A 134,214-nucleotide genomic window follows, 5' to 3' on the forward strand; every position below is an offset into this window, starting at 1 on the left:
TATATATATATATATATATATATATATATATATATATATATATATATATATCTTTCTTTCTTTCACAAAACCTTAAACCCAGTTCACTCTGAAGCTCATAGATTGGACCACAATAGGTACCTGTCCAAGTTCCACTTACTGGCTGTATTTTGGACCCTCCTGGCTTACAGTGGATATCAGTGGTAACTGTTTCTCTTTGGAACAGCAACCCTGAGGGTCTTCACCTCCCAGCTTGATTTTTTTTTTCTAACTAAAGGGGCCATCTCTTGACTCACTTCTTAAAGATGCCTATTTTATAGAATGGGTGTTACCTCTAAGTGAGTACCTGAAAAGGCCTTAGCCTAAAAGGCCCAGGGTCTCCCATTGCACCCTAGGCCATCTCCAGTCATCCTAATGAATATCTGGTCACTGGACCCAGACAGCTGTGGAGGAGGAAGTAAGACTGGTGACCTTGCACAACCCTCCTTCACTCAAATCAAAGTCAGCTGCAAGTCATGTCATCATTTCCCTGATGCCATGCTCCTCTTCTAAACAAAGGACAAAGACAATCCTCTTTCTCTTCAGTTTTGGGATGCATCATGGAATATTATAATCTCTGAAGAGCTGAAGTTGAATATTGTCCAAAGGGCAGTGGAGAGGTTTATGATAAGCATAGCCTGCATATCTTACAAATGATATATAGCAGAAATGATAGAAAGGAGGTCATCAAAGAAACACATTACTGGAATAAAAAAAAAGTAATTGGTTACATAAGGAGAGCGAATGATGGCTGATGAGCAACGTATGTGCTTCATTTGCATTCACGTGGTGTTGAGGATTTTAAAAAGGTCCATAACCCATCCTTCTGAGCCTTTAAGAAGCAGCTCAAGTGCCATCTTCTCCATGAAGCCATTCCCAGTCCTCCAATTGCTAAGGCCCTCCTTTCTAAATTGCCTTTTTGTTTTTTAATACTTTGTACATATTTGCATTTACTCACTTTATCATTAACTTGGTAGCTAGATAACCCAGTGGATAGAGCATGAAATTTGGAGCCAGGAAGACCTGTATTAAAATCCTGCTTCAGGCATGTACTGGTTGTGTGACCCTGGGCAAGCCACTTACCCTCTGGTTCAGTTTCCTGTTAAGTGGGAATAATAATAGTATCTATCTCACTAAGGCTGTTGTAAAGATCAAAGGTGAGAACGTATGTAAAACACTTTGTAAACCTCAAAGCACTATATGAATGCTATTATTTAGTAGCAATTTCTGCTTTACTTTAAAATATACTTTTTGTACTCTCCTATTTGAATGTTATAGCTTTGGTATTAGTGATTATTTCATTCTTTATACTTGGGGCCGGACCCTGACAGGCCCAAGTTTGAGCCCTGCCTCTGACACTTACAGACTGTGTGACCTTGGGCAAATCACTTAACCTCTGTAGGACTTGATTTCCTCTTCTGTAAAATGAGGGGTTCAGCCTAGATGAATGCCAAAGTCCTTTCCAGCTCTAAATCTATTAGCCTGTGATCTTTTTTTTCATTACTACCCATTAATTCCATTTCACTGAGGAAGCCTTCCCAAACTTGTAATAATTTTTATTACAGGTGATGTGAATCTACTTTAAATTCATATAATTCTGGGAAGCTGGAAATGTCATATGTATCAAGGAGAGTAATAAACTATAGCTATTCAATAAATATCACAATTTTAACTTATATTTTACAAAATCATAAAATTGCTGAGTTGGAAAACACCAGAGGGCATTAAAACAAAGCCATTCCAGAGACAAAAGTCCTAAAGCACCCCCAACAAGTGGTCATCCAGTCTTTACTTGAATGTATCCTAGTGGTGAGGTACTTTTTTACCATTGTGACAAATCAATATATTGAATTCTTTGATAGCTCTACTCGTTATTAAGTTTCCCTTATATGTAGCTAAAAACTTCTTTCCTTTAGTCTTAGTTTTCTACTATTTAGCATAGTTTTCTTTCTGTTTCAAATGATGAATTAAGAGTTCTGAAGCTAATAATGTAACACCTCTTTCAAAACTCAGATTCAGACCAAAAAAAAGCAACTGGACTCAGTATAGTTAATTGTTAGTAGTTACTAACTACTGTACTACTAGTAACTACCTTAACTATTACTCTACTAACTTCTAACTATACTAACTACTACAAATCATAAGAGTACTACTACTACTATACTAACTACTGTACTAACTACTAAATGTTTTTTGATGTTCTTGTTGATTCATTTAAGTTGTTTCAGACTGTCACCCCATTTGGAGTTTTTTTGGCAAAAATACTGGAGTGGTTTGCCATTTCCTCTTTTACAGCTGAGGAAACTGAGGCAAACAGGATTAAGTGATTTGTCCAAAGTCATACAGTTAGTAGCTGTTTGGGGCTGGATTTGAACTCAGGAAAATGAGTAACTCTTGGCCCATCACTTTATCCTCTATGCCATCTAATTGCCCCCTAAATATTTACCTAACGTATAGACTCCATGAAAACAGGAACTGTGGCTTATCTACACTTCTCCTAGCAATTAACGTCATGCTCTTAAATGCTTTTCCTTAATAAAAGTCTGTTTTTATTAATTAATCAGTTAAACATATTAGAATCACAAGTCTTTGACAAAATGAGGACAGGAGAAATCTTGTTATATGTCTATAGGTATATATAATAATATTTATTGAGAGGCAACATGGTATGACCTGGATACAAAATCTACCTCTGAAACATACTGGCTAAGTGAACCTGGGCAAATTACTTGACTTCTCAGTTTTCTAGACTCTTTAAGATTATAAGTTATAGAATAGGTACTGATTTGCATTGGTAAAAAGTTTCCTCACTTGGGAGTTGCCTATACCAGTGAGATCATAAACACAGTCTTTATCCTACTAATAGTAATATACAAAGGTAGCTATCTAGTCAACATTTATACAATTTTACCAATTATATTTTTGCTAGAAAATGCATACGTAATTAGGTCAAATGATAAATGTTCTGAAAGATGATACTTGAAGTAAGTTCGTCTTTTGGGCCATTGTCATCCTGCTGATAGCTACTCAAATTGCATATATGGTCACAAGAAAACTAACAAGTCTTGAAGATTCAAATCCATTTTAACCATAGCACATATCATGCATTATCTAATTGGACTCTCATGAACCTGTACATAATCAAGGCAGATAGCTTCATTTTCAAGTGAAGAAAATGAGGCCCAGAGATATTAAATAACTTGCACATTGTAACACAGTATCATGTTCTTGCCGGTATCTGGCATGCCAAAAAAACCAAAACCAAAAACAAAACAAAACCAACCTTTTTAAAAAAGATTTTTAAAATGTTTTTTAAAAAACATTACAAAAAAAAACAAACAAAAACTAAATATGTGGTACCTTGAGTGATTCAGGAAAGTTACTTTTCAGCATTTGCTCTAGCATCTGAAGTTTGGTGGAGCAATTCAGAAGTATCATCTTCTCCAAAACTCCTAGGAACAAAACAACATCTAATAAAAAACAAAAGCATGAAGGTTTATTTTCAGACTTTGACTTAAAAAAATAGTGTTTTTTAAAAATTTATGTAAAGTCATTTTTAGCATTTGTGTTTTTAAAAATAATTTAAAAATAGTTTTCAGCATTCATTTCCACAAGATTTTGAGTTATAGATTTTCTCCACATCTCTTGCCTACCCCTCACCTCAAGATGGCAAGCATACTGAATACCCCTTTCCCCAATCTGCCCTCTCTTATGTCCCCTCCAACTCCCCCTTACTTTCTTATAGGACCAGATGGATTTCTATATCCCATTGCCTGTATATCCTATTTCCCAGTTGCATGTGAAAACAATTTTTTAACATTTGTTTTTAAAATTTTGAGTTCCAGATTCTCTCCCTTCTTCCCTCCTCACCCACCCCCACTGGGAAGACAAGCAATTCAAGATAGGTTATGCATGTGAAGTTATGCAAATCATTCCCACAGTAGTCATGTTGTGAAAGACTAACTATATTTCCTTTCATCCTATCTCACCCCCCCCCATTTATTCTACTTTCTCCTTTGACATTGTCCCTTTTCAAAAGTGTTTGCTTTTAACTACCCTCTCCCCCAATCTGCCCTCCCTTCTATCATCCCCCCTCTTATCCCCTTCCCCCCTACTTTCCCGTAGGGTAAGATAGATTTTCATCCCCAATTGAGTATGTACGTTATTCCCTCTTTAAGCCAAACCCAATGAGAGTAAGGTTGACTCATTTCCTTTTACCTTCCTGCGCTTCCCCTCCATTGTAACAGCTTTCTCTTGCCTCTTTTATGTGAGATAATTTTCCCTATTCTATCTCTCCCTTTCTCCTTCTCCCAAAATATTCCTCTCTCATCTCTTAATTTTATTTTTTAGATAACATCCATTCATATTTAATTCATCCTGTACCTTCTATGTAAACAGCATTCATTTTTACAAAATTTTGAGTTCCAATTTTTTCCTTTCCTCCCTCCACTTCCCTCTTCCTAAAATGTTAAGCAATGATTATAGGTTATAGTATAGGTTAATTAGAGGTTATATATGTTCAATTATGTAAAATATATTTCCAAATCAGTCACAATTGTAAAAGAAGAAATAGACCAAATAAAAAAAACACACACACACACCCAAAAATGAAAATAGTATGCATTGATCTGCATTTAGAATCCATCATTTTTCCCTCTGGATGAGAATAGCATTTTCCATCATTAGTCCTTTGTAATTGTATTGAATCATTCTCTTGTTGAGAAACAGTAAGTCATTAATAATTGATTATCTCAATATGTTGCTGTTACTGTGTACAATGTTTTCTTGATTCTACTCACTTCACTTTGTATCAGTTCATATAGTTCTGAGGTTTTTCTGAAATCTGCTTGCTCATCATTTCTTATCTTATAATAGTATTCCATTATATGCATATACCACAACTTGTTCAGCTATTCTCTAATTGATCAGCATCCCCTCAGTTTCCAATTTTTGTCACCACAAAAAGAACTGCTATAAGTATTTTTGTACGTCTAGGTCCTTTTTCTTTTTTATGATCTCTTTGGGATATAGACCTAGTAGTGATATTGCTGGATCAAAGGGTACCCAAGTTTGGTTGCCTTTTGGGCATATTTTCAAATTGGATCAGTGCATTAGTGTTTCAGTTTTCCCACATCTTCTCCAATATTTATTATTTTCCTTTTTTGTCATGTTAGCCAATCTGATAGGTTTGAGGTAGTACTTCAGAGCTGTTTTAATTTCCATTTCTCTAATCAAAAGTGGTTTAGAACATTTCTTCATATGACAATAGCTAGCTTTATTTTCTTCATATGAAAACTGCCTATTTATATCATTTGACCATTTATCATTTAGGGAATGACTTGTATTCCTATAAATTTGACTTCATTCTCTATAGATTTGAGAAATAAAGCCTTTATCAGAGACACATGCTGTAACAATTGTTTCCCATCTTTCTGCTTTCCTTTTAATCTGGGTTCTATTGGTTTTGTTTGTGCAAAATGTTTTTAGTTTAATATAATCAAAATTAACTATTTTACATTTTATAATGCTCTTTATCTCTTGTTTGGTCATAATTTCTTCCTTTCCCCATAGATTGGACAGGTAAACTATTCCTTGCTTTTCTAATTTGTTTATGGTATCACTCTTTATATCTAAATCATGTACCCACTTTGACTTTATCTTTGTATACAGTACAAGATGCTGGTCTATTCCTAGTTTATACCATGTTGCTTTCCAGTTTTCCCAGCAGTTTCTGTCAAATAGTGAGTTCTTTTCCCTGAGGCTGGAGTCTTTGGGTTAATCAAACCTTAGGTTACTACTGTCCTTTACTACTGTGTCTTGTATACCTAATCTATTCCACTGATTCACTACTCTGTTTCTTAGCTAGTACCAGATAGTTGTTGTTGTTATTGTTGTTGTTGTTTTTAAGCAATAGGGGTTAAGTAACTTGCTCAAGGTTACATGGCCAGTTATTTCTGGGTGTGGTGCTGAGTATCTGAGCCCGGATTTGAACCCACGTCATCCCGACACTGGAGCCAATGCTCTTATTTACTGAGCCAATTGGCCGCCCCAGTACCAGATAATTTTGATAATTCTTGCTTTATAATATAGTTTGAGATCTGGTATGGCTAGGTCACCTTCCTTTACATTTTTTCCATATTAATTCCCTTGATGTTCTTGACCTTTTGTTCTTCCAGATGAATTTTATTATTTTTTTTTCCTAGCTCTATCAAATAATTATTTGGTAGTTTGATTGCTATGACACTGAATAAGCAAATTAGTTTAAGCATAATTGTCATTTTTATTATATTAGCTCAGTCTACCCAGGAGCAATTGATATTTTGCCAATTGTTTAGATCTGACTTTGTGTGAAAAGCGTTTTGTAATTGTATTCATAGAGTTCCTGGGTTTGCCTTGGTAGGTAGACTCCCAAGTATTTTATATTGTTTACTGTTATTTCAAATGAAATTTTTCTTTCTATCTCTTGCTGCTGCCGATTTATGTGGATTTATTTTATATCCTGCAACTTTGCTAAAGTTGTTAATTATTTCAAGTAATTTTTAAATTTATTCTCTAATTTCTTAAATATAACATCATATCATCTGCAAAGAGTGATAGTTTTGTTTCCTCATTGTCTATTCTAATTTAATTTCTTTTCTTCTCTTATTCCTGTAGCTAACATTTCTGGTACAATATTAAATAATGGAGGTGATAATGGGCAGCCTTGCTTCAACCCTTATCTTACTGGGAAGGCTTCTAGCTTATCCTCATTACAGATAATGCTTACTGATGATTTTATATAGACATCATGTTAGTTATCATTTTAAGGAATGTTCCCTTTATTTTTATTCTCTCTAATGTTTTTTTAATAGGAAAGTGTGCTGTATTTTGTCAAGAGGTTTTCCAGTATCCATTGAGATAATCATATGATTTCTGTTGCTTTTGTTATTGATATGGTCAATAATGCCGATAGTTTTCTTAATATTGAATCAACTGCATTCCTGTTCATAGTGTATGATCCTTGTGATATATGGCTGTAATCTCTTTGCTAGTATTTTATTTAAAATTTTTGCACTGATATTCATTAGGGAAATTGGCCTATAATTTTCTTTCTCTGTTTTAGGTCTTCTTGTTTTAGGTATCAGCACCATATTTGTGTCACAAAAGAAGTTTGGTAAGACTCCCTTTTCACCTATTTTTCCAAATAGTTTATAGTGTATTAGAATTAATTGTTCTTTAAACATTTGGTAGAATTCACTTGTGAGCTCCTCTAGACCTGGAGGTTTTTTCTTAGGCAGTTAATTAATGGCTTGTTTAATTTTTTCTTTTTGGCATTCTTTTTCCTCATCTGTTAATCTAAGTCATTTGAACTTTCATAATTATTCATCTGTTTTGCTCATATTGTCATATTTTTGGCATATAATTGGTCAAAATATTTCCATATGATTGCTTTGATTTCTTCTTCATTGGTGGTGATTTTACCCTTTTCATTTTTGATCCTGGATGATTGGTTTTCTTTTTTCTTTTTTAAATCAAATTAACCAATGGTTTATCTATCTAATTGGTTTTTTATATCATATATCAACTTAGTTTTACCTTGCAAAGAAATATTCATTTTGATTTGACATGATATCACAGAGAAATGCAGCATTCCTATAGAAATCTTTTTTCAATAATTCACATTGCTGCTTCTCTTCTTTATAAAATTTATCTGTTTTTGAAGAGAGAAAATTTTGGCTAACACCTGCCCCTGCAATAGCCAACACACTTTAGAAAGTTAGAATTATAGGGCAAATCCACACTTCATCATTCAACTTTAGCATGCTACGAATTAATGATGCCATGTTGCATTTGCACAAATAAAGTTTAACAATATTTATAACTTGTTGCAAAGTTTCACTTAAAATAGTAGCTTTAGCCAGAGATTTTGCTGATGCAAGATGCCTTGAAAAGAATTGAGAGCATCTGGATCTGTTAATAACTTTTTTTTTATCTGTGCAATAAACCCTTCATGTTGTCTGTGTTTTTTTTGTTTGTTTGTTTGTTTGGTTTTTTTTTTTTTTTGCTTTTTTTGCTTTTTGGAGAGGGAAGGCAGGGCAATTGGGGTTAAGTGACTTGCCCAAGGTCACACGACTAGTAAGTGTTAAGTGTCTGAGGCCAAATTTGAACTCAGGTCCTCCTGACTCCAGGGCCGTGCTCTATTCACTGTACCATCTAGTTATCCCACCCTTTGTGTTTTTTGTCATGGGAGGTGCACTATCTATACATACATACACTCACCCTAAATTTACCAAATTCAGTCTTGAATGTTGTTGAAGATATCTATTCCCTGTGTTCTGTTTGCAAGAGTGCCCAAAGTAACTCTTTGTAGCAAAGAAAATCTTCTGTATGACCCAAATTAAGGATAAAACATGTGCTAAGTCAGTAGTATCAATTGATTTATCCAAAGTGATTGAATTATATATATATATATATTTTTTTTTTCCTTTTGAAGTATTGCATGGAGTTGTTCTGTTAACTTGAAGGTTAATTAATGTTGTTAATCAGTTATGGTTCTTCTTGAAATAGGCAGTTGTTTGTACTTTGAAACATTATCATGGCCTAAGCATCCTGCAACTTTGACAATGCATTCTTTCACAATTTCTATATCACTGAACGGCTTCTTTTCTTTCCCAAGTATATAATATACTTTATAAGTTGCTTCAGTGGCATTATTTTCAGGTCTTGTTGCTGCTTGAAAGAATTATGTTTGCTTTTGCTTTTCATCTTTTAATTTCTGTGGTATAATTTTTCATGCCTCTCCCTTTAATTTAAAATATTTGTGTCATTATGAGTGTTATAATGCTTATGAACAATGAATATTTTTTTTTGCTTTATATTGGAAGGGCAGTTGGGGTTAAGTGACTTGCCCAAGGTCACATGACTAGTTAAGTGTTAAGTGTCTCAGGCTGGATTTGAACTCAGGTCCTCCTAACTCCAGGGCCAGTGCTCTATTCACTGCGCCATCTAGCCACCTCTTACAAAGAATATCTTTAGTGTTGAAATTGTGGTATCAAAAAGCAAGCAAATCATCTTATCTTTAGCAGAAATAGGATAAAATTGCAATTCCCAATCCTCGTTAAAAAAAAAAATCTGTTTCCTTCCTTCAGCATTATCTTGGTCTTCTTTGACATGATGAGCTGTTAAATAGTCAGAATTAAAGAATAATGTCGAGCTGTGCAACTATTTACCAATTCCACTTAAAAAAGAAACAGTACATTGTTGTGAAAAGCTGTTATCAGACTGTGTACTTGATCGCCATAAATTCTCACCAACCAGCCTCATGTAGTAATGGCACCAATCAGGCTGGGGTAGTTACAACTAAATAGTGAATATGTTAGCCATCAGTTTAGCCCTTATGGCTTACTAATGTTCTAATTGTACCAGTCTATCTGGGAGTATTATTTCATTGAAACATTTTATTCTTTGGTATTTTATGTTCATTTAAAAAATAAAATAAAATATAAAATTTGAACAAAAATGTATCAATAAAATAAAAGGATTTGTTGTGTAAAATTTGTATTCAGTCAAAAGACTGCGCTTAAGGACCTAGAAGGTCATATGTGGCCTTAAGACTGCAGGTTCCTCACTCCTGTTATGGCATGTTGTCTCATTGTTGTCATTCTCTTTAATGAAATTATTGATTGCTTCTATGATTTGTTCTTAGACCCACTTCTTCTTTACGGTTATTTAGCTTACAATTAATTTTTAAAGTATCCTTCCATTGCCCTTGTTGAATGTAATTTTTATTGCATTATGATCTGAAAAGGGTGCATTCAATATTTCTGCCTTTCTGCATTTGATTTTGAGGTTTTTTGCCCTGACATATGGACAGTTTTTGTGTAGGTACCATGTACTACTGATAAAAAGGTATATTCTTTTCCATTCCCATTCAATTTCCTCCAAAAATCTATCATATCTGACTTTCCTAAGATTTTATTTCCCTCCTTGGTGCTTAGGCATGAGCAGGGCCTCAGCATTCGTGTGGCGTGCTTATTTATGTAAGTGGCTGGGTCCCTGCACTGCCATCTGCCCACTTTCCTAGATAAGCTGAGGCACTTGAGGGGTTCTAGCCCCGGTATCTACCTGCGGCCTGGCTATGCTGAGGCACATGTGGGGGAGGGGTTCCTGGGGCGGGTGTTTGTCTGCTCCACCACTCTTGGGCTCAGGACTTTCTATTGGCTTTCTGACACAGGGTTTGCTGCTATCCAGGACATACTGGCCTTTTACCTGAGTGGGACAGACCTTTCCTACTGCCCTTCCTGGCTAGAAGATTGGCTGAACTCATCTTTTTGCCGACTCTGCTGCTTCAGGGCTCATTTTTGGGTGCTATTTTATAGGTTGGAGATGAATATGGGAAAGTTAAGGCAATTTTCTGCTTACTGTGACATCCTGGCTCCCAGAAGTCCTATCTCTAGACTTTGACATTTTAAGCAAATTGTTGTATCTCATACTACTACTCTTATTTTTATACTGATTCCTTTTTTTTTCTAAATGTCATTCTTGCCTCTCCTCTCCTTCCTCTCCATCCAATTTATGCCATTAAACCTTTCATGGTAACAAAGAGGTAGCAAAAATAACTGTAAAAGTAACCATATAACATATGTAACATTCCTCAACTGTAGTCCCCCACATCTCTGCAAAGAAAACTAGATTCCATTCTTTCCTTTCTAGGAAGTAAATTATTCATTACAAGTAATCTGAGTTAATCTGCCAATTAGTGTTGACTTCATTTACACTATTGCTGTCAAGATGTGTATTTTTCTTTTGGTTCTACTGCATCATTTCCTACAAGCCTCCCCATGTGGCACTAAAAGCCTAGTTTTAATTTCTTATTACCCAATAATGTAGTACCTGGATCAACAAACATATATAAAGTACCTAATAATTGGTCAGGGACAGAACTAGGTGAGAGGGATACAAAGAAACAGAAATAATCATTTCCCTGCCCTTTGAGAATTTATCATCTTCTCTTTGGAGAAACAATTTGCACACATATAAATTGGAACAAAATATATGCTAGGTAATTCCAGAGTTGGGAGAGGAGTAAGGAAAGGTCTCCTGTAACAGGCAGCACTTGAGCTGACCAGGAGCTAGTGAAAGCTAAAGAAGGCAGAGATATGACAAATCGGCTTGGCACATTTGGTTATGTGGAGTGTTCAGCAAAGAGCAAAGATGGTGTGAGGGAGGTTTTTGAAATGGCCACAAGAGCAGCTTTGCAAGCCAGATGTGGAAAGAAAAGTACAGGTGCCTTGTCTTGTAAATACAATGGAAAGCCCAGCCCTCAGTTAATTTTTGAAGTGGTATTTATTAATCTTAGTATATGATGACTGCTTCATTACTTTTCCATTTACCTCTAATTTACTTTGAGATTAACAACAAGAGGCTAACAAATTAACAAATCTTGCTACCAGTATTTAGAAGCCAACCATGATTTTTAATCACAGTCTGTGTCCAACACATCTGTACACACCAAAGTCCCTCTGACATTACTATTAATAACCTTCCTCATTCTACCAATCAGCACATCTGGCACTAATTCAAGGGAATTCTTAACTTCTTGACTCTTTCTAGAAAGTGGAAAATAAAAAGGTGATAAATTTTGTGAATTGGGCTTTAATTATTTTTATACCTAACATGTCCTGTTGCTTCAGGGCCCTCTTTGGAATAAATGCAGTGACTTCAGAGCAGGACCTCTTATAAGGCTTTTATTGGTATAGTTCTGGGTATTATTCAATTGTTTGAAAATGGGACCGAGTCAGAAATGGCAAGTCCCCACGCAACTATGGCAAAACTATAGTTCTAGGGTTTCAGGTTACCTTAAAGTTACTGTGAATTAGTGCTTTAAAGTATGTTACTTAATGTTACCAAAAAATAAATATATCTACCCTCTCCCAAAAGATTTGAAATAAGAATTAGATTTAAATAATAAAATTTTTAAAAAAGATTTGGGATTGTATAAGGCAGAGAGGAAGAGAAAGTATGAAAAATTCGAGGTACAGGGAAACAACTTAGACAAAAGCACAAAAATGAGAGCTGGAATGCCATGTATAAGGAAAAACATAAAGGACAGTTAGGCTCAACCTTAGAGCATACAAAGGGGAATATATATAGGCTAGATAAGTTAAACACAATTTTCCAGAAAAGCAAGTAATAATCAGTTCAATAAAATAATAATGATCAGTTCAATTGCTATTTATTCAATAGGAATGTCGTCTTGGTTTGAAGAATTTGGAAAGGAATGAGCGTGTGTGTGTGTGTGTGGGGGGGGGTGAATATGTGCGTGCACAAGACTTGGAAGGGACCTCAAGGCCATCTTGTTCAAGCTACAAATATAGAATCCCTGCTACTCGACAAATGGTCCTTCAGTCTTTACTTGAAGGTTCCTGGTGAGGAGGTGTCTACTTCTTTAGATAATTCATTCTTCTTTTGACTGCCACCTACAACTTTTTTTTTGTATATTGTCTTCTTGTAATTTTCTTTGATGGAATCATCTATTATTTCTAAGCTGTTATCTGACCCACCAATTATTTAGAATTAAGTGATTTAGTCTTTGTTTAGTTTAAATCCTTTAACATCCCATTGCTGTTTATAATTTTTACAATGCTACATTCAGTAAAGACGTGTTTAATATTTCTGCTTTTCTACTAGATATCCTTTTACATTTTTTCATTGATTCTCTTGATATTCTTGACCTTTTTGTTCATTCAGATGAATTTTTTATTAATTATTTTAGCTCTTTAAAGCTTTCTTCCATAAAACAACATAACAGCATTTGCTCAAATCTAGTTTTATGGCAGCTCTTCCATTATTAAAGACCTTTCAAACTGATAGTTAACTTAGTAGCGACATCTGTCAGATTAAGTACCCTGGTATGTAGTTCATTTGGTGACTTTACTTGGGCCAGGATAGGTAAACATTTTTTTCTATATACTAACTTATTATTATATATTTATTATACTATGTAGTATATACTATATACTGATTTATCCTGGACTTCAACTCTGCACTAGTCTTTTTTATCTAGCCTTTCCAGTACAAAAATTGTACTGGAAAAAGAAAAAAAAAGAGAGAAGCAAAATGAGAGTGGAATAGTTCTGCATACCCTGTCATTCATTATTTTCAATATAGCTTTAAAAAAACAAGAAAATAGAAAAAAATAAGTCTCTTTTTCTTGCCCTTAGCTTTCCTTTCCTTACTTTAGCTCATACTGAGCTTTAGCTTTTCTGAAATGAGTCATAGAGGACTCTGCCACATTATAAAATTCATCTTCAGTGCCTATCTGTTCGCTCTTGCTCCCCCACCTACCTGTGTACATTGTGTCACTGATTATGATTATTTTATTCTTTATTAGTTGCTATAAGTCTAAGCTTCTTTGAATTTTTCATATTTATTATTTCTTACTACTTAATTATATTCCATTATATCCATATGGTACAATTTACTCGGCTATTCCTCAATCACTGGGCACTTGTTTTCATTTTCTTGTTTCCACAAACAAAGGCTTCTAAAGTATTTTAGAATAATGTACATCATTTTTCTTATCTATACTTTGACTTTTTTGTCTCCAAGACATAGACTTGAAATGATCTTTCTGGTCCCTTCAAACTGCAAAATCATACATCCTCTCAGTCATTGTGTTCTCTTTTGCAATACATGCCTGACTGCTTTCTGCTGTGTAGTTCTTTAAATGTTTTGAAAACCTTAAAAGAATATATAAATGTGAATGAGTTATCATTATTATTAGTCTAGGATAATGTCACTTTTTACACATAAAATTTTATATATTTCTTCTCCTTCCAAATATCAACTCATACAAGGTATTTTATTCCTTCAATCCAATCCTTGAATACTTGATTTCATTAAAAATGCATTAAAGAGATTCATTATAGTGATTTGTCTTCCTTCTCCCTCCCTCTCTCCTCCCAAATGAAGCAAACAACTATTTTGCCTATAAGAAAAACAAATTAATAGAAACCAGTCTTCAACCCCTCCTCTCTCCATTCTGCTCCAGTTTTTGTTTTGTTTTGGGTTGTTTTTTTTTTTTGACCTGGTCACTTTTAGCATGTAAACAAGTAGAGAGAAAAAACAAGTTGAGAAAGGGTAGGACAATGTTCTTTCTGTATAGCACACGTATCATTAAGTACTTAATAAGAATTATATGGTTTTTATTCAACATAGTTCCAATTATTTTAAGAGGATTAATGTAACTTATTGAGTTTCAAAACTAGGTGGTGATTTTCCTTAAGGTACTATTTTTGGCAAATTACTCTAATTTTATTCTTTTTGAGAAGAAAACAAAGAAGAAAAACAAGATATACTGTTTTGTGTGGAAATTTTCATGTTATGGAAGGGAATAGGATTTCTGACACATTTGTGAATGTAATCATGAATGACATTAATAAATTACAATGGCAATTCCAAGTTGACTTGGATGAATACACCTTCCCTTTCAAATTTGAGCAACCACAAACAATTTGCATCCAGGGACTAGAGTTGCTTCTGATGCCTTGACTAAATTGACTTTAATAACAGAGTCCCTAATTTAGAGAATGTGCCAAGAAAAATAATTATGCCCATATAGCTTTTAGGGATTTTGGTTTCTCTGGAGCGTTTCTGTCCCCACCAGGGTACAACAAATACTTAAAATATCTCATTAATTAATGTGTATTGTACACCTCCCCTCCCACCAACAACACAGAAACATGGTAGATGTTTTGACAATAACATATGGAAAAAATAAAATATATCCTTTGTAACAAAATGGTAGAGATGACAATCATAAACATAAATACTCTTTTAAAATATTATTTTATTTGCAATGCTATGTTATCTATTCTCTCTGAATATAGACTTTGAGACTTCAAAACATCACTCACCCACATGTTTTTATGGTCATGTCTGTACTCAAATAAAAATTCTTATATACTTTGTGAAGTTCATTAAAAAAAACAATTTAAAAGTAAAAAAATACCTTTCACATTGACACACGTACTTATAACTCTAAATATGTGTCATTCTTTTTAAGTAAAGGTCAGTTATCATCATTGCTTTTTTTTAAAATTTCCTCTAATTGTCACTCTTTGCAGCCCTTGTAAACTAAATAATTCCTACCTGTTGTTGATAGTTCACCCTGAAGTTGAGGTAGTAACAGCAATATCTCAGTTCTGTGGATTTGAAGACTTGATAAAAGAGAAGAAAGCTTATAGTCTTTGAGTCTATTATAGCCCTCATGTGGAAGAGGAGGGAGGAGGAAAATATCCACACCTCTAGAGGAGGAGGGGTTTATGATGGCGACGAAAGGGAAATCATTTTAAGTCCCTTGTTCTTTCATCTATTCACATCTTTCTTTATCTCTTTAACACAATATTCATCTTCCTAGTAATCGAACCAATTTGCAACAAACACACTGAAATCTAAAACAAGATTGGCATAGGTATTAGGACTGGATCTGTGATTTCATCATGATAGACATTCTGGGAGGCTACATGTGCCTAAGAGAGGCTTTGCTACCACTCCTGAAATCAAAACCAGGTAAGCCTCAGTTAGACTTGAAATCTCTTTATTCTCCCTAAAGGCAACTTTCTTGTGTGATAGCTTTAGTTAAAAAAAAAAAAAATAAAGAAAATCAGATCTAGGGGCGGCCAGGTAGCACAGCGAGTAAGAGCACCGGCTCCAGTGTTGAGAAGACCTGGAGATCGAATCCCGGGCTCAGACAACTCAGCACCACACCCAGAAATAACTGGCCGTGTAACCTTGAGCAAGTTACTTAACCCTGATTATTTAAAAAAAAAAAAATCAGATCTATTGGAACTGAAGGCAACATAGAGAATTGGAAGTGAAGGCAACGTAGAGAATTTTTAAGTCTTTTTTTCTCCTAATGTATAATTTTTTCTAAAAAGTGCAATTCTGTATTTCTTCATCTCCAAGCAGTGTCAGTCATTTCATCCAGCAGAAAGCTGATTATAATGAGCTGCTATTTAAATCTCTCTCTCTCTCTCTCTCTCTCTCTCTCTCTCTCTCTCTCTCTCTCTCTCTCTCTCTCTCTCTCTCTCTCTCTCTCTCTCTCTCTCTCCTCTCTCCCCTCCCTCCCTCTCCAAAACACTGCCTCTACCAGAGGATGATTAACGCTACAGAAGTCTCTAAGGGCCATAAGATATTGCCTCAATTCAGAAAGATAGTCACATGGGAGAATATTGTTTTCCATCTTACCTGATTTTCATGTAATGTGTCAGATTTCCAGAGCTTTTAGCCTTTATTTGCTAATGGAGTGGAACAGTTGGAATGCCCTTAAAATGATGCCATAGGGTGAAGGTACCCAAGTTGCACTGTATCTAAAACTTGGAAGAAGCTGGAAATCAGAAGTCTTTAATAGTTGAGAGCATACTAAAGATTTTCTTTTTAGGTCTGCTGAAAATATTAAGAAGTGATATTCCTCTATTCTAAAGTAATTTCAAGATTTCCATTTATGAAAGTGTGTAAAGAATAGTGTGTTAAGAGACGGCCAGGTGGCTCAGCGAGTAAGAGCACCAGCTCCAGTGGCAGGATGGATGACCTGGGGATCAAATCTGGGCTCAGATACTTAGCACCACACCCAGAAATAACTGACCGTGTAACCTTGAACAAGTTACTTAACCCCGATTGCTTAAAAAAAAAAAAAAAGAATAGTGTGTTAAAAGGTCAAGAATGATAGCTAGGACCCAGGAAAATGGGTTAAAGGTGGTAACCAAACTTAGAGAGTCATATTTCACAGCTAGTTAAGAGCACTGCATTCTTCCTTTCATAGAAGGGATGAGGTTAATGACTCTTCTAAAGGCAGGCCCTTCTTTCCCCATGGGAGGAACTTTTGAATACTTTCATTACTTCAGGGAACTTGTGACAAGCTGAGGAGGGAGAACTCTTGAGGCGAATGATCAAAAAAGGGATAAATGGTTTTAGAAAGATGGTTTTCCAGGAGTATTCACTATAGATTACAGGAACTGTTTTCCCATTAGATTGAGTAGAATGTTAACTCAAAACTATTTTTTTTATCATTTTGTGACATTTTTTTTATTCAAGATTTCTATGTTCCTTCAAATTCTTAAATCGTCTTGGTGGAGTGATATCAGAAAGCATGGGTGATGGGGAAGAAGGGATTATGTCATTTTGGACATTTTTCTCTCGAAGCTAGAAATGCTTGGATTCTGAATAGTGTTAAATTAATAAAAACTGTTTCTGGCAGACTTATGCCTAAAACAAAGAGTGCATATTAATATCATTTTATTCAACAAACAGATGTCACTTATTTAGTACCAGAAGGAAGACCAGTTATTTATCCAATTAAATGCTTATTGAATGAACTAATATTTACTACCTATGCAACCTTGTGCAAGTGAAGACTTCTATGAACTTTAGTATCTTAACCTGTAAAAATGGGAGGTTGGACCATATGGTCTCTGAGGTCCCATCCAGCTCTAGATTTATGATACTATCATCCTATAAGCCTATGAATAAGTGAACATATGATTATCCTTCATATTATAAGAGAATTCCTTACAGCTTGATTTCTTCCCAATTAATTGTGGTTAAAAGATTTAGTCTTTTCCATAGCAAGAACACAGGGCAATTGTTCTGGGTTTTTTTTTTAACACAGTTATTATCAATAGTTGTTTCTGATATACTGTTTTAGTGTGTGTGTGTGTACATTTTGTAGAATATAAATTCCTCATGGATGGGGATTACTTTATTTTTGTCTTTTTATTTTCTGTGCCTAGCATAAACATGATACATTGTGGGGTCTTGACAAATGCTTGGTGAATGACAGATAGATAATGAATAAGAGCATTAAATATCTTAGAAAGGTAATAAAGTAGGGATGCCCCACAATTGGGGAATGACTGAACAAATTGAGGCATATGATTATAATGGGATACTACTATGCTATAAGAAATGTTGAGTTCAATGATCTTAGAAAACCATGGACAGATTTGCATGGAACAATGAAGAACAAAATAAGCAAGAGAATGTTGTACACAGTAACAGCAATATCTTTTTAAGAACAACTTTGAGTGAATGAGTAATTTTTAATATTATAAATACCCCAATTAACTACAAAGGACATATGAAGGAAGATGATAGCTTCACCCAGAGTATGAATTGATAAATAAAGGTATGCCCAGAATGATTTTACATATATATATTTGTGTCTAATGGCAGCCATCTCTAATGTGGGGGGGGGGTTATGGGGAGGAGGGAAGAAAAAAAGAAAAAGAATTTGCATGATGACTATTATATATTTAAAAGGAATGGCAAGTTGTACATAATAGGTCTGAAGTTTCATGTGCAATAATCCTTTTAAAAATTATACTATGTTGTGGAAATGCTTGTTTTATTCCATAAATTAAAAATAAAATAAATTTAAAGGTGTGTGTGTAAGAGAGAGAGAGAGAGAGAGAGAGAGAGAGAGAGAGAGAGAGAGAGAAAGAGTGTGTTTTCTCTTAGGCAGGTTGACATCTAGCTATTTCAGATAAATAACGCTATTCTTTTCATAAAGTAGTTAAACTCATACTGTAGTATGTAGTAGTAAAGTATAGTATTAAAGTAATATGTAGTAGTAAAGTATAATAAGTAATAATAAATAAATATAAAAATAAAATATAATAGTAAAGTAGTAAACTTACACTGTAGAACCAACTGTCTTCTCTTTCCATGTGGTGTAGTGGATAGGGAGCTGGCCTAAAGGCTAAGAAGACATGATTCAGGTTCTACCCTCCTCCCCACAACACATCCGGACTGTGTGACCCCAAGTAAGTCATTTAACCTGTCAGTTCTCTAAGTAACTCTCTAAGATTATATATTGCAGAAAAGTTGCTAACTTACATTAGTAGATGGGGTTTCCTCCACCAGGAGTTATTATGTCAGTGAAATCATAGCTCCAATCACTATTACCTATAATTTTATCATATTTATTCTACACTAAACCATTTCAGATTGAATTGAACTAGACTAATGCTTGATTAGCAAAATAGGCTATTAAGGAAAAAGAACCACACATGTAAAAGAACGTTACTCTTCAAGGTAAGTTAATTTGGACTAATAACTTTTAAAGTTTTAGGCAAAATTAATGTTAAATATTGAAGTTAATAAATTAGGCATTCACTAAATACTTTTCAGCAAGAGCTGTACCATTTATCATCTATAAACACCTAAGTATTAAAGGGAGCATACATTTATCAAAGTGTGTTTAGAGATGATAAGTACCTTTTATGGTACAGCTCTATATCCCAGGTGGGCACTGTAGGAAAAAAAACAAACCAAAACCAAAACCCAGAGGCCCTGTCCTCAACAAGCTTACATTTATTCTACTTGGAATAAACAATATATACACAGGTAATTGAAGCACCTAAGGCATCTTCTTATCCATACCTATATTGGATTCAAGAACTCTATGGGTCCACATCAACTCATTCATGATAGTTCAGCATAGTCCACCATCTCCCATGCATTTAATGAGATAGTATAGGAAAGAAATGTTGTGATAGGATATTTTCCCTATAAACCTAAGTCACACACACGATCAGTGGTACATAATAGGTACATAAAGGGTTCATATATATGGGATTTGTTTAAGTACTACATAGCCTTTACCTAACATTGTTTCCTAATAATATCTGCTTTTTTTTTTTTTTTTAGTACAATTTGTTTGCAACCTCCAGTCTGCTAAGGTATAGTGATTAGAATCCCTTCCTATGAGGTAAATCTGACACCTCTTTGGTCATAATCGTCACACAGAGGTAAGTTGTCTATTCACTTTTATCCCTACATCTAGGTGGGTCTCATAGCTCTTTATTATAGATAACTATCTAACTTAGGGCTGGACATTTCCAAGATCCTCTTTTGCAAGTATACAAATATGGTAGGAAGCTCTAATACCTTTTTTATTACGTAAATGCAGTAAAACCTTTTTGTTTTGGTGCTGTATTTTTGGCAATTAAAAAAAAAACTTGATTTCTACCTAAACTAATACAAAGTAATTTCAGGTTGTGCTTCAGAAGTGTCAATTTGACAGTTGTATAGATGATGAAAAATTGGGAAGAGAAGAAACAGACCAAATTCAGAGGCTAATGTAACAATCTTTGAAAGAGGCACTAAAGGGCAAAGCTAAAGTGAGGACTATATAAGTAAAGAGAGTGGAGGTAGAATAGAAAAAAATTGGCAACTGGGTAGAAATGGAGAGTGAGAGACAGGGAACAATAGAGGATGATTCTGAAGTTGTGCATCTGGCTAACAGGAAGGATTCAGCTGAAACAGAGAAGTTTGAAAAGGGGAAAAGGTTTGCAAAAGGAGGTGATAAGTTCCATTTTGGATATAGAGTTTGAAATGCTTAATGGATCTCCTGATGAAGATTTAGGTCTGGAGCTCAGGAGGGTAAATATATAAATAGAAGTCTGTCCACATGATGATAACAGAGCACGTAGCATTTTATATAGTTATGAGAAAAGAGAGTACAGAAAGGGAAGAGGGCCCAGGACTGAATCCTAAAGTACACTTAGACAGAAAGATGGTATATTGGTGATGACTCAGCCAAAAGGAGGTCATGAAGAAATGGTCAGATAGGTAGCAGAGCTAGGAGAGAAATGTGTCAAGAAAACTCAAAAGGGGCGGCCAGGTGGCTCAGCGAGTAAGAGCACTGGCCCCAGTGTCGGAATGACCTGGGAATCAAATCCAGGCTCAGATACTTAGCACCACAGATACTCAGATACTTAGCCAGAAATAACTGGCTGTGTAACCTTGAGCAAGTTACTTAACCCCGATTGCTTTAAAAAAAAAAAAAAAGAAAAAAAAAAAGAAAACCCAAAGAGGAAAGAATAGTCAGCTGGGCCAGTGCTGCAGAAAGGTCAATCAAAATGAAAACTAAGGAAAGTCCTTTGGATTTAGAATTGGTAGTTTCCTCCTCCGTTTCATAATTATAATGTATGATGTTTATATCTCTTTAAATTTTGCAAAATCTCATTTACATTTCCCCATAAGGTAAGTTTCAGAGGATTTTACAAATGAGGAAACTGAGGCTCAATGAGGTTAATTGACTTGCCTGACATCATATAGTTTAGCAACAGAAAGAGGTTTTTAACCTTGATCTTCCTGATGCCAAATTCAGTGATCTATTTATTTTTCTATGATGCCTCCCTCACTTTATGAGAGTTTGTTTATGAGAGCTACTGATTAGAAGAAATCAATTTAAAAGCTGTAAGTAAACACTGGCTAGAAAGAGCTTGTTTTTGCTAGTGCCTTGAAAAATGAAATATCAATTTTTAAAATGCTTTCAAATTATTTCATCTAATTAGAAAACGGCCCTCTCCAACATCTCTGTTGCTCTAATACAGCAATTGTACAAGGTCTAATTCCTTGCAGTATATAGAACAGGATAAATGATGTATTTTCATCATTAAAGGACTCTCTAACAAGTAAGCAGTGGAAGTAACCCTATTAACCAGGATAGCTAATTAAAATACAGACCAGTGACTCAAACAGAGTCACATGGAAGATGTTGAAGCCCACAGGGAAATCTGAATTTCTTCCCCTCCCCTTTCCCCCGGGTAAAATACTACTTATCAGATCACGAAATATGAGAGGAAATTGAAGGTCTATATTCAGAAAATTCTTTTGGGTTTTTCATTGCCACCCTGATTAATCTGAACACTGTTTTTTGTTTTTTAACCAGGTGCAAAGGCATTTATTTTGCAATAAATAGAGAAAACCAGGAAACTTTATATTCTCAGGTAAAATGGAAGCTAATCCTTTAACTTCAGGTTTCAGTGCTGGTATTTTGTATGCAAACAAAACATGGCAGTTTTATTTTTTTTCACCATCAATTGAAGATTGGGGGGAAAGGGACACAGTGACTCTTTAAGTATTAAGGTGAAATCTCTGACAAAGCATTGAGTTTGCCTCAACTAATTTTTAAACTTTCTTTCTTCTAAGGACATATTTTAATAAAAATCTCCTTTGTCATGCTTTCCCGCATTTTACCATTTTCTTTTTGTAGTCTAAAATTCCATTTTTGAAATAACAAGGGTATTACTGTGTCAACAAAGGCTTTATCAAAATATCACCTACAACTAGATAAGTATATTTTTCTCCAGTGATATCTACATGTATTCTGCACTGCAGGTAGAGAAGCAGAAAATTTTACTCAATAAACATAGATGTTCTCTTTTGATTCATGGAAGCAATGTCTGGCAGCAAAATGATGATATGGTCCAAATGGCTTCTACAGAGGGATGTGCTGGAACCACATAAGATTAAGAGAGTCATTTGTTAAGTATTCAATGTGGTTACACATTGGAAATGTAGTAAACACTACAAGTCAGGGTTTAATTATTGCTTTTTTGATTGTCTAGACTTAAGAAAGTGATGAAAAATGTTAATAATTCAGGTGAAATTTTAAAATGCATTGTTCATTTTTGGAGAGCCAGTTGTTAAACAGTTACCTTTTCCCCTATCACCTTTGTATATCTGCTTGGAACCAAATAATCTCTGCTCCATTCTCCCAAGTTTTTGTTGTTGTTGTTGTTGAGTCATTTCAGTTTGTCTGAACTTCTTTGTGAACCCATTTGGCATTTTCCTGGCAAAGATAATGGGGTGGTTTGCCATTTCCTCCTTCAGATCATTTTATAGATGAGAAACAGAGGCAAACAGGGTTAAAGTGACTGCCGTCTTCCAAGTTTACATTTCTTTAAGTCCCTAGCCATGACCTTTAGGTCTAAGAACATAGCTATAAACATTACTTAATCATTGAGAAATGCTTCTAATAAAACACACATACATTATAACCACATGTATTTCTATTAACAGACCATTAGAAAAAATACTCATGGTAGCTACCTTTAGGGAAACTAGGTAGGGCAGTGGATAGAGTGTGGGGTCTGAAGTCTGAAACATTAATCTTCCCGAGTTCAACGCTGGTCTCAGACACTGAGTAGCCGTGTTACCCTGGGCAAGTCATTTAACCCTATTTGCCTCAGTTCCTCATCTGTAAAATGAGCAGGAGAAGGAAATGGCAAACCACTCCAGTATCATTGCCAAGAAAACCCCAAATGGGGTCATAAAGAGTCAAACATGACTGAAACAACTGAACAACAGCAACATACATTTAATCCATTCTTTTAATTAGCCTGTTTTCTGGTTTTTCTTGTTTTTTTTTTTCAAAATTTTATTTTAGACACAATATTATAGGCCACAATAAAGTTTAGATATGTTTCTCAATGGCCATAATTATATACATACCCTCCCCCACCCCACCCAGAAGGCTACAATAAAGTTTAGATATGTTTCTCTATAGCTATAGATATATACATGCACACACACACATATACATACATTTGTAGACATATACTTTCCCAAACATATTCCACTCCTGATCTGTTTTTATTTTTGTGCATCTCTTGTTTCTTATCCCTCCTGTCTCCTCTACTTCTACCCACTACTTTGCCCTTCTATGACATGCCCATCTCCCCCAAGAATCCCTCCCCTTTCCTCCCATTCCCATAAATCTAAGAACCCTTCGACTCCCTTATTTTACCTATTCCCTCCACCTCCCCCTAAAGATCCCTCCCCTGTCCTCTCCCCTCTCCCAATGCCCCTACAATTTTATTTCTTCTGAATTTAGAGGACTTTTATACTCTTTGAAATATATATGTATTGTTCCCTCTTAAACCCATGTCCAATGAACGTAGGTTACCAGAATTACCAGCCTTCCTTCCTCATATAATTCCTCTGTATCAATTCTTCCTCATACACCTCATTTGTATGAAATAATTACTCTTTTAATCTGTTCCTAAATGGTTTTACTTTTTAAATTCAAAGCATACTCAGGTTTACCCCAATTTTTCTTATAAACTACCCAATTATTGATAAGAATCTTAGACATACATTTTAGATTTTACATATACAAAAAGTAAGCAATATGTCCTTATGGATCCCTTATAATCAATCTTTGTTATGTACCTTATATTTCTCTTGGTTCTTATATGTTGAATCTTCTATTAAGTTTAGGATTTTTTAAAAACAAAGTCTTGAAAGTCTGAGAGTTTGTCAAATGTCCTTTTTTCCATTCAGGATAGTAGTTAATTTTTCAGGGTATGATACTTTTGGCTGGAGCGCCAGTTCTCTTACTCTTCAATAGAATGTGTTCCAAGACTTGTGGTCCTTTAATGTCTCTGCAGCTGTGTCCTGTGTAATTCTAATTGTGGCATCATCATATTTAAATTGTTTTAATCTCGATGCTTTTAATATTTTTTCCTTGAGCTGGGGCTTTCGCGATTTGACTATGATATTCCTGTGAATTTTCCTTATAAGGATCTCTTTTAAGTTTTTTCTATTTCTATTTCTACTCCCCCTCACCCCCCAGTTCTAATGCTTCAGGACAATTTTCTTTAATTACTTCTTGTATTATTGTATCAAGATTCTTTTTTTGATCATAACTTTTATTTAGTCCAATTATTTTTATATTTTCTCTTCTTGATCTATTCTCCAAATCTATTGTTTTTCTTATAAGATGTTTCACTTTTGAGGCAGCTAGGTGGCACAGTGTATAGAGCACCAGCCCTGGAGTCAGGAGGACCTGAGTTCAAGTCTGGCCTCAGACACTTAACACTTACTAGCTGTGTGACCTTGTGCAAGTCACAACCCCAGTTGCCCTGCCTTACCCCCTCCAAAAAGACCAAAAAAAAAAGTTGTTTCACTTTCTCTTCTATTTTTTTCATCATTCATATCTTTTAAAATCATTTTTTGATCTCTTAAAATTTCATTGGCTTCATTTTGCCCAACTCTGATTTTCAAGATGTCATTTTCTTCCTTAAGATACTGGATCTTCTTTTCTAATTGGTTGACTTTCCTTTCATACCCTTCTTGTTTTCCTTGGATTATTCTTATTTTCTTTTTTAGTTGTTCCTTCATTTCTGTCATTTCATTTTTAAAGTCTTTTTAAAGATCTTCTATGAATTCTTTTTGGGCAGGTGACCATTTGATATTATTTTGGGGGGGGTTTCTTTACTTTGATATCCTCCTCTGAAGATGAACCCTTGTCATCTCTATTCCCATAATAGTTTTCTATGGTTGTATTATTTCTCCTTTGCCTGTGCATTTTTTGTGGTGATAGCTTAATTATTTGTAATCACCTCTAGTCCTGGGGTATGGGAAATAGTGCCTCTTGCCCCAGATCTTCAGTTCTTCCCTCTAGCCTGAAATCAAAACCAAACTTTCAACCTTCTGTAAGTGCCCACAGCCCCAAGCTTTCTGCCCTACTGCTTCTGCACTTCCCAGGCATGTGCTGGTTCCTTCTCACCCCCACCACTCTTCACAGCATAGCTGGGTCTGGCATTCCTTGACAGTAGGGGTTCTGTTGATCTTCTCCAGGCTGAAATGCCCAACTCCCCTCACTATCCTGGGGGTAAAAGTTCCTATGGCTGGGGTGGAGGCAGCATCTCAAATCAACTAAACCCAGGGCTTGCCACTTGTTTAAAAGGCTTGTGGCTTGCTGTTAAAATGGAACCTAGTTTGGAGGTGTTTACTCTTCAGAGGGACCAAACCTTGTCCTGGGGTTTTTCTTCCAATTTTCTCAAGTTGTTCCAGAAGGACTCCAGTTATGCCCCTGTTCTTACTTATATCCACGCACATTTTGTTCACCTTAAGGTACTATTTTAATTCTTTTCTGGGGGAAAATGTTGAGAGCTTGGAATTTCCTTCCCCTGCCCTGCCCCCTTTTAAATTTATTTACTTTTACTTTACAACATTCAGTTCCACAAGCTTTTGAGTTCCAAATTTTCTTTCCCAAACCTCCCCCCACCCCCGTGACATGCAATCTAATATAGGTTCTACATATACCTTCACATTAAACATTAGTCAAGTTGTAAACAAGAATTATAACCAATGGAATGAACAACGAGAAGGAAGAAACAAAACAAAACAAAAAAGAGAGAGCAAGTAGTTTGCTTCAATCTGAATTCAGACTCTGTAATTCTTTCTCTGGATGTGGATAGCCTTTTCCATCATGAGTCTTCTCAAGTTGTCTTATAACCTTGCATTGTTGAGAAGAGCCCAGTCTATCAAAATTAGTCATCATAATGTGTCTATAATTGTGCAGAAGGTTCTCCTAGTTCTGCTCCCCTCACTCAGCATCAGTTTATTTAACTCTCTCCAGGCTATTATGAAATCCATCTGCTCCTCATTTCTTATAGCACAATAGTATTCCATTACATTCATATAGCATAACTTCTTTAGCCATTCCCCAATTGAAGGGCATCCCCTTGATTTCCAGTTCTTTGCTACCGCAAAAAGAGCTGTTATATTTTTGTACATATAGGTCCTTCTCCCACTGGTATGATTTCTTTGGGATACAGCCCTAGAAGGGTATTACTGCATCAGTGGGTATGTACATTTTTATAGACCTTTGGGCATAATTCCAAATCAGAGAGCTTGGAATTTTCTGACCTACTCAGCCATCTTCCCAGAATCCTCTTGATTTTCCTTGTTACCAGTTGTAACGATAACAGTAATTTGAAGATCTTCCCTGTGAATGCAGTGGTAATGGTAATTTGAAGATCTGTCCTGCCTCTTATTAAGCCTAGGGGAATTTGAACACCTTTCCTGCTTTGAAAGTAAACTCTGCCCCCTAATAAGCTGAATGTAATCACATGGAACCTCTGGTGAGAGGAGTTTGCTGAAGGATGGAGCAGAACTCACAGGAAGCTGGGAGTCAGAGCCAGAGAGACAGTAGGAGAGAGAGATTCAGGCAAGGAGATAAGATAGGTTTGTGAGTAAATATTGATGTTGTATTGGTTTGTGGGAAGGCTAAAGGATGGCATGGCTCTCTGCTACGTTGTGGTGCATTAACTTAGATGTTTCTATGATGGATTCAGTTTCCTGGTGTTGGAATGTGGTTTTCTGGTTTCTAAATAAATGCTTTGCTTATGTCCTCTATATGGAGAGTTTGTTCTATTTTGTAATCGAGCACCATGTGGGAATATTTATAGTCATGGTGGGTATATTTATTGTGACTGTGAGCACTATAAATATTACATTGGCAGTACACCAGTCTTTACACCTTCCACAAAATATATGCCTTTTTTTCCCCCACTCTATTCATAAGATCAATATAAGAAGGGTCACAGGAAATAGCTGTAAGCTTTGAAATACTTGCAACAGTACAGATTTCGTGGATCAAGATAATTCCAAGGGATTTTGCAAAAAGGGGGTAATCAGTCAGGGTAATTTGCTATTTCTTAACCTTGCCATAACTACTTTTATAAATCCAGGCAAAAGTCAATCATAGACTTAAGGTTTGGGTATGAAGTATATAATTTCACAATTCTCAGCATGTCAACTGAAACCTTGAGTTTAATGAACTCACCACTCAAGATATGGGTCTTTGGGGTGACACCATTGATTCTCATCTAATTCTTATTTTTAGCTAATTCTTATTACAAAAGCAAATTTAGGTTCGAGAGGTACATGAGTTGACAGCTTTTTGTCTCCTTCTAGCCAGTCAAATGTGTACATGTTATATGTATTCCTTATTGTAGACTTTAGTTCTTTCAAAGATAACCTTCCTCCTCTTAAGTTCTTTTAAAACCATCTTTTTTCAGGTATTTGACCTTCAATTTTGTAAGGTCTTTTGCCTTTTCAGAAGGGAATAAGGAATAAATGGGGGCTTTGTCTTCTTTTTTAAATAAGAAGTTTGTATAGTTCAGGCTACCATTGGATCAAGGGGTCATGGACTGGGAAGCCTCCATTTTTTTGAGGATGGAGAAGGATTCTCAGGAGGAAGACAACTCTATCTTTTTCAATATGGACTTAAAGACTATATATATTTGTTATATATTTTTTCTTTTTTTAATGAGGTGGGAGAAAAGAATTCGTTAATTTAAAAAATAGAGTTTGGTGTAGAATGTGTAGTGCAAACGTGAAATATTGCATGAACTTTCAGATGAAGTCATATTTTTGTTTTACTTTGTTATGAGATCTCTTATAAGTGGGATTAATGTATTTAATATAAGAACAAAATATCAATAAAACTTTTGAAATGTGGGGGAGGAACATCATGATGACAAGATCTATTAAAGTCCCTAAGAATAAGTTTAGGGTTTGTAATAGAAAGAAGCTTGTGAATCAGGTACCTAAATCTTTGATAAATTTCTTAATTTATCTTGTACATATCATTAGTAAATAATTGCATGTCTTTTTGCTTTTATCTCCAGGGCTTAGTACATAGTACCTGGTCCTTAATACTTGTTGATATGATTTGAACAGAATGGAAACTTGACTCAGTGTAAGTGTTAAGTCTCATGCATCACAGAACTGCCAAAGTATCCCCCACAATAAGTGTCAGGTGGGGGTGGCACTTTTTGTCGAGCTCTTTTTTGAAGTGTGTTCTATGTCCTCCTCTATGTAATACTTCTCTGAGGCATGAGCAGCTCAACCCATAGAATTACGTTGTATCTCCTCTGATATATCCACATTTTGATTACAGCTTTGCAGTCATATATAATTACACTGTTTTCAGATGGACTCAGAACTTTAGCTGGGCAGTGTATCTAATGTATGTGAACTTCACAACTTTGTCAAAGAGGTTCTACACGTATTACTATGCCCATTTTACAGATAAGGAAACTGAGGGTCAGAGATTTTAACTATTTGTCTGTAGTTACCAACTACTATGTAGGCAGCATTCAATCCAGATGTTGTCTTACTCCAAATTCAGTGCTCTTTTACTAACCATTTATTTCACAAGACATCTTTTTTCTAGACTGTAAATTGGAGAATTATATGATTTTCAAGGTCACTCCCTATTTTAAGCATTTTTTACTTTAAATAATAAGGCATAACTTTTATATTAATTGACGAAGAAATACATAGTGGAAAGAAAATGAATTACATGTTAATATTTTATTTCATAGACAAATAAAAACCAAAAGAAAATGCCCTGGTTTCCCCAAAGAACTTATTTCAACTGGATACCCAATTATATGACTATTACTTCAGCTTTTAAACCGAACCATTTCAGTGATATATCAGCATGAACATATTTACGTTGTCATCAATTAGCCAAAATATTTTACAGAAAAAACAATCTAAAAAACAGGCCGTAGGTATTGAAGTGTTAAGCTATTTTTGAATCAATACTCTAAGGGGACATTGTACACATGCATTTGTTTAGTAATCAGTCTTCTGGGACACAATCATGCCTCTATGATAATATGAAGGAAATAAAAGGGTTCAGTATCTATATGCTCACAGAAATAAAGTACTGATTCCATTAGATATCCCTTTAGACATAGTCAATTTATAAATGGCCTAGTTTCTCTAGTTTACCAAAAACATGACCAGTGAAAACTGAGACAGATCATTGGAGGAAAGCCAGGGAGTTGTCAGATGGAGGAAAATAGCCACTAAAAGAAGGGATTAAAAAAAAAAAAGGGTAGTTCCTTTAGTTCTAAATTATCAGCTACTGAAAGCAGTCACTTCTTAAAGGTGCATATTACTTATCCCACATCCCGTTTTATTGGATTGATCCTTCAATTAAATAGCACTGAGCTACATTCAGCTGAAACTCTGGTCCCAGAAAAGCTACAATAGTTGAACAAAGCTTGGCTTTTGGGTGTCCAGAACTAGCATACATCAGGAAGATGTGGAATGGGGAGACTACAGCACCTAGACTTGTAAGAGATGCCTATTTTGAAAAAAAGTGTTTGTGATGAATGCGGAATCGGTAATTCCCTTGATGGTCTTATTATTGATAATATCTAAAGACCATTAAAGATAACAATCATTTTCACTGATTTATAAATGTTATATTGTCCACAATTATATAGTACAAGAACTCAGGAGACATCCAGCTTCTTATAGGATTCTTTTATGAAAGTTAACATGTTCTTTATCTCTGTTGAATTATTCATGACACGCAGATCCTTTAGAATATCTTCCTGATTGGGAATCCTCTTCAAAATTTCTTCCTGTGGTATAAAAATGCAAAAAAAAACAGACCAAAAAAACATGAGGTAAATTTAAAATGAAATTACCTCAAAAGAGACTAATGTTCTTAAAGAGAAATTCAAGTAAAAAGACTATCTTCTACACAAATATTTCACTACAATGCATTTTGCACTACTATGAATGACAATCACCTCCGTGAAATTTACTAAAAATATAACAAAGTTTTAAAATGCTGTATTAGAATAAATGACAACAAAGGGAAGCAGGCGATCAACAATGCAAAAGAACAAAAAGAAAACAATTCATGAATAGAAGAGGACAGTAAGTGGGTCAGAGACAAACGCATACAAGTCTGGGCCTTGACATAATTTATTATGTACTTTTAAAAAATCCAAATTGTATATAATGGAGATTTGTGATTTTCTATAAAATCCTCTTGTTCTGTTTCTATTTGTAAATGGAGATGCTCAATTCAGTGATTTTTGAGTTCAGGAAAAAAAAATAAAGGAATCACAATGGTTTCTCAGGACTTCCAAATCAAAATGGAGCATTAGCAACTATCTATGGCTCTATAGCAGAGAAATCCTGATCACTTGGAGAATAAACATTCTTTGTCTGGTTTATGAATTGTTTTGTGTTAAGGAATCCTTGGGAAATGTGGTGAAGTCTATGGACGACCCCTTTTCAGAATAATATTTTTAAATGCATAAAATAAAATTCACAAAAAAAGTGGAAATCATTTTATAATTTCGTCACCACCATAAACAATTCTGAATGATGTTATACCCATCTCTTTAGAGTTGGAGACATTCCTTCATTCTCAATTTGCTATTTAGGATATCATAAAGTTAGCTTCAAATATTTCTCTCTTTTTGAAAGACAAAGTGCCTTGTAGAATGCTTTAAATATTTTTTAAAAAGTAGAAAAGAATAGTAGATGAAAGGATCCCTTAATACAGATGAGAAAACTGAAGCTCAGAGATAAAGAAACAGTATGAGATACAGCAAAGAGATTTCCAGTGTCAAAAGAGAACAGCATTTATTGAAAACAAATACATCTATTTTAAATTCTATTATCTGCCATTTTGTAGGCCACGCTGATCTCACATTTTCCCCTCTATGTTGATTTTAATCTTATATTGGCTTTCTTCAATTATCCTAAGTTATTCTCTTTCTCCTCATGGACAAGTCTCTCATAAGCACTGACATCTAGAGTGCTTAATTAAATTAAATTAATTAAAAAAAAATCCTACCTCAAGGGGTGGCTAGGTGGTGCAGTGAGTAGAGTGCTGGCTCTAGAGTCAAGAGGACCTCAGTTCAAATCCAACCTCAGACATTTAACACTTACTAGCCATGTGACCTTGGGCAAGTCACTTAACCCTAATTGCCCTCCCTCCCCCCCTCAAAAAAGCAAAAAAAAAAATTATACCTCATATCAGCAATTCTCCCCTCTACTTCTCTGCTATAAGCCTGTAGTAAGGGGGAGACTATCCAGCTTAGAAGGTGTTGGGGAGGGAGGAAGGGTTGCATAGATCCAGGAGGCAATATTAAAGTGTAATGGGTAAAGAGTAGGTATGGTGTTGGAGACAAGTCCCATGAATGGTTATCTCAGGGAGGGTAGGATGCAGTGCATCCTGGGTCTCTCTCAAAAACTTTGGAACTGACTGTGTGACATGGGAGACACTGGCACAGAACCACTCAGCATGGCATGCCCACATCAGAGAAGATGCTGTGCTCTATAAGCAAAAGTAGAATTGAAACAGCTCAAAGGAAACACAGGATGCACAAATTTGGAGAATCCACCCCAAGTGTTCACACAGTCTGTTTGTGTCCAACCTATGGTAGAGCATTCTGAGCTCGTATTGGTCTGATCAGTCAGTCAGACACACTGAAGATTGACTTTAGCACAGTGATGTCATTTTGGTCCTCTTTGAGAAAGAAGGACAATGCATTCTTCCAACCCTCCAAATGGCAGACCACATACCCCTAGGAATCATGCCATTACCCTCTAGGAGGCTGTGCTTCCCATTCTGGTAACTACTGATCTGGAGAATCGTAGACTGCAGAAGCCAGAATAAATTCCCAAACAGGAAGGAATTTGTTTGTTTCATTTCCTCTTATGAAGTTTTTATTATGTCTCCAAAACTGGGTTGCCAGTCATAGTAAAACACTTTCACTTTGGTTAACAATGTATAAATTAGTCAATGTTTCATTTGTAATCTATCATTTTTCATAGAATTCTTGAAGAAAAAAGAATTTGCCTTTATTATTCATTAAATCAAAAATCATCTATCCCCTTTTCTATTGGGAAAATTGGTAACAGTCATATTTTTCAAGGATGTTTCTTCAATATATACTCAAAGCCTCCCAGATTTTTGTTTTGCTACAAGGAGACATTTTAGGAAAATCTCTTCTTAAATTATATTTTAGAAATAAATTAGCTAAGGATTGCCACAAAGTTTGTTATTCACCAGGAATAACAAAAGGAAAGAGAGCTTTTTCCAGAAAAAATTTCAATAGAAGGCATTTAAGCCACAATATAAAGAATAACTGGTTATACTCACAACAGGAAAGACAGATACTTACATGAAGTATTGGTGCTTTAATACTTTCCTTGGGGAGTTCTGGAAGAGAAAGGGTCTTGGTACCATCTATCTGTAGCACCTAGAGAGGGAAAAATATACTTTTTTTTTTTTCTGGAACAGGTTCAGAGTCAATCTGTAAATCAATTAAGTAGTTACTAAGACTATACTATATATTAGACACTGCGCTAAGTGGTAGGGACACAAATAACAACTAATAAAATAAACCCTTCTCCCAAGGAGTTTACACTCTAGCAGGGGAGATAACAAGGACATAAAACTTACTAAAGAAATATAAAGAGAAGAAACACCAGGTAATTCAGTGTAAAGTAGTTGAAGGTTAAGAACAGAATTCATGTAGAATTCAGTGGCATCTTGAAGGAAGACAGATTTTGTGAGGATGAGGTGAAGAGCATTAGCATTCCAGGCACGGAGGAAAGCCAGTGCAAAGCTACAGGGCTGGGAGGTGGAATGTCTAGTGTGGAGTACAGAGACGCAACCAGTTTGGTAGGGTGATATAATAAGGCTGAAAAGATAGGGTGGTATAAGTTTGTAAAGCGTTTAAAAGCTAAAGAGAAGTTAAGGGACTGATTTCAGAGGCAAGCTTACTGAGTAGGGAGTATCATTGTGAGGGTACTTAAACTCAATCCCCATTCTTTCACTATATATAGTCAAGAATTACATCTTTAAATCAATTGTGTTGACTTAGGAGATTTCCTTCAGAATCCAGAATCCTATATCATTCTAGATATTATAATACATGTTTATGTATTATACACATTTTGTTATGTATAATACATATATGTATATATTTTGTATACTTGATATACATTATAATACATTTTGTTATGAGTACCCGTTTAGCCTTTTCTTCTTCTTCCTCCAATTCATTCTCAAGAATCCGAATTTTATCCTGAAGGTTCTGAATGTTCTCATTTATTAATTCTGTGGCCTTCACTGCTTTTTCAGCTTCTTCCTAGGTTATAGGGAGAAAAACAAAACAAAGCAAAATACCGTGTCAAGACTAGTTTTCATCACAAGCTACTTCACAAGCTTCACATTACTAGAAGAAATTTGTCAATTACAAGTTTTTTAAAACTGTGACACAATAGAGGGGACAGAAGAATCTTCTACCACACTGAAAAGTTGCAGAAAAATCGTCTAAGTAGTATCCTAAGGTTACTAGCATCAAAGGTCCTGGTTCTACCAGATACAAACATAGGTGATAGGTAGGAATGTTGCTTGCGTCTTGCTGTGGTAGCTTTCCTCAAGTATTACGTTATAGCAACTGATGGCTATAGTCTTTGAAAGCCACTAAGTATGAACACAGCCTCAGAAGATGCTGACAAATGAAAGGTGATTCATCTTAAGAGTTGGTGCTTCAGACTGATGTCTCAGACCAGATCCTTGGCTATGAGTGTCTGGTGAGGAAGTCTTTCCTAATTGCAAGTTCAAGGACTGGTAGAGGCTATATGACTTTTTCTATAAAAGATCCAAATATCCTTACTCCTTAAAACCAATAAACACTGGGGCAGCTAGGTGGTGCAGTGAACAGAGCACCTGCCCTGGAGTCAGGAAAACCTGAGTTCAAATCCAGCCTCAGACACTTAATATGTACTAGCTGTGTAACCTTGGGCAAGTCATTTAACCCCAATTGCCCTGCCTTCCCCCCTCCAAAAAACCCAAAACAAAACATAAAATCAAGATTTTTCCATTTTTTCTTATCCTATATCTTGCACCCTCAGTTTCTTCTTTAGCTCTCCACTGTCTGTGGTTCAAAAGTTACAGTGGAAAATTTAGATAATTTTGTTGGTCTACAGTACAGTTTGGATTGAGAAAAATGTTAAAAGTTACAAAGAATGAGTGTAACCCATTTGCCACAAGTTGACTGTTCAAATACTTGAAGGCAATCCTTCAATTTTCAGGCATCTACTTTTCAGATGATCGAGGAAATTAAGGAACTTGCACATAAGAAATCTTTTGTGTTAAAGCACTTCCTTAAACTGTCAATATCAATTTCTGCACCAGGAGGGGCAAGCTTAAATCTATCTAGAACCTGAAACTGCCATGCTGAACAAATAATGTGGTTTTGTGGCACTTTCTTCCCTTGTCCATTATACTAATCTTCCCATTTCTTTTTTTTTTATAGTTGCAATCAATTTATTAAAAGAGATGATTGGTTAGGCATCTGCAATAGTGACTTCAACTTCTACACCTGGTTCAATGCTGATAGAAGTGATCTGTTTAACAATTTCAGAATGACTGTGCAAATCAATAAGGTGTTTGTGGATTCTCATCTGGAACCCATCCCAAGTCTTTGAACCTTCACTGCAAGTTTTTCTAGTTGTGATTTGAAGTGTCTTGGTGGGCATTCGAACAGGTCCCTTCACTTTCAAATTCTTCTCTTTGGCTCCTCTGATTAGGTTGGCACACAGTTTCTCGAGTGATTTCACATCGCGGCTGGTCAGGGTGATCCGGATCCGGTGAATGGCCACTTCAGGCTCCACAAGGGTCTTGCTGGTGTTTTTGAATGCCATGGCGGTAGAGTGGCTTCCTGACCGACTTATTTTTTGGTGAGAGTGAACAGCGGTGAATCAGGAGGAGGAGAGGCAGACACTGCCAACTCCAAGTGGCTGCAGCAGTGATACCTTCACCAAAGAGCCTAATCTTCCCACTTCTTAAAGAAGTCTGATGAAAATGAAAAAAAAAAAAAGCACATCTCCCCTACCCACAAAAATCCCAAACTCACAAGATAAAAAATAAAGAGGAAGTAAAAGATAAATGAAAAGATAGTAAGAAAGCACCTAGCTACCTAGCTAATTTAAATTAGTTCTAAGTTCAAATAAATTACAGTGCAGCATAATAAAGAACTTGAAGATGTGATTCTGTGTTAGTTATCTGAGAAATCTTGGAGAACGGGAAAGGTGACAGAAAATTGGAGATGGGAAAATGTTACCCAAATTTTTAAAAAGAGAAAGAGTTCAATTATCAATTGATGAGCATGCCTAGTTAAAAAATTAAGAAAAGTGAATCAGACACATGTCTTGTGAACACTAAGAAACACAGAGACACTAGAAGCCATTAAGAGCTCCAAAAGGACAACTCACACCAGATTTCACTCTTAGGCTCATTTGATTGGTAGACGTACATAGAACAAAGGGTTTAAATTAATAAGATGAAGGTTAATAGGGCTAATTGCAAAGTACAGTCCAATATAGGGTTTATAATTCGTGTCACAAAAGAGGTAAGTATTTCAGCTGACAGAAACCACTGCCAACCATGGTCTCCTAAGCCACTTAGTACTCATGCCATAGATACAATGGCCTTGACGAGAAAGGCACTGAATTTTAAATATTGTAATAATTCACATTTATGTTGCTTTAAGGCTCATAAAGCACTTTCCTAGCAACAATAATGATAAATAATGCAGTATTATTTTGCCCACTACAATCGCATACATTATAAACTATTTGAGGGCAATGTTTATTAAGTTCACTGTGTAATCCTAGAACATTTTCTTTTTGGTTCAGATGCTTTCACTGCATCTGATGCAGTGAAAGAGATGCAGACTAGCAACTCTTCTACACTTAAGCATTTTAGAAACATGTCTGAGGGCACCAAAAGGTAAAGTGATTTGCCCAAGAGTCACAGTCAGTATGTATCAGAGGTGGGACTTGAACTGAGGTTGTTCTGATTCAAAGGTTGGCCCTCTATCCATTATTCCATGCTGCCTTTTCATTTCATTTAATGATTCCAGTGCAGATTAGGTGCCTAATAAATGTTTATTGAATCAAATGAATTTTACAGAAGAATAAACAGTATGGTTTGCAAACCATGATATTATTTGGGATAAGAGATAATTTTGGCCACTGCATGAAATGCCAGGCAAATATATTGTGCAATTTTTATTTGTTGAATGAGTTCAATTGGGGGTTTAATAAGAATAAGATCTGGGATAAATATTTTCACAACACTGGCAAAACTGAGGGAAAATTCATGTAGTACTAATATTTACCATGTAAATTAAGCCAATGGTATTTTTTGGATTAAAAATGATGAAAATAACATATAAATGCCCTCCATCCTATAGTCTTTTCCTCAAATAACATCAATAACTTTAGAGTCAAAGGACTAGTCTTTAAATTCTGGCTGTTATTGGAAGGACAGTGGTTGTCATATCACCTGTTTGAATTCACTTTCCTTACCTACAAAATGAGGAAATGGATTGAGATCTCCAAGGTCCTTTTTAGCTAGAAATTCCATGATCTCTATTTTACAGATGAGAAATCTGATATTCAGAGAATTTAAACAACTTGTCACAGAAACATAGTGTTAGTCCAAGTAGGGTTTGAATTTGGACCCTATTTATAAAAGGGCCTTCTCTAAGTTACGGAGCTTTGTCTGAACATAGCAGCAGAATTTCTCATAGTACTCAACCCCAAAATTGATCACAGTCAATTTTCAATATCCAGTTTGTGGATTATTTATTTATTTATTTTTTTTAAGTGAGGCAGAGTTGCATGGAGTAGTCAACCTAGAAGTGAATCCTAGGATTCCAAGCTGTTATTTTTGTGATATCTAATACTTTATATTATCTGTAACTTCTCTTCCTCCCATTTGTGTGCACAACAGGCTAAGGAGTATTTTGTATTGCCAATTTTATGTTTCACTGAATGATAGGCTGTTTAGGCAGAAGCACATTTAAAGGTTAAATCCAATCAAGCCCGAGAATTTGCAAGTCAAAGTCCAAGGACATTTAAAAGCCTATTTTGGTTCTGAGGATCAACTATTAAATATATTCTATAATTTCCTATTACTGGTTTTTTGTTGTTGGAGTTTAAACAGACAAAAAAGATCTGGGGTCAATTTTAGCAGTTACTAGCACTATTCAGCTAATACCATATTAAGTATGAAAGAAAGAAGATTCTGAAATAGCATTAGTAAGAAAACCCATAATTTGGTTAGAAAATAAGATCACATATTTAAGGGAATAAAAGGAGGAAATAAACATACCAGATCATCATTCAACCACTGCAGCCTAAATTCAGGTATAGATAATATCTTACTAAAAAAAGATTTATGATAAATAAGTTTATTCAAGATCAGGGGGAACACACAGGAGCACTATTTTCTAGGTCAAATTGGCAGAGTATCACACTCATCTATGATAAATTTTCAGTCCTTTTTATCTCTCACCCTACTTTCTAGATATTGCCAACCCCTCCCACTTACATTTTCATAGTACCTGCAATAATTCCAGGCTCTCTGCATTGGCCTCAAGAGTCTCCATTTCCTTCAGACAGAGATTTGACACTTCCTTTAGACTACTCCATTTTCCCAAAGAGACGTTATGTGTTTCACACAACTGAAGAAATCTTCGACAATGGAAAAGAGAACATTACCAGTTTTTAACATAGCTATAATCAACTTTCTTTTCTGTCAGTGATGGTAGAATGAATGCACAAAATTTTTTTTTCCTGTTTTAACCCTTTGCAATGACCTATTATTACCTTTCCTTTAAGCAGTTAAGATGAATTTGAGTGTCTTCCTTTTCCTTTCTTTCAGCACTCAAAACAGATCTAGGAAGGTAAGTTAAATATAATTAAAGAGAAAGTGGACTTTTGAATATTAAGCAATTTAAACTAAGGGCATTTTCCCCCTAATATCTGAGATAATTCATTCTTATCTCTGTATTTCTAGACAAAATCTTTGGTTTAGTACTTTGTAGCTGTATATCTGAATTACCTCATCTTCTTTCTAATTGGTCTCTCCATCTAGATTTTCTCTCCTTTCTAGCTGATTCAGGTCTGCTAATTAAAAAAATCACCTCTTCCTAAGGACTTTTTGATGCCCCAATATTAAATTGGTGCTGTATCTTCAGGATTTTGTTGTATATCAAGTTTAACCACTAGATTACAGAGGTTTAAGCTGTGGCTATACATGGGAATTGTAAAAACATAAAAGTAAAACAGCACTCCCCAAATGGCCAGAAGGTATTTTTTCCCTTTGCATGCAAGGCTACAGAGAGCAGCAAGATTTTCTCTCCAAAGGGCTTTTAGCAGTTCACTTAGGAAACCCTTCAAGGTTCACATAAACACACATCTGTAAAGGGAGGGAGCTGGTTTTGAGATGGAAAGACAAAATTTTAATAGTCATTAATAAGACTATCAATGATACTTTCCATTATGATTTTAGTTGTTTGCTAGAACTGTGATAAAAAGTATGGGAATCTTTGAGGACCTCTGAATAAAATAAAAAAAGACTGAACCTCAATGGACCAAAAGAAGCTATAGACAAAGAGATATACACCCAGCAGTATTAATGGAAGCTATTGAGAATTTAAATAATGAATTAGAGGCCGTTATAATCTTGGTCTTCTTAGAGATCTCTTCATTTGTACGATAAAACTTTAGACATACGTTCTTCTGAGACAGTAAAGAGACTTTTCGCTCAAAAAAATCCAATGATGATACATTCTCCATTAAAGCCCTACTCTAATGCCTCATCAAAAAGTAGAGAGAATTCTGAGTTCTTGAAGACCATTCCCTTAAAGCACAAGTTCTGGTGGGTCCTACCAAGCTGGAAAGACTTAAAAAAAATGGATTTGTGTTTGTGGTCTGAAGACCAGTTCAGTTGAATGATAAGAGGCTCAGCATCAGTTTGGTTGCATGGTAATGAACATTTTTGTCAGAGAAACTCTTAAGGGCTGCCAAACAAGTTGTGGAGATGTTGTAATATGCATTGGTGAGTAGTGAGTTCTAAAATCACATATTCCTGAGAAATTGCTATAGCTCAGACTTGAAAATGAATCAGCTAAGAAATAGGAGTCCTGATTTGAGTAGGTACAGCTGCAAGTTTGAGTTGGGTGGCAAGGTGGCAGAGTTAGAGCATTGAACCTGAAGTCAGTTAGACTCATCTTCCTGAGTTCAATTCTGGTCTCAGATACTTACTAGCTGTGTGATCCTGGGCAAGTCATTTAATCCTATTTGCCTCTGTTTCCTTATCTATAAAATGAGCTGGAGAAGGAAATGGCAAACTTCAGTAGCTTATCAAGAAAACCCCAAATGCGGTCATGAAGAGTCAGACATGATTGAAAAAAGACTAAACAGCAACAAAGCCATAGAAAAAAGAAAAAGAGAAGCAAAAATAGGGACACAGGCTACATACTCACTGTATCACAGAATCCATCATAGCTTCAAAATATTCCTTACTATCTTTTGGGAAAGGCTTCCATGTTACTTTATTTTTGAGGGTTTTCTTTTTCATATTTGTATTTTTCCCAGTTTCTGGCAAGGGAAGAAAAATAGCATGACAATCCATTTCTTGCTGAAAATGTGGTTCATTTTATTTTTTAAAGTAAGGAACTCATAGAATTATATGAATTCAACTGTCAGTTTTATGAAACCACATCAACTGCTTAGTCACCTAATGTTTATAGAAAATATTTCACATACTCTTTTGTCAGTGAAGACACCCAATAAAGCTGGCATTCTTAACTTTTTTTTTTATGTCACAGACCCCTTTGGAAGTATGGTGGAGACTATGTATTACAAAGGAATCCAATTATACTGAAAAAGTTATTAAAATTAAAAACAGGGGGCGGCTAGGTGGCGCAGTGAGTAAAGTGCCAGCCCTGGAGTCAGGAGGACCTGAGTTCGGTTCCGGCCTGAGACACTTAACACCCACACAAAAAACCTAGCCGTGTAACCTTGGGTAAGTTACTTAACCCCAACTGCCCTCCAAAAGGCAAAAAATAAAAAAATAAATAAAAACAACAATAAAAACTAGTTTATGGACTGCAGGTTAAGAATCCATGCAGTAAGGTCATATTGTCCAGCACCTTACCAATGGGAATATTTTATTAATTGGTATTTCAGACATATGCCTAAAATATGAATCTTCAAAGTAAAATAAGAAGGAATAACATAATTGTTATTCAAAACTGACATACAACTTTGGTTCTCAAGAAGAGAGTTGCAAAGATTATGGTAATAATATGCCTGAGGAGGAGAACCAGTCAGGTGGAATGACATGGAAGTGGCTCAAGATTCTCTTACATAAGTGACAAGAGTGAAATAGTTTGCCAGCATCAAACTAAGGAAAAAACAAACACAAAACATCTGCATGATCTGCATTGGAGGTTAAGCATCATTTACCAAGACTTTCCCAGTTGGTCTAATTCTTCTTGATTAGGTGCTACAATAATGTAGACTTTTTCATTAGGCAGGTATCATATTTTGACATTTTGACTACAGGCACCCTTCTCATGGGAAGAGGGGAATTTTTAATTACAGAAGTGAGGCTGAGTGATGGATAAAACTATTTTTATTATCATCATCATTATTACCACTACTTATTGTGTACTTAAACTTTTGTCTAACTCCCCTTCTGGCAGATGCTTGTCTTAAGTGGAAGAAACTTTTATAATTATAATGATTTGCCATAATCCTTTTGGCTTACACATTAACAGTAATAGGTCTGGGGTGGCCAGGTGGCTCAGCGAGTAAGAGCACCAGCTCCTGTGTAGGGATAACCTGGAGATCGAATCCCGGGCTCAGACACTCAGCACCACACCCAGAAATAACTGGCCGTGTAACCTTGAGCAAGTTACTTAACCCCAATTGCTAAAAAAAACAAAACAAAACAAAAAACCAAAACCAAAAAAAACGTAGTGGCAGCTATGCCATATGCCCAGCTGGAAAGAAGAGGCATAGAAAAGGAAAGAAGAGGAAAGAAAGGCAGGTAGGTGGCTTAGTGAGTAAAGCGCTGGCCCTGGAGTTGGGAGGACCTGAGTTCGGTTCCGGCCTAAGACACTTAACAGCCACACAAAAACACTAGCCGTGTAACCTTGGACAAGTTACTTAACCCCAAATTGCCCTACAAAAGGCAAAAAAAAAAAAAAACCAACAAAAAAGAAAAAAAAACAGTAATAGGTATTTTTGAAACATAGTTGCTTGTAGTCTTGTAAATTTCCATGCTAAAAATTAGTTTTTTTCTTTCTTTTCTGCAGAAAGCTTTGTCCTCCTCCCACCATCATTGCAAGATAACTGTAGCTTCTGTCAAGGTCATTCTCAGGATATTTATTAGTAGTCAAGTTGAGCATCCTGAGATAAATGCCACCTCCTACTGTCCTTAACTGTATATCACCTTTAGGCTGATTATGAGAACCAGCCCATAAGTTTTCCCTCAACAATCAGGTGCCTGCATCCAAGGCTGTTGAGGGTGTGGAATGTATGCTATGATCAAGTTACCTCAAAAACCAATAATAAGTACAGAAAAGAATACTGACACGGTAGACATGTAGACCTCACTCAATCAGACCTCTTAAATCTTCAAAAAAAAAAAAACCCTTTAAGTTCCCTACTGATAAATAGTGAGTAAATGTCAGAAGCAGAGTTTTTTTTCTGTACATTAGCTACGACAATATGGCTTTAGATTGCACTGATGCCAAAAATTCAATCTGTGACCCACAGATATAGGTTTTTTGTATTAATTTGGAGAAAGCTGATATAGAACAGAAATTCTACAAGCCTAAAAGTGCATGCTCCTCAAGTACCTGAGGGGTCAGCTTTTGTGCTTTGTATGATTGCTTTTAATCTGAGATCCAGTCAGCTGTAATTAAAATCTTTCAATGAATTTAAGTGAATCGTTTCACTTTTTAGTGATATAGGCATAATATTTTCCATAAAGTTATTCCTTTGGAGATCGTTTGCTGCTAAGTGTTGTGGGATGGGAAGGAGAGCATAATCACCTTGGTAGCCATTGAAATTAATCTCATGATCCTAGGACAAGCAGCCCCACTAGCACATCTCATTAAAGTAGAGCAGTTGACTTTTAGTTGGTCCAAATATTTAATAAACCACCAGGCACTTATTCCTTCAATATGCCAACTAATAACTAACATATTTTACTGTACAATCTTTGTTACTCAGAAGACAAATTAGTGAGGTAAACTGAAATTATGTAAAGAAATAGTGCAGAAGCAGAATTTGAATCTTTGGGGATTCCTGTCCTAGAAAATCAAATGAAATGTCTGAGGTGTTAAATAAGCAGGAAGAAGTGGAATCTTGACAGTTTAATATGAATACAGGTAAGATGGGGTGAATAGAGAGATGGGCCTGGAGTCAGGAAGATTTGAGTTCAAATCTAGCCTGACAATTACTAACTCTGTGAACCTGGGCAAGTCACTTGACCCTGTTTGCTTCAGTTTCCTCATCTGTTAAATGAGCTGGAGAAGGAAATGGCAATCCACTCCAGTATCTTTGCTAAGAAAATCCCAAATGGTGTTATGAAGAGATAGACACAAATGAAAAATGACTAAACAACAAATGGGTAAGAAAGACAGTTTGTGGAGTAGCTAGACAGCCTGTACTGAAATCAATTAACTCTGCTAGATTCAAGTTCTGTCTCTCACACCTATTAGCTGGGTAAATCTAAGGCAGAAGGAGATGAGCTGCTAACCTAAATCTGTGGAGGGAGTTGCCACACCAGTATTTCCCCACTGAAATGAATCACAGATCTAGAACTTTCTCTCTCGCCCCCACAAAGTTCACACATTATATTAAGCACTATTGAAAAAGTCTCTATATAGTTGTGGCTAATTAAGTTATGAGACTAAAAACATACATACAGAATAATATTCAAATGCATTACTCCTTACATAAGTCGCCTTGAATCTAAACATTCAGCCCAACAATACTTCCACATGGGTCAAGATTTTGAATCTCTTCCTTTAGAAAGGCTTCTATGCTAGTAAAAGGGGACTTTAACTGCCCAAGGATGTACATTCCCCTCTTTATCTTGTCTCACAAATGATATAAGGTCCCCCTTTGACCTAGTGCAATTAACTACACTAATAAAGACATTCCTTATCTCCTGTAACTAGTGATATACATTTTCCTTAACAAGAATATCTTTTTTCTTTTTGTAACTAGGAGCACTGCAATTAGGAACATTGTTTTTTCTCCTTGTTTCATGTAATATAAATTTTAGTAGTCAAATTATAAAGGACACAGATGTTCATCAACTGCTTGGAAGTGTGTATCACTCTGAGTGAATAAACTACAATAATCCTGTCTCTGTTTATGGTGGTTAGTTTATTGGCAGTAGCTAGTCAATGGACCCAGGAAGAACTCACACAATACATCCCCCCAAAAAAGGTTTCCTCTAAGACAAGAAATGGAGAAGAGAATAGGTTTGATTTTTATCTTTAGTCCAATTCTATGTTAACTATTTGGGCGATTCTTGGTGTGGATTCAGCCCTCCACCAATGCATATCAACAACTCATCTACAACTTTTACTCTTATAGAGTTGTCTGGGACCACTTTATAATATAGTACAGTATAAGAATTCAAGAGAAGTAGGGCTAATCAGGGGTAGCCCTTCTATTTACTGTGCCACACTACTTCTCTTGGAATTCTTATATTATGGTATATTCTACTTTCTTTTACCATACTTTGTTTAAAAAACCCCACACAATCTATTCATCAATGACCCAAACACATATTTTTAAAAATGTGGTATTTGGGGGCAACTAGATGGTGCAGTAGATAGAGCACTGGCCCTGGAATCTGGAGGACCAGAGTTCGAATCTGGCCTTAAGACACTTACTAGCTTTGTGACTCTGGGCAAGTCACAACCCCAATTCCACCCCCTTCCCCACCCCCCCCCCCAAAAAAAAAAGGAAAAGAAAGGAAAAATAAGGAAAGGGAAAAAATGTGATATTTCACTTTGGAAGGAAAATTCCAACTATCGTTTAACTGCCACCTAGATTATGGTTCTGATGCATACACTATTGTTCTGCCACCGTGTTACTTTCTATATTCCCTCCCGATTCCTTTACACACATCTAAGCTTTTGATCTAAAAGAGAGGGGTCAGATGCAAGGAACTGAATTTGCTGCCACATACCCGACATGTGCTCACTGTCCACTCTTTCCCCTGCACCAACCATGACCCACGACCAGCAGAACAATTACTACCACTAACAATTCTAGGCATGTTTTAGTCTACTCCTTCAAAAGGACTAAAGAAAAAAAATCTATTCAATCTTTTACAATTTATATCAGGGTAAAACTTGAGCTACAGTAAAATTTTAACTAGCATTTGTTTAAAGTATGTTAATATTCATGTGGGAAACTTTATAGTTGCCTTTTTAAGAAGAAAAGTTGGAATAAGGATTGCAATAGATACTACTTCTACTACTACAAGCAACCAAAGAGAACATTATCCTGTCTGACTTTATATAAAACTTGCAAAATAATAATTTTTATCTTTTATATGGAGACAGGGGGAATCCCTCTACAAAATCTCCAGGGCTTAAAGTCAAGTGAGCAAAAGTAAGAAAGAAGATGAAAAATATTAACCTTGCAAAGGTTGTCCTGGACTCTCTGATTGTTTCTTCATTTGTTTGGTTGAATGTTTTACCTAGAGAAAAAAAAATGTTAGAGAAACAATTTTCCAATAATATCCTAAATATGTTGGCAGCCTGATACTCTCATTTTAGTTAGATAAGAGGAAAAGTATTGTTCAACTTTTAAAAGTATTGTTTTAAGTGGGGAATTAAAATTAATGCAAAACTTTATTTTTGTGTATTATCTGCAATGCACTATGCTAGGCACTGGGGAAACAAAGACATAAAAATTAGATATGATTCCTGCCTTAAAGAAGTCTACAATCTTATTAGATTGTATTGCTTATGCTATATACAGAAGTAACTATGTTAGGAATCAGAATGTGTTAAGTGCATAGGAGAGAGGATTCAACAGGAAAAGTGAAGATTGAAGGGGTGAGATCATTTCCAAAAAAGCTGAAGTCAAGTATTCAGATGGGATGGGGAGCTTTTTAAGACTTATAGAACTGACCATTACTTATCCCTGGCAGTTCATGAATGGATCAAATGATACTAAGAAACAGAAGGAAGTTAGAAACCAGTGCTAGTTAAGATATTTGGAGCGGAGCCAAGATGGCGGAGTAGAAGCACGACCTTCCCGCGGCTCCGGCTTCCACCCTCCCCAATCCATGTAAAAAGGGGACTCTAAACAAACTTTGGAGCTGCAGAACCCACAAAATGACACAGAGAAGCTAACCTCCCGCTGAGGACAGCCCTGCAGGATGGCAGGAATCGGCCAGCGCAGCGCTCTGGGAGCTGAGCCCAGCACCACACTGAGGCTTTAGCCCCAGGGCGGGCCTGACCAGCCCCCAGCCAGAGGGACTGCAGATCAGCAGCAGCTGTGGCCGTTTCCTGATTTATCAATACATAGATGCGAAGGACAAGGTGAGAGGCCAGTGCAGTCTGGACTTTGGGACCCGGGAAGTGGGAGTGCGTGGCTTTTACCCCCAGAGCGAGAAACCACTGAGAGGCCCACACAGCCTGCCAGTGCCACGTGGCGGCTTCAGCTCCTGGCCTGCAGAGTGTAGGGGGACCAAGCACCAGTCTGAGGGGTCATCGCTCTTGCTTTAACCTGCTTGGATCTGGATTGCAGTCTAGGGTGGAGGTCCTGGGGTGTGTGTCCAGCTTGCCAGACCATGTGGAGACCTCAGAGAGGGCACCCATCTAATACCTCCAGCAGCTGAGAAAACCCCAGCGTTTGGGACGAAAACTCCCCTGTCTGGTGGCAGAGTCCTACTGTGGCAAAAAGCCCAAAAGTCAAATCATTGAGTGGCAAAATGAGCAGGCAAAGGAAACAAAGCAGACAGAAGATTCCAACATTACACTCCTATTTTGGGGATAAGAAGGAGCAAGGCATGGAACAGGAGGAAAACAGTGAAGTCAGAACTCCTGCACCAAAAGCTTCAAAGGAAAATACAAGCTGGTTACAGGCCATAGAGGACCTTAAGAAGCAGATAAGAGAAGTGGAGGAAAAATTGGGAAGAGAAATGAGAACAATGCAAGAAAATTATGACATGAGAGTCAACAGCCTGACTGAAGAAAATAATACCTTAAAAAACAGACTGACTCAAATGGCAAAGGAGGCTCAAAAAGGCAATGAGGAGAAGAATGCCTTAAAAAGCCAAATTTGCCAGATGGAAAAAGAATCTCAAAAGCTCACTGAGGAGAATCATTGCTTCAGAATTAGATTGGAACAAATGGAAGCTAATGACTTTATGAGAAATCAAGATGCTGTTAAACAGATCCAAACAAATGAAAGAATAGAAGGCAATGTGAAATATCTCATGGGAAAAACCACTGACCTGGAAAATAGATCCAGGAGTGATAATTTAAAAATTATTGGACTGCCTGAGAGCCATGACCAAAGTAAGAGCCTAGAAATCATCCTCCAGGAAGTTCTCAAAGAAAACTGCCCTGATGTTTTAGAACCAGAGGTCAAAATAGAGGTTGAAAGAATCCACCGATCACCTCCTGAGAAAGACCCCAAAAAGAAAACTCCTAGGAATATTATAGTCAGGTTCCGGGATTCCCAGATTAAGGAGAGAATATTACAAGCAGCCAGGAAGAAACAATTTGAATATTGTGCAAACACAATCAGGATAACCCAGGATCTGGCAGCTTCTACACTGAGGGATCGAAGGGCCTGGAATGTGATATTCTGGAGGTCAAGGGAGCTGGGATTAAAACCAAGAGTCACCTACCCAGCAAAACTGAGTATCATGTTTCAGGGGAAAATATGGTCATTCAGTGGAATACAGGACTTTCAAGCATTCTTGCTGAAAAAACCAGATTTGAATAGAAAATTTGACATTCAGATACAAGAAGCAAGAGAAGCATGAGAAGGTAAACAGGGAAAAGAAATCATAAGGAACTTATCAAAGTTGAACTATTTTTTTTTTTAAGCAATAGGGGTTGAGTGGCTTGTTCGGGGTTGCATGGCCAGCTGTTGTTTCTGGGTGTGGTGCTGGGTGTCTGGGTCCGGATTTGATCCGGGTCATCCCGGCACTGGAGCCGGTGCTCTTGCTCGCTGAGCCACCTGGCCAAAGTTGAACTATTAACATTACTACATGGAAAAACAATAATTGTAACCTATGAAATTTTTCTCAGTAGTTGAAGGGATTAGAAATATATATATATATATATATATATATATATATATATATATATATATATATATATATATATATGTCTTTATATGAGGGTATGTGGGCATATGAATACATATGTGAATGTGTGTATATACGTTTACAGGTATACATAGATAGAGGGCACGGGACCAATTTAACAGGAAGGGATGATACTTAAAAGGTGAAATTAAGAGGTGAGAGGAATATAATGAGAGGAGATGGGGAGAGACAGAGTGGGGCAAACTATCTCATGCAGAAGAGGAAAGGGAAAATGGTTACAATGGAGGGGAAGAATAGGAAGGCAAAAGGGAATAGGTCAACCTTATTCCTATTGAATCTGGCTTGAGAAGGGAGGGAAATACACACTAAATAGGGGATCTCACCCTCCAGGAGAATAGGGGGGGAAGGGGATGTGAGGGGGGATGATGGAAGGGAGGGCAGGCTGGGGGGGAGGGAAGTTGGAAGCACCCACTTTTGAAAAGGGACAGGATCAAAGTAGAGAACAGAACAAGTGGGAGGTGGGATAGGAGGGAGGGAAAAAGTCAGTCTTTTACAATACATGTACTATGTTATTGTTTTGCATTAGCCACACATGTACAACCTATACTGAACTGCTTGTCACCCCAGTGGGGGTGGGTGGCAGGGGGGGAAGGGAATGAATCTGGAATTGAAAGTTTTAAAATCAAATATTCAAATATATATATATATATATATATATATATGGGTGTGTGTGTATATATATATATACACACTATTATTAATACCATCTTACATGTAATTAAGAAAAAAGATATACAGGCACTGAGGCATAGAGATCCACTGGAAAAGTTGAAACGGGTATGGGAGAAAATATGGGAGAGAGCAGATTGGAGGTGGGGATATCCTGTGGGACTGCTGTTTTGTGGGGATGGGTGGGGGAAAAACAGGGAGAAAATTTGTAACTCAAAATCTGGCGGAAACGAATGATGTAAATCAGCAGTTAATAAAGCATTTAAATTAAAAAAAAAATTAAAAAAGTGAATGTTGAGGGGTGGCCAGGTAGCTCAGTGAGTAAGAGCACCAGCCCCAGTGTCGGGATGACCTGGGGATCAAATCCGGGCTCAGACACTTAGCACCCACCCAGAAACACCTGGCCGTGTAACCTTGAGCAAGTTACTTAACCCTAATTGCTTTAAAAAAAAAAAGTGAATATTGAAAACTATCTTCACATGTAACTGAAAAAAATTTTAAATGTTGAGTAAAAATAAACAAAAACAAAACACCAAAAAAAAAAGATATTTGGGAAGGTAGTAGTATCATCCACTGTCAGATAAAAGTAGTAATTTCAAAAGGGAAAGGCAGAAGAGAAAAAAAAAGGACAGTAATGAAACATTTTATTTTAAGAAAACAGATTGTTGTGAAGATTTGCTATTCTGGAAGTGATTCTGACAAAGAATGGGGACATGGCTGCTGAAGTAGAAATGATGTTGATGAGAAGTTACTATTTAATCTTAAAAACTCGTAATGGAGAATGACAAAGAAGTTGGGCATATTCTGACATCTATCCTATATTCTAAAAGAGTAGAGCTGCAAAAACTAAAAAAGGACAGGTACGATCTCACAGTCCAAAATTCTACGGATAACATTTGATATAAAAAAGATGAGAAGTTTTAAGAATAAAATTCTGTAGATATAAAAAGAAATTAATCTGATGAATAAGAAAAGGCATAATTGTCTATTACCAACTAAGATTTTTAAAAAATATATAGAAGAGGAAAACAAGAGTAGATAATGACAAGTGGAATAGTTTTGTGAGAACAGTATCAACAGGCTAAAGCATTGAATGGGCTGAGGCTGGCCATGAATACAAAGGACATGGGTTTATTTATTTTTTTAAGCTAGAATGAACACAGTAGGAAACACAAACAAGGAGATTTCTAGGGGAAGATGAGACACTGAACCAGAAAAGAGAGACAGCAGGGTAATTAATTACTTACTCTGTCAAGAATAATGATCTTTATATTGGGAAAGCTATAACAAAGTTAAATAATAGGGAGTTTAAAGTCAAGATAAGCGAAATCATAGTAGAAGATCCTATAGCTGGCCTTAATGAGTTTAAATTTACTAAGTCTGAACATACACCCCAGAGGGTGCTAAAGGAAGTGTTTGCTGCTGACAGGCAGAGTATGTGTGAAAAACTGTGGATAAAGTGGGAGTTACTTCAAGTCAGGGAAATAACATGAATTTCAGGAGAGAGGAGGGTGGATTCTGCCAGCCATAGGCTAGTGAACTTGACTTTTACTCTGGAAACAGAGTATTATTTAAGAAGTGATTTACATGCATATAGAATATGGTGATCAGAAGGAACTCACATGGCAACATCAAAAACAGGTATACTGGTAGATTATATTATGGAAAGCTGGTGCAGGTCTACTGCATGTACATTTTAACAAAATGTTAAAGCTTTTGATGAAGTCTCTCTTTACACTAGATGACAGTAATTAGGAGTAACTATCACTGAACAGAAATGATACAGATAGGTAGAACTCATTGATTGGACCCCTAAAACAATCTTTAACAGATCAATGTAAACTTGGAGGGAGGTCACTTTTAAAGTGTCCTGTGTTAATCATTTTTATCAATGACAGGGATGAAGAAAGACTTATCACATTTACCAATGACATTAAATTTGAAGGGATAATTAACATGTTTGATTGACAAGAGACAGATCCTAAAAGATGTTAGCAAGTTAGAATGATGGGCTGCATCTAATAAATGAAATTTCAAAGTAATTAAGTATGATATTTGGGTTAAAAAAAATTCCAAAAACTTCACAAATATAATCTGGGGAAACTTATCCAGAAAAAAAAAAAGATCTCTGACAAAGAAGATTTGCATCTATAGATGCAAGCTATAGGAGACACACATTTTGAACATAGAAACCATGTGCATTTATTTTGCTTGGCTATGCTTATTTGTCATAAAGGAGTTTAAAAAAAATTAAGGAACAGAGGTTTTGGGGAGATAGGAAGGCTACTGATAGTGATATCACCAATTATTGGGATAAACTTCTGGGGTTCCCTATTACCTTTAGAATCAAATATAAACTATTCTTTTTGGTATTCAAAGTTTTTTACAACCATGACCCTACCTCTTCCCAATTTTCCTACACTTTTATTATTCTCCTCCATATATTCAATGGCTTAGTCATACTAACTTACTTGCTATTCTTCACACCAGACAATCCATTTCCTACCTCTGTGCCTTTGCACTGACTCTCCCCTGTGCCTAGGATGCACTTTCTTTTAAACTCTTCGAATTCCCAATTCCTTTCAAAACTTAGTTCTATGTAAGGCCTTTCATAGTCAACACCACCCTCCCTCTACCTCCCTAGGTATTAGTGCCCTCCTTCCCAAAACTGCCTTGTATTCATTTTGTAGATATCCTGTACACGCTAATATGTTCATGTTTTCCCCATGTCAGAGGAGGACTTCAGAGAAACCTGGAAAGACTTATATGAACTGATGCTGAGTGAGGGAAGCAGAACCAGGAGAACACTGTACACAGTTAACAGCCACAGTGTACAAGGACTGATTTTGATAGACTTAGCCCTTCTCAGCAATGCAAGGACTTAAAACAATTCCAAAGGACACACGATGGAAAATGCTAGCCTTATCCAGGGAAAGAACTATGGAGTTGGAATATAGAGTGAAAACAAAGTAGACTATTTTCTTTTATTGGTTTTTTTCTTTCTCGTGGTTTTTCCCATTCGCTATAATTAGTCTATGTGACATGACTAACGTGAAAACTTGTTTAATGGAAATGTATGTGTAGAGCCCATATCTGATTGCAAGCTGTCTTGGGGAGGGAGGGGGCGAAAATTTTAAACTTATGGAAGTGAATGTTGAAAACTAAAAATAAACAATTTAATAAATATCAATGTTCGGTAGAAGAACTGTAATATAATGCAAAGAGGACCCGATTTAAAGTCAGATCTGGGTCCTAGTTTTGGCTCTGTCATTTACTACATATTTTTACTTTGGACAAACCATTTAACGTCTCTGGGCCTTAGCTTCTGTACTTCTAAATTAAAAAGGCTGGGACTACATGATTTTCAAAACATTTTTCGATTCTAAATTTTATTCCTTGTAGTTTTAGCATTTTTTTTTAATTTTTCAATCCTATTAACAAACTGATTTTGTCTTTAAATATCTCTTTCCTCTATTTCACAGAATACGCTAAGAAAGCAGAAAACATACTTTTTCCCAATTTTGTTTCTAAATGGTTAAGTATGACACTGTTAATACCTCTTTCTGTGACTCCTTAGTATCTCCATTATCAACTTTCCTTTTTCCAGGTTTTTTGCACTGCTGAGATTTGCTTTCAAGTTTTGACTTGGTTCCTCTTGTGCGATTTACACCTATTCTTCCAGGCATCTTGACTTATATGTAACAAATTAGTATTTAAGATCTGTAGAGGAAAAAAAACAAAGATAAGAGGGAGATTCTAAAAATGTCATGCAACTTTAATACCAAGTACCAAATAATATTATAAATAAGCCTACTTTACTTTTGGGTTCTCTCATTATCCTAAAAAAGTCATAGCAGAGCAAATGTAATGTCATAAGGGGCTCATTTGGATGAGAATTTATTACTATTTTTACTTCTAAAAAATTTCTGCATTTATATACTATTCTACTTTTTCAAAAGTATTTTCATATATCTTTCATTTTAACTTAACCACTATAGATTACATGTGGGGCTATCTCTAGTTGTAATTATGCCTATTTTTTTTTTTAACAAAGAATCACAGAGAATTTAAATGTCTTGCCTATGGTCCCAAAGCTAGGCACTATCAGGATGAAGACAAAATCAAATGCATGTCTCTCAACTCAACTGAAAACTTCTGCCTATAGTTTAAAACATTTGTGCTAAAGGAGAAGCAAAGAGCCAAGAAAGAGTGAAAAAGCATTACTAACGGTTGGGGTCCATAAAAGTTGTGATAACTCATTTGCTTTCCTACTACCCTGTTCATTCTTCTTGTTAGTTTAGATAGTTATTACCGGACAACATCTCTTGATTCTCTAGTTTATTCTACTTCTCAATTTTTGCACTAGTACTTAACTTTCCCCCCTGCTGTCAATACTGTCTATTGTAGGTTTATCAGGAAACCTGGATTATACGAGCTATAGATTACCTATCCACTATACCGACCACTGTCCCTTTGTGAGGAAATGAGTAAATGAAGATTGGCACAAAATAACTGCTGATCCTTGCACTGGGTCAAAGTTAGGATTTAGTGCTAGTATTTGATATGGCTTTCTCAAATTCTACCTAAAGATATGCTTTTAAATCAATATCAATTCCATTCTAAAATAAGGTGTACTTTAATACTCTATGAGTGGCTTTCAGAGTTGGTAAATAGAGAAAGTCTTCTAAGTAAATTTAATCACTTCAAACTTTCTTTTTTAAAGGAAAAGACTTCAAGCACCACCTAGTGGTTACTTTCTCCTGAAATTTTGTTATATAAAATAACACATCTAATAGGGTTAAGAAGACAAATGAAAAGCAAAGCTCTGGACAAGAAGAAAACTCTTTAGACAAAATCTCTCTTTTCCTTCCCCCCTTAACCCTTTAGAGACAATGGGACACCAAAGGGAAAATATAATATAGTCTCTTCTCTCTCTTTAGGGATGGAAATACTTGATTGTCAGTCTTTTTGAGTTGTTTAAACTTTTTAATGTTTCTTAAATGTGTGTATGTTAGATTTACTTTTTTGAAGGCTCTGTACAGATTTCAAGAGGAAGACTTAGAAAGCTTCAATTTTGTTAAAAGTCTATATTCCTATCCTCTTTCTACCTTTCCTCCACTCATCTATAAACATACATAGGAATATGTTTAACTTTGCAGGACATTCTTGGATGCAAACTATTTTCTTTTGCTTTTCAGCATGTCATACACCACTCTTTACTTTCCTTTTTCATAGCTGATATGTAGCTCCACTGTTTCCTGGGTCTAAGACCCGTCCCTTCCTGCAATATTTTTGCAAAATCTTAGAAGTTCTGGAATTTGATAGGTTTATGGATGTATTATATCTAACAGTTCTCCATGGTGGAGATCTGTGGATACTAGCCATCCAGCCACTGTCTCCGCCGCCCCCCCCCCCCCCCCCCCCCGCACTCCCCCATTCTAATACTTTTGGAGACTTTTATGATTCCTTGAAATTTGGCATTCAGGTCTTTTGGTTCAAACCTGATGATTCTTAGACTTTCTTTCTGCCCTGTCCAGGTCAGCCACTTTGAGAGTAGACATTTCTCAAATTTGCTGAATTTTGACTTCGCTATTTTGTTTTTGTTATCCTTTAATTTTTAGTTGTTGACTCCAGAGCACTCACTGCTTTGTTTAAAGTTTCTCTAACTTCTTTTCAAGGTAGTTCATTCCACTATTTATCTCTGCAGTCAGTTCCTTTATTAGGTCATCTAGTCATTTTCAGAATTCTTGTGACATTTGATTCTTTCCTAGGAGTCTACTGACAGTTATTGCTGAACTCTTTTTTCCTACAGTTTTATCCTTGGATTAGCTTAGAGTACATAGTAGTTCTTCACTTCATCACAAAAATTTATTTGCTTGTTCATTTCTTCTGTGGCATGGAGGATGAAGAGAGGGGAAGAGAACTTCCAACTGTCGAGGGATTGAGCAGTTTTGACCAAACATTGCAAAGCTGAGATTGCACTACTTTACAATAGTTTCTGGGGTGATTTGGCTTTGATGATAGCCCCCAGTTCCTGACTGTGGTGCAGGGCCCAAAATAGGGGTTTAGAGGTAAGCAAGAAGAAAAAAATGTGACATTAGCAATAGACACCAGGGACCTTGGTGAATGCCTTTCATAGGAATCTCCAATTAACCTTCCCCTCCCTCCCATGCAGACCTCAGCCTTCTGCTGTTTCTAGAGTGCATAATGTAGGGCCCAAAGTGTAAGCAAACATCAATACTGATTTAACTCCAATACTTTGTGAATTTTTTAGTCACTGGAAAAAGCACAGTTTCAAATTTAGAGTACCAATAGTTAATGCTTTAAAGTGATCTAAAATCTGTGAATCTTAACACTTATGTTTCTTTTTCTGCTACTCTATCATTGCTCAAATAGAAAGGGGTCACATAGGATTAAAGGTCTATTTTCTACTTTTCTTTGTTTCATGGTTACTGTAAGCACATAATTCATTGCCAACCTCTTAGGTGATGTTCCTAATAGGTTGGTTCTTCCATAGTAAAATCTGTTGCCAAACTAGAAGTATTTCTAGCATAGTAGACTAGGCAAGAGCTTATGCTCTACTAGCTCAGTTTGGAGATTCCTGGATCCACACTACATTTTTTTGTGGACATTATATTATAAAGGTAATAGTTTTATTTAGGTGTAGTAAGAGGTCTGTTTTTTTTTTGCTGGTTTTTTTCTTGGCGGGGGGTGGAGTGTGGTGGTATGAAGATAATGAATTCTGATTAGAACTTGTTCAAATTTTTGATGTCTTAAGAGTCTTGGCAATTCTGGCAATACAGGCCTAGAGTAACAGTTCGAAAATTCTTTGCTCCTTGTACAGTATTAAACACTTGGGTGGGTTCTTAATGGGGTGGGGGCGGTGTCTGTGAATAGTTTTTGAAAATATTAAATATTTTGATAACTGTATTTCAATATAGTTAGTTTACATTGTAATCCCTTGTATTTTGTTTTATGCCTTCAAAAAATTCTAAGGGGCCCATGGGTTTTACCAGGGCCCAAAACAAAACATTTGAAAAAAAAATCCTAACTCTTGCATTAAGGAAGAGCTGAAACACTGTGAATGTAATTGTGATTGTTAAATTCTACACAATTTGTTGCATACCTGATGCTAGCACAGCCTTTGAGAACCACTGGATCCTAATATATATATACACACATACATATTAGTTGAAGGTAATCTCCAGTGAAATTATGACTGAATCCTTGAGAGTTCGTGAAGTGACCACAATGGAGGATATAGAAGTAGGAATGGCTCCAATATGTCTGCCAAGAAAACCCCAAATGGGGTCACGAAAAGACAGACATGACTGAAAATGATTTAACAACAATAAAGGTCCTAATTAAGGGCAGGGACCATTTTCCCTTTTTTTTCCTGTATATATTCCCAGAATTTAAAACATACCTCTGTATACAGTAGACTCATAACGAACAATTGTTGAATTTGGATTATTATGAATAATGTTCCCAGTCCAACCAAAATCCTAGAATTGATTTTTTTTTAAAACTGTAACTCTTGTCTAGACAATCCACCTGTCCCAGTCTCTTCTGACCCATCCTACACGAGGAGTCCATGTTTTGAACCTAAGAGATCTTTTTTTTTTTACACTATATGATGGCACTCTTCCCATAAATGATTCATCTTATCAAATAAATTATAAGTTCTTGAATGGCAAGGATCCTGTCTTTTCTGTGTTCCTCATTACCACCTAATACAGAGCTTTGCTTATAGCAATCTTGAAAAAGGACAACTTTTTTTTTTAAGCAATCAGGGTTAAGTAACTTGCTCAAGGTTACACGGCCAGTTATTTCTGGGTGTGGTGCTTAGTATCTGAGCCCGGGATTTAATCCAGGTCATCTGGACACTGGAGCCAGTGCCCTTACTTGCTGAGCCACCTGGCCACCCCTAAGCAATTAGGGTTAAGTAACTTGCTCAAGGTTACAAGGCCAGGTGTTTCTGGGTGGGTGCTAAGTGTCTGAGCCTGGGATTTGATCTCCAGGTCATCCCAACACTGGAGCTGGTGCTCTCACTCGCTGTGCTACCTGGCCGCCCCAGAAAAAGGATAACTTTTAAGATGTTCCCTCTACTAGAGGTATCTTGGCCCCCTGTCAAGCTGCTCTTTTTAATGGAAAGACCAGATTAAAAAGTACCTTCAAAACCTTTGTAACTTGATCTTTAATTTACATTGACTGGAGAGTGGTTGACAGGGAGGTTAACCCCCCCCCCAAAAAAAAACACCTAAATTGGAGACAGATTGTGAGGAATTTTAAAGGTAAACCATCCATCAACAAGCATTTTTTAAGGCCCCCCTGTAGGGACAATACAGATATATGGGGGAGAGGGAGGGAGGAGATAGTTATGGAGAAGTGAGAGTTCATATAGTAAATTCCCTTAATCAATCAATTAACAAGGCTTTATTAAATACCTAGACCTCTGTGCCAAGTAGTGAGTTTACACAGAAAAAAAAAGGCATTCCCTGACCTCATGAAACTTACATGGGGGAGTCAGAGTTGTAAGTTTCTGGAGGGCAGGAACTGTCTTTTCCTCCTTTTGTATCTCCAGAGCTTAACACTGTACCTGGCACATAGTGCTTTTTCAGTCATGTACGACTCCTTGTGACCCCATATGGGGTTTCCTTGGAAAAGATACTTGAGTAGTTTACCATTTCCTCCTCCAGCTCATTTTCAGATGAGGAAATGGAGGCAAACAGGGTTAAGTGACTTACCTGGGGTCCCACAACTTGTGTCTTGAGGCCAGATTTAAACTCAGGACTGAGTTTTCCTGCCTCCAGGGCCGGCACTCTAGCCACTTCACCACCTAGCTGTTGGCACATATAGGTGCTTAATAAATGTTTACTGAGTGCTAGCAATATTGCCCTTTAAGATTTTGCAAAGTGTTTTACATTTTATCATTGGAACTTTAACCATAATTGAATAGCATTCTTGTTGTACAGATAAGGAAATTGAGTTAGAAGTGGCGTGACTTACCCAGGTTCACATAGCTAATTAAGTGTCTGAGGGAAGATTCTAACTCAAGTCTTCCTGACTCCAGGTTCAACATCATCCATTGAACAAACTAGCTTGCTACATACATGTAAGCAAATATGTCACTATAGAGGGTGTCCCCAAAGTTTTAGGGCAATTTTAAACTAATAGCTTTGTTAACCAAGTTTTAATAGCTCAAAACTGCACTAAGACGTTGGGGGCCCCTTAATAGGTAATATTCTAAGTCATTATATGTACATATAAAATAGGTACGGGATGATAATGGGAAGGCACCACACGCACCAACCCTGAACGCCCATCACCTGCCATCTCCGCTTTCTTCTCCCGACAAAAACGGTTTCGTTTCCACAAATATCCTCTCACTCCCTAAAACATCCTTTGCTCACGTGCAGTCCGCCGCGGACGGTGGCCAGCCCGCTCCGCTTCCCAAACGTTATCCTCTCCCTGCCCACCCCCAGCTCCACAAAGCATAGATCTAAAGGCTTAGATCAATCACTTACCTGCAGCAAACCAGCACCTCCCCTTCAATTCGTCTGCAACGGCTTTCCGGTGGCGCACGCGCATTCAATACGCAGTCGCCCAGGGATGGGTCATAAATCCCGCGCAAACTGTCAAAAGAATACTAACAGGAAGTGGGCGGAGACAAGGGAGTCTTCCGGCGTGCAACGCCCCCATCACTCTTCTCCCTCCCATTCCTCCAAGCAATTCGCCACTGGGAGGGAGTCGAAGAGAAACGTTCTTGGATTGGCTGGGTGGCCACGCCCCCGTGGCTGTATGGATTCTCCTGACTTCCTCCCCCTGTACGCCCACTTTAAGGCAACACACTTTCTTCTTGCGCATGCGCAGAGGGCATTTTTTTTCTGGTGGTTAAGTGTAAGTTCGGAGGGCCTAGGGGACCAAGAGGTGGTCTGGCCTGGGTCCTGCAGTGTTTAGGGCAAGGGTTAGGTGTCTCACCCTAACTCCACTCGGGGAAAGGCTAAAAGGGCCCATAAGTAGGTACCGGTAAGTGAGTACACCATCATCTTGACTCTCTCCCCTTTTCCCATGACTCCCCTTCCCCCCCTTCCTCTTCCTTTCCTTGCTCCTCTGGAAACCGCACCTTCCCCCTCCCCCTTTATCTCCCCTTCCCTTTTCTCCTCTCTGCCTTTGGATTTGCGCTCCTCCTTTTCGTACCTCCTGCCCCTTACAACGAAAGGTCATGTTTGTTCATCCTCGGATGCTGGAGAAGACAAAGTACATCCTGAACTTGACCATAATCTACTGTGTTTTATCCAAATCTCCCTAATCTCCCACCCTTTCCCTCAAGTAACTTAATGCCATATTTTCGGCTGGTACATACAGGACCATAGCAGCTGTCACCATTCTGTGAGTGCTTTTTGTTAAAGATGACGCCCCTCCCTCACACACTGTATTGCTTCCGGTGTTTAGGGGCACCCCCCTAAAATTACAGGTGTGACCTGCCCTCAGGCGTTTGTTACACCAATAGTTGTAACGTAGCCACCTTTTGGTTATCTAGCAGATTTTATCTTTTGTTTCCTGCGCCCTTTTGGGAATGTCGTTAAATCTCAGAATAATTTTTTAATGCATAAACTAAAAAGCATAGGATTACATTAAAATGCATTCATCAGAAATTTAAAAACAACCTCCACCACCAAGTTTATAAGATCCCTGGTTTAGAACCACTTATCTGTAATAATGGGGGGCAAAGGGATTATAGAAAGAGAATGGCAGCATAGACAATCTTAAATGGATAACAAGCATAATATTTATATTTAGTCTTTTAAATAAATAAATTTTCTACGGCATGTTTACATACTTAATTGGTTTTGCTTTCCTTAAAATGATTATTTGCCTCACAAGCCTTTTAAGTGGTAGAAGGAAGGTAGTAGCATGGGGTCAGAGTTTTGCTTGGAATGATTGACATGTGGATAATCACAAGTTGATTTGTGGTTCTTAATATTAGCTAGCTATATTTTTTCTTCTCTGTGCAACTCTTTTGGTTATATGCTAGAACCACTTCTAGCCATTAATACCTTCAATTATATTGGTTTATATTTTCCTTGTTTCTTGAAACTTCTTTTTCCATCTGTGTCTTAAATAATGAAATAAAACATTAAAAATTTCTTATCACATGAAAAATTGTTGAAATGTCCTTATATGAAAACTGATTCTTCATCTTACTGACAAAATTTCCCCCAAATTTAAAAAGGTCATAAGTGTATCCCAGTAAAATATGTGTGATTTTTTTTTAATCCTTTGTGACAACATAGAGTGTTGTCAGTTTTCAGAATAACTATTGTAGCATCATCACACTGATGATTTTATTTTTGGACTTTTAATCTTTATTTTCTTATTTATAAAACTGTAGAATAAGAGCTGTAGCTTGTAGAAAGATACAACTGTGGAAAAGCCTCTTAGGTCCAGCTAGGTGGTACAGTAGATAGAATACTAGGCCTGGAGTCAGGAAGATCTGAATTCAAATTCAATCTCAGACACTTAGCTGTATGAGCCTGGACAAATCACTTAACCTCTGTCTGCCTCAGTTTCCTCAAGTGTAAAATGGGGATAATAATACCCCTCCTAGTGTTGCTGTGAGGCTCACATGAGATAATAATTGTGAAGTGCTTAGCCCATTTGTGTCATGTAGTGTTATATAAATATTATTATTATACCTTGGAGGATGTATTCTAACCTCTCTTTACTTCATTTCATGCAGTTGGTAAATAAAAGATGACTGTTACCATAAAGCATAGTCAAGTTTTATAAAAACATCTTTTAAAATGCAGTATTAGTGCAGTGACAAACTGTCTACCTTTGCTATCCTAGGACCAACTTAGTTATCTTTTTAGAGAATGGGCCATAATCAGGTTGACCACATGACAATGAGCTTTTCTGGGTTATGAAGATAAAATGAGCTAATATTAATAAAGGACAGGGTAAGCCTTAAAGTGCTACATAAATTCTACTTATTTTTACATCAACTAAAAAAAAAAGGAAAAATTATAATCTTTGTCCAGAGAGTGTTGGCTTTTAACCTGCAGTCCATGAACTTGTTTCTCTTTTCTTTTTTTGCTTTTTGGAGGGGAATTGGGGTTAAGTGACTTGCCTAAGTTCGCAGGGCTAATTTTTGTATTAAGTGTCTGAGACCACATTTGAACTCAGGTCCCCCTGACTCCAGGGCCAGTGCTCTATTCACTGCGCCACCTAGCCGCCCGAACTTGTTTCTTAAAAAAATCTTTTGATAATTATATTTCAGTGCTTTGCTTTGTAATCCTATGTATTTTATTTTTGCATATTCAAAACATCTGGGAAGGGGTCTGTAAACTTTCCTAGACTGCCAGAGGGATCCATTACTCAGAAAAAAATTAATCGCTTCTATAGAGGAAGTATCCATAAAAATTAGGGTACAGTTCTATGAAATATTTAAGCATTTTCTTCTGACAGCTCCTATTATGCTGGTTAATAAAATATTAGTTATTTAGGTAAACTGTACTCAAAGGTATAAATACAAAAACAAAATTATTCTGAATCTAATGTCACATTGATCTGTTATTTTGGAGTTTATAATCTAAAATAGACAAAATGAGAAGAGAAAAGTAAATGAACAGATAACTAAATATATAAATATAGTAGATTTAGAATAAAAATAGTGTATAATCATAGGATTTAAAATCTGGAAGGAACCTTGAAAATAACAATTTCAGAGAAGAAGAAAAAATATACAAAGAAGCTAAATCACTTTGACAAGGGCCCATTGGTAAGGCTGGCCAAACCAGGATTCAAAATGTAAGACCAATGGCTCCAGATCTAATATCTCTTTCTTTAAATCAGTAAGGTCACAGTTAGAAAGTATCATAGCCAGGATTTGAACCTAGGTCTTTTAACACCAGATCCATTGCTCTTTCCACTGTTTGGCATTAGTACTATGTGTTTTTATTATACATAAGATCGTGCTTAGAAGTAGAAAGGCATAGTACCCAGAAGTCATTTTATTAGGAAAATATTTGCAAGGAACCCTAGGGATACTTTCTTGAACATAGATGCTTAATAAGGAGACGGGGGTAGAAATGAGAAAATGGTCAGTTCCAGGTTGCAAAATGGAAAATCGAACTTTTCCTACATTGTCCTCATCTACCTTTTTCACAAAATTCTCATGAAGCCTCTATTCTTCCCTGGAGGTTTGCTTGCAGCATTTTTCTTTTATTTTTCAGGTCATCTCTTATTCTGGTGAGCGACTTCCACAGTCATGTTAAGGGCTAAAATTGGGCTTCTCTTGATCCCTCCATACCACTTGAAACAACTAAAAGAGTCTAAGTTTCTGAGGCATACATGTCAACGCCTTCTTCATCAGCAACTCCCCCTACATCCAGGATGGGTTGCCTTGGCTAAAAAGCAGCTAAAAGGCAAGAACCCAGAAGATTTGATATGGCACACCCCAGAAGGAATCTCCATAAAGCCATTGTATTCCAGAAAGGATACTGAGGAGCTACCTGAAGAGTTACCAGGAATGAAACCATTTACTCGTGGGCCATATCCTACCATGTATACCTTCAGACCATGGACCATCCGCCAATACGCTGGTTTTAGCACTGTGGAAGAAAGCAATAAATTTTATAAGGACAACATCAGGGGTAAGATGTTTTTACCTCCCAATACTTAGCCAAACAGATCAAATGGAGAAAGGCCTGGATTTGAGAAAGGTATTTATAACTGGAGTCAGGGTAATTTTATATAGAATGGTATATTCGAGCTTTAAAGGCAAAAAACAAAAAAAACTTTGTTGTTCAATTATATCCCACTCTTAATGATCCCATTTGGGGTTTCCTTGTTAAAGAGTCTCTAGCTCATTTTACAGATGAGGAACTGAGGCAGAAAGGGTTAAGTGACTTGCCAAGGGTCACACAGCTAGTAAGTATCTGAGACTGGATTTGGACTCACAAAGATGAGTCTTCCTGACTCCAGGCCTAGTGCCCTATCCACTGTGCTACCTAGCTGTCTATAATAGTAAAAAAACAAACCTTTACACACATATACACACACACTCATATATGTATTCATACGTCCATATACCCTCCTATATAGACATATATGTATATATGCGTATATATACATATATAGACACATATGTATGTGTGTGTATACACACACATACATTTATATTCCCTTCAACTATTCTCATACTAAGAAAAGTTTCATAAGTCATAAGTATCGTTTTTTCCATGTAGGAATGTAAATAGTTCAACTTTGATAAATTCCTTATTGATTTCTTTTCCCTGTTTACCTTTTCATGCTTCTCTTGCTTCTTGTATCTGAATGTCAAATTTTCTATTCAATTCTGTTTTTTTCAGCAAGAATTCTTGAAAGTCCTCTATTCCACTGAATGACCATATTTTCCCCTGAAACATGATACTCAGTTTTGCTGGGTAGGTGACTCTTGGTTTTAATCCCAGCTCCTTTGACCTTTGGAATATCATATTCCAAGCCCTTTGATCCCTCAGTGTAGAAGCTGCCAGATCCTGGGTTATCCTGATTGTGTTTCCACAATATTCAAATTGTTTCTTCCTGGCTGCTTGTAATATTCTCTCCTTAATCTGGGAATTCCGGAACCTGGCTATAATATTCCTAGGAGTTTTCTTTTTGGGATCTTTTACAGGAGGTGATTGGTGGATTCTTTCAACCTCTATTTTGCCCTCTGGTTCTAAAACATCAGGGTAGTTTTCTTTGAGAACTTCCTGGAGGATGATTTTTAGGTTCTTACTTTGATCATGACTTTCAGGTAGTCCAATAATTTTTAAATTATCTCTCCTGGATCTATTTCCAGGTCAGTGGTTTTTCCCATGAGATATTTCACATTGCCTTCTATTCTTTCATTTGTTTGGATCTGTTTAACAGCATCTTGATTTCTTATAAAGTCATTAGCTTCCATTTGCTCCAATCTAATTCTGAAGCAATGATTCTCCTCATTGAGCTTTTGAGATTCTTTTTCCATCTGGCAAATTTGGCTTTTTAAGGCATTCTTCTCCTCATTGCCTTTTTGAGCCTCTTTTTCCATTTGAGTTAGTCTGTTTTTTAAGGTGGTATTTTCCACAGTCAGGCTGTCAACTCTCATTTCATAATTTTCTTGAATTGTTCTCATTTCTCTTCCCAATTTTTCCTCCACTTCTCTTATCTGGTTCTTAAGGTCCTCTATGGCCTGTAACCAGCTCTTGTTGTCCTTTGAAGCTTCTGGTGCAGGAGTTCTAACTTCACTGTCTTCCTCCTGTTCCATCCTTTGCTCCTTTTTGTCCCCAAAATAGGAGTGTAATGTTGGAATCTTCTGTCTGCTTTGTTTCCTTTGCCTGGTCACATCGCCCCTCAGTCACTTGACCGCTGGGCTTTTTGCCACAGTAGGACTCTGCCAACAGAAAGGGGAGCATTCATCCCAAACACTGGGGTTTTCTCAGCTGCCGCAGGTATTAAATGGGTGCCCTCTCTGAGGTCTCCACACGCTCTGGCAAGCTGGAGACACACCCCAGGACCTCCACCCTAGACTGCAATCCAGATCCAAGCAGGTTGAAGCAAGAGCGATTACCCCTCAGACTGGTGCTTGGTCCCCCTACACTTTGCAGGCCAGGAGCTGAAGCTGCCCTTTGGCACTGGCTGTGCTGGGCTCTCAGCGGCTTCTCACCCCGGGGGCAAAAGCCACGCACTCCTACTTACTGGGTCCCAAAGTCCAGACTGCACTGACCTCTCACTTTGTCTTTCACAACTATGTGTTGATAAATCTGGAAATGGCCACAGCTGCTGCTGATCTGGGGTCCCTCCTGCTCTGTACATCATTTTGTAGTAAGTCTATACCCTAAAGAGAGTGGACCCAAAATTAACTCATTATTAAGACTTGATTCAGTATTGTGCATAAAGTTAAAATTACTGATTTAGCAAATTTGATTATTTGGTCTCCCTTAGTCATTTTAATTCTTTTCTTGGTTACAGTAGATTATAAGCGGTGACAGCTGACAGGGAGGAAACAAAAGAGTCATTAACTAAAAAAAATAATAATTTAGGGACATTTTATATAGGGACAAATTATTTTAGCATGGTAATTTAAATTTGCAGTGATGACCTTGAGTTCTAAGAGTTAATTTAAATTCAGTATACTCTAACAAGTCAGAAAACTCTGAAATTCATTTTTAAAATACTTCCATTAAATTATCAAAATATAAAAAGTTTTGATGCTGTTTTCCAAAAAATTCACTTATATGTAATATCTTATTTTTTGATGATATTGTTTAGAGAAAGACCCAGTATTTAGAAAATGAGATGTCTAGTAAACTTAAGTTGTTTTGATGTTCATAAACATTAAACTAATATGTAAGCTATAACAGTGCAAGCTTCTGTGAAGTTAATCAGCTGATTTCCCTGTATTACAATTAAAAGCAAAGTTTCATTTTAAAACCAACCTCCCGAATTGTAATAACCTTTTCTTTATACACTTAGCTGGTCAACAGGGATTATCAGTTGCCTTTGATCTTGCAACTCATCGAGGATATGATTCAGATAATCCACGAGTCTTTGGTGACGTTGGAATGGCTGGAGTTGCTATTGACACTGTTGAAGATACAAAAATTCTTTTTGATGGAATTCCTTTAGAAAAAATGTCAGTTTCTATGACAATGAATGGAGCAGTTATTCCAGTTCTTGCAACATTTATTGTAACTGGGGAAGAACAAGGAGTACCTCAAGAAAAACTAACTGGTACAATCCAGAATGACATATTAAAGGAGTTCATGGTCAGAAATACTTACATTTTTCCTCCAGAGCCTTCCATGAGGATAATTGCTGACATCTTCGAATACACAGCAAAGGTAATCCTTTGTTTTGCTTTAGTTGGCAAAATTTACAGATATCTTAAAACATTATAGGTGTAATTTCAAATTTATAAATAGATAAATTAGTAGTTGATTATTTATACTATAGTAGTCACTTTAAAAAAGAAAGTAACTTCCTGCAGTGTTACCTTAATAATTCAAAATATAAAAATACTGTTTGTGTAGTTTTTAGTGACATACTGATTTTATAAAGACAAAAATGTTGTTATAGTAAGTAATAGCAAAAAATTTACCAAGTATTTGATACAGGCAGAACTATATTTAAAAGATTTTTTTTTTCTCATGAGCACTTATCATGCAAGATTTATTTGCTCAGTTATCAGAAGTGCTATATCTAGATTTTCTAGTATTTCAAATGTACAACTATTGAAACAATTGACATTTATCAAGTTATTTTTGTATGTTTTTCTTATACCTTTCTAGCCAGATTTCAAGTTGCTTGAGGACAGAGACAGTATTTCAATTTCAATACTCACTTTGAAAACTTTAATCTGGCATAGTATATTAGGTATCAATAGAATTTAGCAATTTAAAACTTGAGTTTTGATTTCTTAGGATCATTATCAAGTTCTGTTGTAATATTTTGAGAAAGTGGATACATTTATACAAATAAAATAGGTTGAAAATGGATTATTTTTTTTTTTTAAGCAACCGGGGTTAAGACTTGCTCAAGGTTTCACGGCCAGTTATTTCTGGGTGTGGTGCTGAGTATCTGAGCCCAGAATTGATCCCAGGTCATCCTGACTCTGGAGCCAGTGCTCTTACTCGCTGAGCCACCTGGCTGCCCCTAAGCAATTGGGGTTAAGTAACTTGCTTAAGGTTACACGGCCAGGTGTCTCTGGGTGGGTAATAAGTGTCTGAGCCCGGATTCGATCCACATGTTATCCCGACACTGGAGCTGGTGCTCTCACTCGCTGTGCTACCTGGCCGCCCCTGAAAATGGATTAATTTCTAGAACTCATAGAAAATCATTGGTAGGATAGTGAAGGATGTCATACAATGTAGCAATTAAAGAAATGTTACTAATTTTGTAGAGAGAAGTTTCACTTGAGTAATTTAAGGTCAGAACATAGATTGAGAAATGAGAGTAGAGGATATGGAGGTAATGAAAGTAGAAAGCTTTTTCTTGATGTTTGGCTGAAAAAAAGAGAGGAGAGAGGATGATAGCTTGAGGACATAGTAAGGCCAAAGTGAATTTATTTTTTTAAGGATAGAGGACATCTGGGTATATTTGTGTGCAACAGTGTATAAGAATGGAGATTAGAACCAAGGGAAGAGGGAATGATTGTTAGAGCTATCTGTATAAATTAATTTTTCATGTTTCTATCAATCAATGAAATTTCTAATATTTCTATCAACATCCTTCCATGGGAAGAGTCCTAAGTTTATCAGTTTGACTTCATATAAATAAGTATTTCCATTATTTTCTTCTTTTTGTGATTTTGTTACTCCTCCCAGAGTTTAAGGGAAAAATGAATGAGATAATCTATGAAAAATACTTTGTAAACTTTTGTAGAGTTGGAATGGGGATTTGATTTCATCTGTGTAGGGAGTTATTAGTAAACAAAAAAAAGCTGAACTTCCTCTCCCACTGCAAATTAGTGCCTACTTTATATTTCTAGGCTTAGAGAATAGTCTAGGTTATTGGATACCCTTCTTTGGTCTTTCTTGAGCTATTAGCCTTTTTTGAGTTACTGTGATCAGAAAATGGCCTTAGTATTCTGGGTAGTTTTTTACCATAGCTTTGTACCAGTGTTAAATTATGTTTTATTTTTTTTATTCCACTTCCAGATGATAGCCTGCATTTTATAAACTTTTTTTTATCCTAGTAGTACATTATGCTTCTGTCTATTTCTTTACTGCCACTCAGTTTTTAACCCTTTGTACTTTTTTTCCATCCCTGTCAATCCACTCCACCAATCTGTTCCAGCACACACGAAGAGGCTGCCCAGTGCAAGGGAAAGGCAGCATGTCATAGTATATAGAGGACTGGACTGGAGTCGAGGACTCTAGGAAGGTGATGTTTTGACTTGCAGGTGAATTGGATTTAGGAGAGGCAGAGCTGTCCAGAGTTATTAGCCCCACTCTTTCCAGCACCAGGCCAGGGAACTGAATCACTTCAGTTTGAATTATCTTAGGAGGATTCTGAAGATCACTTGGCTGACTTAAGTACCGGACACTGAGGTTCTTTCTCATCCTTTCTCAAACTGAACTGCCAAGCACTCATACTGTGCTGCGGAAAGCACAGCTCTGATTGTCTGGCCACATTGTTCAAATGCCAAACATATGTTAGTCTAAAATATTATTTTACAGAGACTTCACACAAGGGTAGGTCAGAAGATCCGATACAAGGACACTCTCAAGGTCTCTCTGAGGAAGTTTGGTATCATTTGTGAGACATGGAAGACACTGGCTCAGGATCATCCACCATGGCCTACCTGCATCAAAGAAGGCCTTGTGAGCAGAGTGAGATTGCAGTAGCTCAAAAGATGTGCAAATTTAGAGACATCCCAAATGTTCATACAGACTATTTATGTCCAACCTGTGGTAGAACCATCTGATCAGCTATAACTGGATACACTGTACATTAACCCAAACATCAGGATGTCATTTTGGTCATTTTTCAGTATGAAGGACTGAACAATAAAACATAAAAGTAATCTAAATTCAGTTCTTTGTCTGATTCACAAATTCCCTGTCCGCTTCCCTGATGTGTAATCATCCAGCCCCTGCATGTCCACTTTCAGTATTAGGAGTTCTTTATGTAGTTAACCATTTTTAAGTTTTAGGAAGTCCTTTCTTAGATCGAGCCAAAATCTGATTCTCTGAACTTAGGAAAACAACAATAATTGTTGTTCATCCTTTGTTCTTAAAGAGGACCAATGACATCAGGAGGGTGATGTCTTTTTTTTTTTTTTAAAGCAGTTGGGGTTAAGTAACTTTCCCAAGGTTACACGGCCAGTTTTTTTGTGTGAGTGTTAAGTATCTGAGGCCGGAACTGATCCCGGGTCTCCCAACTGCAGGGCCAGTGCTCTTACTCACTGTGCCACCTGGCTGCCCCAGGAGGATGATGTCTTGACTTGCAGATGAATTAGATTTAAGAGAGGCAGAGTTGTATGGAGTCATCAACCCTACTCTTTTCTCCAGAGTCATAGGGGTTCAATCGTAAGACATAAGTCAGAGTGACTGTTGATAGCTCAGAATGCAGTGGGACAGGAGTGGCCAGGTGGCGCAGTGAGTAAGAGTGCCGGCCCCAGCATCAGGAGACCTGGGATCGGTTCTGGCTTCAGATACTTGGCACCCACACACACACAAAAAAAAAACTGGCCTTGTAACCTTGAGCAAGTTACTTAACCCCGATTGCTTTATAATAATAATAATAAAAAAAAAGAATGCAGTGGAACACCTTGATCTTTTTAAGCTAAGGTCTTTCCCAGGTCTCAGTTTGTCTGAGGCAACACTCATTCTGTAGTTAAAGGCTAGGTAAGAATTGAGATAAAAGACAGCCTACTTTGCCTTCACAAAAGAATCAGTAAGGGAGGGGAAGACCCCCAGAGTTTTCACAATAATGATAATAATGTAATAGTAAACATTTATATAGTGTTTTAAGGTTTGTAAAGCTCTTTATATGTATTATCTGATTTGATTCCTTCAACAGTCCTATGAAATAGGCATTATTATACTTATTTTTACAGAGTTGAAATTGGAGCTGAGAAACATTAAGTGACTTGCCAAGATTTATACAAGTTTGAGCCAGAATTTGAACGTGGGTCTTCCAAGTCCATCACATTCTCCGCTATATCATTTAGATGCCTCAATTTGTGTTCTTTGGTCAAATTTCTGCTCTTTTGAGTCACATATAATATGGCCAATCCACATTCCACATATCAGCCATTCACATATTTGAAGATAATTATTGTATCTTCTCTTGAGTCTTCTCTAGAATAGTATACATTCCCAGTTTCTTTAACCATTCTTTATCCATTTAGTAATTCAGTAAGCATTTATTAAATGCCTAGCCAACCACTTTGTTAGGCACTGAAATATAAAACCAAAAATGAGACAGTCCCTGCTTTCAGAGAGTTTACATTCATTTTGGAGGGGGAAAAGAACTTGTACACAAAATTTCAAAATGTATATAAAATTGATGCAGAGTAATTTCTGGGGGGAAGATATTCTGTTGTCACTAATTCCTTTTAAGTTATGTCCAAATCTCTGTGACCCCATTTTGAATTTTCTTGGCAAAGATACTGGAATGGTTTGCCATTTCCTTCTCCAGGGGAAGACAATACTAAAGGGAAACTCTTCTTATAGGAGGTACTTACTTGAGATGAGATTTGAAGATCGTGATTCAGTGAGGCAAAGTTGAGTAGGGAAATATGTTCCAAGCATGGAAGGCAGCTTGTGCATCCTCATAGAGAGGGGAAATGAACTATTGTGAATGAGAAACCTAAAGCCATTTGTGTTTCTTGAGCAAAAAAGTAACACTGTGCTTTAGGAATACTGATTTGCCAGCTGTGTGGAGGACGGATTGGAGAGGGCAGAGAATCAACACAAGGATACCAGTTAGAAAGCCAGGTCAAAGGCGATGAACTGAACTAGAGTGATGGCTAAGAGAGGGGAGAGAAGGGTTGGACGCGAGATAAATTATGGAAATAGCATCAACTTGACCTAGCAATTGATTGAATTTGAGGGAGAGTGAAAAGTTCATTGAAGAGACTCTAAGATTGCAACCCAGAGTGATGAAGGATGGTGGTACCTTCAACAAAAATAGGGAAATTAAGATGGGCAAAGATGATAGGATATGACTGCAGGTTTCCTCACCCTCTCCTCTTTCCTCCACCTCCTGTGTACGCTCCAACTTGTTAATGTGTCTCTTGAAGCTGAACATAATTGAACACAATATGAATAGTACAGTGGTAGTATTACTTTTTTTTTTCTCTAGCACTATACTATGAATGCAGCTTAAGCTCAAACAAAGTTAGCTCATTCACTTTAAGTTTACATTGCCTTTTTTGATAGTCACTTCATTATGAATGATTAATTATTGATTTTTAATTTATATAGCATATGCCAAAGTTTAATTCAATTTCCATTAGTGGATACCATATGCAAGAGGCAGGAGCTGATGCCATTCTGGAATTAGCATATACTATAGCTGATGGTTTAGAATACTGCAGGACTGGACTCCAGGCTGGCCTTAGCATTGATGAATTTGCACCAAGGTGAGTAAAACTCGTGAGAGCTCTCCACCATTTGTAAAATGACAAAAAAAAAAAATTTAAAAAGTAATAGAGAATATGTTAACATTTAGCAAAATAAATGATGAATTAAATACATATAAACCTCATACTAGATTGTTTCCTCTTCATGATACAATGAACTAATGAAATTTGGGATTTGAAAATTTGGAATTACAATCTAACTTATAGTTGCCTGTCATTTATATTGAAATATTAAGTGAAAGAAATCTAAAGCTTTTGCATAAGCACAATTATATTTTAAGAGAAGCTGTCTTTTTAGAATTTTAAAAACATTAATTAAAACGAAATGGAATGTTGAAAGCAAATACTTACTTTTTAAAAAAATGCTACAAGTTTTATTCAACTACAAAAATGTTATTTTATCCACCTACCTAATAGACTATTAAATATGAAACAATAATAGCAGGATACTGACACGTCCTGAGAGCATTTCTATTTGAATCTCATTGAAAAAGATGAGAAGAGTGAGATAATATTTATTATAATAACAATAATATGTAAAATATATGTAACACATAATAATAATTGAATTAAAGTCTACTTTGTAATGTGTTATGTAAGTGGCAGATTAAGGGTTTTAGTGCATTAATATTTCTTAAAGGTATCTTAGTAATATTGCATGAATTTCTTAAAATGTTATGGATATCTATATATTGTTTTTCCACTTTCTGAACCACTCTGCTGGGGCATTAGCATGAATCAAGAGAAAAAGTGTTGAACTTGAAATTAGCAAAGACCTGGGTTCAGATCCTATTTTTGTCACATATTGGCTGCCTGAAACTTGATTTCTAATCACAGGCAGTTTTTAGGAGTATAAGTTGCAAGTGTATAAATAGTATAAAAAAGTATAAAGAACAGATATTCTTTGCATTGTTAAAAGAATATTCCTTATTGTGAGTTCCCTACAGGAATTAAATTGTGGGCCTGGCACAAAAATAAAAATAATAATAAAAACTGGTGCTTATGTAGCACTTTGAAGCTTTCAAAGTGTTTTATGGACATTGTGTCATTCAGCAAATTTACTTTCCATCATATGCTATTAGTTTTGCATTTCTTAATATATAAATTGTCTTGTGAACATCATTTTGTTTATAAAGATTAGTACAGAATCATTGTGCTTGGTTGCAAGACACTTCAGAAAATACACTCCAGTAAAACTATGAGTGAAATGTTATTAAAAGTACGTTTGTATTTATATTTAGTTTTCTATGACACATAAAATAAATTAGTGGTTCACTGATAACCAAGCAGTGCAGATTTAGCAAGGAAACAAACTGTTGTCCAGAAATAGTACCAACATTTTTTCACCTTTTAATAGAAATTTATGCCTCTTGTTATGTGCTGTATGTTAAATGATGAGACTGACTTCTGCCCATCAATGATGAAAGCCTTGCCTAAATCTAAATCTACCCAGTAACGGGGGCCCTATATGTTGACAAGAGCACCTTGTTATTTTCTGTGTATGTGACTAACCCCAGTGGTTTGTGTCCATATCCTTGAGTGTTGCAAGTTAAGTTCCCTGCTTTGTGATCACATCCCTGAACTGTTTTGTAAAGTACCCAACACACCTGCTTCCCTTTTCTTGTCTTCCCTCACACACCTGCTTCACCCTTCCTGATATCCTTCCCTCTGGTTAACTGCCCACTTAGAAGCATACCCTCATCCCTAGCTGAGTGCCCAAAACTTGGGTATAAAAGTAAGCCTCTATCTTTTTTCAAACTGCCAGTGCTCCTAAGGACTAGCTCACAGCTTTTGTGTCAATAAAGCCCACTTGTCTAGGAGAATCTCTGCCTCCTGAATTCTTTCCAAACAACCTGACTCTGAATTTCATCTACCTCTTTGTTAAATGAACTAAAAAGTTATATTTCTCTAATTTTGTAAGGCGAACTGTACTTTAGATGTATGAGAGAATATTATTATTTAACAAGGACCTATTATAAAGAGGAGATGACTTTTAAAATGCCAGTAATCAACTCTCTTTTAAAAAAAATGTGTATAAGATGGCATTTTCAGATATTAGGCTTAGAATAAGTCAATTTCTCTTTTATTTTATATTAACTAATATGAAATTTAAAAAAATTGGATATTGTTTTTGTTGTTAGAACATTTTAATACATGTAGAACTGCATGTCATCCTGCATAAGTAAATTTTGGTACATTTCTTGTTCTTGCAGATTATCTTTCTTCTGGGGAATTGGAATGAATTTTTATATGGAAATCGCAAAAATGAGAGCAGGAAGACGACTCTGGGCACACTTAATAGAGAAGATGTTTAAACCCCAAAACTCTAAATCTCTTCTTTTGCGAGCACATTGTCAGACTTCAGGCTGGTCACTTACTGAGCAGGTTGTGTGTTTATTTTATTTTAAAAATCTTTTAATATATGTAATGATAAAAACACAAGGTTTTTTTTGGTAACTCATCCTTTTATCTGACACTTAAAAAAATGGCTCATTATTTAATTTTAAAAATTGGTTTTGTTTATCTTGCCTTTAATTTTTAAAATAACTTCCATACTTGTTTGCAGATCAATAATTTGTTGGTTTTCTAGTTATTTTAAATACAACCTCTGAATTCATTAGGCTCTTTTCAGTATAAATATTCATATATATATGTATATATATATATACATGTATATATATATTTCCTACTGGAATTGTTTCATTCCACATATTACATTATAATTATCTCATTATTTATTTTAGTATGATTCTTTTTATTTTGTGATTTATCCTTTGACCTATTCATTTTTAAGATGCTTGTATTTTTTTAGTTTCCATCATTTATTTATGTTTCCTTTGTTTATTATAATTTCTGTTTTTATATTGTGGTGTATAAAGGATGTGTCCAGCAGCATTTCTGCCTTCTCTATGAGTTCTTTGTGTTATAGCACATGATCATTTTTTTAAATAAGTCCCATAGATCCTGGGACTTACTCTTTAACATTCTTATTCATAAGGCTCCTTAGGTCTAGCAGATCCAGTTTTCCTCACATTGTGTTCAGGTTTGTAATTTGTTCTAGTTTGTTTTTTTCTATTGAGTAACTGTTCATTCTTTATGTGAATCATTAAGGTTTTGTAGAATTACTATTTAGGTGGGTTTTTTTTTTAATTTCAGGCTTTTTTCAAGAATTTGGTTGCTATGCCATTTGTGGTGTGTATCTGTGTTTGTGTACTAAAGCAGATTTTTAAAATTGTACTTAAATGATTTCATCAAAGCACCTAGTGAAGAGTTTCCCTTCCTACTGGATGTTGGCACCAACTCTGCCAAAGATAGTTTTAGAAACTTGCCTGGAGCACTGAGAGGTTATGTAACTTGCCACACACCAAGTCTGTGTCAGAGGCAAGACTTCTGGTTCTGTAACCAACAGACACCACCCACTAAGACATCCTGCCTCTTTTGAGTTCTTACATTGTTTCATTATCTACACCATCTCCTTGTTTGATTAACCTTCATTTGTGATGCCTGCTTCCTAGAAATGTTATTCCACTTCTCTACCTCATCTCTCTCTCCCTTGCAGTTTTCCAGATGATCTACTTCTTTCTGTCTGTTCCCCTTTAAAGGATTTCTTCCCTCAAATGCTAGCCCTTTTAAAAATTATTATGAAAGTGTATCTTAAAAGCTATTATAAACTTATCACATCTTTATAGCCTGTTATCACTGTAGTTACCTTTTAATTTGTTATTCAAACTCTTAAAAGTGCTAAATTGTAAAATTCTTTTTTTTTTTTTTTTAAGCACTCAGGGTTAAGTAACTTGCTCAAGGTTACACAGCCAGGTATTTCTGGGTGTGGTGCTGAGTATCTGAGCCCGGGATTCGATCTCCAGGTCGTCCCAACGCTGGAGCCGGTACCCTTACTCGCTGAGCCACCTGGCTGCCCCTAAGCAATTGGGGTTAAGTAACTTGCTCAAGGTTACACGGCCAGGTGTTTCTGGGTGGGTGCTAAGTGTCTGAGCCCGGGATTCGATCTCCAGGTCTTCTCAACACTGGAGCTGGTGCTCTTACTTGCTGTGCTACCTGGCTGCCCCTAAATTGTAAAATTCTTAAAAAAAATAACCACCCCCCTCCACTTCCCCCTAGCTAAACCAAAGAAGAGTTGCATGGTGTTTCCAAAGAGCAGGAAGAAAAGGAAAAGGCATGAGTCCTCTCCTGCTTGCTTCCAATAAACCTCCTTTCAATGCAGTTTTATGAAAATTACTATTTCTTTTTCTATTCAATTCCTATCAAGTTAATCTGTTTGGTGAGAAATCTAGGACAGAAAGGAGGCAATGGGGAGAAACACAATTGGGGGGGGTACTGTCGGGTTGATTCAATTCAAATAAACAGTTATTAAAATCAACATGTAGAAGGTGCTATAAAGACAGAAAGTGAAATGTGCATGCAAGGAACTTAACTTTCTACCTAGGACACCCAAATACACAAAATAAGTGAATACAAAATATAGACCAAGTACTTTCTAGATGGAGAGAGCTCTAACATTGAGGAAGGGAGGGAATAAAGAAAACATCAGGAAAGGATTCTGATTGGATCTCGTCCTCTTGTAAGAAGCTGGGGATTCTGTGTGGCAGAGATGACCTGACGGAAACAGCTGTGCAGAGGCATACAGGTGGGAGATGGAGTAGCATGTCTGGAGAACCAGGCAAGTTTGACTGCAACAGAGAAAACATGAAGGGAAGTGATATGCAGTAAGACTAGAAATGGAGGAAGGGAGGCACTGTAGAATGCTTTAAAGGTTAGGTTGAGGATTTTATATTTTATTCTAGGAGAGGAGCAATACAGAGCTATTGAAGGGGTTTTTTGTTTTTGAGTAGAAAGTAATATTAGTAAGATCTTAAGAATAGTTTAGGAGGTTGCAGTAATCCAGAGAGAGGTTAAGTGCCTGACTGTATGAATAGATGCATTAGGTATATTGTGGAGATAGAATTGATAACTTTGTAACTGATCGGATATGGGTATTGAAAGAGATTGTAGAGCTGAGGATGACACTGTGGTTGTGAATATGGGTGATTTGAAGGATAGTAATACTGTTAGCAAAAATAGGAAAGTTTGTGTGAGGGATGGATTTAGGAGAAATCATTAGTTCCATTTTGGATGTGTTGAGTTTGAGGGGTCTGCAGAAATGGCCAATAGGGATTTGGTAATAGGGGAATGGAATTCAGGCAGAAAATTAAAGTTATGTGTGCTTTGGGGAATTGTGTATAGAGCCAAGACCTAGATCAGGGCGTGTAGTGAATCTCTGGTATTTTGGTATTTTATAAGCTAGTCAGAGATTTAGGGTATAACATTTTAATACATGACTACAAGTAGGAATCCCTAAGTGTAATATTTAGACATATAAAATTAAATTCAGGATGATTCAAAATTCCTAAGTGTAATATTTAGACATATAAAATTAAATTCAGGATGATTCAAAATTCTTTGAAAATAGACAATAGGATCACATGTCACCAAGATTAAAAATAGATTATAAGCAACATATTTTGCCTATTCTGGAAACACAAAAGTCAGAAAGGTAATACGCATACATACGCTCACAATATGGATTCCATACAAGTCATTACTTATATAATTAATTTACTTACGTAATATTTCCTGTTGTGATTGAGTATGTATTTTGCAGACATAGGATGTATTCTAAGTAGTTAATAAACTGTAATTTAAATGTTTTTAAGGTACATATTCTCATAAGGCTTTACATTTTGTTGTTCAGTTGTGTCTGACTCTTTGTGACCCCATTTGGGATTTTCTTGGCAAAGATACTGGAGTGGTTTGCTATTTCCATCTCCATTTTTACAGATGAAGAACTGAAGCAAACAAAGTTAAGTGACTTGCCCAGGGTCACACAGCTAGTAAGTGTCTGATATCAGATTTGAATTTAGGAAGATAAGGCTTCCTGATTCTGAGTCCAGTGTTCTAGCCACTGAGCCACTTAGCTGGCCCAGGCTTTACATTAAAAGCCTCAAATACCTCATTGATTTCCAATCAAAATATAGTCTACTTTGTATAGTGTTTTATATTTTCCAAAGGTGTTTATTTATATATTATGTCATTTGAGCTTTACAAAATAGTATCATTTAGGTAAATGGGAGCAGTTGAGGTAATTGAACCTCATGATTGTGTGCATTTCCAAATTTTTTGCCAGGCCAGAAAAAAACAAAAAAACAGGAACTTTTGTTCCAAAATGTTACTTAAACTTGTATGTTTTTACTTTTTAATTTTTATCAAGCATTGAGTATGTTGCATTTTATCATCTTCATGAGTAAAATATGCCCTCTTTTGTGGTTGACAGTAGTAAGGTGGCCAATTCTTTGATGAACCATCTTGAAAGTTGAAGTGGTATGTATCACTGATACGAAGTTAAGATCAGGAAGCATTAAAAAAAAAAAAAGATCAAAAAGCATTAAAAGAAATATAACCCAATTATATCCAGGGATTAAAAACTTGTCATTGAAAGTTGTCTAAACTTTTATTGCATAATTGCAAGAACAGCTTAAAAATACATAAACAGGAACAATTTAGGAACTTATACCTTTTAGGCTAATTGATTTAATTTCAGTCCACTTAAATAGGTTTCACCCTGCTGAACTTTTCTATTCTGCCTGCTTTACAAATTACATAATGTAGTGCCACCTGGACCTAGAGTCCAGAAGATTAGAGTTCATATCCAGCCTGATACACAGCTTTGTGACCCTGAGAAAGCCACTTAAATGCTGTCTGTACCAGTTTCCCTATCTGTAAAATGGGAAAAAAAGCAAAAAAAAAAGATTGTTGTGAATATGATATGACATATTTATAAAGCACTTTATAAGGTTTAAGTGCTATTTAAGTGCTAGCTATTATTATTTGAAGTGGGATTTAATAAATATGAAATAGCAAAAATATAAAATATATGCCAGGGGGGATCTCAGTGTCCTTTCTCTGACATTGAGATCCTCATGGAATGAAACTTGGGATTCTTTGAAGTGCAGGTGAGGTGGGACCATATTCCAGACATGGAGAAAAGTATGCCTAACAGGACAGAAGTGGGAGATGGAATATTATACTTGAAAGAATCCTGTCATGGAAATTTGGTGCAAGAAGAAGCTGGTAGACATCTGAGTTTTTTTTTCAAAATCTGTAATGAGGCGATAGAATTGAGTCCCATAGAGATTAGCTAGTTCTTTCATGTTCATACAGTAAATTGGTAACAAAGTCAGGACTTTATCACTATTTTCTGTTCCTTGTTGTATAGTAGTCTTCGTTTTAATCTGATGAACATTAATTTGGTGCTAATTTTGCACGTGTTGATTTGGTAGGCATATGTTTCCTCAACTTAAAGAATTGATCATTTATTTGGGGTGATAATATAAATAAGTATTGAACAACCAGAAACATTTCTAAGTCTATACACAAACATATTAGTAAAATCTGTCTATATAATAAATTAGAAATGTAGGCTATTAATTATAATCTTTTGCTTCTACTGATTAGTTTTTGACCTGAGGTTAATTCCTTGTGACTGAGAATGAATGTTCTGTAAATGTAATATGTATCACTCTGTGCTTTATCATATCAGAGTTGAAACATGAGTGTAAAAGTAGTACCATGTTTCCCCGATAATAAGACCTATCCCGAAAATAAGCCCTCCCCTTACTGTGTAAGATTCCTCTAAAATAAGCCCTCCCCCGAAAATAAGCCCTATTGAGATTGCTACTGTAGTGAAGGTGATCCCCTGCGCTACACGCTACATTATGGTACCCTCTGTATGCACCGTCCCCCCCCCCCGTGAAACGCATGCCGCGCTCCGAGCTGCATCCAGTCAGAGCTGCAGCAGTGAGCGCGTCATCGTGTTCTTCCCCAGTGATTTGCTTATTGAATAAAGGTACATTTTTTTGTTCACATTTACCTGTTTATTAAAATTGCTGTCAATGTTCATAAAAATAAGCCCTCCCCTGAAAATAAGCCCTCTGGTGTTTTTCTGTCCAAAAAATTTTAATAAGACAGTGTCTTATTATCAGGGAAACACGGTAAATGGAATAGCATAATGTCTGGTTAAAGGGTTTTTTTTTTTTTTTAGGATCCTTACAATAATATTATTCGTACTACAGTAGAAGCAATGGCAGCAGTGTTTGGAGGGACTCAATCCTTGCATACAAATTCATTTGATGAAGCCTTAGGTTTGCCCACAGTAAAAAGTGCTCGAATTGCCAGAAACACCCAGATCATAATTCAAGAAGAATCTGGGATTCCCAAAGTAGCTGATCCATGGGGAGGTTCATATATGATGGAATCTCTCACAAATGAAGTCTATAATGCTGCTTTGAAGGTAAATTTCTTCTTTTGGTTTTGTTACTTTTTAACAATTTTGAATATATGAGAGATGATCATAGTCTCTAACTTTGTATACTCTTCATAATTGAAATAAAATAGCAAAAATAAAAGAGATTATTAGAATTGCTCTTGTGTATCTAAAATAGTAAATTGTATTTGCCTTCTATGAATGTTTATTTGCAATTATTTGCTATGTCATTTTGATTGTTTTTGTTGCTGCAAAACTTTTTAGTAAATGTGCCCTTCCCAAACTTAGTATCTTCCCATAAAAATATTTAAGCAAAATTGTGAAATATAGTGATTCCTAGTGACAATGCATATAACTTTCTACTATTTTTTAGTTTACTGGTTCTTAAAAGAAAAGATATTTGCTTCAATTTTAATAAGAATAATATTTACTCCTGTGCTCAGCTTGAGTTTTAATGTCTTTTAGTATTGTATTTGTTTACATTTGTGTAATCATGGTGTTCTCTTTTTTTTGGTTCCATTTTCTTTATCTTGAATTAATTCATATAATACTTCCCAAGTCTGGCTGAATTCTTCATATCCATCATTCTATATGCTACAATCATGTTTCCTCAGCAGTTCTCTAGGGTTGTTTTGGGTTTTGTGTTTTTTTTTTTGGCACATAATTTATTTGTAGCATTGATTGCTATCAATATTTTGCTGTGAATACAGGACCTTCCTATCATTGTTTTCGTGGTATATAAGTCCAGTATTGGTGGCCAGGTCAAAGGATGTTAACAATTTAGTATTTCTTCTCATAAAATTTCCAGTTTCAGTACTTAGATGATTTATAGTTTTTCAAAAGAGAATTCATGTGTCTGTCTTCCTACATTTCAATAGATAATTCATGTGTCTGTCTTCCTACAGCTTCTTCAATGTTGAATTTTTTCCAACTTCTACCATCCATGCCAGTTTAATGAGTGTGAAATTATACCTTATAGTTATTTTAATTTGAAATTATCTGATTTTTAGTTATTTTTAATACTTTTACATCATTATTCTTTTTTGAAAAAAATTTTTTTTGAAAACTATCTTCATCAGAAGGAGAGCCAAAAAGCTAAGCCAGACAAGCAGAGCATCTTTGAAATTTGAAGTTATTCTTACCTTTGCTTAAAAAGCAAGGGGCGACTAGGTGGTGCAGTGAATAGAGCACCGGACCTGCATTCAGAAGGACCTTAGTTCAAGTCTGGCCTCGGACACTTAACACAAAACTAGCCATGTGACCTTGGGCAAATTACTTAACCCCAATTGCCCTACCTTACCCCCCAAAAAACAAACAAAAAAAGCAAAGCAAAGTATATATGATAGACACTTAGGATTTTGTGTATAATCCTCTTCTTCCGTTGTACTATATATATATATATATATATATATATGAAAATATCCATTCTGCTTGATGTTTAATTAGTTAAAATAATAAAGAATTTTTAAAAAGAAGAAACTTCATATACTTTGTCAATTGTGGAACAGCTCCTAGTCTTATTGATGTTTGATTCCCTATAGATTTAGGATATCAGACTTTGATTATACCTATATTTGATGCAAATATATATAAGTATACACAAATCACATCTATTTTTGTTTCCAATTTTTTTCCATCTTATTATTGTTTTTATTCTTATTATTTAATTTTTATTTATACATTGATTTTTTCCTGCAATAGCTTTTCAATTTTGTAGAATCTAAATTGTCTAGTTTGTATTTTTAATCTCCTCTGTCCTATTGTCTGATTATAAATTCTCCTCTATCCTGTTGTCTAGTTATAAATTCTTCTCTCATCCACAGTTGTGACAATTTTCTGTTCTCTTCTAATTTTTAAAAATATTTTAACTTTTTGCATTTAAATTATTTATCCATTTGAAATTTATTTTGATATATTACTTGAAATGTTGTTCTTAGCCTGTTTTCGAGCAAACTGCTTTCCTTTTCTCTCAGTGACCTCTTAGGTTTCTTGAATAGCAAATTATATTAAAATATTAGAAACTTTGAATCTTAAAATTCATCCCAAGCTTTATTCTCCCCCTACCCCCTTTTTAGCTTTCTCCTAGTCTTTCTTATTCCTCACTAAGTTCATAGATTAAAGTTGAACACAACACATATCTTGAAGCGTTATTCTTTTTTTTTTTAAGCAATCAGGGTTAAGTAACTTGCTCAAGGTTACACGGCCAGTTATTTCTGGGTGTGGTGCTGAGTATCTGAGCCCGGATTTGATCCAGGTCATCCCGACACTGGAGCCGGTGCTCTTACTCGCTGAGCCACCTGGCCGCCCCTAAGCAATCAGGGTTAAGTAACTTGCTCAAGGTTACACGGCCAGGTGTTTCTGGGTAGGTGCTAAGTGTCTGAGCCTGGGATTCGATCTCCAGGTCTTCTCAACACTGGAGCCGGTGCTCTTACTTGCTGTGCTACCTGGCCACCCCTTGAAGTGTTATTCTTTGGGGGGAGTGTTGTTGAATGATCTTAAAATAATATGATCGGAGTTGGAAGGAACTAACCTCAGTCATCTAGTCAGCCCCATTCTTAATATGTGAATCTGCAATATACTTGACAAGTAATCATCTATCCTAGTGTGTTGAAGAATTCCATTGTTAGGCAATATGTTATATCCTAGGACTTCTTATTCCATGTTTTTAATAGTTCTAATTGATAAGAAGGTCTTATGCTGAGTCAAAGTTTGCCTTTGAATGTGATTTCTGGAGTTAAATGTAATTTAATTTGACATTTTATATTTTCATGAATAATTTGGTATATTCTCTGATGACTTTAAAAACAATTCTTAAAGATATGTGTTATAGTAAATAATGTCTTTGGTATTATCATGAGTTGTTTAGGAAAATTTTTTTTTGTAAAGTCCAGTTTCATTGTCTTTTAGGGTAAAAAAGATCAGCAACTTAAAAAAGTTAAAAAGTATTGGTGTACTTATTTTAAAATTTGGCTAGTTTCAAGGATTCTGGGGTTGTATTAGTATGCCAGCAGCTAGTTCAGTATCTTGCACATAGCATGTTCAATAAATATTTGTTAAGGGACATTTTTTTTCTATTTCTTCAAAATTACTAATTGGTTACAACCCAGACTTCTAATTTAAAAGAATTTTAAGCAGTTTCAGGAATCAGCTTTCAAATGATTTGATAATATATGCAAAGTTAAGTGATCTGGCCAGTGTGTCCCAAATATGAGTGATTTTTAAAATAATTCCAAGTATTCTGTAACAAGAGATATTAGGGCTGTAAAAGATGTATTAAGATGAAAGAAAAAAAACTGCGCGTGGAATCGATCCAGGGAACTCCACCAGCATACCCAGTACCATGGCATCTGGAGTAGAAGTCTTGCGATTCCAGCTCCTGGGGCATGAGGCTGCTACACTTCGAAACATGAACCAGCTCCGGGCAGAAGAGCGCTTCTGCGATGTCACTATCGTGGCCGATAGCCTCAAGTTCCGGGGCCACAAGGTAATCTTGGCAGCCTGCTCCCCATTTTTTCATGACCAGTTTCTCCTCAATCCCAGTTCAAAACTGCAGGTCTCGCTAATGCACAGTGCCAGAATCGTGGCAGACCTCCTCCTCTCCTGCTATACTGCTGCTCTGGAGTTTGCTGTCCGTGACATTGTCAACTCTCTGACTGCTGCCTCCTATCTCCAGATGGAGCATGTGGTAGAAAAATGTAGAAATGCCTTGAGCCAATTCATTGAACCCAAGATTGGCCTAAAAGAGGATGGAGTTAGTGGAGGGATTGGATTGACTGGGCTCAGCTCCACCAAGTCATTCCTCCCACCTGCTCGAACCCCAAAGCCAGCTCCCAAACCCCTACCACCACCTCCTCCACCTCCTCTTCTTCGACCAGTGAAGCTAGAATTTCCCCTAGATGAGGACCTTGAGCTAAAGGCAGAAGAAGAGGAAGAGGATGAAGAAGAGGATGTATCAGATATCTGCATTGTCAAGGTGGAATCAGCTTTGGAAGTGGCACAGAGGCTTAAGCCCCCTGGAGGCATTGGGGGGAGCCTTGGTCTTGGAGGGAGCCTTGATCTTGGGGGGAGTAGTGGACTCCTCATCAATGAAGTTGGAGAAACTATTGATGCCCCTGATGATAGCACAGCACCCCAGGGGGTGGTGAAGGCCTGCTATATAGCCTTACAGAAGACACAGAAGGGGAGGGTCTGTTGCTGTTTCCTGGAGGTCAAGTAGGGGAGGGCATTACCGTTGGGCTAGGAGATGAAGCCCTAGCAGCAGCTACTATGTCCCGGAGCAGTGGAGTTAGTGGGAGTTATGGGGGGATGAGGAGTCCTATACCAGGGGGCTCCCCAGTGGGAAACCCATTGAAGAACATCAAGTGTACCAAGTGCCCAGAAGTGTTTCAGGGTGTGGAAAAACTTGTGTTCCACATGAGAGCCCAGCATTTCATCTTTATGTGCCCTCGATGTGGGAAGCAGTTCAACCATAGCAGCAACCTCAACCGTCACATGAACGTCCACCGAGGTGTCAAGTCACACTCCTGTGGTATTTGTGGCAAATGCTTCACGAAGAAGTCTACCCTACACGACCCCTCGACCTTCACTCTGGGGCTCGACCCTACCGTTGTTCTTACTGTGATGTTCGATTTGCCCATAAACCTGCCATTCGACGCCACCTCAAGGAGCAGCATGGCAAGACAACAGCAGAGAATGTCCTTGATGCCAGTGTGTCTGAGCTCAATGCCCTCCTCCACTAACTGGTGGAGGGATAACTAGGGGAGGGTATTAGGTGAGGAGATTGCTGGTAGAAGGGGGTGATAAAGGATCTTCTCACCCCAAGGGGAGGAAGTTTGAAGGGGAAAAGGGCTTTTGTTTCCAGGAGAGTTAACATACACCCTGGGGTTAAAGGCAGAGGAGGTATTACAAAAGAACAGCTGTTCAGGTCTTCCTCAGGGAATAAGAGGGAGTTAGACCTTGCTGAAGGGATTAACAAACCTTTCCTTGGGATGATAAGGAAAGAAAAGTTTCTTGTATTCCAGGATAAAAGGGCCCAGGAAGAGGAAAGGCTCTTTTCTGGAATAGGTAGATTATTGGGGTGAGGATGGAGTGCAGGGTGTAAGTAGTAAAAAGGGGAATATAGGAGAAGGTTTTATCGTAGGATAAGAAAGCTATAGAGAAGACAACTCAGTTGGGGTGTGGTGGGTGGGAATTGGGAGGGAATCTTACCAAAGCTATACCTGTCCTTGGGTGGGAATAGAACAGGGGAAACCTCTTAAATTCTTAGGAAAGCAACTATTATGAGGAAAAGGTTATCAAGTCCCAAGGAGGAAGAGTAGAGAATGTCTTATTTGCATGCTAGGGAGGAGGGGAGGGAGACGGGGACAGGTTTTTGTCTCAGGAGACAAAAAGTGACAAAAAAGAACAAGGGAGAAGAATGGAAGTAGACTAGAAAACAAATAGAAGCGAAAGAGTAAAGTCAGAAGTAGGAAGGGTTGGAGAGGGGATGTGGGGAAAAGAGGAAATACCTAGAAAAGGGTTTTTGGGGAGGGAGGGAAAGGGTGTGGTAGAGACAAGATGGTATTTTTTAAGGAAACATACTTTTCAGGAGTTTTCTGGAATCTGAGGTCTCAGTTTCTGCTTTTATTTTCCACAAAATAAAAGTTTTTTTTTTCTTTAAAAAAAAAAAAAAAGATGTATTAAGATGTAAAATAAGTGGAGAAAATGACAACCCTTTACAAACAAAACAAAACTTAAAATATTTTATGGATGTTGACTATAAAATGATTATATATTATTATATATCACTAAATGTTCCTTATTACATTGTTGCCCTTTCAGCTTATTAATGAAATTGAGGAAGTGGGTGGAATGGCCAAAGCTGTAGCTGAAGGAATCCCTAAACTTCGAATTGAAGAGTGTGCTGCTCGGAGACAAGCCAGGATAGATTCTGGTATGATGAAATGGAAAAATTTATATCTAGAGCCTTTTTTTGTCCTCTAGGGAGAATGTGTCTACTAGTTTTCCATTCTGATACCCAATCCTCTGTTCTTTGCACATTTCAGATGCACCATTATTATTGTCTTTGATTTGATTTGATTTATTTTTTATTGGTCTTGATATATTTCTTATCCCCCACTGAATCCTTCCTCAGAAGAAAGAAGAACAGTTAAGCAAAAGTAATTGACAAAACTGTAGTTGGATTTGCCACAGGACTCTTCCATTATAGCAATTATAGAGGACAGTATATAATTTTATGAGGAGAGGAAATGTGTTTCATCATTTGTTCTTTAGAACCAAGATTAATCTTTTCAATTAACCTGATTTTTGGGTGCCTTTTAGTATTACTTTTATTTACATTACATCATATATATTGTTCCCATGGTTGTGGGTGAAAACTTCTGTATTCTGTGTTTTTAAGCATTGTTTTAACAGATGCAGTTTTTAAATACACAAGTATCCTTGCTTGGAGGGAGATACAGATGGATAATTTCTAGCTACTTGAAATTCTCCTGAATATAAGTAATTTCCTTCTTATGTTCATCAGTAACTGTGAGACAAAAGACAAGAGTAAAAACTGCAGCAAGAGTAAAAACAAAGTATAAAATTCAGGTTTAGCAAATTTTGATTTACAAAACAGAAAAATAGAAATGTTAATATTGGTGCACCCTTACAGAAATATTTTCCTGAAATCATGTCCTGTTTCTTTATTCCCTCTGAAAATGTCCCTCTTAGTCTGGTCAAAGGTAGAAAAAGAGTCTTTTTTCTCACTTTAAGCAAAATAGGTAATAAAAATCTGTTTTGAGAGGATCTATTTAGCAATTTCGTTGTGAAACTCACATAAAGTTGAACCATTTGAAGAACCTTCAGGGACTATTTAAATGTCAGGTGATTTATTTATAATTTTTAAAAATAAACATGGCATTAAAAAAGGTTTGAGAAATAATTTCTGGGTAATTTAATAATTTTATTAATAATGCCAGCATTTTAATGAAAGGATGGCCATTTGGCCATCTCTCTCAGACCAAAAGACCATCATGGTGGCCCAGGCTCACAGTTTGTAAACCCTTTAGAGAACAGGTATTCCCCAAGATTTGAATAAACCCTGAATGGTTAACAATTAATGAAAGAATGAATATTACAATGAGGGCTTGAACCTGAACTTTGATTAAGGTATCTACCTTTTAAGTTAACAGCTGCCTTGGTCATTCTATTCAAAGAATTTATGCCCTACCCAAGCCTAAGCAGAACAAAATGGCTACCCTGACTGGCTAGGTCTGAACAAGAAAATTAGCCCAACCCCATTATCAGCAATGTCCTTCAAGAGACTGAAATCAGGACTTTAGAAGAAAAGGGGGGAGGGGGACTCTGGATCTCCTTAAATCATTGGTTATTAATAATCATTTCTCACATAAACCTCTAAGTTGCCCCAAATCTTTTAATTTATCTTCTCCCATACTGCTAATATTTCCTGTACCACTGGGATGAAATAATTGAGGTAGGTTAATTGTTCTAATTACTAGAACTCTTGGTTTAAGGAAGAGTTAGAAGGCCGTCCCCAGAACTTGGACAGCCAGTGTACAGCTGTACAACTCAGAAGCAAAAACATATGCCCATTTTCATAATGTTGCTATTGAGCCCTTTTAGTTTTTAGCAGCTTGTAAATGCTCAACAAAAGACCTACAGTTCATTAAAATCTGTTTTTTCCTCCTTAAAATTGGCTCTAGAGTCAGATAACCTGAGTTCAAATCCCACTTCCTGTATGACTTAACCTTTCTGAGCCCCAATTTCCTTATTTGTAATATGAGAGGCTGAACAAAGATGTCTTCTAGAATAATTTCCAGCTCTAGATCTATGAACCTGTTATTCTAATGGCAATTATTTGAGAAAATAGGAATATCATTGTGAATTTTTTGTTCTCTGTATTATTGTTCTCTGTACCTTTTAAAATGTAGATAGCTATTTTTTTTCCTTTTTAGCCTCTATCTTGAGTTTAGATTTTTGAAAGCTGTGATTTTTGTATTAATGTGTTTAACTTCCAAAGAAAACTACCTGCTACTCATGCTACCTGCATTTCATTGAAAGCGTTTTTTAAAACTTTCTACAGAAAATTTAAAGAAAGCACATAATCTAATAATGTTGTGGTTCTACAGCTATTTATGAATATTGTTTACATTTTTTCCCTTTGGAAATGAATAGGATCTGAAGTAATTGTTGGTGTAAATAAGTACCAGTTAGAAAAAGAAGAACCTGTTGATGTTCTGTCTATTGATAACACTGCAGTTCGTAACAAGCAAATTGAGAAAATTAAAACGGTAGGTCTACTTTCTGAAATTACTAACTTAAATTATATGCTATTGTCAAAAGTTAAATTGTCACCAAGGATTCTTTATTATATAGGAACCCACTTTATATTATAGTTATTTATGTACATTGAGATTTTAGTATATAATACTATACATAACTCAGGTTTGACCCCTGAGCCAACTTGAACCTACTCAATCTCTTATTTTATTTTCTTTTATATTAGTCACTTAATAAGCTACAGTTCACAAATATGCCTTACAATTTTTTAAATTTTTACTAGAATGCTAGGGATTGTCTTTAACCCCCAATTCTGAAAAAGACATGTCACAGTACATTAAATATAAAATCTGTAAAAGTATAATCTTTCATTGACATGATCCTACATTCATGAATCTCCTTTCTCCTCCCCTTTTAGCCTAATAAATATACCCTAGATTTAGTCAACTTGGCTTTCTGCTTTTTGCTCAGTTAGGAGAACCAAGTCTTCCTCTTAACCAATTTTTTTTTCTATTTAATTTCCCTATGATGATTCAATATGTTTAACCCTTTGCTCCCAGTTAAAATCTGACCACAATATAATTTAGAAAGACATCTATGACATACATTTGGGGTTTTTTTGTGTGTGCCTTTTTTTTGGAGGGCAGTTGGGGTTAAGTGACTTGCCCAAGGTCACACGGATAGTGTTAAGTGTCTGAGGCCAGATTTGAACTCAGTTCCCCCTGACTCCAGGGCCAGTGCTCTATTCACTGTACCACCTGGCCTCCCCAAGAGATAAGTTTTTAAAAAATAAAATAAGATTAGGATGTTACACACAATGACCTTTAAGATCTTTTCATCCCTTAATTCCTGTGAGCCTGTGAATATATTGCTGTTTGTATCATTCATTATCCCCTTTTGCTCTTGGAAATAATTTTTCTTTTTTAATGTTGTATTTTTATTTATGTTAATCATTCCCCAGTTATATTAATTTTTTTTAATTTCAGTTATGAATTTTCTCCTCACCTCCAGTCCCTCCCCTACCCATTTGAGAGGGGAAAAAATGAGCAATCCATTATACATGTCATGCAAAACTTATTTCCACAGTAGCCATGTTGTGAAAGAAAAAACAAAAGCAAGAAAAAAAGCAAAAGAAAATAGGCTTCTGTCTGCACTCAGAGTTCATCAGTTTTCTGTCTGGAGGGTGATAGCATTTTTCATCATGAGTCCTTTAGAGTTGTCGATCAGAATAGCAAAGTCAAAAATAATTTTATATTTTTCAACTAATTAAAGACTATTTTCACCTCTAATACAAACTTTTTTGAACTGAGAACACTCATTCACAATTTACAATATTTAAATTGTCTGGCTTTTTTTTTGTTTTATTTTTAAAACTACATTTAGGTGAGTTTTGTTTTGTTTTGTTTTCCCTTTTTGATATGGGAACCAGATAATTGTAACCAACTACTAACCCACTGTCAATGATTGTAATGTGACTTTGATCTTGACTTAAGGTTTAGCTCCTGAAGGAAATGAATATTTGAATCTCTGTACTAGTTTAATCCAAGGTGTTTGCAGGTGCAAACTTTCACATGAGATGACTAGCATGCAATTCATGTATTTCAAGGATAATGGCAATGTCACAAAACAGTTATTTGAAAATAATTGATAGGATTGATTTTAGTCAAATGCCTTAAATCTTTCCCCTACACTTTTTGCTGTTTTCTTTTCCAAAGCTGCTTTTAACTTTCCCTATCATAGCTTTTAAATTTGGTGTAAGGTTTCTTCAGATGACATAATGAAAACAACTGTCTTCTTGGAAAACTTAGGAAAAGCTAAGTTTTTGTTGTTCTCTTCATATATCATATATGCTTCCTGATAATTGATATATATATATATATATATATATATATATATATATATATATATATATATATGATTCCTTTCAGTAAGCTCTTTGAAGAAAGGTCCTTCCTCATTTTTGTACATATATCCTTAATGCCCAGCATGACCCTTCCACATAACAGAAACTTGTTTAGTGCTTCATCAATGAGGAAACTAAATAGAGATAAGTGTCTTTCTTAGGCTCACACAGCTACTAATTGTTAGAGCCAGGATTCAGGCCTACACCTCTTGATTCCAATGTTGTAAACCACACTACAACAAATTGCTTCCCTGAAATAATTATCAAAATTTAACCAAACTTTTAAACTATTGATGCAAGAAGATAACTATATTGAAATAAGAATATTTTACAGGTGCTGAAGTTTGGGGGTCAAAAGTGTGGTCCAAATGACTTTGTTCAACAAAGATGCTAGCAGAGCATTGTCTGGAATGTCATCTTCATGTATTGGAGGAGTTCTGTTCCTTGAAACTATGAAAAGAAGTCCTGAGCTCCTAAGCTTTGACCTATTTTTAATTAAAAAATACATCTATTGTTTTTATATCACCTTCATTTCCAAATATCTTTTTCCTACCTTGCCCTCCTAAGAAATCCATCTATTCCTTGTAACAAAGAACAAAGAAGAAGAACAGTTTAAAGTTCAATTTAGTCAAAACTAACCAGCACATTGACCAAGTCTGACAGTATATGGCCGTAGTTCCCCTTGTATGCAAAGAAAGAAGAAATGTACTTTTTTTCTTCTTGTTTTCTGAGCTAAACTTGATCATTATATCACTCCATGCAGTGTTCACATTTTGCTTTCTGTTATTTTCATTTTCCTTGTAATCGTGTATATTGTTTTCCAGTTTCTGTATATATTTTACTTTCCATTGATTCCTGTCAGCCTTTCCAGGAATTTATGAATTCCTCATTTTCTTTCAGTACAATAGTATTTCATTACATTCAGTCCCACAATTTGTTAAGCTGTTCCCTGATTGATGGACATATACTTTGCTGCCACTTCTTTGTGCTCACAAAAAGTGCTACTATAAGTAAGCATTTTGGTGAATATATGATTATCTTTTACTTCCTCAAGATATATCATATGCCAAATAGTGCACTGTCTGTGTCAGAGTATGGACATTTTTGTTGCTTTTTAAAAATCATAATTTCAAATTGCTTTCTAGAATTGAAACAAATTCATAGCTTTTTCAGAGTTGTATTAATTTGCCTCTCATCTCACAGACCACCCCAACACTCACTTCCTACTTTTGTCGCTTTGCTTCCTTATTGAGTATGAGGTTCTTGTAGACTATACCTACCTGATTTAAGCTGGTCTTGTGATTCAGATTCAGGATTAGGATGAAATGAGATACTTGCAGACCATCTAGCAGTTAACAAAAGGGAGGTGCACTTAGGCATAGCATGTAAAGGATATTCAGAAAGAATATAGCACTGGTTCATGTAGGCTTGGTCCTGTTAGACTCCATATGACAACTTATTGGGTCAGAAAGGTGTATTGACTTAACATGGCTTTGGGACATCTGTCAAGTCTGAAGGGCAATATCTCCTTGTGGCCTGCCCTTTTTATATTCCGCAAGAATGAAAAGCATTACTGCGTTACAGCTTGCTCTTGATCCTTTAAGTCTCAGGGACACTTTCTCCGCCTTTAAGGAAAAAAACAAGCCTAGTTTGCATGTCAGAACTTTAAGTGACTAGGGTGCTGCAGCAAGGTGTTAGTTCTCTGGGATAATCAAGTCTCAAGGAGAATTTTCCTGCCTTTTAGGGCAAATAAAAAAAAATAGCTAGCCTAGCCTACGTGATAGATATTACTCCTACCAAAGAAGTGAATCCTCAGAGTTGTTCTGATTTATGTTTCTCTTATTATTTGGAAGAAACTTTTCATTTAATAGTTTTTTTTCTTTTGAGAACTTTTTGTACATGACCTTTGAATAATGGTGGCTGAGGAATAGCCTTTTGACTGTGTTTTGGAAAAAAAAAGTATTTTTCTAAGTGTGTCTGAAATACAGTTGGCTTATATTTTATTTTTCTTGTTTGCCTTTTTTTTAAAAACTTGCTATCTTAAAACAGAAGGAGTTTGTAATAACACAGTGAATGTAACCACCAATGTCACTGTGACTGTTGGTTATTCTTAAATATTATAAAATGTGTCAGTTCAAAGTCTATTATTTAACCTTCCTCATTATTCACTTTTAGCATATCTTTGAAACACTCAATTCAGAGTGCATTTTTATCCCAGTGTGTTTGCATTATTCAAATACAAGTCATATAATACTAGAGGAGATGATACCATTATTTATTATTTCCCTTTGGTTTTCAATGGAATGAATTAGTAGTAGTTTGTCATAATTTCTGTGGTTTTCTTCTATTTATGTGACTTTAGTACCAGTGTATGTATGTGTATGTGTATGCATACACACACACAGATATTCTTTTCAAATTAAGTCATTATCAATAGTTGAATGCCATTCCTTTAATTTACTTCATTTTCTCTTTATTAATGATACTTTATTGTTGTAGAAATCAGGGAAAACTTTTCATTGTCTCTGGTTCTCTTAATGTATGCTATGCTTTACATCTGCCTAATGTGTGCCTTTCTCTGACCTCACCCACAAGGTGAAAGCCAGCAGAAATCAAGAAGCAGCTAAAAAATGTCTTGCTGCACTAACTGCTTGTGCTGCCAGTGGGGAAGGAAACATCCTGCATCTTGCAGTAGAGGCAGCCCGAGCAAGGTATGTAGCAGTAAATTTGGAGATTTAAAATAGTCAGAATTCACTTTTGTATGTTTTTGTTTTATAAGAACGTTCTTAAATACAGGAGTTATCCATTAAATAAAGCAGAAGTCTGTATATCATCTGACCCTTAAATAATATAAAGGAAACCAAAAACATTTTTTTTGTTTCTTATAACTATTTTTGAGGATCGTTAAAATATTCATAATGAAGCATTTTTTCAGTAATTTTGGTGGAATGCATAAAATTTTAATTTTAGATTACATTTTGCTATAGTTAAGTTTTTTTTCTTCCTTTTTTTTCTTTTTTACTTTTTTTGGAGGGGAGAAGGTTTAGGGTTAAGTAACTTGCCCAAGGTCACACAGCTAGTTTTTTTTGTGTTAAGTTCCTGAGACTAGATTTGAACTCAAGTCCTTCTGACTTGAGGGCTGGTGCTCTGTTCACTGCACCACCTAGCCACACCTTACTACAATTAAATTAATTTGAAACTATTGTCATAAGTTATTTCATTAGCCTGAAAAGATTTGTAGGTCATATTGTAATATTTCAGGTATATGATCAAGAATTATTCCAATCGCCTTGATGTGCCTTTAGCCAAATGACTCTTTTGACAAGTGATAATTTTTTGGCACATTGTTACTGAGCTCGTTCTTTATCAACCACATCAACTAGAACAAGAAGGTTAGAAAAGTGTGCTATTTATCATATGTTGGCATATTTTGAGTCTCTTTTCAGCCCATGAACTTGGTTGGGCATTTATCCAAAGCAACTCTGTTATTTATATGGAAAGACAGATGATCAGTTTTTCATCATGCTACATTTCCATGGAAAATGTCTAACCAGTAAAAGAAAAAAATATAATTAATACTTATGATTTTGGGCAAGTAAATACCTTCCTGTTCCTCAGTTTCCTCATTTTAAAATGTGAGCATTGGACTAATCTTTGGGGTCCCTTTTAGCATTAATACTCTTTTAAGAAAGCTATCTTTGAATCCAGTTACTGAACTCAATTTTGTTAGCTATAGGAGAGTTTAGTGAAATGACCCCAAAAGCCTATATTACTTTTTTGTTAAAATATGCCACTTAGCCTTGGGAATTGCAAAGCATTTTTTCTGTGAATTTTTTAAATATAGGAAACAATGAACTCTGCTGTGAGATAAATCAGTAAAGTTACTATTAAAGTTGTTCAAAGTTGGTATGAGGAGGAAATCTAGGGATTTGTGCCTCTTTCTTATAGAAAAAGAAGTTCACTTGAAGGTTAATGTAGTTTGCCACTATACTCTGAATCTTTTTTTTGTTGTGACCTATAGCATATTTGTTATTTTATCACTCAGAATCTCTTGGGCAGAACTGTCAAAATTCATGAAATAATGTATGAATTTTAATGTGTATATACATTCACCAGAGCATAGATTATTATTACCAAACTTTTATTAATCCAGAATTCCATCGTATTAGAATTTACTATGATGCTTCATGTATCTTGTACAGTGATATCCATCAATTAATGATTTGCCACTAATTTATCACACTATCATACTAACACCTAGCTTTCAAGGTATGATTGTCTAAGAGACAGTAGTCTAATAGAATTTTCCTTAGCAACTTAGTGTTTTGAGTAACATTAAATTGCACTAATAAAAGTAAGGGAGAACATGTAGAATTTCCATTTTCAGACAATTTCATTCAAGAAATTTATTTTAACAAGTAATGACATATAATTATTGGTAAAAGCAAAATTATTTTTTGAGGTGAATGATTTTTTTCCTTATACTCTTTAAATGCTTGGATTTAAAAATACCAATATAATTGTCTTTCTCAGTTTTATGGTGTTAAGTTCATTGGGTAGAATGGATAATTAAAATATATTTCTTTTATATATTTTTATAGTTTTCAAGTTACCTTTTTATGTAGGCAGTAAGATTATTGTCATATTTAGTTTTATGGTAACTATTTTCATCTTCAAAAATAAAAAATGTTAAGACCTTTCATTGTATATTTTAGATGTACAGTTGGGGAAATAACAGATGCAATGAAAAAAGTGTTTGGTGAACATAAAGCTAATGATCGATTGGTGAGTGGAGCATACCGCCAGGAATTTGGAGAGAATGAAGAAATAACCCTTGCTGTTAGTAGGTAAAAATTTGAAATTTCTCAAAAGTATCCAATAACCATATTTATGTTTTCTCAGAAACAGACCATAAATAAGCATGTCAAAGACAGTCTTCTCTATGGCCCATAAATACTGAAAAGTCATGAAACAGTGCCCATAAAACTTGTGGAAATTTAGGAAATGTTTCTACTCTGCCATCTTGGCTCCACCCCCTTGGAAATTTAGGAAATGTTATGAGGTTCTATATCTACGCTTTTAAACTCAGCAATTTTATTTGTCTTATTTTTGCCAACCAGTTAAATTTACTCATACCATTTTCTCTTTGTATATTTAAAAGTTACCTTTCAAAATTTAATTTTTATGGTCAAATGATATCTATGAATTACCTGTCTACTCAGAATTTTCTATAAAATATGTCAAGTGACAGCCTCTTTTCCCCTTCCCACCCTCCCACCCCCACAAACGAGTACTTACCATCTAACTTACCCTGGATGCACTACTCACTCATCTCCACAGGACTTTTTTGTACCCCTGTCCTTGCCCCCTTCAGCTCCCTTTTTAATATGTCATCTTCACCTATCAGATTGAAAGTTTCTTGAAGGCAGGACTGTATTTTTTTCTGCCCAAATTTGTATTACAGTGCTTAGCATAGGCTGGCACATAGTCAGCACTTAATAAATGCTTCTTGATTTGAGTTAACTTGATGTGTGTTCTCCTAGAAATCAAGTGACCTTGGTTCTAACCCAGATTCTTCTACTAGCTAGCTATGTGACTTGAGAGAAATGCCTTGATTTTTTTTAATTAGAAAAATAATTTAGTTTACTCATCTGTAAAAATGAAAAGTTATTAACTGGATGATATCTAAGTTGCCAAGTTACCTGTTTCCTCTGTTCTGCATATCTGTGATCTTCTCCATGTTGGAAATAGATCACTGTGTTCTAAAGTGTTACAAGTCTGTCCTTTCAAACTTTCTTGGAACTGTTTAGATTTCAAAAGAAATTTCTTACTGAAAATAAAAATAAAAATAGAGCATCAACCTACTAATAACTAACCAGTTGAAAGACTGTTAATAAACTTGAAAGATTTTCAGTAATAAATTACAGTTTGTATAATGTTCTATTGAATAATCAGTTTGAATATAGTTATTACTGTTCTTTAGGGTCCAGAAGTTCATGGAATGTGAAGGGCGTAGACCTCGTCTTCTTGTGGCAAAAATGGGACAAGATGGCCATGACAGAGGAGCAAAAGTTATTGCTACAGGTTTTGCTGATCTTGGCTTTGATGTGGACATAGGCCCACTTTTTCAGGTACTTAAAAAACATAAGGAAATTTTTAAAAAGAATATCATGGTATGAATTAGAGTTAAAAAATCTAATGAGGAAATTTTCTTAATAAGGAAATGAAGGTAAGAGTCAGGTTGTAAACTTGCAGTGTGAAATCAGCAGAAGTTATGAGTCAAGTAGATAGTGAACTGTTTACAGTTTTTGGATTAAGAGAATTGAATTTCATTGTGATAAGAAATCAAGGATAAATTCAATATGGTTTAATTGTATCTGAGTTAACTTGTGCTTTTGGGGAGGCAGCAGGATATAATAGAACATTAGGCTCTAGGAAACACTAGGACTCCAGTTCTGGTTCTTTTACTAATTACAGGACTATGAGCAAGTCATCTTCAGTTTTCTATTGCTCATTTTCCTTCTTACTAAATTAGGGGCTCAGGCAAGAACTAACTAAAGTTCTATACAGATCTAAAATGTTAAGATTCTAATCAGATATTTTGGAAATAAATATTAATTCATATTTAGTTTTCAAGATATTTACTAAGTTTATGTAATTGGCAAAGATTAAGGACCTCATTTTGCCATGTGTTGCAAAGTGAACTGATTTTGTTTTTGCTATTAGGCATAAAATTGACTTTGATTCACATTACATATGCCATAAGACTTCTGCATCTATAGAACCTATCACATTTCCTTGGACATAATAAATTTATGTGTTACTTAACTGACTAAGCTTTCTGAATTTTTTGTATCTAGAAATAATGAAAAGGAGAAAAATGGCAATAATCATTCTTTTCTAAATGACAGGGATCTATTATCATCAATATTTATTGAATGTTTATGTACATTTTTTCCAGGCTGCTTCTCCACAGCAGGCTTCCTTCCCAGGATGATGGCTGCAGACATTGACCTGGAAGCACTGCTATTCCAAAGGCTCTTAGATTCAGGGTCCTGATCTGTCTCCATTAAGGTCTGAGGGTACATAGTAGTCAAGGTGGTGGTGGTTTGACTTGACTTGACTGGCACATGCTTCCTCCTGTCTCTCCCTTAGGATGCTACTCACCTACTACTCCCCTGAGGCCATATTCGGAGCCAGGAAGACCTGATGGAGATAGCCCAGGACTCTGAACCTAAGAGCCTTTGGAATAGCAATGCTTTTAGGCCAGTGTCTGCAGCATCATCCTGGGAGGAAACTTTCCCACTCTACGGAGATGCAGCCTGGCAAAAATATTCCTGTAGGTGCTACAGCTATAGGTACTGAAGTCCCTGAAAAGAAAGTTCTTGTCACCAAAGGCCTTCACATTATCAAATAGTACATTATCAGTAACTAATACAATTCTGTCAGTGGAAATGATGTTTAAAAAGAGGCATTGCCATTTACTTTGCCTCTGACCACCAAGGAGTAATCCTTCTAAAGGTTTCTGAGTTGAAATGTTCTATAAGGGTTTCCTTAATGAGAATGTGAGCTATATGAGAGTCAGGATATCTTTTGTATTTACAACTCCAATGCTTTGCCTTTGTTTCATTCAAGACCTAGCTAAAACCCCACCTTCTAAAACAAGTCTTTCCTGATCTCTCTTAATCTTAGTGCCTTCCCTCTGTTGATTAATGCCAATTTACCCTGTATAAAGCTTGTTCGTACATAATTGTTTGCATATTGTCTCCACCGTTAAACTGTGAGTTCCTTGGAAGTAGGTACTAGCTTTTTTACCTTTCTTTGTATCAGTGCTTAGCACAATACCTTCAACCTAATAGGCACATAATGAATATTTATTGACTATTATTTGACTGAATAAGCTTTTAATAAATATTTTATTCATTTATTCATTTTATTTATCCCTAAACTATTTATCTTCCTAATAGAACTTAAGGTACTTTTGGGGAAAATATTCTAAAGAACAGTAATATCATTGGTAGAGTTTTAATCTGTGAATTAAGCCAAGTTTGAATGTATAAGATATTAATCCTAAGGCATTTCATGCATCTGAAATATGACATGTACTTGAATGTTGAATTAATAAAATGTTAAGTTGGGTTAGGTACTAGACCTGTGATTTCATTGATGTAAGTAATTCCAGGGTGAGGAAACATCTTCCAATAAAGATTAGCTCGTTGTCTGCAGCTTTATATAGTTTTACAAACTTGTCTAGGGCATTGAAAGGTTAGATAACCTGCCCAGGGTTATTTCATCACAGTAGGAATTTGAACACAGGTCTTCTTGACTTCGAGGTCAGTTCTCTTTCTACTCTGCTGCCAGGCCATTACTAGGAAGTAATATTTTTAATCCACTCAAGGTTTTCTTAGGAAATGTTTTTGCTTAAGTGGTATATACCATTCATAATCACTTCTAAAAATCTTTACCTAAAAATAATAATGATTTACTGTACTTTATTTGTTTAGACTCCTAAGGAAGTGGCTCAGCAGGCTGTGGATGCAGATGTTCATGTTGTAGGTGTGAGTACACTAGCAGCAGGTCATAAAACCTTGGTTCCAGGTCTCATCAAAGAGCTGAGTGCTCTTGGACGGCCGGATATTCTTATAGTATGTGGAGGAGTAATACCACCTCAGGTAATCTTCATCCCCATCTGTTTTTTTTTTAAAGCAATCGGGGTTAAGTAACTTGCTCAAGGTTACACGGCCAGTTATTTTGTGTGGGTGCCAAGTATCTGAGGCTGGAACCGATCCCGGGTCTCCTGACGCCGTGGCTGGCACTCTTACTCACTGCACCACCTGGCCGCCCCAATCCCTATCTGTTTTAAGTAAAATTTTGTAGATGGGACTTCTTAGTAAAGACAACTCTCCTACAATTCTTGTGTTTACTGTATTCTTTTATTGAAGATCAAATTTATCGTAGAAGTGAATCTATGAAAGGGTTTCCTGAGGATATTACTAAGTTATATCTAAGGACTAAAAAGCCTTTTGTTCTACTCTGCAATGGAACTTTCCTGTGGGTGTTATCTCCTTCCGTTAGAATGTGTGCTCCTTGTAAGCAGAGACTGCATTGCTTTTCTATTTGTATTCCAGTGCTTAGCATAGTGCTTGCCATGTATTAATTGCTTAATAAATGCTTTTCCATGACATTCTTCAGAACCTAGAAGAGGTTAATAGCACAATATTCTATCAAATTATATTCTAATTTATTTATGTAACTCATTTTGACAACTTAATAGGGCTTGTAAATATAAAATATGATTCTGCTTTGTTTCAAAAATAGCTGACATACTAAATGCTTATATTAAAAAGTTGTGACATGAGATAGATTTTTTTTACCACTTTTAAAGGAATTATAGTTTCCTATTTGAATCAGTCAAATAATTATTAAGCACTACTTTACACAAGACACTGCATTAGGCACTTTGTACAAGTACATAGAGCGAAATAATCTTTACTCAGTAGTAAGCTCATATTAAAATGGAAACAAGTATATGTTTGTATCTTGTACATGTGTGTATATATGCAAATGCATATAATAAGTATAAAGTTACTAAATACATATGTATGTATACATTCAAATTAGTTAAATACAGGGTAGTTTGGATGGGAAAAAGTAATTAGCAGTTGATGGGAATCAGGAAAGTCTTCATGCAAAAAATGGTACCTGAGCTGCATCTTACACAAAGAGAGGGATTCTGTGAAATGGAAATAAGAAAGAAATGCATCCCAGGTATGTGGGACAGCCCAGTCCAAAGGCATGGAAATGGGAGATAAAATGTCATGAGTGAGGACCAGAGAGAAAGCCATTTTGACTTGCAGCATATGACGGAATAATGTCCAATGAGACCAGGTTTTATAGGACTTTAAAAGCTAAATATAGGAGTATGTACTTAATTGACAGGGAAACCCAAACCATTGACCCTCATTTTCATTTTAGGTGAGATACTCTGAACATCTTAACAATCCTTTCTGTATAGAATAAAGAAGGTGAAAAATAGCTCCTTTCTCCTTATCCAGGCCATGCTGACACTTTGCCTAAACTTTCTTCATGCACTGAAGAACATAAAGGAAATTTGGGTATTCTGGAGAATGTCAATACATAGTCAAAAGAAATTTGCCCTAGCTCTGCTCATCTCCTCTAAGAAAGCAGATATCACCTTAAATGAACAGTCCGTGCTCTTCATAGCCTTGCTATTTCATATTCACTGTGCTTTCAAGTGGCATGAGATAAAAGACTATTTTTTTTTCTATAAGCCAGAATGGTATGTGGGGGATTGACTAGAATGGAAGGAAGTTCTAGTCAGAAATTATGCAGCTACCCTTTGTAATTTCAATAGAATGGAGTGGAGGAAAAAAGAAATGACATATTACCCTGACAAAAAGAGAACACATACCACAATGCACTCCTTTATCCTTATACTCTTTTAAGATGCTAACAGTCAAATATCACTTTTACATCATTTATCTAATTTACCTTTCATTATACATAGGAAATTCAGCAAAAAAAAGATTGTGAAATGAGATAATGTATATCAATGAGCAAGCAGCATAGCTTAATGTTAGTGACATTATGAGGACATAAAATAAAGTCATATTTATCTGATTTATCAGAGCCTACATTCCACTAGCTTAACCTTTGAGAACCCAGGACACTGTAATGAGGTACTGGGTGAGACTTTAGGATTTCAAACAATATTTTATTTTTTAAAAAACAGAATTACAGTACAACTAAAGAATTTTATACTACCTTAGAACTTACTGTGATGAAAATTGATGTTTTGAAGTTTTAATTAATATCCTCTCTAGATCAAAATTAAAGAAAATAACTTGACAGTCATGAAAAGAATATAAGGAAAATGAAAAAGAGCTAATGAAAGGGAGGTTTTTATTTTTGTTTAAAATCTTTTAAGTTCTCTTTAGATGTTTTTTTAAAGTTATGTTCCCATAAGTTTTGTTTTATAAATGTAAGTTCTTTCAGAAAATAGCTTTATATCTTATCCTATATATGCTGATTGTTAAGGAGTCATGTAACATTAGAATTGGAAGTAAATTCTGAGTGCCATGGAAAAAGAGCTACAGCTAAGAGAACTGAAAATTATCCCTTTCCAATAAAAGAAGACTAGCATCAGATTTTTACAGCAAATCTAAAGGTACTCTGAGTATATTTTTTCCCCTCATCTGACTTCCACCAAGTTACATGAGGGAGAAAAGGAGACTTTTGGAGACAATTAGGTTAAGATCTTTATGGGAAACTACTTTTGAAGTGAATCATAGAATAATAATGATGTTTATGTAGTTAGTCAATAAAGATTTATTAAGTGCTTACTGTGTGTCAGCACTGTGGTTAAGTGCTGGGGATACAGAGGAGCAAAAAAAAAAGTGGTGTGTTTCAGTTCTATAGAATGACTGCAAATGTCACAAGATAAGTGAAAGGTAGCAGAAATCAAAGTGAATGATTACTGTGGTTTAGATGTGGGTTTGGAGTAGTGAGGACAGAGATGAAACAATAAATTCATGGTTCTTATTTCCTTAATGTTCTTTACCATTAAAGACTACTGTTAGAATCAATTGAATCAATAGAATCTGTTCCTTGCTACCTGAATTTTAAAATTTTTCTCAACAGGATTATGAATTTCTGTACAGTGTTGGTGTTGCCAATGTATTTGGTCCGGGAACTCGGATTCCAAAGGCTGCAGTTCAGGTGCTTGATGACATTGAGAAATCCTTGGAAAAGAAGCAACAGTCTATGTAATATCAAATATTTTATCTTACTGTGTGGTCAAATTTCTATTATTAACTCTTGATTAATGAAGAGAAAAAAGATGTTTAAAAATTATCTATGCCACTTTACTCTGAGAAAGTTTGAAATCCAAAGTCTTGTGAAAATTATATAATGTTGATATATATATATATATATATATTTCATCTTACAGGTGAAAATCTGTTGGTTCTCATAAAAATGCCCTTTAAGATTCTCCCAAAAACCCTGGATAATTCAAATTATATTTAAATTATTCTGTTTTGAATTACTTTTTCCTCATTGATCCATGTCTGTTCATATATAATAAATCTTCATACAAAAGGAAAATTTATCAGTCCTGATCTTGATTTCATAATTACATATTTATATGATTTAGTTCCTCTGATGAAGGACACTTATGTAATGTAACAATAGGTGAAATCAATGGGTGGAATTTTACACTGAGGTGAAATTTGGCTCAATCTAAGGAAAAACCTCCAAAAACCAAGTTGTTGATAAAAAAAGAATGGGCTCCCATTTCTGGAGATCTTTAAAAAGGAGACTGGATGATTTGTCAGGATTACTATAAAGAGAATTGATGCTTCATTTGGAAGTAGTAGGAGATTACATTTGAAAACCAGTCCAACTCTTGTATTTTGTTATTCTATGAGTAATACTGAATAATATGGTAGAGAATTTAGTTGAATCAGAATTATAAACTAATTATGGGAGAAATTATTCAGAGATATTTTTTTTCTTTTGCAGTTTGTTATCAAATGAGGTAATATATGTGAAAATGCTTTGTAAACTGTCAGATGTCATACAAATGTAAGGCATTAAAATGTTGATAGCATTTATTTTTAAATCATTACATTTTCCATTGTGTCCCACCTCCTCTTATAATAAAGTATAAAAATCAGCATATATAGGATAAGATATAAAGCTATTTTCTGAAAGAACTTACATTTATAAAACAAAAGGGAAAAGTCATCAAAATTGATCAACATATTGAAAACCTGTTACATTCTGTGGACTGTGAATATCTGTAGTCCTCCACTTTTGCAAAAAAGCTGGGAATTCTATTTTAAGGCATTGTCATTGGCAGGTATTGCGATTATAACATGGTCACCAGTTAAATCCAGTATAGTATTTTATCAGTGTAAAATTTCAGATTTTAGGAAGGACCTCAGAGGTCCTCTATTGTAAATATACTAGAACAAAAATCCCCTCTACAGGATAACTGGCAGTTGTCTAGGCTTAGTTGGAAGACCTTTAACAAGAAGGAACAGACTTGTCATGGTAGCTCATTCTATTTTGAGATTGTTAGGAATTCTAATTATTAGGAAGTTTAGTTTTATATTAAACCTAATCTGCTTCTTTGCAACTTTCACCTATTGTTTCTAGTTCTTCCTTCTGAAGGCAAACATATTAAGGCATATTATCTCTCTTTTTCATAAGAACTTTCCAAATACTTGAAACCTATCATTTCTCTTATAAATCTTCCCTTTTCTAGGCTAAACATTCCCAGCTCTTTCAGCTTTTGTCATATGGCTTACTCTCAAGGTCCTTCATACTGGTCACCCTCTAGATATTTTCCAACTTAACAATATCTTTCCTAAAATATTACACCTAGACTTGAACACAGTGCTCCAGATGTGGTCATGATCAGGATAAGTCATAGTAGGATTGTTACCTCTCTAGTCCTGTGTACTTTGGCCTTTCTTAATGTATTCTCAAATTGCACATCTCCGGGGGTATAGTCAAGATGGTGGAGTAGAAGCAGGACCTCCTCACAACTTCGGCTTCCACCTTCCCCAATCCATGTAAAAGGGGACTCTAAATAAACTTTGGAGCTGCAGAACCCACAAAATGACACCGAGAAGCTAACTTCCTGCTGAGGACAGGCCGGCAGGAATCGGCTGGAATCGGCCAGTGCAGCGCTCTGGGAGCCAAGCCCAGCCCCACACGGAGGCTTTAGCCCCAGTGCAGGCCTGACCAGCTGCCAGCCAGAGGGACTCCAGATCAGCAGCAGTTGTGGCCATTTCCAGATTTATCAACACATACCGTGTTTCCCCGATAATAAGACCTATCCCGAAAATAAGCCCTCCCCTTACTGTGTAAGATTCCTCTAAAATAAGCCCTCCCCCGAAAATAAGCCCTATTGAGATTGCTACTGTAGTGAAGGTGATCCCCTGCGCTACACGCTACATTATGGTACCCTCTGTATGCACCGTCCCCCCCCCCCGTGAAACGCATGCCGCGCTCCGAGCTGCATCCAGTCAGAGCTGCAGCAGTGAGCGCGTCATCCTGTTCTTCCCCAGTGATTTGCTTATTGAATAAAGGTACATTTTTTTGTTCACATTTACCTGTTTATTAAAATTGCTGTCAATGTTCATTAAAATAAGCCCTCCCCTGAAAATAAGCCCTCTGGTGTTTTTCTGTCCAAAAAATTTAATAAGACAGTGTCCTATTATCAGAGAAACACGGTAGATGCGAAGGACAAAGTGAGAGGTCAGTACAGTCTGGACTTTGGGACCTTAAAAAACAGACTAACTCAAATGGAAAAAGAGGCTCATAAAGGCAATGAGGAGAAGAATGCCTTAAAAAGCCAAATTTGCCAGATGGAAAAAAGAATCTCAAAAGCTCATTGAGGAGAATCATTGCTTCAGAATTAGATTGGAGCAAATGGAAGCTAATGACTTTATGAGAAATTGAAATTCTGTTAAACAGATCCAAACAAATGAAAGAATAGAAGGCAAGGTGAAATAACTCATGGGAAAAACTACTGACCTGAAAAATAGATCCAGGAGAGATAATTTAAAAATTATTGGACTATCTGAAAACCATGATCAAAGTAAGAACCTAGAAATCATCCTCCGGGAAGTTCTCAAAGAAAACTGCCCTGATGTTTTAGAACCTGAGGGCAAAATAGAGGTTGAAAGAATCCACCGATCACCTCCTGAAAAAGATCCCAAAAAGAAAACTCCTAGGAATATTATAGCCAGGTTCCAGAATTCCCAGATTAAGGAGAGAATATTACAAGCAGCCAGGAAGAAACAGTTTGAATATTGTGGAAACACAATCAGGATAACCCAGGATCTGGCAGCTTCTACACCGAGGGATCGAAGGGGTTGGAATATGATATTCCAGAGGGCAAAGGAGCTGGGATTAAAACCAAGAGTCACCTACCCAGCAAAACTGAGTATCATGTTTCAGGGGAAAATATGGTCATTCAGTGGAATAGAGGACTTTCAAACATTCTTGCTGAAAAAACCAGAGTTGAATAGAAAATTTGACATTCAAATGCAAGAAGCAAGAGAAGCATGAGAAGGTAAACGGAAAAGAAATCAAAAGGGACATATCAAAGTTGAACTATTAACATTCCTACATGGAAAAAAAATAATTGTAACTGATTAAACCTTTCTCAGTAGTTGAATAGAAATATATATGTATATATTTATATATATATATATATATGTCTATATATGGGCATATGAATACATATATGAATGTGTGTGTATATGTTTACATGTATACATAGAGGGCACAGGACCAATTTAACAGGAAGGGATGATACTTAAAAGGTGAAATTAAGAGGTGAGAGGAATATAATGAGAGGAGATGGGGAGAGATAGAATGGGGCAAACTATCTGATTTAGAAGAGGCAAGGGAAAATGGTTACAGCGGAGGGGAAGAATAGAAGGCAAAAGGGAATGGGTCAACCATATTCCCATTGAATTTGGCTTGAGGAGGGAATGAAATACACACTAAATAGGGTATCTCACCCTTACAGGAGAGTAGGGGGGAAGGGTATGAGGGGGGGGGGATGATGGAAGGGAGGGCAGGCTTGGGGGGAGGGAAGTTGGAAGCGCCCACTTTTGAAAAGGGAAGGGATCAAAGTAGAGAATAGAACAAGTGGGAGGTGGGACAGGAGGGAGGGAAATATAGTGGGTCTTTTTTTTAAGTGATTGGAGTTAAATGACTTGCTCGGGGTTGCATGGCTGGTTGTTTCTGGGTGTGGTGCTGGGTGTCTGGGCCCAGGTTTGATCCCATGTCGTCCCGACTCTGGGGCCAGTGCTCTTGCTCGCTATGCCACCTGGCCACCCCTAAGCAATTGGGGTTGGGTGGCTTGCTCGGGGTTGCATGGCTGGTTGTTTCTGGGTGGGTGCTGGGTGTCTGGGCCCGGATTCGATCCCGGGTCGTCCCGACCGTGGGGCTGGTGCTCTTGTTCGCTGGCCGCCCATATAGTCAGTCTTTTACAATATATCTACTATGTTATTGTTTTGCATTAGCCACACATGTACAACCTATACTGAACTGCTTATCTTCCCAGTAAGGTGGGTGACAAGGGAGGAAGGGAATGAATCTGGAATTCAAAGTTTTAAAATCAAATGTTTATATATACACACATATACATATATATGTTTATATACTATTATTAATACTATTTTACATGTAATTGGGAAATAAGATATACAGGTACTGGGGCATAGAGATCCAATGGAAAAGTCAAAAGGGGTATGGGAGAAAATATTGGAAAGAGCAGATTGGAGGAGGGGATATCCTGTGGGACTGCTATTTTGGGGCGGTGGGTAGGGGAAAAACGGGGAGAAAATTTGTAATTCAAAATCTGGCAGAAATGAATGATGTAAATCAGAAGTTAAAGCATTTGAAAAAAAAAATTGCACGTCCTCAATACAATCTATAGGAAAAAAACAGTAGACCTCTCTATTGTTACTGTCATGTGGAAAATATTTGCTTGTATATCTTTAAAAGGGAGTTATCAACTCCCTGTTCCTGCCTTTTCTTCCTCTGACTTACTGGATATTCTTTCACTTGACAGCATCTCTATCATTATTCTTTGAAGGACAAGATAGCTGTTTCTTCATCAGACCATTCAGCTGTTTCCTCTCCAAAAAGGACTTTATTATATATTTCATTTAGTTCTGACCTCTTGGTGATCCTTTTCCCTTTTTTCCTCCATATCACCTTCTTCCAACCTTCTAACAAAGATTAGCTTCTCCATATCTTCATATTCTTTATTTTATCCCTGCCTCCCTCCCTTCCTTCCTTCCTTTCTCCCTCTCCCTCCCTCTCCCCCTTCTCCCCCTCACTCTCTCATTGAAACCCTCCTAATATGAAAAAAAAAATCACTTTTAATTGAATTTGTATTGTAAATTTTAACATTGAAAGAAACTGGAGCTATACCCTTTTATTGCTATAAAGTATCAGATGAACTAATTTATATGAAAATGCTTTGTAAATCATCGAGTACTATGCAAATATAAAATTATTAGCAGATCTTCTAAGTGTAATAGTATTCAATGATAATTAGTTAATTGCAACGTATTATTCATCCTGTCAATATCTGGAAGGTTGGAGAGATATTCTTTCATCCCTTTTACCTTTTCTTGGAAGAAGGACACTAGCTTATGGTTTGATCAAAAATAATAATTAGTTGACTGTGGCAGAAAGACAAATATCATATTCAGGTCACTACATATTTATTATATTATTCTTATTTAAACATATATAAATGTGTATACACATATATACATATTTATGTTTTACAACCTTTCTCTTGAAACTCTTAAAATTAATTTCAGAACTAAACCTATTTGTTAAAGAGATAAAGTGGTTACTGGCTAAGGTGGTTTCTTGAATCTTATTCTTGAGATAACTGCTTTCTTCCAGTTAAATATCTGTAGGAAGTATTGTTAGTTCCTATCTCTTTTATATCCATTGTCCAGTTCTTGGCATTGGTAGTTTTGATTTTATACCAGATCTTGTTTTTTTTTTCTTTGTTCTAACACATAAGTTGTCTGGCTGTACAGCCAAAATTGATTCAGAAATAATTAATGAGAAAGCATTTTTCACTGTATATGTATATACAGGTCACTGTAAATTTATTTTATTACCGTGTGCCAGGAATTTCCCCTGCTTTGCATACTTTCTGTAAGTAAACTTCTTAGTCTGTTCTTTTGACATGATCAGTTGCATTTAATTATGTTGTGTTTAAAAATGGATCTTAATTAACTTTGTGTTGGTGTTATTACAGCACTATTTAATTCACTGCTTTCTTAGTTCAGTGCTGAACACATAGAAGCTAACTAAATAGTTGTCAATTAGAGCACCTGACCTTTTGAGCATTGTAGAAAAAGGATACTGATAGGAATAGTTTTACTATATTTCTTGTTAAATGTTTTCAGGCTCACATGGTCATTTTTGCCAACTCTTGACAAAAGAGTAACACATCAAAATTTAATGTTACATTATTCAATTGGAAACTATATAATATCAACTTGGCTCCAAGTGCTTCACTTCTCTATCACACTGCCTGCCCACAGTGTCTTTTGCAAATTGTTTTCTCTCCTCAGCAACAGCATCACCTTCCCTCTCCTTCCTCTGGCAGACCTTGCTTCCCTGAAATAACTGAGGTCATCCATCATGAGTTCCATCTTCTTTCCAGTTCCGTACTTAAAAATCACCATAATAGCATTTCTCTGCTCATTCCTTTCCTCTTGTTTTGGCAGAAGAGAAGTCCTTTTTGTCAACACTATCCTCTTTTACTTGTGTCCTTCCATCTTCATCTGTGAGCTAACCATTTTAATTATTCCCTCTCCTTAATTGTCAAATTTCTTATCTCCCATCTTCCCTGCTGTTTACAATTATACCTAGATTTCTACATCCTTAAAAAAAAAACCAAACCTCTGATTTTTTCCACCTCCTCAAGCTATTACACTTTATCTTTTTTCTTTTTTTGCTGAACTCTGAAAAAAAAAGTTCACCTGCTCATGGTCCACCTGTTGTCCTCTCACTGTCCTCTTAAACATTTTGCAGTTTGGTCTCCAGCCTCATCCCTCAAATAAAACTGCTTCCTTCAAGGTTACTAATGATTCCTTGATTGCCAAATTTGCTGACCTTTCATCAGTCCTCATTCGTTATTTTTCTGCTGAGTTGATACTGTTGGCCACCCCTTCCTCATAGACATTCCGTCCAGGTTTTCGTAACACTGCTCTTGGTTCTCATCCTATCCCATTTAGCTACTCTTTTTCTGGACAGTCATCCATGTTGCTTTCTCTTTTCGTAGGTAAGTCCCAGGATTCTATCCAAAGTCCTCTCTCTAGACTCTTAGCTTATCCACTTCAATAGGTTCAGTAATCATCTCTGTGGAAATGAGGATGACTCAGTCTAGGGAACATTTATTAAGTACCTACTATTTGCTGCCTGGAACTGTGCTAAATGGGGCTCTGAAAGAGCCATTCGCTTCAATAGATTATTGGTGTGTTGCTTGATGTAATGGCAAGCGCAGAAGTAGTTCACACCTTGTTTCAGCTATTGAATTAACACCTTCTTTCAGTTCAGGTTTCTTTTTAGCCTTGTATCAAGTCTATTAAGAAACAGAATGTGTGAACCCCACAACTTGTGAACCTTATTGAACTTATGAACTCCTGCAATAGGAAGGGGAGGAGCTAATGACCATATATAAGGAGAGGCCCAGGCTAGAGACAGCTGAACTGAGAAGACTCTTGTGGTGGCAGTCAAGAAGGAGAAAACTTGTGGTATCCCAGCACTCTTGTTTGTCTGCTCTGTGTTCATGTTTGTTTGTGATACTTTGTACAGAAGCCCTGGGGCCTTACTGGAAAGCCTGAAAGAGGATTTTCTGGTTGTATGTTTGCAGAAGTCCTGGAGGAGGGTTTTGGAGGTCCTGGGACTTTACTGATGATTTGTGCTGACCTTCTGGACCTTGTTTGTGGGTCTGTTGATTTCTATGTTGATGATTTGTGTTGAGTTCTCAGACCTTGTTGGTGGGTCTGAGTTGATTTCATAGGCAGATAGTGAATTGATAATGGTGCCTGCAATGTATATGAATATTATTGTGGCTCTGTCAAGCTTTGTCTTCCCAGAAACAGGAACTGTGAAGGACTTGAGGTGGACTGTACACTGTGAACTTCAATATGGAATGGGAACTGGACAAAGAACTGGACAAGGAGCTGGACAAGGAACTGGGAGCTGCCTGCTTTGGACTATGGAAGAGGAACCATGGAAGCTGAGAGCCAGCCTCAAGTCAAGCTGAAAGAAGTCTTTACTTGGATACTGTGTACTGACTGAGAAGATTATGATTCACTGTGACCTAGGGGTGGAGAACTTTGACTTTTTTACTTTGTGATTGAATTAAGGATTTTGTGATTGACTAAATGAATGTACTTTGTTTAATAAAACTATGTAACCACTTTGGTGAAAACTATGTGGCCATCTTAGTGATAAATTGTTGAGTTGTGACATGGTGAATGCTGTATTTTAATTTTCTGTGATAAGTTGTAACATTGTGAATGCTGTATTTTGATTTTCTATGAATGTTTTGCTCTGATTTGTTATTGAATAGAGAGCTCACTATATTATGTAAACAGAACCTTGAAAGCTATTCAAAGCAGCAGTCATCTGGAAACCTGCTTGAGTGTGGCTTTACACTTGACTCCAACATAATCATTCATTATTCTTGTACAACTGCTTCCCACTCCCATTTCCCCCCAATTTACTATAGTTTTGTTATGCTCATATAGCAATCAGAATCTGTGATGTTAGTGTCCATTGACTTTGTTGGGGAAAACTGTGTTATTGAAACTTCAGTGGAGCTCTTCTATTTTTTTATCTGCTTCTTTTACTCTTTTATGTTTCATCTTCAACTGTTCTTTGTATCCAACTTAATTAGGTTTCATTAGGTTTCTCTAAACATGTTCTTTTTTCCCCCCCTTTCACATCTTCTTGTTCGGTGGGATGATATAACTTACAATATTTTACAAACTTTCTCCAGACGTTCTTAAAATTAATTTCAGAACTAAACCTATTTGTTAAAGAGATGAAGTGATTATTGGCCAAGGTGGTTTCTTGAATCTTAGTCTTGGGATAACTTCTTTCTTCCGGTTAAATATCTGTAGGAAGTATTGTTGATCCCTAACTATTTTATACCTGTTGTCCAGTTCTTGGCATCAGCAAATTTTGATTTTATACCAGATCTTTTTTTTTCATTTTAACACACTAATAGTCTGACTGAAAACAAAATTGATTCAGAAATAATGAATGAAAAAGTATTTTTAAGTACTTACTATGTGCCAGGCTTTGTGCTAAGTTCTAGAGAATACAAATAACTGAAAAAACAAGATAGTCAGACTTGCCAAATGTACAAATAAATATAGGAATTCAAATATAGGAAGTGGCAGTTTTGGTTCAAGGAAATCACAGGAATGGTGTGAATGGAACCATAGAGCAATTAAGACATCCTTCTCAGAATTCGAGTTTTTATTTGATTATTGTCACTGAGTTAGGGGCAGAAAACAGATGGTATTTGTGTGCAGTGGGCCATGGTGTGAAGAGAGGCTGGGAACAGCATAGAAAACACCTATCTTAATTTAGGACCTTTGAAAGTAGAATTAGGTGTGAAAGACAGCACAAAAATATGTTCACAAAGTAGTGTTTATTTCTTCAACTGGAAGCAGCATTTTTTGCCCTTGTTTCCCCTTGCACCTTGAATTTCACCTCTACAGTTAGGCCCCCAGCCCTCCATATAATTGACTCCAGGGGAGGAAGGGATGGTGATGAAAGATGAAGAGAGAAGCAGTCACAATGCAGAGGGTCAGTCATTCATAAATATAATAATATAAAAAAATAATAGTTATATATTTAATGCTTGTTATATAAATATATAAACAATATAGTATATCATAATATATAATTAAATACAATATATAAATAATAGAATGGATATATTAAATATATAAATACAATAATAATAATGATAGCATTTATTTAGTGGTTTAAGGTTTGCAAACATTTTACATGTATTGTCTCATTTGATCCTTGGATCAACAACACCTGGAAGTTGGTGCTACTATTTTCTCCATTTTGTAGGTAAGAGACAGAGGTTAAATAATTTGCCCAGGCTCGCATAGCTAATTGTGTCTGAAGCAAAACATGAATTCACCTCTTTTTGACTTCAGATTTCTAGCACTCTCTTCACTATACCACCTCGCTATAACAAGTGTTTATTTACTCTGTGTCAGTCTAAATGCAAGAGATGGGGAAAAAAGGAAATAGATCCCATTGCACTGACTATTTAGAACTGGATTAACCCCATTGAGCCTTAGGACTGCTTAATTACATTATAGTAGTTATTATTTGAAAATAATTCATCTATGATAATAAATAACTTCCTTTGACTATGTAGGCTGCAAAGCCAAATAAGGTATGCTATTTGTCTTGTATAGACTCAGCCTGCCCTCTGACTTCCTTATGGGGAGCCTTGGCTTGTTATGGTTTGCAGCTGGCAGACCTTAAACAAAGCTACCTGACACAAGAGATTACCTATTGATGTGCAGAGCAAACACCCATTCTCTTAGAACCAGTAGATGAAAACAAATCTGTCAGTTTCACATTTTGCATTCACACGAGCCCATACCCAAAGGAGAATTATATTGTCAGCAGTTTCTAAGCATGATATATAAAAGAATGTCACCCCTTTTGGCCCTAGGTTAGGCAAAGGAATGCCTTGGGGAGCTATTAAATGCATCCCATTTTAAACCCCAGAGTAAAAAAAGAATAATTACTAAGAAAAAAGAAGCTTACAAAATGCAAATTGTGGTTTTTTTCTCCCTAGCAGTCAACATACTGGTCCCAGGATCAGCTGTTAATTCCATGGAAGCATGTTTTATTTGGGTTAGGGTGAAGTGCTGTAAAAGGCTTTTGCTATACTTTATTCTACTTTGGTGTTAGCCACAACGACGGGCCTGGGCATGAGTCTTTTCCAGAGAGACTCAGTAAACGTGGAGAGCACAAACATTTTCTGTTTCTGTTAGAATACAATGTAAACCCTGCTACAAATTTCTTGCCTTGAATCTCCTACCCCTTGCCCCCCAATTTCCATATTTTGAAATAAATTGATCTCTCAGGGCTCAACAAAGGTTCCATCTTCTCTGTGAAGACTCTCCTAATTCCCTAGATATAATTTTTCCTCTGAACTCCCAGAGCACTTTCTATTTTTTGGCATTTATCCAGCCTACCTTATAGTTTCTTTATAAGTTTCTTTCCCCTTTCCCATTCTCTCTTTTTGTTTTGATACATCAGAGATATCCTCCAAAACACACAAGTACCACCTCCCTCCCACTTCAATACATTCCCTTAACATAGTCAGCTATCTAAGAGTCATTGCAAGTAAAATACATATCCCTAATTTTGTAATTTACCATTTATTAATGGAAAGGAAATCTGTGTGCTTTGGGTATGTCAACCCCAAAACTGAATTTGTTCTAAGAAAAGAGACAAACAAAATTAAGTTGTGTCCACTTTTTTAATTTCTTTCAAGCTACTGATATTCATGCATTGCATGAGAATTACAGTCCAGAACTGGCTCCATTTTGGGTGTGGGGTGCCCAGTTTATATACCTTTTCAACAGGGGCTGATACATCCCTATGAGAATACCCCCAACATACCAGGCCACTCCTAGCCATGGGCTATCTAGGCAGAAGAATCTGTCTCCACACAAGCCTGAGCAGAACATAATGGAGCTTCCTTACCTTTGATTAAATCAGTTCAGGCTTGGGTTGGGGTTTGACCATGGATAAGACAATGCATTCTCATTATCAGTAATGTCCTTCTGAAGAACTTTAGAGAAGGGGGAACTCTGAGTCGCCAAGATGCTGATTACTGAGAAAAATAATTTTTCACAGGTATCAGCATTGTTTGTTCAATTTGCCCTGTGTTTTATTGCATTTGATGTTATCTTCATTTATGTGGTTGCAATCATGTAATTGTTCCTTTGGCTCTGCTTTCTTTATTCTGCATGTCTGAATTCTTCATATTTATTATTCCTTATGGCACAATAATATTATATTACATTACATTAACATATCACAATTTGATCACTCCTTCCTTAATTGTTGGGCATATTTTAGGTATAGTCATTTGCCTTTTCAAATAGTGTTGCTATGAATATTTTTGTGTGCCCCTCCACACACAACTTCTTTGTGGATAAACAGAAGTGTGATCTCTAGTTCAAAGGCTATGAATAATTTAACAATTTTTCAAACATCATTCCACATTGTGAGCTCTTTCATTAGACTCCAAGTTCCTTGAGAGCAATTTTTAAAATTTTCTTTGTATCCCTAATACTTCAGTGTGCAGCATTTAGTAGGTACTTAATATATACTTGTTGATTGACTCTGCCCAAAGAATTGAACTATTTTTAACTTCACCTGATGCTATTATTATTTATATTATTATATATTTGCTTTATGTTCCCTGATAGCTTGTAAGCACATCATTCAAAAAATATTTAACAATGTGAATATTTAACTATGTGAAAACACTTACTAGAGATACGGGGGAGAGATAAAGATGAAGGAAAAGTCATATCTACCTGGAGGAATCATCAAAGGGTTCATGAAAGATGTAACCTCTGAACTGGGTCTTAAAGAGTGGGTAGGATTTCAGGAAGTGGAGAATGAGGTCTTTATAGGCATTGGGAAAGGAAGTTGAATAGTACTGTGAAGAAGGGAGATAAATAGTCCAATTTGACGCATGTGGAGGGAGGAAGTAGAATGAGATACATCTGGGAAAAGTGATAGAAAAGGTGCTGATGAGGGATGGCTCCCAATAGGTTCGGCAGGAACTCAGATCTTATCTAAGACCAGAACCTGCGATTCAGTCTGGGAAGAATTCAGCTTAGCCTAACTTGGAGTCAGAGTTGAAAAAGTTTATTATACGCTTTACAGCAGGCAAGGATCCTCAGGGGACCTGCAAGAGAAAGGGGGAACAGGCTTGTACTTTTAAAGAGTAGGGCTGCCATTGTCAGAGCTGACTGGATGGATGTAAGGGACCTCAGTGCACAGATAAAAGTTAGGTCTGACTGAGAGGAACTTGTGACTTCAGTACATAGATAAAAGTTTGAGGAGTTTAACTTGGAGATGAGATTTGGGCCAGACAGGAGGAGACATGAGGAGATTAAGCAAGAACAAAGGAGTCACAAATTGTTGCTTAGGCAGAGTTCCGATAGGGGGAAGAGGCAGAGTTTGAGTCTGGGAAAGGGAAACGTGATTTTACAGACTGGTTTTACAAATTGATGTGACAAAGTTTTACAGACTGATGTTACAAATATAGATCCCAAGCACCCCATCGTTACTGATGTTACAAATTGGTATTACAAATTGAGTTTACAAATAGATTTTACAAACATAGATCCCAAGCACCCCATCAGTGCCAGGTTGTTGTGAATGATATCTGTAATACTTAGGTTAAAGGATTATATTGAGCATCAGATGAACATCTATATCATACCTATGTTATATCTAATAAAGTTGGGAATTTAAAACAGATTAGAGGTGGGCAGCGATGCCTGGACCTGCCTCCACCTAGAGGTTTTCTTCCTTTGCCTTTTCCCCTCACCTTCATTTGCACAGAACAACAATAACAACAGAATCTCAGACTTAGGAGAAAAAGTAAGACCTCAGATCTAGATAACCCTATATAAGATAGAAGGTTGAGATGATTTTCTGAACAGGAAATGGAGGTTTAAAAAATAGATAATGCCTGCTGGCACTACTTAGCTAATTGACTGCTCTGTATTCCAAAAGAGCTTAAATCCTAAAGATAAGGTTCTCTTTTTGGAAGAGAAAGCCTGTCATAGCCAAAGCCATAATAGATAGCTTCTCCTATCAATTAACAACCATTAAAACACTACTATATGCAGTCTTTGGTAGGAAGGTGACTAATGTAATCCTGGGGGGCAATTGCTTCTGGAGACTATGCACTCTAGCTTTCTTTTTTTCCACCTTAGTGTAGGCTTTGGGGTAGGGCAGGGAATTTAGGTCAGGAAAGGGGTGCCACAAATAATAGGGCATGATACCTGCATCATGTGGCTGCTCAGGCAATGGATCCCTAGAAATCATAGCTATGTGGTTCAGTTTAGGAGAAGATCAGAGGCAAAATATAAGCACTCCATTATCACAGGTTAGCATCTCCCTCTGTTATGTTTTGGCACCATGAGACATATCTATTTTCCCTATGATAGTTATTGCCTATATACTTATGGAGGGACTTGTATATTAAACTCAAGAATTTGAACATTATTCAGTAGGTTTTAAGGAGTCATTGAAAGGTTTGTCTAGGCAAGAGTAGGAAAAATAGATCAGAGCAGAAGACGTTGGAGGCAGAGAACAGTTAAGTCTTGAGTTTTCCCTTTGGGATATGGGACCACACACATAGCAAGACCACTGTGGTGGATGGGGGAAAAGGCAGAAGGAGATTAATTGGAACTATGGCACATAGGTAGAATGACAGGAATCTATAAATTCTTAAATGTGTAAGTTGAGGGAGAGAGAAAAATCAAACTTAATAATGAAGATTGATCATGGGTAATTGGGTAAATGGAGATTTCATTGACAAGAATTGGGTGTCAGAAGAGTCTAGCCTTTAATGTTCTATTATACATCTTTGAATCCCTAAGAACTTCAGGAATTACTCTGAAATGATTGACTGAATCAATGAATGAAGGAAGGAACATAATTAACCATAATGTATATTTAAATGGGATTGATCAGAGAAGTACCTTATCAGTTTGATGAACTTCCCAATCAAGTTAATGATAAGTGGGGTTGATCAAGGAAGTCCCTTATCAATTTGACTCCCTAATCAACTTGATGATTTTGGCTGTGTGATTCTGAAGGCACTTAAGCGCATATCTCCTTATTGCCAAAAAGATATAGGAGATTAGTCCTTACTAACAGAATATAAGGAATTCAACATAATTGATTGACAGACACTGTCTTACTGGAGGAATTACCCCCTTTCTATGGTTTATAAAAGTAAGCTAAAATTCTGTCTTTTTCTCTATAACCCTCCCTTCCTCTCCTCCAGACCAAAACATAGCATTCTGTGGGTGCAGGTGAGTGAGGAGAGCATGTGGGGAAGCTGTGCCCATTAGCAGTTTTATCCCTTCCTCCCATCCCCAGGAACAGTTGATGGTTACTTGCTGTATAATCACAAGGTGAGAGTAAACATGAGCTAGCACATACCCTTGTGTAGAACACACAAGGAAAAAGGATTTACTAAAATCTCTAAGGGTTGCTCTGGAAGCTATCTTAAAGTTGTTCCCATGGGAGAACTAAAGGAGTACTTGAGTGTATCGTGTGATGCTGTATCTGTTTAGGAGCTCTTCTAAGTGCTTCATGTTTTATTCATTTCTATTGAGTGAAATAAAAGTTGTCCCAAGTCCATTTTTCATATGCTAACTTGAGTGCTTGTATAGGAGTTAGTCACCCCTTTTACACATATTTGGGGAAGTCTAGATATTAATTACACCCTGAGTATTTCAGGAGGTTTTTTTAGAGCAATTTTTTTATTAATATTTTTTCTATTAATGAAAATAGAATTTCTCACTCCCTCCTTCCACTCAGCAGGAAGAACAAAACCTTGTAACAAATAGGTATAGTCAAATAAAACAAATTCCTACATTGGCCATCTTCAAAAAATATATGTCTTAATCTGCACTCTGAGTCACCTCTCCATCAGGAGCTGGATAGCATATTTCATCATGAGTTCTCTAGAGCAATTCCAAAGAGTTAAGGGGGAAGCCAAAGGAAGGATTACTCTCTTAGGTCAAATGTTCAGGGTCAAACCTCATCTGTTTAAATCCAGAGGTTTTGGGAAGCTATAGGGTGGCCATGAGTTACATATGGACTGTTGTCTGTTTTGTCTTCTTTTAATTTCAATGACTTGAATATAGGGATGTGTGTGTATACATATAATTGCTTTAACATACAAAGTAGGTTGCCAAAAGGGGAAAAAAACTAAACAAAACAAATACCTCATTTACCCAGTGGGCGTTGAGATAATTCACAATTTTTCAAAGATTTCTTTTGACCATGGTGCAGAATGAGAAGGAAGGGCTGCAGACTGCAACAGTGGAGAATAAGATCACAGATACATCAAAATATATTTTTAAAGTTAGACGAGGTAGCAAGCATCTGAGTCATAGCATTAATGATTTCTTAGAACAAATTGCTTTTTTAATATTAGAACTGGCCTTTTCCTCCAAGTTCATTTATGAGAACCAATAAATTCAGACTCTTGCGAGCTGCCATTTTGATTGTCACCTTGTTAAAGTTTAGGTTTGCCTTCAGCACCTTATGGTTTGGGCAAAATTTTATATCAGATAAGGGATGACTATGGCCCTTCAGCCTCACAGTTCTATACCATTTCTTTAGTTCCCCCAAGTTCCCTTTCAGGTGCCCGGTTTCCTCCTGGTCTCTATAAAAAAAACTTCTACTCAGAAATCAGTTGGATTAAATTCCTACTATTGGTCTTTCTAAATCCAAGATTCTAGGATTCTGTGGCCTAAAGTGCATTCATACTTAAGTGTGATAGCTCAAAGTATTGCCTCTCTTAGGGAAATTTGCATCTTAAAACATATTCAAGTGTTCAGATAAAGGAATGAAGACTAATAAGTGGGAGAAAGAAGGAAAAAACAAGCTTCCTGGATCCCTGAAATCTTCCCTCTGAGGCTTCATTGCTGTGAACAGAAGGTGGGAAGAGTGGCTGACTTTGCTTTTTACTAATGTGACTGCATTAGTCACTTCTCACTGGGTGATATCTACAAAGTGAGGTGACTGGACTTGATATCTCCAAGGTTTTTTCTAGATCCCAAACTGTCTTTCTCATCTTGCTCTTTACCTACTTACCCAAGTATAATGTTAAATATTTAAACAAATTTACTCTCCATTTACTTCTGGGAAAAAAGTTAAAAAAACTTTTTAAACATTAAAAAAAAACTTTTTAAAAAAGATCACATGCCTGATCTTAGATATTCTCTCTTCCCCAGAGTCTTTTAGGGAGAATATCAGGACTGTGTTCCACAAACTATATGCCCCTGGTGTGTGTTTTTCAGCACAAAGCTGGGAATCTAACGTTCATGTGGTATTTCACATATATTATCTCATTTTATGATAACAACTGACATTTAAGAAAAATTTTGCTTACTGAACATTTACTTACATTTCAGCCTCACAACAACTGCATGAGGTGGGTATTACATATATCATAAACCCCATTTTATACATAAGGAAACTGAGGCTCATAGAAATTAAATGACCTGAATCAAGATGGCGGAGTAGAAGCAGGACCTCCGCTGAGCTCTGGCTTTTACCTTCCCCAATCCGTGTAAAAGGGGACTCTAAATAAACTTTGGAGCTACAGAAGCCACAAAATGACACAGAGAAGCTAACCCCCACTGAGGACAGCCTGGCAGACAAGCAGCAAGCAGCCAACTCAGCGCTCTGGGAGCCAAGCCCAGCTCCATACCAGAGGCTTTAGCCCCAGGGCGGGCCTGACCAGCCTGGAGGTACTCCAGATCAGCAGTGGCCTTTCCAGATTCATCAACACATAGATGCGAAGGACAAAGTGAGAGGTCAGTGAAGTCTGGACTTTGGGACCCCGTAAGTGGGAGTGCATGGCTTTTGCCCCCGGGGCAAGAAGCCACTGAGACGTTGGCACAGCCAGCCAGCACCACGTGGCAGCTTCAGCTCCTGGCCTGCAGAGTGTGGGGGACCAAGCACCAGTCTGAGGGGTAATCACTCTTGCTTTAACCTGCTTGGATCTGGATTGCTGTCTAGGGTGGAGGTCCTGGGCTGTGTGTCAAGCTTGCCAGAGTGTGTGGAGACCTCAGAGAGGGCACCCATCTAATACCTCCAGGAGCTGAGAAAACCCCAGTGTTTGGGATGAATGCTCCCCTGTCTGGTGGCAGAGTCCTACTGTGGCAAAAAGCCCAGGGGTCAAGTGACTGAGGGGCGACATGACCAGTCAAAGGAAACAAAGCAGACAGAAGATTCCAACATTACACTTCTATTTTGGGGACAAAAAGGAGCAAAGCTTGGAACAGGAGGAAGACAGTGAAGTCAACACTCCTGCACCAAAAGCTTCAAAGGAAAATAACAACTGATTACAGTCCATAGAGGACCTTAAGAAGCAGATAAGATAAGTGGAGGAAAAATTGGGAGCAGAAATGACAACAATGCAAGAAAACTGTGAAATGACAGTCAACAGCCTAACTGAGGAAAATCACAGGTAACAAAACAGACTAACTCAAATGGCAAAAGAGGCTCAAAAAGGCAATGAGGAGAAGAATACCTTAAAAAGCCAAATTTGCCAGTGTAGCAGCAAGCACCCCAAGCGTGTCCTCAGGGTTTGCAGCTACCATAGGTTCTTGGATCTGCTTTGTTGAAGGAAAGCCACTCAAAATGGGTTAACAAGCTTACTTTAATCAGTCAGACATATATGGTTTACCTTGTTCAGGAGAAAAGGTCAGCACCCTGAACCTCAAAGTATACAGGCATAATTATCAAGACAGAAACATCAAGTAGACAGATTTCCAAACTGTCCAACCATTACATCTATACCCAGTCAACATCTGGGTTTCCACATTCTGGGTTTTTCAAAGCCAGGGGACTCTCAACAACGGCTTCCCAGAATTCAGATCAAATCACAGAACACTTCTCAAAGTGAGTCCCAAAAACAAAGCTACACATCAGGGCTTATATAGCCTCCTCCTGGCTCAGAGAATGTAACAACCTTATTGACTCACTGGCCAATCAAGAAGTATCTACTGAAAAACAAGCCTCCCCCACCCCAAGCTTCAGGTGCACATTAGCCTAGGGGCAGGGAAGATCTTTAAAATTTACATTCTTATTACAGCCAGATGGAAAAAGAATCTCAAAAGCTCACTGAGGAGAATCATTGCTTCAGAATTAGATTGGAGCAAATGGAAGCTAATGACTTTGTGAGAAATCAAGATGCTGCTAAACAGATCCAAACAAATGAAAGAATAGACAGCAAGATGAAATATCTCATGGGAAAAACCACTGACCTGGAAAATAGATCCAGGAGCGATAATTTAAAAATTATTGGACTACCTGAAAGCCATGATCAAAGTAAGAACCTAGAAATCATCCTCCAGGAAGTTCTCAAAGAAAACTGCCCTGATGTTTTAGAACCAGAGGGCAAATATTATAGCCAGGTTCTGGAATTCCCAGGTTAAGGAGAGAATATTACAAGCAGCCAGGAGGAAACAATTTGAATATTGTGGAAACACAATCAGGATAACCCAGGACCTGGCAGCTTCTACACTGAGGGATCGAAAGGCTTGAAATACGATATTCCGGAGGGCAAAGGAGCTGGGATTAAAACCAAGAGTCACCTACCCAGCAAAACTGAGTATCATGTTTCAGGGGAAAATATGGTCATTCAGTGGAATAGAGGACTTTCAAGCATTCTTGCTGAAAAAACCAGAGTTGAAAAGAAAATTTGACATTCAGATACAAGAAGCAAGAGAAGCATGAGAAGGTAAACAGGGAAAAGAAATCATAAGGAACTTATCAAAGTTGAACTATTAACATTCCTACATATAAAAACAATAATTGTAACTTATGAAACCTTTCTCAGTAGTTGAAGGGAATAGAAACATATATATGTCTATATATGAGGGTATATGGGCATATGAATACATATGTGAATGTGTGTATATATGTTTATAGGCATACATAGATAGAGGGCACAGGACCAATTTAAGAGGAAGGGATGATACTTAAAAGGTGAAATTAAGAAGTGAGAGAGGAAAATAATGAGAGGAGATGGGGAGAGACAGAATGGGGTAAACTATCTGATATAGAAGAGGCAATGGAAAATGGTTACAATGGAGGGGAAGAATAGGAAGGCAAAAGGGAATGGGTCAACCTTATTCCCATTGAATTTTGGCTTGAGGGGGGAATTAAATACACACTAAATAGGGTATCACCCTACAGGAAAATAGGGGAGAAGGGGATAAGAGGGGGATAATGGAAGGGAGGGCAGCCTGGGGGGGAGGGAAGTTTGAAGCAGCCATTTTTGAAAAGGGATGGGATCAAAGTAGAGAATAGAATAAGTGGGAGGTGGGATAGGAGGGAGGGAAATATAGTCAGTGGGGCTGGTGCTCTTGTTCGCTGTGCTACCTGGCCGCCCATATAGTCAGTCTTTTACAGTATATCTCCTATGTTATTATTTTACATTAGCCACATATGTACAACCTATACTGAACTTATTATCTTCTCAGTAAGGGTGGGGGTCAAGGGAGGAAGGGAATGAATCTGGAATTCAAAGTTTTAAAATCAAATGTTTAAATATATACACACACACACTATTATTAATACTAATTAAAAAAATGAAAATAATTTAAAAAAGTAATTAAATGACCTGTTAGTATGCAGCTAGTATGTGTCAGAAATGGGATTTTAACCCAGGTCTTCCTGACCTCCATTATACTCACCAATACGCTTTACTGATTCCCATCTTTGCCATAGATCCTTGAACTATTATTGATTCTATGCTGAGCATGAGGAAAATAAGGCAACATGGCTTAATGTATCCAGAACTGGTCTTAAAGTATGGAAGACATACAGTGAAGTCTTGTCTTTTGTACATAATGACAATGACCTTGATCAGTTCACTTAACCTTTAAGTATCCCTTGTCAACTCTCTAAGACTCCTAAATTTCAGAATAGGTACTGATCTGCATTTGTAGACAGAGTCCCCTCACTGGGAATTCTCTTTAACTACAGAATTATTTATCTAATCTAAAAAGCAAACAAACAAATGAACAAATAAATAAATTCACAAACAAACAAGAATGAATAATTGAATGTAGGATGAGGAAACTGGATCCCAGAGAGGTTAATCCTATTTGCCCAAGGTTATGTGAAATAATAAGTGGCCTAGATGTTATTAAAAGACAAAGCTTCTGATTCCAAATCTTTCTACTACACTAAAATATCTTAGAAGAATAATAGACTGTTACAGTCTTCATTTACCACATTGAGGTTGCTGAATTTAAAGGAACATAGATTCGGAGTTGGAAGGAATCTTAGATATGGTCTAGTAGTCAAACTCCCTTACTTTATGTATGAGGAATCTGAGTCCCAGAGTACTGGTATGACTTTCCTAGGGTCACATAGATTATAAGCAGCAGAGTTGGGATTCAAATGCAAGCTTTCTTGACTCCAAATCCAGCATGTTCTATTCTCCCCAATCAAATCATTGACTGTTTGGAGGAAAGGGGTGGGAGGTAAAGAAAGGTTTGAATTATGTGCCATGCACTAATGCTGAGTGCCTGACAAAATATGATGTCATTTGATCCTCACAGCAGCCTTACAAGGTATTAGTTGGGTGTCCTCTCTGAAGCCTCCACACGCTCTGGCATGCTGGTTGCACATCCCAGGACCTCCACCCTAGACTGCAATCCAGATCCAAGCAGGTTAAAGCAAGAGTGATTACCCCTCAGACTGGTGCTTGGTTCTCCTACAATCTGTAGGCCAGGAGCTAAAGCAGCCACATGGCTGCGGCTGCTTGGCCACAGCACTTCAGCCGCTTCTTGCTCCAGGGGCAAACCCAATGCACTCCCAACTACTGGATTCTAAAGTCCACACTGCACTGATCTCTTACTTTGTCCTTAGCATCTATGTGTTGATAATTCTGGAAACCGCCACATCTGCTGGTGATCTGAAGTCTCTCCAGTTGGCGATGGTCAGGCCCGCCCTGAGGCTAAAACCTCTGGCTCCCATGGGGCTGGGGTTGGCTCCCAGAGTGCTACATTGGCTGATACCTGCTGACTTGACTCAGCAGGAGGTTAGCTTCTCTGTGTCCTTTTGCGGGTTCTGTAGCTCCTAAGTTTGTTCAGAGTTCCCTTTTACATGAATTGGGGGAGGTGAAAGCTGGAGCCCCTCAGAAATCCTCTTTCTTCACCTCCATCTTGACTTTGCCTCTCTGCTTGCTTTATTTAAAAAAATAATAAATTCCATACATTGTTACCAAAACTGTCCTTCTTATTTATTCTTTTTTATGAATCCCCCTTTCTTCTCTATTGTACATTTAAAAATGTTTCATTCTCCTCATATTTTGGCATCACTATTACCAATTCCTCATCCAAGTCCTTCTCACCCAACTCCTTCCCTAATTAAAAATTAAACAATATAGTTAATCAGTCAGCTAGAATTTATCAAGCATCTTTTATGTGCCACAAGCATCATGCTAATTGCTGAGGATACAAAGAAAATTTTAAAAAGCAGTCCCTACTCTTAAAGGATCCATAGTCCAAACTATATGCAAGGAGCTATATAAATCTATTACAGAAGTACAGGGAGTTGGTCAGAGGTAATGAGAGCCTGGACTAGAATGATGCCATTGGGAAGAATGCTAATGAAATGCACTTAATCCCTAGATAAGCTAGTTAGCCTTGTTGTCTGCAACAACAGAGGAATGTTGGTACAATATCTTTACTTTTCATACCAAATGTGATATTTAATTAATTTCATCTCCATGACCATCTTCCAAACAGCATTAGTACATTGGAAGGATTGCAGTCCTTGGGGGCAGGCAATGACAGATTCAGTTGGTGATTTAAGAAAATATGAAAGGGATAATAATCTTCATATCATGTTACTTCCCCAAGCTAAACCCATTTTTTCTCATGTTAAATGAAGTTTTTGTACTAGATGGTCTTTAAACTCTTTTCCTAGGTTCTAAACCTTCAAAAAGAAAGTTTTTTTTTCAAGAAAAAGTTTCTGAAAAATAAAAACAACTCAAATCTCTTGAAAAGGCAGCCAGATATGTGTGAGTTCCAGTGGCCCTGAAAGATTGTATGTCAGACTACATCAGGTTGGATTGGAAAACCCAAAAGCATGACTGGGATGGACACGCCTCACACTACCGTTTTAGCCTAGAGGAGCCACCACTTTTATTCTTCTTCAAATATTGCTTTGATCACAGACTGTGGTGCAGAAATTTCACTGTCTACCACATGGATCAAAGATGAATTGAGCTGAGCCGAAACTGTGACAGAAATAAATGGGGTCTCAGAACCCCAAGTAAAATGAACTGTGGGTTACTCCTCTGCTGATTCTCACAAAGCACTTCCAGCAAGTTCTCCAGGCTGCTCATCTGTTGCCGGGAGTCTTTTAACAAGAAATGTTTTCTCTGGGGGTCAGCAATCCTGGCTCATCTCTCTCTTGTTTTATACTTTATCAAAGTGCTGGGTCTTGCTTGAAGAGTTGTAAGGTAAAAATAGTTTTGTGGAAAGAACTCTGGATTGGAGGGATCTAGAAGTGGGAGTCACATAACTACTTCCAACTAACTTATTGAGCAAGTGATTAAAATTCTCTGTGCCTTAGTTGCTCTAACTAAAAATCAAATAGGCAGGGTGGTTAGAAGGAGCCCTGCACTTGGAGTAAGTGGATCTCGGTTTGAATCTTTGTTCTACCACTTTATACTTGGATGTTGTTGTTGTTCAGTCATATCTGACTATGACCCTTTTTGGGGTTTTCTTGGCAAAGCTACTGGAGTGGTTTGACATTTCTTTCTCCAGACTATTTTACAGATGAGGAAACTGAGGCAAACAGTATTAATCAACTTGCTTAGTGTTACATGATGTCTGAGGTCAGATTTGAACTCAGGAAGATGACTCTTCCTGGCTTTAGGTCTTGAACTCTATTCACTACTCCACCTAGCTACCCTTGGGTAAATGACTTAACTTTGCTAGGCATTTTCATTTTCCTCAACTATAAGAAGAGAGGGTTAAACTGGAAACTCTTCAAGATCCTTCCTACTCTAGATTTATGATCTTGTCAATTTCTTTTTTTTCTTCTTTTAATAATTTCATTCTTAACTTAAATACCAAGTGGACATGATTACATGAGAAACTGTATTTCTCTATTATGTACCACTTCCTTTTCTTTTTAGGTATTTAAGTTTGACTTGTAGTTTTCAAGACTGCGCTGCTGCCTCTGCTTCTCTCTAGACTTCCTTCTGTTTTCTTCCCTGCATTTTAAAACTAGACTGTATATCTCACAGGATATAATGAGAGTAAATGGCTTTGAGTTTCAAGTTTTCCTACACCTAAATTACAAATGAAACTGCTATACCCTTACCATCTCAATAGTGAACTACTATAGATAGCCAAGTGTTTAAACATGTTCTTCAAACTTTCTTTGTAGCTGGGAGGGAACATTAAGTCATAGAGGAAATACTTTTTTTGAACATCAAAGCTGGAATCAAAGCAAAAGCTCTCCCATGAGCATGTAAAAGCTGCCTTAGAGGATTTGGAGCAGTAAGGATATTCTTATCAATTCATTATTGCTAGCTTCAAGGTCTTCTAAACCATCTGGCTGACTAAGGTTTTGAGCAGGCTGGCTACAGATTATATTTTCTTCCAAACCCCAAGAGAACATTTTTAAAGGTGGTCTTTGGATTTCATCTGGGTGAAAAGCACCATTTTCCCGATCTCTTGTGCCCTGGATTGTTAAGAGGTTTCTGAACTGTAGAACTGTTTTCCTATTTGACTCTGAAAGAACAGGACCATTTTGCTCTTTGAGGGCGATGCTCACATGGGATTTCCAGGACCTCTGACCTTCCCTGACTCTTTCTGCTTGGTTTCCAAGTCTCTTTTAAAGTTTATTCTCCTTCTCCTTCTACATAGTGAGGGTTTCCAAATGTGAGGTCAGATAATTTATTTCTTGTTCTCTATGCACCAATTGGACTTTATATTTGTCCACTATTTCCGTAAATCTTATTTTTGCTAATTTTCATTTGTTCCTTTACTTGTTCAGTTGTGCTAGTTCATCAGCACAGCTGCTACATTTTGCCCTCTCATCTAATAGTAGTTGTTTACCTTTCTTATAATTTTCTATTTAAAAAAACTTCTTTGGTCATTTAACAAACTTGCCCCCATGTTACTACCTCAAAAATTATCTCAGAATTAGCAAGTCTAGGGGTGGCTAGGTGGCATAGAGAATAGAGCACCAGCCCTGGAGTCAGGAGGACCTGAGTTCCAAATCCGGCCTCAGACACTTAACACAAAAACTAGCCATGTAACCTTGGGCAAATCTAATTAACCCCAATTGCACTCCAAAAAAAAAAAGTAAAAAAAAAAACAATTAGCTTCTAATTAACTACAGCAGCTGATAGTTTGATATCAGCAGGGAAGTCAGTCATAGTCTCCATGTTGCTTGAGGCATCTATCACTTCCTGTTGGTTCCCAGTTTTACTCTGCACTGAGAGCCTGTTCACTTGCTTTTGGAGCTTCTGACACTTCTTGAATTTCCCTCTGTAATTGTTTGTAGCCATCTGTAGATGAAGCTTGCAGTCTTCCATCTCCCTGAGCAGGCCCTGCTCAACTAGATAATTTTTTTCCTTGTTGCTTTTTCACAGTCTTGACTCTCAGTTTGGCCATAGCATCCCTCAGATGTTTTTTTTTTTTTTTGACTTATTTGTTTTCCAGCCTGGCACTATGGAGTTCAGTTATTTTCTGATTTCTTACATGGACTGCATCACTCAGCTCTATGTCTGGAAACAACTTCTTTGGTCTCCTTTGTAATTACTCTCTGTGTCAGTCATAAGATCTTCCTCAAACAGGAGAACATTCAATGTTGCTTCACTGTGGTTTTTCATAAGCTCCCTGTTTTTCATATTTAGATTTTGTAGTGCTTCAATAAGACCCTTTTGCTGCATTTGCAGGTGGTCACACCTCTTTTTCTTCAAGTTCCTTTTCTAGTCTTCCAATTTATCTAAGTTGCAAACTCCTCCACCCCTTTTTTCCTTACAACCTTTAATTTATTTTTTTCATTGTTTTCTCAATTTTAAACTCAAGAAGGCCAGTTTTTATAGACACCACTAGTATGTCAAAATTTCCTTAATCTTCCATCTTCCAATTAGAGGAGACATTTGAGAGTAGAATTGTATGCTTGCTCCAGAAATCTCACCCTCATGGGTAGCACAACAAAATTGATAAAACTTCCAATCATAATTTGAAAGGTAATACTCTTGAATGGACCAAAAAAATTGACTGTTGACCCCTCCATATAAAACTCAATCAGTGAAGACCATAAAATGTATAAAAATCTTGAGTTTACTCCAATCAGCTGTAAAAATGCCAACCCATCTTTTGGGTATGGATGGATATTATGGATTAAGGTGTAATGACATTCAAGGGGAGTATTGGGAAGATAGCTTCCACCATATTTTGAAAGATGATGTATAAAGTTGAAAGTTTAAAGAGTACTTGGAAATGTGACTTCTTGAAAGGATGTCATAGTTTAATGAAAGTTGGTCCCCAGTAAGACCCTGATGAAGGTTTAGCAGTGTCAACAAGGCCCCCTGCCCAGAGCCACCATCAACTGTTGAGTGCCTTCTGCCACAAACTAGCTGAACTGCCCTGTTGATCCATAGAAACCATCCCTTGAAACCACTTCTCTTTCCTTCCTTTCCCTTTCTTTCTTACCATCCATTTAACCCTAAAAACCTAATAACAATGTATATTGCACTCTCCAAGGTTATCAATAGCTTTGGAGTCATTAAATCCAGTAATCTTTTTTCTTAACCCTAAATTCTCCTTGACTTCTCTGTATAATTTGACTCTATTGTCCATTTCCTCCATAAAACATTACTCTTTTTCTCCCCTCACCAACAAAAAAATTGCTCTCTCCTTAAATCTCTGATACTACTTTGTATTATTTATCATGCCACATGACAGTTTCCTCCCCTTGCTTTCCTCCACTGCCCCAAAGTCCCCATTACTTATTGAACAAAATACAAACTTTTAAACTTGTTATGTAATGACATCTATATAGCGCTTTAAGGTTTATTTGTAGTTTACATACATTATTTCATTTCATCTTCATCACAATCCTGTGAAATATAGCCTATAACTTATCACTCATAATTTCTCCTAATGTCCCCCATATGTCAAACTAGATTATTCATCTTTCCCTGAATATGCCTTGTTCTTTCTGACTGTCATGACTTATTTATATTTTCCCTTCACCTGGAATACCCTCCTTTACATTCTTAGCCTCATTTCTACCCATTAAAAGCATAATATACTTCAGGGATCGATTCATTCTAACCCCATTTTTTCCAAGTATCCCTTATCCCCTCAGTATTGGTGTTTTCTCCCTTCTCAACTCCTATAGTATTTTGTACCACTCCCATCACTTAGTCAGTCAGTTAATAAACATTTATTAAGTTTCTACTATTTGTCAGGCCCTGGAGATACAAAGAAAGGTAAAAACAGTCCTTGTTCTCAAGAAGTTCTCAATCTAGTGGGATAATGAAGAGCAAAATAAGCAGAACCAGGAGATCATTGCATATGGTTACAGCAATATTGTTTAAAGAAAGACTCTGAGTGAATAAGTTATTTTGGCGATTATCAATACCCAAATTAACTACAAAGGACACGTGAAGAAAAGCACTATCTGCATCCAGAGAAAGAACTGGTAAATAGAAGTATTTATAGAATAATTTTACATAGATACACTTATTTGTATTTGATCTCTAGGGTATGGGGGTGGAAAGAAAAAAACAAATTTGCTATATATAAGTTATATGTGTATATATGTATATATATAAAATTAATTATATATGTAAATGGAATAGCATGTTGTACATACTAGATTTTCAGTTTCATGTACAATCTTTTTTTATTATGCTATGTTATGGAAATTGTTTTAGCCCATAAATTTAAAATAAAATCAATTTTAAAAATAAAAGAAAAACAACTAAAAATATATTCAGGGATGATAAAGGGGAGAGAACCTGGTAATGAGAACATGATGAAGACCTGTAGCCTGATGGGCAATGATAAGATGGCTACCCTGGGAACCCTTAAATGGAGAATCTGGGTGAAACCTTTTAATATCTACCCCCTGCCCCTCTCCAGTCAGAGAGAAGGAGGGGCCCCAGAGACAGGACATTTTGAAGAGGTGTGAGTTTCAGAGTCAATGTGATATTATAGGAAGATGAGTTTCTGGAGACCATGATGAAATGCAGGGAAGCAGCCAGGCAGAAAGGATGACATATATATATATATATATATATATATATACATGCGCTATTTCTACTAATATATACTGTAATGCCATGTATTATATATTTTCCTACTTCCCAGAGTATCAGTACATATATTAGGTATTCAATGAATATTAATTGAATGAATAAATTGATAAAACTCTCAGTATTGTTTTCAGACCAGATGTTTGATTTCATTGGTATAAGGAAATCCTTGTGAGTACTTTCCCTCCACCAATATTGATCTGCATTCACTCTGCAATTTATGATCTTTTTTTTTCTTTAACAAATTTGTTCTATTAAGCATTAATTGAGCACTTGGACAGGTCTGTGATGTTAAATATTTAACATACAGCTCTCTAGAAAAAACAATGTACCCTGAACACACTTTTAAGTTTAATCTGTATTGTTAACATTTTCTACACAGCTTTCTTTTTTTTTATTTTTTCAAATGCTTTATTAACTTCTGATTTATATCATTCATTTCCGCCAGATATTGAGTTACAAATTTTCTCCCCATTTTTCCCCTACCCACTGCCCCAAAATAGCAGTCCCGCAGGATATTCCCTCCTCCAATCTGCTCTCTCCCATATTTTCTCCCATACCCCTTTCAACTTTTCCAGTGGATCTCTATGCTCCAGAACCTGTATATCTTATTTCCCAATTACATGTAAAACAGTATTAATAATAGTATATATATATATATATATATATATATATACATACATATTTGAATATTTGATTTTAAAGCTTTGAATTCCAGATTCATTTCCTTCCTCCCTTGACACCCACCCTTACTGGGAAGATAAGCAGTTCAGTATAGGTTGTACATGTGTGGCTAATGCAAAGCAATAACATAGTAGATATCTTGTAAAAGACTGATTATATTTCCCTCCCTCCTATCCCACCTCCCACTTGTTCTATTCTCTACTTTGATCCCGTCCCTTTTCAAGAGTAGGTGCTTCCAACTTCCCTCCCCCCCAGCCTGCCCTCCCTTCCATCATCCCCCCTCTCATCCCCTTCCCCCACTACTCTCCTGGGGGGGGTGAAATACCCTATTTAGTATGTGTTTCACTCCCTCCTCAAGCCAAATTCAATGGGAATAAGTTTGACCCATTCCCTTTTGCCTTCCTATTCTTCCCTTCCATTGTAACCATTTTCCCTTGCATCTTCTATATCAGTTTACCCCATTCTGTCTCTCCCCATTTCCTCTCATTATATTCCTCTCTCACCTCTTAATTTCACCTTTTAAGTATCATCCTTTCCTCTTAAATTGGTCCTGTGCCCTCTATCTATGTGTACCTGTAAACATATAAACACACATTCACATATGTATTCATATGCCCATATACCCTGATATATATATATATATGTATATATATATATATATTTCTATTCCCTTCAACTACTGAGAAAAGTTTCATAAGTTACAATTATTGTTTTTCCATGTAGGAATGTTAATAGTTCAATTTTGATAAGTTCCTTATGATTTCTTTTCCCTGTTTACCTTCTCATGCTTCTCTTGCTTCTTGTATCTGAATGTCAAATTTTCTATTTGACTCTGGTTTTTTCAGCAAGAATGTTTGAAAGTCCTCTATTCCACTGAATAACCATATTTTCCCCTGAAACATGATACTCAGTTTTGCTGGGTAGGTGACTCTTGGTTTTAATCCCAGCTCCTTTGCCCGCTGGAATATCATATTCCAACCCCTTCGATCCCTCAGTGTAGAAGCTGCCAGGTCTTGGGTCATCCTGATTGTGTTTCCACAATATTCAAATTGTTTCTTCCTGGCTGCTTGTAATATTCTCTCCTTGATGTGGGAATTTCAGAACCTGGCTATAATATTCCTAGGAGTTTTCTTTTTGGGGTCTTTTTCAGGAGGTGATAGGTGGATTCTTTCAACCTCTATTTTGCCCTCAGGTTCTAAAACATCAGGGCAGTTTTCTTTGAGAACTTCCTGGAGGATGATTTCTAGGTTCTTACTTTGATCATGGCTTTCAGGTAGTCCAATAATTTTTAAATTATCACTCCTGGATCTATTTTCCAGGTCAGTGGTTTTTCCCATGAGATATTTTACCTTGCTGTCTATTCTTTCATTTGTTTGGATCTGTTTAGCAGCATCTTGATTTCTCATAAAGTCATTAGCTTCCATTTGCTCCAATCTAATTCTGAAGCAATGATTTTCCTCATTGAGCTTTTGAGATTCTTTTTCCATCTGGTAAATTCGGCTTTTTAAGGTATTCTTCTCCTCATTGCCTTTTTGAGCCTCTTTTTCCATTTGAGTTAGTCTGTTTTTTAAGGTGGTATTTTCCTCAGTCAGGCTGTTGACTGTCATTTTATAATTTTCTTGCATCATTCTCATTTCTCTTCCCAATTTTTCATCCACTTCTCTTATCTGCTTCATAAAGTCCTATATGGACTGTAACCAGCTTGTATTTTCCCTTGAAGCTTTTGGTGCAGGAGTTCTAACTTCACTGTTTTCCTCCTGTTCCATGCCTTGCTCCTTCTTATCCCCAAAATAGGAGTCTAACGTTGGAATCTTCTGTCTGCTTTGTTTCCTTTGCCTGGTCATGTCGCCCCTCATTCACTTGACCCCTGGGCTTTTTGCCACAGTAGGACTCTGCCACCAGACAGGTGAGCTTTCCTCCCAAACACTGGGGTTTTCTCAGCTGCTGGACGTATTAGATGGCTGCCCTCTCTGAGGTCTCCACATGCTCTGGAAAGCTGGACACACACCCCAGGACCTCCACCCTCAACTGCAATCCAGATCCAAGCAGGTTAAAGCAAGAGCGATTATCCCTCAGACTGGTGCTTGGTCCCCCTATACTCTGCAGGCCAGGAGCTGAAGCTGCCCCTTGGCACTGGCTGGCTGTGCCAGGCGTCTCAGCAGCTTCTCGCTTCAGGGACAAAAGCCATGCACTCCCACTTACTGGGTCCCAAAGTCCAGACTGCACTGACCTCTCACTTTGTTCTTCGCATCTATGTATTGATAAATCTGGAAACGGCCACAGCTGCTGCTGATCTGGAGTCCCTCTGGCCGGAGGCTGGTCAGGCCTGCCCTGGGGCTAAAGCCTTGGTGTGAGCACTGCGCTGGCCGATTCCTGCTGGCCTGCCGGGCTGTCCTCAGCGGGACGGTTAGCTTCTCTGTGTCATTTTGTGGGTTCTGCAGTTCCAAAGTTTGTTTAGAGTTCCCTTTTTACATGGATTGGGGAAGGTGGAAGATGAAGCTGCAGGGAGGTTGTGTTTCTACTCCGCCATCTTGACTCCGCCCCCGCAATTTATGATCTTAGAGAGTTGTTTATGGCATTGAGAGATGAAATGACTTTCTGTATCAACAATGAAGTATTCACACTGTTTACAGTAACTATAAATATGCTAATATGGTTATTAATCACAAAATATACCAGGATCTCTACATGGGGAATAAAGCTAGAACATTTATTCAAATACCAGAAAACTGAGTCCCAAAACCAGAAAGTTAAAGCCATCACTGTAGTTATGAAATTGGCACATGTAGTTAATGTAGTAAACACCCACATTCTCAAGCCTTCAAAACAGAAAAGGCTACCTCAGGCAAAGGAAACTGAGGCCAGTATCTAAATTAGTGACAATCAATTGTATTACCCTACCTAACATCATCAGCTTCTTTTAATATTCCATGAGTATCTAAGGTTTGGTTTTGATTCTGATAAATAGAAAATTTCATGTCTTGTACCAATTATATTTAGAAAGTAGAATGAAAATTCATTCTGAAATGGCTAACATTGGGTCTCTCAATCTCAGGATGTTCCTTGAGCAGCTGACATTGAAGATGGATATTAGTTTTCCTACATTTCCCAACTTCAGAGCACCTGTAGCTCTGTCATGGACAAAGCCCTTCTATTTTAGGATTTATATTAATTTTATTTTTCCAATGCAAATGTCAGCACACTGACAGAAAATGTTTCGGTCTACTGTGTCTTACTTGCCTACTCAGATAAATTCAAACTTGCTCTCTAATTTATGGGCTCCATTAGATACTGGGGGCAGCAGTAACACAGTCCCAGATTTTAAAGTAATTTGTAACCACTTTCCTGGTAAATCCCTTCCTGACCAATCAGTAATGCTATCTCTTTATAAAAAATGTGGACAAGCAGCGGGAAATTTTATAGACCTATAATTTTAAAAGAATCCTGCACAAATGCAGGTCTGAACATTATTTTTTCATTCTAAAGAACATCAAATTTATTGAAAAGTGATTGCGAGAAATTTAAAAGGAAAGAGAAGTAAGATGAGGTAGTTTCTGAAGACTGACTATAATAAGTGAGTAAAGGAAACTGATCAATTGTTCAATCTGAGAGAAACTCATTAAGGGAGAGTCTGAATGAATCAGGTTTCTCCCTAATGCTTAAAAATACTATTTATATTTTTCTCTGAAAATAAAGGTATAATAAATATGAAATTTCTTTTTCATTATTATTTAAATTTAAAATACCCTAGTCCATCAACTTTTTCATCCTGCTTCATTTTCATTTTTAGTACATAAAATTATGAATATATTATTTCACTCAGATCATTTTCTCTAGGACTGTGGGCAGTCATTTACTTACTAGTTTATTCAAAACATTCTCTCATTCTATTATAGGTAGACTTTTCTTTCTCTTGGCTTGACTGAGCTGCCAACTATATCATTGCTAATCAGGGTTACTGGGGTTAAGCCCATATAGAGCTATTGACTAAACAGTATTTTGCATATATATATATATATCCATATGCAAATGCATATGTATACAGAATTAACACAGGTGTATGTATGAGTGCATACATATATTCATACATATATGTCTGTGTGTATATACATACACCCAAACACACACATACACCCCCACACACCTATATATATTTGTTCTAAATACACTTGACATCAACAAAGCATGTCTAAAGGTATAGAAATGAGTTTTGTAGTTAGATGTTTATTCATTTTCAGTTGTTTATCCTTTTCTGAGCTCTGAAGTAAATTTTGGAACTTGGCTTTCTAGTTTTTTGTTTTGGAGGGGGAGGGAAGCGAGGCAGTTTGGGTTAAGTGATTTGCCCAAGATCATACAACTAGTAAGTGTGTCAAGTGTCTGAGGTTGGATTTGAACTCACGTCCTCCTGACTCTAAGGTTTGTTCTCTATTCACTGTGTCACCTAGCTGCCCTGAATTTTGGAACCTGGAAGAAGGAAGGAAGGAAATAAGGATTTCTTTAGCACCTACTATGTGTCAGGCACTAGGCTAAGCATTTAACTAATATTTTCTCATTTGATTCTCACAATATCCCTGGGAGGTAGGGTGCTATTATTACTCCCATTTTCTAAAGTGCTACAAAAATACTTGAATCCTTACGGGTATTAAAGGTTAAACATCTTATTGTGAAAATAATCAATTATTATTACCTTTCTAAATCTCTCCCAGTGTTTGTTTTTCAATAAGTTCCAGTCACTATCGATTCAATTAAGAAGCACAAGAGACAGAATTGAAACCAAAAAAAAGTCAAATTAGTTTCCTTCCTTCCTTCCTTCCTTCCTTCCTTCCTTCCTTCCTTCCTT

The 134,214-nt window shown here is 36.5% G+C and overlaps 5 protein-coding genes, 1 long non-coding RNA gene and 2 pseudogenes across 11 annotated transcripts in view; 3 read left to right on the forward strand and 5 right to left on the reverse strand.

Annotated features, from left to right (window-relative positions):
• The window catches only part of GLYATL3 (glycine-N-acyltransferase like 3), a 16,725-nt gene extending 13,269 nt beyond the window's left edge, over window positions 1–3,456 (reverse strand). Inside the window, exon 1 of the mRNA XM_069065754.1 lies at window positions 3,379–3,456. Within this exon, the coding sequence (XP_068921855.1) occupies window positions 3,379–3,456 (78 nt within the window). The remainder of the gene's footprint in view (window positions 1–3,378) is intronic.
• A 15,275-nt stretch (window positions 3,457–18,731) lies between these two features.
• Window positions 18,732–21,885, forward strand: LOC138144467 (uncharacterized). Its single transcript, XR_011163964.1, has 3 exons — window positions 18,732–18,821; window positions 19,708–19,808; window positions 21,737–21,885. It is a non-coding gene; the product is annotated as an uncharacterized lncRNA (long non-coding RNA).
• Window positions 21,886–28,940: 7,055 nt separating this feature from the next.
• On the reverse strand, window positions 28,941–58,019 carry CENPQ (centromere protein Q). Of its 5 annotated transcripts, XM_069065782.1 has the most exons (11): window positions 57,862–57,917; window positions 57,082–57,177; window positions 55,461–55,621; window positions 51,892–52,054; window positions 44,953–45,013; window positions 39,759–39,873; window positions 38,098–38,166; window positions 37,833–37,962; window positions 33,444–33,563; window positions 32,592–32,669; window positions 28,941–30,026 (listed from the first exon to the last, which is right to left on the reverse strand). In XM_069065782.1, the coding sequence occupies exons 4-11, from the start codon at window positions 52,018–52,020 to the stop codon at window positions 29,895–29,897; spliced, it is 834 nt and encodes a 277-aa protein (XP_068921883.1). In that variant the 5' UTR covers window positions 52,021–52,054; window positions 55,461–55,621; window positions 57,082–57,177; window positions 57,862–57,917; the 3' UTR covers window positions 28,941–29,894. The 5 variants fall into 5 exon arrangements, with proteins under 5 accessions (XP_068921883.1, XP_068921884.1, XP_068921881.1 ...); XM_069065783.1 differs by lacking the exon at window positions 55,461–55,621; XM_069065780.1 differs by lacking the exons at window positions 55,461–55,621; window positions 57,082–57,177 and having other exon boundaries at window positions 57,862–58,018.
• LOC138144511 (small ribosomal subunit protein uS10-like) lies at window positions 33,572–37,807 on the reverse strand. The gene has a single exon (XM_069065786.1). It carries the CDS (start codon window positions 35,122–35,124, stop codon window positions 34,768–34,770), a length of 357 nt encoding a protein of 118 aa, XP_068921887.1. The 5' UTR covers window positions 35,125–37,807; the 3' UTR covers window positions 33,572–34,767.
• Window positions 58,020–58,179: 160 nt separating the features above from the next.
• Window positions 58,180–101,588, forward strand: MMUT (methylmalonyl-CoA mutase). 2 transcript variants are annotated; one of them, XM_069065777.1, is made up of 13 exons: window positions 58,180–58,363; window positions 61,573–61,992; window positions 64,838–65,205; window positions 70,297–70,454; window positions 72,668–72,839; window positions 78,550–78,798; window positions 84,592–84,703; window positions 86,950–87,065; window positions 91,553–91,668; window positions 93,673–93,804; window positions 94,941–95,088; window positions 97,462–97,629; window positions 100,619–101,588. In XM_069065777.1, exons 2-13 carry the CDS (start codon window positions 61,608–61,610, stop codon window positions 100,745–100,747), a joined length of 2,253 nt encoding a protein of 750 aa, XP_068921878.1. In that variant the 5' UTR covers window positions 58,180–58,363; window positions 61,573–61,607; the 3' UTR covers window positions 100,748–101,588. The 2 variants fall into 2 exon arrangements, with proteins under 2 accessions (XP_068921878.1, XP_068921879.1); XM_069065778.1 differs by lacking the exon at window positions 58,180–58,363 and adding an exon at window positions 58,541–58,726.
• On the forward strand, window positions 81,045–84,547 carry LOC138144509 (zinc finger and BTB domain-containing protein 12-like). The gene is given in 3 exon segments (XM_069065779.1): window positions 81,045–82,924; window positions 82,927–83,341; window positions 83,344–84,547. Coding segments are annotated over 3 exon segments (1,395 nt in total). The 5' UTR covers window positions 81,045–82,111; the 3' UTR covers window positions 83,511–84,547.
• Window positions 101,589–124,728: 23,140 nt separating the features above from the next.
• Window positions 124,729–126,144, reverse strand: LOC138144596 (tax1-binding protein 1 homolog; annotated as a pseudogene).
• Window positions 126,145–126,151: 7 nt separating this feature from the next.
• LOC138144597 (tax1-binding protein 1 pseudogene) lies at window positions 126,152–126,820 on the reverse strand (annotated as a pseudogene).
• Window positions 126,821–134,214: the final 7,394 nt, after the last annotated feature.

Source organism: Petaurus breviceps, unplaced genomic scaffold, assembly GCF_028583685.1.
Source record: "Petaurus breviceps papuanus isolate PSGF00001 unplaced genomic scaffold, PetGlider_PUasm1.0 90701, whole genome shotgun sequence".
In the NCBI taxonomy this organism is placed as follows: Eukaryota; Metazoa; Chordata; class Mammalia; order Diprotodontia; family Petauridae; genus Petaurus; species Petaurus breviceps.

Coding starts and splice junctions, on each gene's coding strand:
- LOC138144511 (XM_069065786.1), bottom strand. CDS start 35,124: ATGGCATTCAAAAACACCAGCAAGACCCTTGTGGAGCCTGAAGTGGCC.
- CENPQ (XM_069065780.1), bottom strand. CDS start 52,020: ATGCCTGGAAGAATAGGTGTAAATCGCACAAGAGGAACCAAGTCAAAA. Junction 33,564..37,832: donor AGAGCCTGGAATTATTGCAG/GTACTATGAAAA, acceptor CCTATAACCTAG/GAAGAAGCTGAAAAAGCAGT. Junction 30,027..32,591: donor TTAAAGCACCAATACTTCAT/GTAAGTATCTGT, acceptor TTTATACCACAG/GAAGAAATTTTGAAGAGGAT.
- MMUT (XM_069065777.1), top strand. CDS start 61,608: ATGTTAAGGGCTAAAATTGGGCTTCTCTTGATCCCTCCATACCACTTG. Junction 61,993..64,837: donor TTATAAGGACAACATCAGGG/GTAAGATGTTTT, acceptor TTATACACTTAG/CTGGTCAACAGGGATTATCA. Junction 78,799..84,591: donor TCTATAATGCTGCTTTGAAG/GTAAATTTCTTC, acceptor TTGCCCTTTCAG/CTTATTAATGAAATTGAGGA.